Genomic DNA, 144,179 nt, shown 5'->3' with positions numbered 1-144,179 from the left:
GAATATTCTGCAGGCAACAAATAAAAAACCATTAAAACGAATTAGAAAGAATAGATCGGTACCAAGAGATTAAAAAATCGTTGCAAAAAGACGAGTTTGTATGATCCTTGTTGTTTTTTTTGTTTTGAAATTTACCTCTGCAAAGCTTGGGCCTAATAATAGTCTATGTCTTTTGTATGTAGTTTGCTTGCTTCCCTCCCATGCTTCTGCTAACTCATCGAGCACCTTCTTTTCCATCCCTTTACGTTTTTTCTTGTTTGCAGGCCCAAAAATTTCCTTTAGGTTTCATCCAGTGAGAGTTGCGCTATTCCCCTGTGGTTGTTCTCCCGAGAATACTACTTCTCTGCTTACAGGTAAAATAGTAGAAGAATTTTTTTTAGAATGTCACTTACAAGCAAGCTAATAAACAGGAATTCAAGGTTCTTTCTAGTTTCTGTCTTATTTATGTGATTGCCGCATAACTTTAACTAATTTCAGTTGGAAAAGGAACCAAGTCACCTTTTGAATTTGTCCTGCCATGTGTCACTCATGACTATGTCGTAGAGGTCGTTTGCCTTACGCACGTGTTTGAATGGATGCCGGTGTTGCGGGTATTTGTTGGTGCTCATTGATTGATCCTGGTTTTTCTCGTCTCGCTCTATTAAAACAGATAAAAAGTTATGGCTGTTGCTTCTAAAAGATATATTTGAAGCTCCTGTCATGTTGAATGATGGTAAGAATGAAAATAGTTATATTACCTTTCATAGGCGAAAAAAGGTTTGTAGTCTCTGGTTTGAGAACTTTGATTTTTTCAGGAAGTTGATGGTGCTTTATTTGGTTGGTTTTACCGAATATGAGTGTGTATACGTACTCTGGTTTCCATTCGGCATCCACCTTGTTGTGCTGTAGGCATGTCAAAATGCATGGTTTATAGTTACGTGTTGTCCACCATTGTGAATAAACTAATTGCGGTAATAAAGAAATCAAGTAATTTGACGTGTATGTACTGGTAACTTACATGAAAATCCTCTCTGTCCTTGACCAGTTCTTTCCCATTCCAGTGTTTCGCAAATTGGGCCATGAAGTGTCCGCATTGTTTTCCTTCTTGCTTTGGTGTGCAGATCCTATGAGGCCTTTCTGCTATCCTTGCCCAGTCTGGTTCGTTCTTGTCTTTTAGTTGGTGGTACTTGTTCATCAGGACCGACATCCTTCTCATATGTGATTGCATTTTTGTTTTGTTGTTTGGTTGCAGCATTGATAAAAGTAAGAGTATCATACTATCGCGAGGAAAAGAATAAATCAATGTACAAAAAGTACTGCACATGGTGTTTACTCTAAGACAAATCGGCGTAGTTTACATAGTTCAGTGAGTCAAGGATGTCGATGATATCTCTGTACTTGTTCATTACATATAGCATGTAGTGGTTGTCCGTGTGATGAGGTATCATGATCTACGTTGAGAGAGGAGATCGTTGTTGATGTAAAAATTCAATTTCATTTAATTGTTGAAGCTCAAGGAGAGTAAGTCGTGTGTTCAGTAATAATTCCAAACTTACCATCTTCAAGTGCAGGATGTTTTTACCTCGCACGAGTTGTTCAAATGCTTGTAGTGCATCGTCTTTGTTGAATTCTGATAGCTCTCCTCTTTTATAATTGAGACCTAGCACCATCTTCAAGAAAGAGAGTGTGTGTTATTAGTTAATTATTCTACCATAGTAATGACAGATGTGTTTTCGTGGGTGAGGTATGCATACATTTGCAAATTCTGCAGGGAGTACAGTTGCGATGTCTGGGTTGAACTGTTTCTGTTCTGTCCATTCGTCCAGTAACGCGTTTAGCATGGGGACCTCCATTTGTGCATTTCCTTTCCCTGCTTGTTCCATGAACGATTTTCCTGAAATGTAGCCTTCGCTCTTTGAGGTTTTATATAGCTGTTCTCTGCAAGGAAGGAGGGTTTAGAATTAGGTGAGTGAATGGTTAGTTGGATGTTAGAGAATGTGCAGCTCTGTGTAATCGTTTCCATGGAACAAGGAGAATCTGCTTACTATTCACATTCTTTCTGTCCTTGTCGGCTCATCAGATATCTATAGAGTTGTATGGCCTTTTCTATAAATGAAATCTCCTGGTACAAGTGCTGGAGCGTTGACTTTCTCAATTTCCTTGCTTGCTCGCTTGAATGGCCTCTTAGTTGAGATTATGTTTGCTGAGCTAATCTCATGTGATTGAATCGTCGAGGGTTTTGGGGAACTTGTCTGCACTCTTGCAAGTTGCCTTCCCCTTTTCTTGTCGTGACCGAACTGTGCCTGCTCGTTAAGCTGCCCACGTGTTTGTGTGTTGTTGTTTTTGATGCTCGGTTTTATTGAGACTTCAGCATCGTGTTTCCTCTTTTGAAGTATCTTTTCTAAGAAAATCTTTCCTTTCTCCTTCTTTTCTTCTTGTGCATGTTCTGGCTCTGGTGATGTTCCTGATATGCGATCTTCGCCAACAGGGTTCATGTTCTGTTTGGAAAGCTGTTGTTGGCGAGTTGGTACGCTCTTTGCCCTATTATCCGCTTCTAAAGGAGAGTGTTATGCCTTCGTTGTTTTTATCTGGGGGTGGTCTGTCTGGTTGTATCGGCGGATCTTTCCGTTCGTCTTCCTTTTGTAAATCAGTGTCAAGCTGCGCGTGTTGTTCCCTTTGTAAACCAGCATCTGCCTGGGCTTGATCTTCCGTGAGTGCTTCTTCAGACACCTTGGTGGTATCCTTGCTGTTCACATGATAATCTTTTTTCTCCTCATCGCTACTTGTGTCATTAATGTCAATAACTTTTATCTCTTGAGCGCTCATCCCAATGTGCTCGGGAGTTGGAGGAATCTCCTGTTGAATTATGTCACAATGTATTCATTCCATTTCATTGTCTTCCATATCGACCTCAGATTTTAGCATATCTGTTCAAATAAAAAAATAAAAACTTATTGGTGTTTCTCTGAAAATTAGATAAGTAGATTTTTACTTTGTTGTCTTCAGTAAGACAAACCTGCGGTGTAGTTGATTAATGATAGTGCGGCCGTATCTCTGTATTGGCTGAATATTTGATAGAGAATTTTCTTTCTCAACTCTGGGACTTGTTCCTCTGTTAGTAACACTGTTTCTCCATCGTTGGTGTAGTGCTTTGCGTTCATGAACGTATAGAATGCACAGTCGAGTCTGCAGGTAGAAGGATGATTGATTATTGTAGTTGTCCAAAGATGGTATGGCAGTTTAGGTGAAGTTTTCCTTATGTCCTATGCTTTTTATGGGTTGCATTAATAATTGTTACAGTGAGTAAGGAAAAGGAGAAAGGTTTGTAGTGCTTACGTTTTTCCCTGAATTGGCACCATCATTTTGACCTTTTTGAAATGGTCAATATTACTTGGAGACAGTTGGAGCAATGGGCTTATTTGCTCCCATATCCTCTTTACTTTGCTTGTTACTGTGTTGAAGTAGTCCGTTGTGCCTAAATATTCATCTTGTAAAGAGTCAAGGAGTTCAAAGCGCTCTTTTTTCATGTTAATTGTAACAAGAAGTAGTGGCCCATAGGTTTTTCTTTTTGTTGCACGTGCCCGCCTATGCAAACTGGTAGAAAGAACTGCAAGAATGCAAAATAAATAAATAAGGGATCCTTTTTGGATCTAGTCATGATTTGTTGATCGTTAGACGTAATTGTAGTGCCGAGATTGTATCTCTTATTTGTAACATGAGATGTGCTTACCATGTCGAAATCTTGTAGTTGCTCTCCTTCTTCCAGATCAAGGAATCTTTTAAGCCTTTTAGGATTTGTCTTGTCTCTGACGTGTGCTTCATCTTTATTTTTGAACTCCAATGGATCTTCATGGTTGGCCATGCGTATTGATGCCTGCTTGTTTTGTCACATGTGCGTAGAAGAAATTTGTAAATTCAATTATACAGACACTACGAGAAACAGGAGATTTGCCGTCAGTACTGTTCTTTGCCGTCAGCATTTCGTCGGGCCAGACGGCAAAGACAATTTTTGCCCACAGCAGCTGACGGCAAAGAACAACTGACGGCAAATACATACTTTGCCGTCTCTAAAAAAAACACAGACGACAAAGACTCTTTGCCGTCTGGGATTTTTTTTTACAGACAACAAAGAGCTCTCTTTGCCGTCTGTAAACGAAATTGCAGATGGCAAAGACTTTGCCGTCTGCAATTTCGTTTACAGACAGCAAACAGAGCTCTTTGCCGTCTGTAAAAAAAATCGCAGACGGCAAAGAGAAAACGCAGCACGCGGATTGATCCCACGGATCGGTGACATGGCGTGATCTGGGCCGCCCGCACCCGCCTGTGTCTCTCACCAGTCACCACGCGCGCCCCAACCACCCATCCCATCTCTCTCTTATCCTCAAGGCCCCACCACGACCGACCGCATCTCTCCCTTGATCCCTCCTTCTACCGCACAACACCCACCCCTCACGACCGACCGCATCTCTCCTTCTCTTATCCCCTGCTCGTCCAACTGCCGCCGGTCGATCCCGCACGTCGCCTGAGCCGTGGCCGGTGCGGGATCCTCCTCCACCTCCCCTGCTCGTCAACCCCCGCTGCTCGATCCTGCACGTCGCCTGAGCCGTGGCCGGCGCGGGATCCTCCTCCACCTCCCCTGCTCGTCAACCCCTGCTGCTCGACCCGGCCTCGCCGTCGCCTGAGCCAGAGGCTGCCGCGGGATCCTCTTCCTCCTCCCCGCCCGTGACCCGGCGCCTCCTCCTCCTCCCTTGCTCGCCAACTGTAGCTGGCCGACCTTGCCTCGCCGGTGCGAGATCCTCCTCCCCGCCTGTGACCCCGCGCCTCCTACCCTGCTCGTCAGCGACCGCCGTCCTTCAACACGGCGGCGCCGTTGCCAAGAGCTCGCCGGAGCTCCTCTGCAGCACAACCTCCCGCCTGGTCGACCTTCGCCTCGCCGCTGCCTGAGCTGGAGGACGCAGAGGGATCCTCCTCCTCCCCGTCCGTGACCCCACACCTCCTCCCGACCAGGGGATCCATGGCGCCATGGACAACTCCGCCCGAAGACCACCCTTCGCCTCCTCGAGCTCGACGCCCGCTCTCGGATCTCGACGCTGGCAAGGGCCAGTTCGTCTGATTTGTAGTAAAAAATTTTTGGTGTTGTTTCGTTCGTTCGTGCGTCCGTCACACCATGGCCAGTTCGTCCGTTTTGTAAATGGAGAACATTATATTGTGTAATTATACTGTGATGATGGATATATAGTATGTAAAGAGAGTACTTTTGTCTCGTAAAAATTTGTTCATTCATCATAGTTGTGAAAGATTTTCCCTACGCCTTTGGCCATCTACGACTTCTACATTGTTTCATTTTTTGAAAATAAAAATATTTGCTTTGCCGTGTGGGTATATGAGGATGACGGCAAAGACATAGCCTAGCTGACGGCAAAGTACTTGACACCGTCCGTTAGGGCGACTGCTCCGTGTGTTGGCATATTTTTGCCGTCTGGCTAGTCCGCTCACGGCGAAACCTATTGACTGACAGCAAACACTTTGCCGTCATCCCGATAAACATCAGACGGCAAAGTATTCTTTGCCAGCTATTCTTTGCCGTATGACTTTGCCGTCTGCTTCCAAACGGCAAAGTCTTTGCGCAAAGTCTTTGCCGTCTGGAATTTGGTCTTTGCCGTCTGTAATCCACAGACGGCAAATCTCCTGTTTCCCGTAGTGAGAGAGGTTGATTGATCGATAGAGTGATATTCATTGTTGAAACTTGAGCTCTACTTATGGTGTTGTATGTTGATAGAATCTTTCTCTTTGTGCCCATGAGTTGCTTTTTTAACATCTGTATCATGACTGCCATGGTTTCGGTGCCCACTGGCTTTCCAATGTCGAAGCTTTGTGCCATGTGGCTGACTTTTACTGTTGTCGTCTCTGTATTTATTAAAATCTCGTGCCTGCAACATATATATTTACAGGTATACATTTAAAATGTTTAAGGGAGGAAATCATTGGAAGAAAATAATTCTTTGGTGGTAAGATGAACTTACCCTTTGTCCTTATTCGATGTCATGATGTTGTTGTACAGGTGTTCGATCCCTTCATCTTTTGTCCCTTCTTTGATGGCCAAATTTTGTATGATCAGCGGCTCACGTTCTGGTTGAGTGCTGTCCTGGGTTACCGCCATGATTGTGGTGGCAACATCTTTTACAGCACAATGTTCCTTGTCTGATGGTGCAGCCTTTTTCTTGTTGCTGTCTGACTCTCTCTCTGGAATGTTTGCTGCATGGTTTTCCAATGCACTGTGCCCCTTTGCTTCTTTGCTTGTGTGCGCGTGTGTGTCCTGTTGAGGTTTGTGCGTTATCATGCAAAAGCGTGGTTAAAAAATAAATAAATACGCTCGTTATTTTCACTGTAGTTTATTGTCCGTTTCCTAAGAAAAATACTCAAATGTTTAGTGTATCTTTTGAACTTTTTTTATTGTAGCTTCACCTTTTCAGTCGTTTCCGTCCGTGCTGCCTCTTCGACCTTTCGTTCGGTGAGTGGAGCTTTTTGGACCTCCTCTGGATCTTTTTTGTTTTGTTCATCCGTGGTGTTGTCGTTTTTGTCTTGTGGCTGTTGAGACATAGAGGTAGGTATATGAGATTGCATTTGTGTCTTTGTTCACTCAAATTTCTAATTTCCTTAAAAGCAGGTTTCTCTATTCACCTTTTTGATCTCTTGCGTCGACGTTGCCATCTCTGCTATTTCTTGCCCGGGCGAAGGTTTTCCGGCTTGGTCTATGGCGGTTAGGTTGTCTGTTGTTGGAAGAACATCTTCTTCTTGTTCCATTCCGCTGTGTTGTTGTGTTTGTTTGCCTTGAATATTGGTGCTCTCTCCTGTTTCTTGCATCTGTCGGAACGCAAAAAGTAATTAAAGTGTGTCTGTGTTTGTTTGTGGTGGATGCATTTTTTTATATGCTATAGAAAGAGGTTTTGTAGCTTGACCTCTACGTTCAATCCTCCGGTGTCGTGCCTGTAACTTATTCTCTGTCTTGTGTAGTTTTTGTACATTGTCGAGTGGTAGCAGCACTTTCTATCGCTTCTTGAGCCACATCTTCTTCTTCATTTGTTTCTTTTTCCCGTTCAATCAAAAAATATAAATAAAGTTTGGACTTCATCTGTGCATGCATAACTTTTTTGTTTTAACGTTGTAGGAGTAGGTGTGTGTGGCTTTACCTCGTTTGTCTTTGATGATGGTGTACTGGGCACCGTTTTAGTCAGCATTTGCCCTTGTTTTTTGGTTTGTTCTGTCTGTACTCCTTGCTATTCTTTGGCATGACCGTCCTCGTTTGTTTCCTGCGTTTCATGAAATAGGAAAAGCATGATACATTGCTTGTAATTCTTGTAGTACTGTGACAGGTTGTACTGGGCAGTACATTTCTTATAGATTTTGGGAAAATGGTTCTTGTTGAAGTTTACCTTTGCGCTGGTGGTTGGGATATCCGTTTGTGTGTACACTTTTTCTTTGCTTTGTATGCCAGCCTTGGGTGTGTCACCAGGTGGAGTGTCTGAGGCTTCCTCCCCTGTATTGGTCATCTGAAATGCTCTTGTGCTGAAAAGCTCTTCTATATGAACTTTCTGTTTTGCATGGGCATCCTCTTCTATTTGATGTGCCTGTAATACTTGGTAGTTGAAACAATATGAGTTGACGGTATTTGGGCAAAGTGGGTTTGGAAGTTTTACCTCTTCTTTGTTGTTTTCTTCTTATTTTTCTGCCGTGCTATTAACGGTCGATGCTAGATCAGCCCGTGGCTCGTTTGTGGGAGCGTCGATATGATACTTGTCCGGATGATTGTATATTTTGTTGCAGATTTGTTACTTAAAACAAGAGTGTTTTTAGTTTAGAGAGAAGAGACTTTTTAGAGAGAAGAGACTGATTTTTTATACTCATGTCTTTGCTGCCTCTGATCCTGTTCGTCTCTTGTACTGATCCTATTGACGCTCTTGAGGGAGCATTATTTGTTGTTGGGTTGCTTGTTCTATTGCTTCCATCGTCTTGCCCGGTGTTCTTGACGACATGCTGCTGTTGGCCTTTATGTTTTGGTGGCGTTCTGTTGCCATGTACCTGACAGAATTGAAGGTAGATTTTGTAAGTTCAAGTTTGAAAGCATCGCTTTCGAGTCACTTTTTTCATTTACCTGTTTCTCAGCTTGATTCTCTGCTTCTGCAGCTACTTCTCTTCCTTGTTCTTGCTGTCCTTCGGCACTTGATGTGTTGGTTGATACGTCCTCCTTGTTTTGCTCCTTTTGCACCTTGTTATGTTCTTTTGTCTCCCTCTGGCTAATTCTTGAGTTCTGTGTTCTTGATTTTGTTATTCTTTTCTTCCTTTCATGTTTGTTTTGATGGTCCTGTTCTTCCATCTTTATTTTTCTCCTCCCTCCTAGTTCTGGTGCAGCTACGACTTCTTTCGTGTGGTTGCCATCTACAAGTGCAGGTGTGTCTCCTGCGTCTGTTCGATCTTGCAGCTTCAGCGTCGTCTCTTCTTGAAAGCTCACTCTGCGAACAATGTCCTGGAATTCTCTAAGTTGTTCGAGAGAATCAATCACGACCGTTGTTTGTTGCACCACTGTGTACCTCATTCTTTCATCTAATTCCTTCTCTTGTTCGTTGCATTGGTGTCTAGCCCTTGTCGTTATTCCGGGTATCTGTTTTGTTTCGTCGAGTACTTGTTTCAACATTTCTTCTATCCTTCCGAATATTTCATATGATCCTTTCTGGTGCCTGTGACTGGTTCCTTGCTTCCACTTGTGCTGACATGTGCTTCGTCCTGTCGCTTGGTTGGAGGTGGCAGTAGCTTGGTCGTTTGCTGTTGCTTCTGTTGTTGTGCTGGTATCATCTGTTTTGAATACGAAGGTGTTGCTGTGTTGGCATAGAATGTCCTCTCTGCTATTCCTTTCCATGTCTGCATTGTTTCGGCAGGATGGAGTTGTTTAGACTGGAAACCGTTTTTATAGGGGATAATGCATGTATATTCAATAGGGCTATACTTGAATCTTGCCAAATTGATAGTCATCTGGTCGTGCTTTTCCGTCCGTTTTCATGTCTGCTCTAGCTATTTTCCTTTGGTCACTCTCTTTTAGGTGGTTTGCTCGCGGTAACGATGTGTTGTCCATTGTCTTGGCAATCTTGTGCATTTGTGTTGTGTCGGTCGGCAGCAGCAGACAGTCGAGGTACATTATTACTGGTCCCTGTGCCAAACCATTGAGATGCTTTTTGTTATTTTCTTCCTGAGGCAACAACTTGTGCTTCTGCCATATCTTGGCTCCTTCCCTAATACTTTCGACGATTACCTGGCAGAAATCCATCTTTGCCATTTTTGTATAGTCCAAGTCCTTGACCATAATGGCTTGTTTGCTGAAGGTAGGGGAGGTTGTTCCACAGACAATGTTGTGGAAAAAATAAGGAATTTTTTAACTGATTTCCTATTTGATTGTTCGTCGTCTTGTTTCACCAATTTTTCTAGTTCTTTAAACAGATCATCGTGATGGAAATCCATTTTCTTGAGGCCAAGTTCTCTGACCAGTTCGCTCATTGTTTCGGTGGAAATCTTTGGCCTTGGTGTTGTCCTTTCCGTACCGTTTGGGTATCCAAACACCTTGTGGATGCCTTCCTTTGTTATTATGATTTCTTTCTGCTGATCAGCTTCACCAAACTTTATTTTCATGGTTCCTGTGTCTAGTTTGTCGTAGATGTGTGCTGCAAGCAGTTTGCAGATGGAGCACTTTATTTGGCATCCCTCTATGCTTCCAAACCCGGCTTTCCTAACATCTTGCCAGTGACGTTCCTCAAGTAATTTCCATGCTCTATTCACATTAACAAATGCTGCTCCTTCCTTGATCTTGCATTTGTCCTTATTTGTTGTTGCCTCCTGTTCATCATCTGTTGGTGCTGCCAATTCTTTTCCACTTGTCTTTCTTCTCTTTGTGCACTTCTGTCTTGTTTCTACCTCTTGAGAAAAATAGGGTTTTGTTATAGAGGATTGTTTGGTTTTCATGGGTGAAAAGTGGTAGCAAAAATCTGTGGAGAAAATGGTTTTTACATCATCGTTGCTGTCCCCTGCGGCGCCACCGTTGTCCCCTGCAGCGCCATCGCCCTCTGTACGAATGACATCATCATCGTGTATTGTGCCATCGTCGTCGTCGACAGCATCACGCTTTGACTGTTTGCTGGCATTATCCTTTTGTTCTTCCAACCGTTGTCTTTTGTTCTTCTTCTTGTCTTTATTTACATCATTGTCGGCGCGTGGAACTGCTGGCGGGAGTATCATTAGAGGACTTGGCTGCTGTTGCTTCAAGGTAGCACTGTTGCTGATGAGTTGAGTTTTGTCCTTTCTCTTTTGTCTTTTGCTATAGGAGGAATGACAGTCTTGGTTTCTGATTGCTTCTCTTTTCTGCTGCTAGTCACTTGCTTTTTGTTGCCCTCCCTGCTGGAAGCTAGTGCTGGCACTTTCTCGGGTGCTTCGCTGTCCATGTTCTGCTTCGTTCTTTTTTCTGACGGGTCAGGAGAGATCATTGGTTTTTCTGGATATGAACTAGTAAGTTCAGACAAAATCGTTTCAGTATCTCCTTCTCCGTCACCTGCACGATGATTATGTAACAAAAGGATTACGAAGTAACGTCGAAATAAATGGGATATAGTTTTAAAACTATGTCTTCCACGGCTGCACAAAAAGAATCTGAAGCTTAATCTACATAGATTCATAAGATAGCCCTTTTCTTTCACTTCCTGACCTAAAAAGGCGATCAATCCATTGTTTTCTTGTTATATCAAGTCTTGCCACTAACCCGTAGGTACCTTTTATAGTACCTTGCTGCACGGCAGGCTGTGCCGCAGGTACTCTGTTTTCCTTATTACTAGTCCTTGCTGCATAAAAATGCCTAGGCGTTAGCAGCAGTAGAAGCATAATTGAATTTCACAGCAAAAAGGGGAGATACATCTCGTGGACAAAAAATGGCATTGTTGGAGAGGCACAGGTTGGTTCACGCTATAAGCACACAACTAGATCTATTATTGGAGCACGGATGTTAATACGAGAGAGGCACGTAATTTGAAACAGATACAATCAACGGATATATAGAATCTCCTGTGAATACCAGGTTTTGAATTTAAGGATGCTCTCATGGTTTGAATCTAGAGCGGTGACCTAGATAGTTCTGGCATGCACAGTACGTTTTAGGCAAATTTGTTACGAGCAGATTTCTGTGACGGGTAAGGGTAGCATCCTATTGCACGCGTGCTTACCTTATTTCAATTTTGCTAGAAAAGTCTAGACAAACTTTTTGGAAACACGGTTTTGTGTGGAGGTTAGGGTTCATGTCCGTCAAAAGGGGGAAAATCGCTTTGATCAACATGTGGTAATGGAATGTAATGGATTAATATTTTTTTACCTTCCATTGCTTGTGAGCGATTCATCGCATCCATCGGCTTGTTTTTGTCCTTCCTCTATGTTGGTACTTCCTCCGCGAGCACGCGTCGTCGCCGTCAGTCGCCGCCGCCGCCGGGAGAGGTTTTTGATGTTTTCGCGAGCACCGACCGACTGCCTGTATCTCAAAGTGGATGGCGGCTGGTGGGTGAGGCGAACGTGATTTGGATTTCTGGTTGGTCTGCTGGATTGGACAATGGGGGCAGAAGGAGAGACGAGGGTGTTCAAGAGAGGGGAACTGTTGAAGTGTTCGAGATTTTCGGTGCGAAAGCAAAAGCAAAAAAGTAGTGGAGGGAGAGAGGGAAATGGTCGAACCGTCTCGAATCTTCGACCGTCCATCTCGACATCAAGATTGGTGTAACTTTCTGTGGGCTTTGATGTGCTTGTTTTTTTCCTTGCTTGCTGAACTGCCGGAGCATTTTTATTTTAGTGTGGTGACATCCACGGTGGCATGGTTTGGTGTTACGCAGAGTCACGTTCGTGTCTGTGAGTGTTACAGACGTTTTCTATGACGTTTCATGGTGAGGCGCGTGGAAATGAGGCCACCAGCGCTCACCCCCCTATGGAAAAAAGCGTATCCTCTCGAATCTCAGACCGCCCGTTTGGACATCAAGAGTGGTGCAACTTTCTTTGTACTTCGATGAGCTTGTTTTTTGCTTGCCTTCTTAAGTCTTAGTATGTGGGATGTTAGCATTTCTTAATTTTAGTTTTGTTGTGTGATGCACAGGGGCATGGTTTGGCGTTACTCAAAGTCACGTTTGATGGTTCTTTCTGTTCCAAGTGATTCCGGTCGCCAGTTCAATCGGAGAGGCATGGACATGAACTCAAGAAGGTGTTTAAAAGTTTACTTTGCGAGTTGCTAGTTCGACAGTCCAGGTGTTTAAAAGCGTAAGTTCCTTGTTTTTAAAAGCTACGGCTTCATGCTGAGTTGTGTGGTGCTTCTTTTATTAGAAGCACAGGTGTGAAGTGAATACAACCACGGTTCTATTCCAGGCAGTGACATGACTTTTACATTGGGGATGGCATGGATGTTCGTGGCAGTTTTAAGGGTCACAGGCACGGGCGTGAAGCGCTAAAAGGCATGGCTGGCGTATAATATAGAGTCACGCTCCTATGTGTTTGTGTTCCGGATAATTCAGTCGAGTCGATCAAACGGAGAGGCACGGGCGTTGAGTCCACAAAGGCACCGTCAGTGTTCATTCCTTGGTTGTTAGGCGCACAGACGCATGGATGTAGAAGGCACATTTTTCAAGCAAAGAACGCACATCAGGATGCCACGTTTTTCAAGCAAAACATGGACCTGAAGTTTGTATTGCCACGTTTTTGTAGTATGTATTGTCATGAACGAGTCACCTGGGGTAAGATTTTGATATAAATATCATTTCAAAACAAAAAATGTCAGTGGATAATGGTTTGAATTCGACAGTAAGTTCTCTGGAATACAGACAGACGTACACAGTAAGTAAACTGTGTTTGAGATGTTTTCTGCTGAATATGTAGGGACCATTAGAAAGAAGTTGAGTGGTTGTGGTGTGGAAGAACGCACGGGGAGACGAAATGATAGTACTGGTGTCTCCCGGGCGTGCAGAATTCGAGGTATTTAAAAGAGATTGGGAGAATTCGAGGCGCCGGTTACTCCGTTTGACCATCTGACTTGTGTGCGTATGTTATTAAAAGCTACCTACTCATCGAACACCCCACGTCCACAATTCTCCAGAGACAGGCACCTCTTTCTTGCTGGTAGCTCCTTGCTTTTGCCATGGCCGGTAAGAGGGGTTCTGGGTGTTCAAGCAACCAGGTAGCAAGGACAAAAACCATGGAAAGAAGGGAGAGGTGCCGCCGCTACGCCGTAGCGGCGGCAGGAATATCCTGCCCCGTTGCCCAGGTGTCGAACGATCTCTCGCGTGGATGCGATTCCTCCCACAAGCGCATTCGCCATGGAGACGATCTCGGCAAGATGGCAGTACATAATTCCTTAGCCAGCGACGACTTGCTCGTTGAGCTAATTAAGCAGCATGAGTTCATTGCTCGCTTGGAGAAGTTGCTGCAGCAGAGGAATGCCTCTGTGGAGAAGTCCACTAGTCTTATAGTTCGATCTGTGTGTGAGAACAAGAAGCTTCTCAACGAGCTTGACCAGAAGGAACGGGAGGCCACCCACTTGAAGAATCTGTATGAGGAGAGCCATGCGTTGGTGCAGAAGCTGTCGAGCAAAGTGGGGCAGCTTATGGATGAGAAGGCTGAGGTCCTCGTCAAGTATAAGAGCCTGGTGGAGGATTCCTTTGCTGCTGTGGAGGAAAGTTATGAGGCGACGAAGAAGGAGATTGAAGATGTGCTTGCCCACCAGCCGATCAAGAATGTTGCTGGAATGTAGGCAGAGAGCTTGTAGCGTGTTTTTCCTTTGCATTGGGGCTTGTGGCCTTTTGTACTGCCATGAATCTGTAAAGCATTTATGTGTTGCATTGTCGTCGTGTTGTTACATTTGTTGGTACATGTAGATGAGTAGGTTAAGGTCACGGATGTCGCGTGTTAGCAGTAAGAGCATGGTTGAGCTTCCACCAGAGGCACTTCATTCCCCCGCGGGGAGCACATTTTGCCGAACCGTGCGTAGTTTTGGTTCTAATGATTCCGCTTACTCGTTCACGTGGATAAGCACGGTCGTCGAGTCTATTGAGTCACGTTTTTCCATTAGGTTGAGTCATGTTAGGCACGCAGTCGCGTCGATGTAGAAGTCATGTTTTTCAAGCAAATAACGCTCGTCACGGTGCCAAAACATGAAGGTGAAAGCATGGTCGATTCTAGAGACACGAATATGAAAAACAAGGACCTGAAGTCCATGTAGGGTCATGATTTGTACTCTTAAACTCGTGGACTTTCGTGGCTCTCTGTGTTGCAATATTTCGGGTCACAAAGGCACGAGCGTGAAGTCGACAAAGGCATGGTGTGGAATTACAAAGAAACACGATTCTGTGAGGCACAGTGAGCTGAGAGGCATAGGCATGGTGTGGTATTATGTAGAGTCACACTCGTCTGTGTTTGGTTTCAGAATAATTCCGTTGACTCGATATGGAGAGGCACGGGCGTTCATCACAGAAAGGCAAAGTTTGGTTCGAAGTCATGGTGAACACCCACTATTTACTCTGTGAGGCACGGAATGGCCTATTCGAGAGACGCTGGTGTGGTATATTCTGCGCATGGTCATGGATCCCAGGAAGGCACGGCATGATATCCTGTATTTGTGTTCGAAATGATTCCGTTGAGACGTTCAGAAGAAGAGGCACGGACATGAATGCCATGAGGGCATGGTTGGGTCTGTCGGAGCATCACGTTTCGTACGTTTATAATGGAAACAAAGCGGAATGGGTTTAGATGTTAACGCTAAAAGTTTATTGTGCGAGTGTCCGGTTCGACAGTCGAGGTGTTTAAAAGTGTAAGCTCCTTGTTTTCAAAAGCCACGGCTTGGTGCTGAGTTGCGTGGCGCTTCTTTTATTAGAAGCACGGTCCTGAAGTGAATACAGCCACGGTTCTGTACCAGGCAGCGACATGACTTTTACACTTGCGATGGCGTCGATGTTCGTGGCAGTGTTAAGGGTCACATGCACGGGCGTGCAGCGCTGAAAGGCATGCTGCCGTATAATATAGAGTCACGCATCCGTGTGCTTGTGTTCTGAATAGTTCCATCGACTCGATCAGACGGAGAGGCACGGGCGTTCAGCCCACAAAGGCACCGTCAGGGTTCGTTCCTTGGTTGTTAGGCGCATAGACGCATGGATGTAGAAGGCACGTTTTTCAAGGAAAGAACGCACATCACGGTCTCACGTTTTTCAAGCAAAACACGGACCTGAAGTCCGTATAGCCACGGTTCTGTACTAGGTAGCGTCATGACTTGTACTCATAAACGCGTGGACTTTCGTGCCTCTTGGTAATATTTTGGGTCACGGGCACTGGCGTGCGTCCTGCCAAGGCATGGTGTTGTTTTATACAGAGGCACACTCGCCCGTGTTTTTGTTTGGAATGCTTCTATCGACTCGTTCAGACGGAGAGGCACGGCCGGTCAGCCGACAGAGGCATAGGGTTGCATTATGCACAGTCATAGTCACATTACCGTGGGTGTATGCTTTTGGTATTTCGAAATGATTGCACTCACTCATTCTGTTGGAAAGGAATGTACATGAATCCGGCGGAGGCAATTCTTCTTATTAGCCAGAGTCACGTTCGTTTCTTTAGTTGGGGTAACCCAATGGAATGGGTTGAGATGCGAACGCTGACTGTTGAAGATGTTTTTGAAAGCTTCTTTCCTTGTTTTCAAAAGCACATCCACGGTTCTTTGTTGTTGTTGCATGTAGTACTCGATAAAGGCACTAACTCGATCTGATGAAGAGTCATATGCATGGTGTGGTATTATATAGAGTCATGTTCGTCTGTGTTTGTGTTCAGAATAATTCCGTCGACTCGATCAGATGGAGAGGCACCGGCGTTATTTCATTTGTTGGTACATGTAGATGAGTAGGCTAGTGTCATGCAGCACACGTTTGTGCTTCCACGAGAGGCACTTCGTTCGCCCGCTGGGAGCACATTTTTGCGAACCGTGCGTAGTTTTGGTGAAAATGGTTGCGCTTACTCGTACACTTGGACACGCACGGTCGTGGAGTCTATGGAGGCACGTTTTTCCATTAGGCTGAGTCACGTTAGGCTGCCAGTCGCGTCGATGTAGACGTCACGGTTTTCAAGGAAAGAATGCATGTCACGATGCCAAAACATGAAGCTGAAAGCGTGGCCGATTCTAGAGACACGAATATGAAAAGCACGGACCTGAAGTCGATGTAGTCTCGGTTCTGTAGTAAGCAGGATCATGATTTGTACTCTTAAACTCGTGGACTTTTGTGGTTCTCTGTGTTGCAATATTTCGGGTCAGAGGCACGGGCGTGAATCCCAGAAAGGCATGGTGTGGAATTACAAAGAATCACGGTTCTGTGTTAAGTTGCGCCATTACTTGCGTACTCATAACGGGGTGTATGTTTCGGGCGACAGGCACGGTTGTGAAACTCACAAAGGCATGGTCCGGTTTTAAATAGAGTCACACTTGCCTGGTTTCTGTTCTGAATGCTTCTGTCGACTCAAACAGAAGAGAGGCACTGCCGGTGAGCCCGCAAAGGCATATCTTTGCATTACGTACAGTTTACGTTCATTTCTTTAATTGGGGTAACCCAGCGGGATGGGTTGAGATGCGAACACTCACTGTTGACTCTGTGATGCACCGAATGGCCTATGTGAGAAACGCTGTTTTGAAAATGTTATTTCCTATCCTAAAAAATGGTATTTCCTTGTTTTTAAAAGTACAACCACGCTTCTTTCTTGATGTTATGTATATTTCTTGATACAGGCATGGACTCAATCAGATGAGGAGGCACGGGTATGGTGTGGTATTATATAGAGTCACGCTCGTCTGTGTTTGTGTTCAGAATAATTCCGTCGACTCGATCAGATGGAGAGGCACGTGTGTCAACCCCACAAAGGCACAGTTTGGCATTACCCACAGTCACGTTCATTTCTTTAATTGCAAAAACCCAGCGGAAAGGGGTCAGGTATGAACACTCACAGTTTACTCGGTGAGGCACGGAATAGCTTGTTCGAGAGTCGCTGTCATGGTGCAGAGTCATATTTATTTGTTTATTGCGAAAACCCAACGGATCGACTGGCGTCTCCTCGTATTCGGGTGTGAACGCCATGTGGCGCCGCTCCGGAAACCCAATGGTCCGACGGGTGTCTCCTCTGGTGGCGCCGCCCTGGCTCGTCATCCGAGATGATCCTCTGGCTATTTAAGGCGGACAGACGGAATCTCGAAACCCTAGCCACAACCTACTCCCTTTGTCCGCCGCCAGGTCTTCCATTTCTCTTGCTCCTCTCTATCCTTTGACCGTCTCCGCCATGGTTGGGCAGAAGAAGACTTCTTCATACCGCCATGCCCTGTCACGGGAGGATATCCCGGCCGGTGAGGGTTCCTCGTCTGTAAGTTCACCCTGTTTCTAGTTTTCCTTCATTTGTTTTTTCTTTGTTTCTCCTACTTGATTTAGTTTGTGAAACATGAATTACGGTGGTTAGCTGATTCCTAATTTGATGCCGGTGTGTCTTGCCGATACTGATTTACAATCAGTTGGAGCTACTCTCATTAACCTGGTCAATGGGATGAATGCCTTGGTTTCAATTGCAAAGGTTGACAGAACGTACAAGGAGTTGCTGGAGGTCACCTACGAATGGCAGCAGTTCTACCAGGAAAGAAGAGTAGACTTGGAGAAGGCCAATGCCAAGATCGTAGAAACTACGGCTGTGAGGAGTAATCTCCTTGAAAAGCACACTCGGTCGTTGGAGGGATTGACGTTAGTTGTGAAGCGACTCGAAGAGAATACGAAGGCGCTGAAGGAGGAGATTGATGAACTGCACCGGGAGAAAACCAACAAGAAGGTCGGTGAGGACTAGATATACAGCAGCGTCCCTGTCTGTTTTGTGCGTCTGGTGTTGTTAAGCAGTGGAGTGGAGTTTCTTACCTTGTCTTGTGAAATATCGCTGTCAGCTACTTTGTTAAAAAAATGTATTTTGGTTTCGAGTATCATTATAATTAGGCGCCGTTACTTATTATGCAGGGGAGGTGAAGTCTCTGCAACCACTTTTGTGAACCTAGTATTGTAATGACCCGCGTACTGATGTAGGCGTGTATGTTCGTGGCTTCTACGTAGAGTCACGTTCGCCTGTATTCATGGTGTGGTTTTACATAGAGTCACGTTCGCCTGTATTTGTGTTCAAAATGATTCTGTTGACTAGTTCAGAAAAGTAGGCGCGCACGCAGGTGAATCGCATGGGGGCATGGTTTCATCTTTCGCATAGCCACATTCGTATGTTTACCATGGAAAGAAAGCAGAATGGGTTTAGATGTTAACGCTAGCTGTTTACTTTGTCAGTGGCCGATTCGAGAGTCGAGTTGTTTGAATGCGTAAGGTCCTTGTTTATAAAAGCCATGGTTCTATACTGAGTTGCGGCGTGCTTCTTTTATTAGAAGCACGGGGGTGAAATGAATACAACCGCGGTTCTGTACCAGGCAGCGACATGAGTTGTGTAGCGCGGGCGTGAAGCTCTAAGAGGCAAGGTGCCATATAATATAGAGTCATGCTCCCCTGTGTTTCTGCTTCGAGTGCTTCCGTCGACTCGATTAGGAGAGGCACGGCCGGTGAGTTAACAAAGGCATAGCTTTACATTACGCATAGTCACGTTTGTTTTTTCAACCCAGAGGAATGGGTTGTGACGCCCACACTTGCTGTTGAATCTGTGAGGCACCGAATGCCTATGTGAGAGACGCTGTTTTTAAAAGCTTGTTTCCTTGTTTCCACAAGCACAGTCACGCTTCTTTATTGATGTTTCTTATATTACTCGATAGAGGCATGGACTCGATTAGATGGGAGAAGCACGGGCATGGTGTGGTATTGTATAGAGTCACGCTCGTCTGTGTTTGTGTTCGGAGTAATTTCATTGACTCGATCATATGGAAACCCAGCTGAAAGGCACTGTTTGAGCTTACCCACAGTCACGTTCCTTTCTATAATTGCGGAAACCCAGCGGGAAAGGTTCAGATGTGAACACTCACTGTTTACTCAGTGAGGCACGGAATGGCTTGTTCGAGAGAAGCTGCTGTGGTGTATTCTTTGCACGGTGGTGGCTCCCAGGAAGTGACGGCGTGGTATTGTGAAGAGTCACGTTTTGTTTCTTTCGTGTTCCAAATGATTTCGTTGAACTGTTCAGGACGGCAGGCACATCCGTGCAGCACGGAGAGGCGTGGTTATGATTTACCAAGAGTCACATTCGTGCGTTTATCGCGGAAACCCAACAGTTCGACAGGCGTCTCTTCATATTCGGGAGTGAACGCCACGTGGCGTCATTCCAGAAACCTAATGGTTCGACGGGCGTCTCCTCTGGTGACGCTGCTCTGGCACGTCGCCCGAGGCCAGTCTCCGGCTATTTAAGGCGGACGGACGGAGTCTCGGTACCCTAGCCACATTTTACTCCTCCCTTCGTCCGCCGCCAGGCCTTCCTTTCCTCTTGCTCATCTCTTTTCACTGACCATCTTCGCCATGGCTGGGTAGAAGGATACTACTCCGGACCGCTGTGCCCTATCGCGGGAAGAGATCCCGGCTCGCGAGGGTTACTCGTCTGTAAGTTCACCCTGTTTTTGCTTCTCCTTCATTCATTTTTTCTTTCTTTCAGCTACTTTGATTTAGTTTGTGAAACATGATTTATTGTGGTCAGCTGACTCCTAATTTGATGCGGGTGTGTCTTGCGGATACTGATTTACAGTCAATTGGAGGTAGGGTTAGTATGCGTCATGCTCTTGAACAGAAGCCCCCTGCTGTAGAATTGGGGAGCAGTTGTGGCACGAGAGAGATCGGAATGGTGAGGGGGCAGCGACGACAAATGCTGTGAGGTCCTTGTTAGTTATCCTCAATAATCTGGTCGATGAGATGAATGCTTTGGTTTCAATTCCAAAGGCTGACAAAACGTACGAGCAGCTGCTGGAGATCACCTACGCGTGGAAGAAGCTTTGCCAGGAAACAATAGAAGATTTGGAGAAGGCGAATGCCAGGATCGTAGAAATTAGGGCTAAGACGAGAAATCTCCTTGAAGAGCACACCTGATCGTTCCAGGAATCGGCCGCAACTGTGAAGCGACATGACGAGAATATGAAGGCGCTGAAGGAGGAGATCGATGAACTGCGCCGGGAGAAAACCAACAAGAATGTCGTTGGGGACTAGATATACATCAACGTCCTTGTCTGTTGTGTGCGTCTGGTGTTGTTAAGCAGTGGAGTGGAGTTTCTTACCTTGTCTTGTGAAATTTCGCTGTCAGCTACCTAGTTAACAAAATGTATTTTGTTTTCGAGTATCATTGTAATTAGGCGTCGTTACTTTTGATGTACGGGACGTGAAGTCTCTGCATCCACTGTTGTGAACCTAGTATTGTAATGACTTGTGTACTGATGAAGGCGTGTACGTTCGTGGCTTTTCTGTGTTGCAGTATTTCGGGTCACAGACACGGGCTTGCATCCCACAGATTCATGGTGTGATTTTAATAGAGTCACGTTCGCCTGTATTTGTGTTTGAAATGATTCCGTTGACTTGTTGAGAAAAATAGGCACACACGTGAATCACATGGGGGCATGGTTTCGTCTTTCCCATAGTCACATTCGTACGTTTATCAGGGAAAGAAAGCAGAATGAGTTTAGATGTTAACCCTAGCTGTTTATCTTGTGAGTGGACGATTCGAGAGTCGAGTTGTTTGAAAGCGTAAGTTCCTTGTTTTTAAAAGCCACGGTACTGTACCGAGTTACGTCACGCTTCTTTTATTAGAAGCACGGGCGTGAAGTGAATATAGCCGCGGACTATGACTTGTGGACTGACGATGGCGTGGACGTTTGTGGCAGTGTTAAGGGTCACAGGCACGAGCATGAAGAGCTAAAAGGCATGCTGCCATATAATATAGGGTCACATTCCCGTGTGTTTGAGTTCCGAATGATTCCGTCGACTCGTTCAGACGGAGAGGCACGGGCGTTCAGTGCACAAAGGCAGTGTCAGGTTCTTTCTTTAATTAGGGAGACCCAACGGAATTGGTTCAGATGTGAACACCCACTGTTTACTCTGTGAGGCATGGAATGGCCTATTCAAGAGACGCTGGTGTGGTATATTCTTCACACGGTCATGGGTCCCAGGAAGGCACGGCGTGGTATTGTGTAGAGTGACGTTGGTTTGTCTTGGTATTCCAGATGGCGTGGTTTTATATAGAGTTATGTTCAGCTGTATTTGTGTTCGCAATGATTTCGTTTACTCGTTAAGAAGAAAAGGCACGGATATGAATGCCATGAGGGCATGGTTGTGTCTGTCAGAGAGTCACGTTTCGTAAGTTTATTGTTGAAACAAAGCGGAATGGGTTTAGATGTTAACGCTAAATGTTTACTTTGCGAGTGGCCAGTTCGAGAGTCGAGGTGTTTAAAAGCGTAATTTCCTTGATTTTAAAAGCCACGGCTCTGTGCTGAGTTGCGTGGCGCTTCTTTTCTTAGAAGCATGGGCGTGAAGTGACTACAGCCACGCTTCTACACCAGGCAGTGACGTGACTTGTGCACTGACCATGGCGTGGATGTTCGTGGCAGCATTAAGGGCCACAGGCACGGGCGTGAAACGTTAAAAGGCATGCTGCTGTATAATATAGAGTCACTTTCCCGTGTGTTTTACTTTTGAATGATTCCGTCGACTCGATCATACGGAGAGGCACGGGCGTTCAGCACACAAAGGAATCGTCAGGTTCTTTCTTTAATTTGGGAGTCCCAGTGGAATTGGTTCAGATGTGAACACTCACTATGTACTTTGTGAGGCACGAAATGGCCTATTCGAGAGACGCTGGTGTGGTATATTCTTCGCACGGTCATGGGTCCCAGGAAGGCACGGCGTGGCATTGTGTAGAGTTACCTTAGTTTGCCTTGGTGTTCCAAATGATTTTGTTGAATCGTTCACACTGAAAGGCACGACTATGAATCCAGGACATGCACAGTTATGCGTTACCCAGTGCCCCCACCATTCGACGGGCGTCGTGTGAACGCCGGGTGGACGCCGCTCCTGAAACCCAAGGGTCCGACGGGCATTTCCTCCGGTGACGCTGCTCTGGAGGAGGTGGAGGTATTTAATAGAGTGAATGCCACGTGTCGACATTGCGGAATCCAAAAGGACCGACGGCCGTCTCATCCGTCGGCGTAGTGAAAGCCGCGTGTCACCGTTCCGGCTCCTCGTCCGAGGTCAAGGAGCAGTTATTTAAGCCGAGCGGCGTCCGCCACCACTAGACATCATCCTGCTTCTCCTTCTTTCACCGACAATCCTAGGAAATCATCCATCTTCCTCTTTTCGTTTGTGACGTTCCTTGCCATGGTTCGGCACAAGATAACTACTTACGCGATGTTTACTCCCGAGCGCCGCTTTCAGATGCAGGAGGACATGCGTTCGAGGCGCGCCGCTCGGGCCGCAGCGGGCATGTCTCCGGACTCACCGGGGCCGGAGGAGATTTGGGAGGTGGAGGAAGTGGAGGGGGGTGCATCGGAGCTCATGCAGGAAATTGATCCAGTGGGCAGAGATGTCATGGAGGAAGGGGAGGGGGGTGATCCAGTGGGCGGAGATCTGATGCAGGAAGAGGAGGTGGGCGACGAGGATGACGAGGACGACGAGGAAGGCGTGGACGAGGAAGATGAGGACAACGAAGAAGGCGTGGACGAGGATGAAGAGGACGACGAGGAAGGCGTGGACGAGGATGACGAGGACGAGGAGGAAGGCATGGACGAGGATGACGAGGACGACGAGGAAGGCGTGGACGAGGAAGACGAGGCGGGGTTCTATCTCGATGAGTCGGCCTTGATGGCGGAGCAGACCGCTATCCTGGAGTCCATCCAAGATGAGGCGTATGTGGAGTCCAACCGGCGCTTCCTTCGGGAATAACAGGTGAAGACCGATGTTCTCTTCGACGAGCTGGATGCGGAGCAGGAGGCGGAGGCCAACAACGTCGATGTCAGAATGGAGATAGTGGAATCTGCGACGACGGGGAGTAGTGTAGTTTTCTTGGTAGATGTTTGCTTTTCCATGGTTTTTATGCTTTCCATGTCTCGTATGACTGTAAAGGTTTAACAATGGCAAGCAATCATCATTGTCAGAATGGAGACAGTTTCATTTCCATGTCAAGCAATCGTGTTTTGTTCTTAAGTAGTAGTACTACCCCGTACCAAAATAAATGTGTCAACTTTGCAGTAACTTTGTTGTACTGGTTAGTACAAGGTTGAGCCAATTAATTTGTGACGGAAGGTGTATGTTTTATTAGAAATTGCAGTTTCCAGTAGCATATTTGGGTCGGAAGGCGTATGTTTTATTACACTGTATTGTTTTATTATAGACTGCAGTTTCAAGTAGTACAAAATAAATGTCTCAACTTGGGCACATATTGTATTCTAGAGATTTCAGTGTGGTTAGATTTGAATATGGTTTCAACATGGTTATATTCTAGAGAGGCATTCAACAACATGCGCAAAAAAGCCACAGATGTGCTTCTGAGAAGCACCGTCTTGCATGGTTTTGCCGCAAGATGGGATCCGACATTTATGCAGGACATTCCGGGTTTTATAAGAATTGTTTCTAGATGAAATAGGTGCAAGGTGGTCCCTAATGTCTTCTTAATGTATAATCTATACACTCCATTGTTACAAGCACGATCGTCGTTCTTGTCGAGGCATGGAGGTGAAGGATGGAGCCTTTGCCTCGGTAATACTCACGTCCCATGTTAAGAAGGAAGCAAATCTTCAGACCCGAACGTCGGAAGTTGGCCGTAAGGCACGCTCCTGCCTCTGCGTTTTTGATGACGTCACGTTTGGTGCCTCTATGTCGGGTGGATGTAATGCTCGGTTTGATGATGTTTTTGTTATCAGCAACTTTCTTAACATGTTACGCACGATAGGGGTACGGTTTTACCTGACGTAGAGGCACGCACGTAACGAACAGGAGGCACAGACGTGATTTTAATGGAGGTACGAACGCAAAAGGATCGTGATGCAAGGATGTGAAGGTGTGCCTCTGCTTTAAAGAAGCTGTCATTCACACGTTTTCATTGCGCGGGGCATGGACTATGAGCTGCATGTGTTTTCAAAGGCATTAGACCTCGTCAATGAACTTATCAGAGAGAAGGTGAATCTTTTGGTTGACGTCTAGAATGTCGCGTAAAACGACTTGAAGCCAAGATACGCACGGCCCCCTTGGTACCACAGGCACATAGGCACATAAGTGCCTATGTGGTGCACTGGAAATAAACTTGTGCAAAAGACATGTAAACTGCAAGCAAACTACAAGGTTAACTACGACACAAGCAAACCTAAATTTATAATAAGAAAACGGCAGTCTTGAGAGAAAGCAAATCTAATGAGAAATAGAGAATGGCGTGAGCAATGTTCTAGATACTTTTGTTGGCCGGGACCACTTGCTTCAGTAGTCGTAGTCGCTACAGGACCTAGCATGCTTCCTGGTCTGCTTCTTGTCGAGTTTTGCCTGGCGAATCCCTTCCTGGATGATGGTGAGGCGGCTCCATATCTTGTACGCAGCGTAAGCGTACTTTGTGGCGTACCCGATGTGCCTCATGAGCAGGGGCATGCGCGCCCAGCGATGCTTCTATGCGTTGTTGAGCTCTACATCATGCAGCACAAGGATGCCTGACGCGTCCCCAAGGGAGTCCAGAGGCTTGGTAGTTGTAGGCACCCTCCATTTTTTTTGGATGTCGATGAAGTGGGCGATCTCCAGTCCGACGGCCAAGCATCTCTATGTCGCCATCGATGGAGAAGCCAACAAACATGTACCTGGGGTCGGCGAGGAAGTTGTCGAACGTGGTGCAGTTCTTATCGGCGTTGCTCAGTTGAAAGAGTAGCACCGGATGATCCTTGCCGACGGAGAGCATGACGAGGGTGGGTTTCTGATCTTCGCCAACGTCGTTGGTGTACTCCACATCAACTCCGATGATCTTGTGGCGCTCGAATTCGAGGTGTCGCTCGTACTGCTCGATGATGGTGGACGCCTTGTGGAACTCGTTGGTGTGGATCACTTGCAACTTGTTGTTGCCGTGGGCCTGCACCTTGAATTCCTTGGTGAATCCCATGGCCTGGAGCAGTTCGTCCTCCTGCAACCTGGTATTTCGTGGGGAACAGTGAGTGGGAGTGCAATGGCGATTTCTGTTGTTTGTGGGAGACAAGTCCGCAGCGGAAGTGTAAATTTAAGGGCGGGGAAGCGGCAAAGGAGTGCACGATCTCATTGTCGATGCGGTTGTGCACATCATGGGTTCTTGGTCGTGGTTTTTCTTTACAAAAAATAAAAACGAAATTAGCAGTTATGTTTTTAACAACCATCGTATCTCCAGCAAGTCGTGGAGATGATAGCTGTGTTGCGTGGTTTGCTGTCAAACGTTAACTTTTACAATTTATCTAGTGAGGCATGCAAGGGCAGTATGTAGAGGCACAAGTCTCTGACCAAGAGAAGCATGCTTGAAGTGGCTGGTTTAACTCTCAGACACACAGGCGTGGTACATTCATTGGGAGTGGCAAATGTTTTCTTCATACATTCGCTGGGAGGAGCAGTGCTGTGTTTCTTCAGAGGCACTATTGTTTGTCCGTGTTGCAACAGACGCTACCAGATGGACAGAAAGAACGAGAAGCAACGAGAGGCATGGACATGCAGCTGCAAGAAGCACTCATACAATGAGAGGCACAACAAGAGGCACATATACGATGCTACGTGATTGCACGGACGTCAATTCATGCTATGGTGCGACGTGAGGCACAGGCACGAACAAATAGCCATGCACTCAACTACATACGCAAAAAACCACATATGTGTTTTTGAGAAGCACCGGCCTCCGTTGTTTTACCGCAAGGTGGGATTCGACGTTTATCCAGGGCATTCTGGGTTTTACAAGTGTAGGAAGAATCGTTTTTCACTTATATGTTCTGTGGCAGAGGCACGGCTATTACTTGTGTGACGAAGGAATGTACGTCGAATGTACGTGACGTGAGGATTGACAATAGGCGTCCGTTACTGTTTTTCCGGAATGTTTTTCAGTTAAATTTGAGTGGCATGAATGTGTTGACGGAACAGGCACATATATGTCTGAAATAGTTGCAAGGTCGTCCATAAGGTGTCCTATACGCTTCACAGTTACAAGCATGGTCGTCCTACTTGTTGAGGCATGCAGGTGTAGGATGGAGCCTATGCCTCTGTGATAGTCACGTCCCATATTAAGAAGGAAGCAAATCTTCATAAACCCGATACGTCGGAAGCTGGCCATAAGGCACGAATGTGATTCTAAGGGAGGTACGGACGCGAAGGATCGTGATGCAAGCACGTGAAGGTGTGCCTCTGTTTTCAAGAAGCTTTCATTAGCACGTTTTCATTGCGGGGGCCATGGCCTATGAGTTCCATGTGTCTTCGAAGGCATTCGGCCTCATTAACGGACCTGAAGCCAATTTACGCACAGTCCCCATAGGAGTGGAGGCACAGAAGTGCCTCCGTGGGTGTTTTAAGTAGTTGGTGTTATTGACGGACAACCGTGCCTCTGTAGTGTTCTTCTTTGAGGGTCACGGGCGTAAGCAATGTTTTGCAAGGAGAATAAACACCTAACTACCTCTGTATTCAAAATGTTTTTCTAAAGTGTTGCATACGAACTATTTTTAATATTGTGTGTGCAATGGTTTGTTAGAACATTGTGCACTACTTTTAGTAGCATTTTGTAATTGTTGTCCCTGCATTTCGACGCCGCATCCACAAAGGTACTAGTGCATGTGCGTTACGTTAATCGTATAGCATCTCTACTGTGTTTATATTTTTTAGTTCACGCCAATATATTCTAATAATAGAAAACTCCAACATTGCATTGGAAATAAACTTGTTCAGAACATATGTAAACTGGAAGCAAACTACAAGGTTAACTGCGACACAAGCAAATCTAAATTTAGAACAAGCAAACTGTAGTTTTGAGAGAAAGCAAATCTAACGAGAAATCTAGAATGGCATGAGCAATATTCTAGATACTTTTCTTGGCCGGGACCACCTACTTCAGTAGTCGTAGTCGCCCCAGGACATTGGGCGCTTCCTGGACTGCTCCTTCTCGAGTTTTGCCCGACGGACCCCTTCCTGGATAGTGGTGAGGCGGCTCCATATCTCGTACGCAGTGTAAGCATCTTTTGCCGCGTACTCGATGTGCCTCACGGTCAAGGGCATGCGTGATGACCCACAAGTATACGGGATCTATCGTAGTCCTTTCGATAAGTAAGAGTGTCGAACCCAACGAGGAGCAGAAGGAAATGATAAGCGGTTTTCAGCAAAGTATTCTCTGCAAGTACTGAAATAAGTGGTAACAGATAGTTTTGTGATAAGATAAATTGTAACGAGCAACAAGTAACAAAAGTAAATAAGTTGCATCAAGGTAGCCCAATCCTTTTTGTAGCAAAGGACAAGCCGGAACAAACTCTTATAATAAGAAAAGTGCTCCCGAGGACACATGGGAATATCGTCAAGCTAGTTTTCATCACGCTCATATGATTCGCGTTCGGTACTTTGATAATTTGATATGTGGGTGGACCGGTGCTTGGGTACTGTTCTTACTTGAACAAGCATCCCACTTATGATTAACCTCTATTGCAAGCATCCGCAACTACAACAAAAGTATTAAGGTAAACCTAACCATAGCATGAAACATATGGATCCAAATCAGCCCCTTACGAAGCAACGCATAAACTAGGGTTTAAGCTTCTGTCACTCTAGCAACCCATCATCTACTTATTACTTCCCAATGCCTTCCTCTAGGCCCAAATAATGGTGAAGTGTTATGTAGTCGACGTTCACATAACACCACTAGAGGCTAGACAACATACATCTCATCAAAATATCAAATGAATACCAAATTCACATGACTACTAATAGCAAGACTTCTCCCGTGTCCTCATGAACAAACGTAACTCTCACAAAGCATATTCATGTTCATAATCAGAGGGGTAATAATATGCATAAAGGATCTGAACATATGATCTTCCACCAAGTAAACCAACTAGCATCTACTACAAGGAGTAATCAACACTACTAGCAACCTACTAGCACCAATCCCGGACTTGGAGACAAGAATTGGATACACGAGATGAACTAGGGTTTGGAGATGAGATGGTGTTGGTGAAGATGTTGATGGAGATTGCCCTCTCCCGATGAGAGGAGCGTTGGTGATGATGATGGCAATGATTTCCCCTCCCGGAGGGAAGTGTCCCCGTCAGCACAGCTCTGCCGGAGCCCTAGATTGGTTCTGCCAAGGTTCCGCCTCGTGGCGGCGGAGTCTCGTCCCGAAAGGTTGCTTAATATTTTTTTCTCATCAAAAGACTTCATATAGGAGAAGATGGACGTCGGAGAGCCACCAGGGGGCCCACGAGGTAGGGGGTCGCACCCAGGGGGGCGCCCCCCCTACCCTCGTGAGCAGGGTGTGGGCCCCCTGGCCTTCATCTTTGGCGACGATTTTTCTTTATTTATTTTAAGGTATTCCGTGGAGTTATAGGACTTTTGCAGTTGCGCAGAATAGCCCTTCAATATTTGCTCCTTTTCCAGCCCATAATTCCAGCTGCCGACATTCTCCCTCTTCATGTAAACCTTGTAAAATAAGAGAGAATAGCCATAAGTATTGTGACATAACATGAAATAACATCCCATAATGCGATAAATATCAATATAAAAGCATGATGCAAAATGGACGTATCAACTCCCCCAAGCTTAGACCTCGCTTGTCCTCGAGCGAAAAGCCGATAACAATAAATATGTCCTCATGTTTAGAGGTAGAGGCGTCGATAAAAAATAAAGTACGGGCATGAAGGCATCATGATTATTCTCATAACAGCAACATATATAAATTTTGTCATATGATTACTTATGTTAAAGTGATGATCTTTTCACGAAGCCGAAGTACGAATCAGAAACCTTATTGAGCACCAACAAATTATACCCTCGGTCATTGAAGCAATTGCAATTTATCATAACATCGGAAAGAGTCTATGTCAGAGCTTAAAAGCAAGTCCACATACTCAACTATCACTTAGTCCTTCATAATTGCTAACACTCACGCAATACTTGTGGTTACGGAGTTTTAACCGGACACAGAGAAAGATAGGGGCTTATAGTTTTGCCCCACAACCTTTTACCTCAAGGGTAATGTCAACAATAATAATTCATACTCCCCTACATCCAATTAGATATATATATCATGTTATTTCCAACATGCTGGGCTTGCCAAAGGATAAAATGAAAAAGTAAAGGTGGAGATCATCGTGACTCTTGCATAAGGTAGAGGATAATAATAAAAGATAGGCCCTTCGCAGAGGGAAGCAGAGGTTGCCATGCGCTTTTATGGTTGGATGCACAAAATCTTAATGCAAAAGAACGTCACTTTATATTGCCCCTTGTATGTGAACATTTATTATGCAGTCTGTCGCTTTTATTGCGTCCACAACAAGTTCGTACAAAGCTTATTTCTCTGCACTAATAAGTCATGCATATTTAGAGAGCAATTTTTATTGCTTGCACCGATGACAACTTACTTGAAGGATCTTACTCAATCCATAGCTAGATATGGTGGACTCTCATGGCTAAACTGGTTTAAGGATATTTGGAAGCACAAGTAGTATCTCTACTTGGTGCTGAGAATTTGGTTAGCATGAGGGGGAAAGGCAAGCTCAACATGTTAGAGGAACCATGACAACATACTTTATCTCAGATATAAGAAAACATAACTCATTATGTTGTCTTCCTTGTCCAACATCAACTCTTTAGCATGTCATATTTTAATGAGTGTTCCCAATCACAAAAGATGTCAATGATAATATATCTATATGTGAAACCTCTCTCTCCTTATTACTTCCTATTATGACCAAAGCTATATTTGCCAACTCCCAACAACTTTTAATCATCATACTCTTTCTATGTGAAGTCATTACTTTCAATAAGATCAATATGAGCTCTTTGTTTCTTTTTATTCTCTTCTTTTATTCACACAAGATCATGGCAAAGTAATCAAGCCCTTGACTCAACACTAGTCTTTATTATATATAGCTCACGGACTTGATTGCATAGAGGGATCATAAAGCAAAACTTCAAAACTAAATCATGCCATGACTTTATTCTACTATATCAAGATACTACTACTAGGATCGAACTAAGAAAGACGATAAAGATAGATGGTGATACGATACCGGGGCACCTCCCCCAAGCTTGGTAGTTGCCGAGGGGAGTGCCCATACCCATGTGATTATGTCTCCTTCTTTGTTGTTGGCGGTGGAGGTGTTGTTGATGATGCAAGCTTGTCGTCCACCTTCCATGGCATAGGCTCACCCTCATAGAAGGATGATCGAGTCTCCGGAATCCTCAAATCTGCAATGGAAACAGCTCGAAACGAAAACAGAGGATATTTGCATGATACGGTCGTCAAAACCTTCGTGAGAATATATAATGAATTTTTACAGACCAAAATATGTATCGTGCAAGAAAACAGAGTCCGGAGGGCACACGAGGTGCTCACGAGGTAGGGGGCGCGCCCAGGGGGAGAGGGCGTGCCCTCCACCCTCGTGGAGGCCTCGTGTCCTCCCCGGACTGCTACTTATTTTTCTATTTTTCTAAATATTCCAAAACGGAGAAATATTGCCTTAGAATTTGTTTTGGAGTCGGTTTACTTACTGTAACACATACCTATTCCTTTTTGGAGTCTGGAACATTCTGGAAAGTGTCCCTTACGTATTCCTCCGGGGTTACGGTTTCAATAATATTAGTTTCAACATTTATAGGATTACCTGAGATATAGTGTTTGATCCTTTGACCGTTTACCACCTTCGGATTTGTGCCTGCGAAGTTGTTGTTTTTTATGGCACCGGAACGATAGACCTCCTCGATAATGTAGGGACCTTCCCATTTAGAGAGAAGTTTTCCTGCAAAAAATCTTAAACGGGAGTTGTATAGCAATACATAATCACCTACATTAAACTCACGCTTTTGTATCCTTTTATCACGCCATCTTTTAACTTTTTCTTTAAACAACTTAGCATTTTTATAGGCTTGGGTTCTCCATTCATCAAGTGAGCTAATATCAAATAACCTCTTCTCACAGGCAAGTTTGGAATCATAGTTGAGCTCTTTAATAGCCCAATATGCCTTATGTTCTAGTTCGAGAGGTAAGTGACATGCTTTTCCATAAACCATCTTATACGGAGACATACCCATAGGATTCTTATATGCAGTTCTATAGGCCCATAATGCATCATCAAGTTTCTTGGACCAATTCTTTCTAGACCTATTAACAGTATTTTGCAAAATTAACTTGAGCTCTCTATTACTCAATTCTACTTGACCACTAGACTGCGGGTGATATGGAGATGCAATTATATGATTAACGTCATATTTAGCAAGCATTTTACGGAAAGCACCATGAATAAAGTGTGAACCACCACCAGTCATTAAATATCTAGGGAATCCAAACCTCGGAAAAATAACTTCCTTAAGCATTTTAATAGAAGTGTTATGATCAGCACTACTAGTTGGAATAGCTTCTACCCACTTAGTAGCGTAATCAACAGCAACTAAAATATGTGTGTATCCATTAGAGGCAGGAAAAGGTCCCATATAATCAAAGCCCCAAACGTCAAATGGTTCAATAACAAGTGAATAATTCATAGGCATTTCTTGACGTCTACTAATATTACCAATTCTTTGACATTCATCACAAGATAAAACAAACTTACGGGCATCCTTGAAGAGAGTAGGCCAATAAAAACCAGATTGCAATACCTTATGTGCAGTTCTATCTCCAGCGTGGTGTCCTCCATAAGCTTTGGAGTGACACTTGCATAGGATCTGTTCCTGTTCATGCTCAGGCACACAACGTCTAATAACACCATCTACTCCTTCTTTATAAAGATGTGGGTCATCCCAAAAGTAATGCCGCAAATCATAAAAGAACTTTTTCTTTTGTTGGTATGTGAAGCTAGGTGGTATAAATTTAGCAACAATATAATTAGCATAATCAGCATACCATGGAGTGCTATGAGAAGTGCTTACAACATTTAATTGTTCATCAGGAAAGCTATCATCAATAGGTAATGGGTCATCAAGAACATTCTCTAACCTAGATAAGTTGTCTGCAACGGGGTTCTCAGCTCCTTTTCTATCAACAATATGCAAATCCAATTCTTGCAGCAAGGGAACCCATCTAATGAGTCTAGGTTTAGCATCTTTCTTTTCCATAAGATATTTAATAGTAGCATGATCGGTGTGAATAGTTACTTTAGAATCAACAATATAGGGTCTGAATTTATCACAAGCAAATACAACTGCTAAAAGTTCCTTTTCGGTAGTAGCATAATTTCTTTGAGCATTGTCTAGAGTCTTACTAGAATAATGGATAACATTTAATTTCTTATCAACTCTTTGCCCTAGAACAGCACCTACAGCATAATCACTAGCATCACACATAATTTCAAAGGGTAAATTCCAATCAGGTGGCTGAACAATAGGTGCAGAGACTAATGCTTTCTTAAGTATTTCAAATGCTTCTACACAATCATCATCAAAGACAAATGGTACATCTTTTTGTAACAAATTAGTCAGAGGCCGAGAAATTTTTGAGAAGTCCTTAATGAACCTCCTATAAAACCCGGCGTGACCAAGGAAACTTCTTATACCTTTGATGTCCTTGGGACATGGCATCTTTTCAATAGCATCAACCTTGGCTTTATCAACTTCAATACCTCTTTCAGAAACTTTGTGTCCCAAAACAATACCTTCATTAACCATAAAGTGGCACTTTTCCCAATTCAAGACAAGATTAGTTTCTTCACATCTCTGCAAAACTCGATCAAGATTGCTCAAGCAATCATCGAGAGAGGAACCATAGACGGAAAAATCGTCCATGAAAACCTCACAAATCTTTTCACAAAAGTCAGAGAATATAGCCATCATGCATCTTTGAAAGGTAGCAGGTGCATTACATAAACCAAACGGCATACGTCTATAAGCAAAAGTACCAAAAGGGCATGTAAAAGTAGTCTTTGATTGATCTTTAGCCGACACAGGTATTTGAGAGAAACCAGAATAACCATCTAGAAAGCAATAATGTGTATGTTTGCATAATCTTTCTAGCATGTGGTCAATAAAAGGTAAGGGGTAATGATCTTTCTTAGTAGCTTTATTTAATTTTCGGAAATCAATTACCATCCTATAACCTGTGATAATTCTTTGCAGAATTAATTCATCTTTATCATTAGGGACAACAGTAATACCTCCCTTCTTAGGGACACAATGGACAGGACTTACCCACTGACTATTAGCAATGGGATAAATTATACCTGCCTCTAGAAGCTTGAGTATTTCCTTTCTTACCACTTCTTTCATTTTAGGATTCAAACGTCGTTGAGGATCACAAACTGGTTTGGCATCCGCTTCCAAATTTATTTTATGCTGACATAGAGTGGGACTAATGCCCTTAAGATCATCAAGGGTATATCCAATAGCGGCACGGTGCTTCTTCAGAGTTTTCAATAATCTTTCTTCTTCATGCTCTGAAAGGTTAGCACTAATAATAACAGGATATATTTTCTTTTCATCAAGATAAGCATACTTAAGATTATCAGGCAACGGTTTAAGCTCAAACACGGGATCACCCTTGGGTGGAGGAGGATCCCCTAGGATTTCAACAGGCAAATTGTGTTTCAGAATAGGTTCCTGTTTAAAGAATACTTCATCTATTTCCCTTCTTTCATTCATAAACATATCATTTTCATGGTCTAGCAAATAATGTTCCAAAGGATCACTGGGAGGTACGGCAATAGAAGCAAGACCAATAATTTCATACTTACTAGGCAATTCTTCCTCACGATGTTGTTTACTAAATTTAGAGAAATTAAACTCATGAACCATATCATCCAAGCCAACAGTAACAACATTCTTTTTGCAGTCTATCGTAGCATTAATAGTATTCAAGAAGGGTCTACCAAATATAATGGGACAAAAGCTATCTTGCGGAGAAGTAAGAACAATAAAATCAGCAGGATATTTAGTTTTCCCACACAAGACTTCAACATCTCTAACAATCCCAATTGGTGAAATAGTATCTCTATTGGCAAGTTTAATTGTGACATCAATACCTTCTAATTCAGCAGGTGCAATTTCATTCTTAATTTCTTCGTATAAAGTATGTGGTATAACACTAGCACTCGCGACCATATCACATAAGCCATGGTAACAATGATCTCCTATTTTAACAGAAATAACAGGCACGCCTACCACAAGTCTATGTTTATCTTTAGCACAGGGCTTAGCAATTCTAGCAGTTTCACCTTCGAATTGAATAACATGCACATCGATATTATCAGACAAGAGATCTTTAGCAATTGCAATATTGGGTTCTACTTTAACTTGCTCAGGAGGTACATAAGTTCTGATATTGCTTTTACGAACAACAGTTGAAGCTTTAGCATGATCCTTTACTCTAACAGGGAAAGGTGGTTTCTCAACATAAGAGGTGGGAACAATAGGATCATTATAAGTGATAGTCTTTTCTTCAACTTTAATAGGTGCAGCTACTTTTACTTCTATGGGAGGATGATATTTAAACCACTTCTCCTTAGGGAGATCAACATAAGTAGCAAAAGATTCACAGAAAGAAGCTACTATCTCAGAGTCAAGTCCATATTTAGTGCTAAACTTACGGAAAATATCGGTATCCATAAAAGATTAACACAATCAAACTTAGGTGTCATACCTGACTCCTTACCTTCGTCGAGGTCCCAATCTTCAGAGTTGCGTTTAATTCTATCTAATAAATTCCATATGAATTCAATAGTCTTCATCATAAAAGAGCCAGCACAAGAAGTATCGAGCATGGTGCGATTGTTACCAGAAAGCCGAGCATAAAAATTCTGAAGAATTGTTTCTCTTGAGAGGTCATGATTGGGGAATGAATATAACATTGATTTAAGCCTCCCTCAAGCTTGAGCGATGCTTTCTCCTTCACGAGGCCAAAAATTATATATATAATTGTGATCACGATGAACAAGATGCATAGGGTAATACTTTTGATGAAATTCCAGTTTCACTCTTTTATAGTTCCATGATCTCATATCACATAGCCTATACCATGTCAATGCGTCTTCCTTCAAAGATAAAGGAAAAGCCTTCTTCTTAACAACATCATCGGTTATACCTGCAAGCTTAAATAGTCCACAAATATCATCCACATAGCGAAGATGCTCGTCAGGATGCTTTGTTCCATGATACCCGAAGGAAATTCAAAAGGAGTTTCATTTTCAATAGGTTCAGTAGGTTGAGGGGCATCTCCTTGCTCTACTGGAAGGGGTGAAGATACCCCGAACAAGCCCCTCATAGAATTACTTTCCATAGTAACAAGTGACAGAAAATTTCAGCACACTATATAAAATTTTCCTTACCAAGTTCCACCTACCAAAGGCGCTACACTCACCGGCAACGATGCTAGAAAAGAGTCTTGATGACCCACAAGTATAGGGGATCTATTGTAGTCCTTTCGATAAGTAAGAGTGTCGAACCCAACGAGGAGCAGAAGGAAATGATAAGCGGTTTTCAGCAAGGTATTCTCTGCAAGTACTGAAATACGTGGTAACAAATAGTTTTGTGATAAGATAAATTGTAACGAGCAACAAGTAACAAAAGTAAATAAGGTGCAGCAAGGTAGCCCAATCCTTTTTGTAGCAAAGGACAAGCCGGAACAAACTCTTATAATAAGAAAAGCGCTCCCGAGGACACATGGGAATATCGTCAAGCTAGTTTTCATCACGCTCATATGATTCGCGTTCGGTACTTTGATAATTTGATATGTGGGTGGACCGGTGCTTGGGTGCTATTCTTACTTGAACAAACATCCCACTTATGATTAACCTCTATTGCAAGCATCCGCAACTACAAAAAAAGTATTAAGGTAAACCTAACCATAGCATGAAACATATGGATCCAAATCAGCCCCTTACGAAGCAACAGATAAACTAGGGTTCAAGCTTCTGTCACTCTAGCAACCCATCATCTACTTATTACTTCCCAATGCCTTCCTCTAGGCCCAAATAATGGTGAAGTGTTATGTAGTCGACGTTCACATAACACCACTAGAGGTTAGACAACAGACATCTCATCAAAATATCAAACGAATACCAAATTCACATGACTACTAATAGCAAGACTTCTCCCGTGTCCTCAGGAACAAACGTAACTACTCACAAAGCATATTCATGTTCATAATCAGAGGGGTAATAATATGCATAAAGGATCTGAACATATGATATTCCACCAAGTAAACCAACTAGCATCAACTACAAGGAGTAATCAACACTACTAGCAACCTACTAGCACCAATCCCGGACTTGGAGACAAGAATTGGATACAAGAGATGAACTAGGGTTTGGAGATGAGATGGTGCTGGTGAAGATGTTGATGGAGATTGCCCTCTCCCGATGAGAGGAGTGTTGGTGATGATGATGGCGATGATTTCCCCTCCCGGAGGGAAGTGTCCCCGGCAGCACAGCTCTGCCGGAGCCCTAGATTGGTTCCGCCAAGGTTCCGCCTTGTGGCAGCGGAGTCTCGTCCCGAAAGGTTGCTTGCTATTTTTTTCTCATCGAAAGACTTCAAATAGAAGAAGATGGACGTCGGAGAGCCACCAGGGGGCCCACGAGGTAGGGGGGCGCCCCCACCCTCATGAGAAGGGTGTGGGCCCCCTGGCCTTCATCTTTGGCGACGATTTTGCTTTATTTATTTTAAGGTATTCCGTGGAGTTTCAGGACTTTTGGAGTTGCGCAGAATAGCCCTTCAATATTTGCTCCTTTTCCAGCCCAGAATTCCAGCTGCCGACATTCTCCCTCTTCATGTAAACCTTGTAAAATAAGAGAGAATAGCCATAAGTATTGTGACATAACGTGAAATAACAGCCCATTATGCGATAAATATCAATATAAAAGCATGATGCAAAATGGATGTATCAATGTGTGCCCAGCGCTGGTGCTCTATGTTGGTGATCTTCTTCTTCATGTCCTTGTAGTAGTCGTGGACAAGGATGCCTAAGACATCGCCAAGGGAGTCCAGAGGCTTGGTAGCTGTAGGAACCCTCCATTCTTTCTGGATGTCGACGAAGTGGGCGATCTCCAGTCCGACGCGGCTGAGCATCTCTATGTCGCTGTCGATGGAGAAGCCAGGAAACATGTACCTGGGGTCGGCGAGGAAGTTGTCGAACCTGGTGCAGTTCTTGTCGGCGGCGCTCAGTTGAAAGAGCAGCACCAGATGATCCTTGCCGACGGAGAGCTGGACGAGGGCTGGTTTCTGATCTTGGCCAACGTCGTTGGTGTACTCCACATCAACTCCGACGATCTTGTGGCGCTCGAATTCGAGGTGTCGCTCGTACTGCTCGATGATGGTGGCCGCCTTGTGCAACTCGTTGGTGTGGATCACTTGCAACATGGTGTTGCCGTGGGCCTGCACCTCGAATTCCTTGGTGAATCCCATGGCCTAGAGCAGTTCGTCCTCCTGCAACCTGGTATTTCGTGGGGAACAGTGAGTGGGAGCACAATGGCGATTTCTGTTGTTTGTGGTAGACAAGTCCACAGCGGAAGTCTAAATTTAAAGGCGGGGAAGCGGCAAAGGAGTGCATGATCTCACTGTCAATGTGGTTGTGCACATCATGGGTTCTGGATCGTGGTTTCATCTCCCTGATGGTGCGGTTGTGCACATCCTGGGTTTTTTATCGTGTTTTTTCTTTATAAAAAATTAAAATAAAATCAGCAGTTATGTTTTGAACAACCATCGAATCTCCAGCAAGTCAGGGAGATGATCGTTGTCTTGCGTGCTTTGCTGTCAAATGTTAACTTTTATAGTTTATCTCGTGCACAAGTCTCTGACCAAGAGAAGCATTCTGGAAGTGGTTGGTTTAACTCTTAGACACACAGACGTGGTACATTCACTGGTCGTGGCAATTGTTTTCAGTGATACATTCAGTTTGCTGTCAAATGTTAGCTTTTTGCACTCTCGTTGTATAAGTGATGTGCTTTATCAGAGGCACTGTTGTGTGTCTGTGTTGCAACTGACGCTATGAGATGGGCAGAAAGAACGAGAAGCAATGAGGGGTGTTCACATGCAGCTGCAAGAAGCACTTATACAACAAGATGCGCATCTAGAGGCACAGGTACAGTGCTACGGGAGGCACAGAGATGAAGTTACGTGATTACACGGATGTCAAATTCGTTGCTATGGTGCTACGTGAGGCACGGGCACAAACAAATAGCCGTGCACTCAACTACATGCGCAAAAAGCCACAGATGTGTTTCTGGGAAGCACCGGCCTCCGTGGTTTTACCGCAAGGTGGGATTCGACATTTATCCAGGGCATTCCGGGTTTTACAAGTGTAGCAAGAATCGTTTTACACTTATATGCTATTCTGTGATGAAGGAATGAATGTCGAATGTACGTGACGTGAGGATTGACAATAGGCGTCTGTTACTGTTTTCCGGAATGTTTTTCAATTAACTGCAAGAGGCATGAATGTGCCGACGGAACAGGAACGCTCATGTCCGAAATAGTTGCAACTATGAGATGGGCACAAACAAAGAGAAGAAACAAGGAGCATGGGCAAGCAGCTGCGAAGAAACGCACTTATACAGCGAGAAGCACAGCTAGAGGCACAGGTACGATACTATGTGAGGCACGAACATGAAGCTATGTGATTGCATGGACGTCAACCTGTGCCCGTGTTCTGTCAAGTGTTTTAAGTGATAGTTTGTAAAGGCATGGATGTTTAAGGTGACTGAGCCATAGGGGAAGGCGCTAGGTTTTTAGGAGGTGTGTGCTTGAGCTCATCGCAACAAACTACTTTGCATGACGCTATTATGCGGAGCACCATAGTGAAAATTATGTATACTACTGACGTGGGGAGCAAGTAACATCACTAAACTATTCTGAAACATACTTCACCACAACCATTCATTCTCCATTATTAATCAGCGAATCCTTTTATCATTATCAGAGATAAATAAAGTAACCCATGTAAGAGTTTCACCTTCTTTGACAGGAAATTTTCACCACCGTCTTTTTGGACATAATTATATGCTCAGTTACATACCATGACATAACTAAATAACAAAACTGGTGTGCACAGCCTGTTCAAAAAATAGACATAAATTACTGAACTAGGAAGTATAGCCACGGGCAACACTCTATCAGGAAAGGTCGTTGATTATCATCCGCAGCAATTTCATGTTTCCCAGTGTTGGCCACCGCTTTTCAATTGTGACAAGGACAATTGAATCAACCCTTAGCTGAGCTTCCAGGGAAAAATCTGAAAAACCTGTCACCTCCATTCTATCGTCGGTTCGTATGGAGTACGTTGTGCTAATGTCTATTGCCTCATACATCTCTGTTAGGATAATTCCACCGTTTTGAGGTAGATATCCTAGGTTCATCTTTAGAAGCCTCACAACGGCAGACGGGATTTTCTGCAGATTGTACCGATATTACTAGATAAAATCAATGTACAAGGACATAAAACATCAAAAATAGCAAACGAAACCATGGTAGTGGATCAAAACAAATATTCAATGACTAACCAGGCGGCCGTTTATGACATTGGTGACGTTTAGACGCTGCACAAAGGGTACGGTGGGGAAGTCGTCGAACTCAAACACATAGTATATCATCTGTCCAAATTGTCAGTATGAGAGGTTTACGCCTCGACCAAACATTGTTTTCCCAATGTACTCCCTTTCCGAGTCATTTAGAAAATCAAGAGCTGCATGGAAAAAAATAACTCATTGTCAAACAAATTTGTTTAAACAGATGAACTCGGTATTTAAGTTTAAAAGGAATGGTTAAATTCAATGCATCTGATCAAGTTGGGATGATAATCAACAGAATTGCATAAAATGTTTTCTAAATAACTTTGACTGTAACCATGACACTCATTTAGTGGACTGGGGTAGGAGCACCAAAGTATGCTGATAAATGTAATTGATAAAACAGGATGGACATTGGTGCACTTACCTAGTGATGGTTTGGGAAGGGGCCTGTGACCTCCTCGAGAATCACTGATTCTCAGATCTATCTCAATGGACAGACTCCCAGTATCCATGTTTATGATGATTAGATCTTGGTAACAAAGATCATAGTCACTAATTAACTTTTCCCAACCAGGTCCATGAATCTTTGACCGGTTAGGTTCATTGGTGATGCAGATCTCATATGACAGATCGTCGTTGGTGATCAGTACGGGATTCCTTTGCTTTCCTTCTTCTTGAAATGCTTATTGTTTCCACTGATAGATTGAAGAAGTGACTTGCTGCCTGCAATAGCATGGCACATACTACGCAAGAAAAAAAATTCAAACTGGCAAGAAGGAATCCTTGAATACCGACATGTATAACCAAGACAGATAGCGCTTATCATATATGTACCAATTCTCTTCAACGGGTTGCTATTTTATAAAACAAGGTACGTCAAAAATTGAAGACGTATCATTAAATGCTTAAATGTAGGTATTCCATTACAACAATATGCTAGAAACTTTTATTTCCTTGATCAGAAAGATACACTAGTTGGTTGTAAGTGATGGGCAGCATGGGGTGGCAAACATTTCTACTTACCAGGCATGTCTTGAAGCATCGAGGAAGATGCACTGTTATCGCGCTGTGAAAAACGCCTGACTCCAATCCAGGGCAGCTGAAGTTGGTACATATATCACAGCACATAGTTTCCCCTGGAATACGTTGCAAAACAACGGTTATATGAAATCCTCAACACAAGGAAAATTTTATTATCTTGAAAAACTATTCGTCTAAACCGCCAATTTTACATAAATAGTCGTTCGCAAGCTAGATATGGGATATGTAATAACAGAAGAAGAACAGTAGATATGGGATATGTAATAACAGAGGAAACATGAATTTAATTAAATCAGTATTTTATTTTCCAAAAATGGTTGCTTAATCCATCACAATTCAGTATTGACTATTTTTAGAGCAGTTCACAATCTTTATTGTCAATGTCAATCAGTGAAAGGATTTCTGCTACTTTTTCTAAAAGCAGCTTTAGCAAATGTATATTTCAAGACAAGACGGGCAAAAAGGAGAAACAATAGTCTATCATCAGGCAGCTCAAAAAGGAGTGTTTGTAACTTTAAAATTATATATAAATTCTTCAGAGCTGCACCCAGTAACAACGTCATCCGCAACCATAGGCCCCCGTCGCCGACGCCCAACCACTGGAACATGTGTGGCTAGGTGGTATTTGAAACGGATCATCCATCAATGTTAACCTTGTCTCCAGCGTGCAGGACCCCAAACGTTATCAGCAAGCACAGAAGCCGACTCCCAGTCAACAGCACCCCAGACGCCGATCTCCAGCACACTATGACCAATTAAGCAATAGAGCTCAGCGTCTGTCCACTCCCTTGGATTTTCGGCCACCGCCGTTGTTTGCAAGACCTAACTGGCTTCAATTTAAACTACCAAACTCCCGCGGTGAAGTTCATCACTCACCTGGGACTTGGACGCCACAGGTCGCTACAGCTCGTAGCGTTCTCAAGCACAAACGCCGACTCCCAATCAACCCCACCCCTAAGCGGCACATGTCTTGTACAGGTTCAGCCTTGTACTACGCAGATTTGGTTTAGATCACAACGATTTTCCAGGCAATTCCTAGCATAACATTGTAGATGTGTCGCTTTCAAACAAGGAGAGGCGAAACCAACAGAAAGGAAAACGGATCGTAGCGAAAAATTCACATAGAAGTTACGAGAAAATGGACTAACCCTAGATCTAGAAGGGGAATCGAGAGAGAAGAGACGATGAACTCTACAGCGGGTGAGTGGGAGGGGGCGGTCTGGGTTGGCACAAAACAGAACAGACACTTATAATATGCACCTGCTCACTGACATGGGGCTACTGTACAGCGGCAAAGACAAGACTATTGGCTTATTAGGAGCATAGAGGCACGCACGGACGGCCCCAACACGCACGAACTTACATGCAAATAAGGCACGTCCATGACGCACGACCATGCTTCTGTTTTCCGAAGTGTTTTTCTCTAGCACGGTCTCTCGGAGGGGCAGGGACGTGAAGCAACGGTGCACATCGTTATGTAAGCACTACAAGAAATATGTCAACTTGTGACCACCACTATTGGTCACTGAAAGGTCATGGTTTTTCATTTGCGACCTTTTTGTGACCAAGAATAGAAGGTCAAAAGCTGGCGGTCGTAAACTGACTATAGCGACCTTCTTTGTGAGAAGGTCGTAGACGTTTACGACCAAAATAGAAGGTCATTCAACCCATGACCTTTTGTTTTGGTCACTGGCTGTCTGCCCAGGCCACGTCGGATCCGACGTGGCAATCTGACGTGGCAAAATTGCGACCAATTCAAAAGGTCACTGACAAGATTCAGCCCGGTCTGATTAGGTGTTTTACATGGGCCGAGCCCAATAATTTGGCCTTTTTATTATTTTTTTCTATCAATTTTTGATCGGCTTCATGGGCCAAGCCCAACAATTCGGCATTTTTATTTCTAGGCCTCATCCATTTCATAGTCCATTTATTTAAGCCTTTTATACCTTTTTTCTTAAATGCGCAATATTCCAGTCCACTATTGTTTGGGCCATAGCCTTTTTAGAACCCAAATATTATTCGATCCAATAGAACATTCAGCCTTTTCATTCACAGATTTCTTTTACACATTTCAACACCAAACAATCAATAATTCTCTCAATTAAATGATCAAATCCAGAAATCACTCAATGAAACTCACAACAGCACATACACGTCTGCATGATCCATCGTTTGCATACAATCAAAAAGAAATACACATGCACCAAAATACGGTGGCAACATCAACTAAAACTATTGTGCACATCTCCAGCCTTCTTATGATCATGGTCACAACAGCAGCCACCTCAGCCACATCCTGATCTGCATAAATTATAAGTGAGATACAATGGAAGTTAAATAATTGGCAATAAAAAATATCCATTCAAGAGAATAAAAATTACAAATAAATGCCCAAATACCTCGATTTAGTAAACACTAAGCATGGCATGGCAAAACTTCCAAAACTTGACTACAACACATCAACATGATGATGTTCTACACAACAATACTAGGGTACAGGTACCAGCACATCTACTAGCTACTAGTGCAGGTCATGCAATGAACATCTACTGGCTACTAGCACAATTGCACAAGCAATAGAAGCAGCAGCAGCTACACTGCTAGCAGTAACTACTAAGTACTAACTAGTAGCAGCCAACAGCTAGCAGCAACGAAACTAACACTGAAGTAGCAAACAACAATAGTACAGGCTACAGCTAGAGCATCAACAACAGCAGTACATCTACATCTAGACTCTAGGGAGCATCAACAGCAGCAGTACATCAAATGACACCTTGTTGTGATGTAACAGCATGGTAGAACTGACTTGCTTCCAGAACAAAGTGTGGATTATATAGAAGAGTAGAGATCTGTGTCCCTTGGAAGCACTTCAAATGTTAAAAATCTGGACTGGTTAAATAATAATTGTATTCTTCTCTACAAGCACATATGAGTAGTTAATAAGTACTGATCCTATCAACTATGGCAGGCTTGCAACATGGAGATGCATACATGACTGAGCAGTAACATATTATGGTATGACCAGGGCTATACTTGTCTAGGACAATGCGTGTTGCATCCAAGAACCAAGTTCTGGATCAGAGCTACATTGATGTTGCGTCCAGCAATTTGCAAGCGGCCTGTCGTGAACATGAACATATTATGTCAGGGAAAGCGGATACTTTGTCTAAATAAATGCATCTTATTGCAGGAACATTTTGTTGATTCAGTGGCGGAAACGTATAACACAGAAGATGATACACTAATACACTGTGCATACTTGAAAATGCCAGAAGAGTTAAAATTATTAAACTGAGAGCAGTCACAGCAACACAACATACTTGAAAATGCCAGATTTAGCATACCTCTATTCCTACGTACTACTACACATAGGTTAACAACTAGGAGAGCAACAGAGCATGCCAAGACTGCAATTGGCCGACTGATTGCTTCAGGTCATAGTGCCAAGAACACTGCTACATGTACAAGTACATCAAAAGAAGAATCTCAGGCCTCTATAATTCGCTAGTCATCATTGCAAATTTTGATGAAATGCATAGGTCCAGCCGATGATTACACAGTAGCAATTACTGCAGAAATATGCTCATCTTTTTATTCTTTGTAAAAGAAATTTTGAGTACAAGCAGTAGCACTAGTTACTGACTACACATGTAGGTGCATATGCAGGTGCATACTACAAACTACAGTACAACACCAACTTGACACCCGAGTAGTCCAACTTGATAGGTGGGACTAACATTTATAGTATCAAGTTTGGACTTGCATCCCACATGTCAATTCTTCTACTACCTAGAAGCTAGAGCATGCATATGCAGGTGGTATAACATAACATAAAGAGCAACAACTTGATAAGCCTGCCCCAATAAGTCGTGGAAAACCAAATATTTCAACTGATCGAGAAAGACCTTGCAAAATGGCCTCGTCCACGCCTTTTCTTGGCCCCAAACTGAGTCCTTCCATCATCCACTCGAATTCGCCATTGTTGCTCAATGTACGAAAGATGCCTGCCAGGAGGACGAAATCAAATGAATAAGAACCCCACATAAACAAAGAGGCTGAACAATTATTCTGCAAAGTATTACCTCCGGTCATAAATAAGTGAACTAAAACCACATCACTTATTTATGAACGGAGGGAGTGATATTCAGCTTCCGCAGTCGAAGGAGTATTCAGTTTACTAATGCTGCTGCTACAGTATGGTACTCCAAGAATAATATGAAATGTGGACTAATGGTAATTAAGCCCCAGGATTAACTAGCAGTACTAGACAGTTACATACAGGTGCACTAATAAATCAGCAAGCAACGTTAGTAAAACATAACTTTTTTATGGCAGAAAAAGTCCTGAGATTAGTATAAGTAAATTTTCTAGAATTATTATCATTGAGTTCTCACGTTTCACTAGAAATAAAAATGAAGACGTAATTTCGTGGAATTTGTACCATGGATTTTCCAAGAATTACAATACTGGAATTATCATTCTTTTTTTATTTGAAATTTTAACAATCATGAAATCCAGTATTTACTTTAATTATCCCATGACAAGATTCTCTGATTATAGAAGAGACATGAGTTAATGGATTTGATCTCACAATTCCTAAACCTTGGAAATTATTCGAATGCATTAAACATAAATTATTTTCAAAGTTGAACCGATATTGCATATTTAAAACTGGTACAAAAATAGAAACTTATGAAAGATATTTTTAGAGTTCAAATAATATTGCATTTAAAGAACTTGGGCAAACTGAATATTAGATGTGTTGCATGATTCAAAACTCCGAGATCAACAAAATCTACACCCATGTTATTCACAAGTTAATGAGTCGTTGTTGGTTGTTGGGGGTTGGCACAAGAGGCCGTCCATTAGTTGCCAACACACATACCTTCAGAACTAGATTCTTGGTCAAAGCACCTCCGAAATTTCCCACATGTTTGGCCTGTCATCATAACAAAAGTTCAGTTAGCAATCGCATTAATGCCAATCGGAAGCCATCCTAGAACGAAGTACGAAATCCACGGCTCATAGACCTGCTCCTCGACCATCAGCACAACTGGGTGGTCGTAGCGCTTGAAATCGGTCTTAAGCGCCTGTAGAAGAAAGCAAGACGCCAAGCTCAGCCCTAGCTTCACTGTAAGTTGGTACGGCTATAAACCAAGCATCATGCGCTCGCAAACACCAGGGACGCAGCATATCGTCGCAATCACATGTGATACATACACACAGGCGATTCGGCACTTTGATCTAAATCATGGCTTGGGGTTGGGGGACAGGGGGAAGGGGCTTGGGAGGGGGGCTGTTACCGAGCGAGGTGCACTGCGTGACGACGACGACATCCTCCCGCAAGACGCCGGCGGCCGCCGCCAGGTCCCCCACCGCGTGGAGCGTCAGGGCCAGCTCATCCATCACCGCGAGCGCCGCCACGGCCGTGGACGCCATGGACCGGACCGGATCGAATCGCCTGCAACCCTGCGAGTGATAAGGGGATGTGATGGCGTCAGGTGGATCGGATGGAAAAACGGATGGATGGATGGATCTGACGAGGGGAATAGGAGGAGGAGGTGGAGGAGGAGGAGGCGACGAGGTGGATGGCGGTGCCATGGTCCGTCCAGCTCAATGGAGCGCCGCGCATCGAAGCACGCATGCGCGTGCCGGCGAGCAAGCCAGCCACGACGTTGTTGTCGCTGGGCGGCGGCGCTGTTGTCTCTGTTGCATGAGGAGAGGAGGTTGCTTGGTTTGGGGGAGAAGGGGCGGCAGCGGGTGGATGGATCTGAAGGGAGGAGGAGATGAGGAGGTGGAGGCGGCGATGGATCTGAAGGAATGGAGGTGGCTTGGGGTGGCGATGCAGTGGGGAAGGGAGGGGGTCGGGGTGGCGATGCGGCGAGGATGGGCGCGGGGAGGCCATGGATGCGGGGAGGTCGCCGCCGGCAGGTGGGATCGGGGGAGGGGGGTCTGAGGGGGACGAGGGGGATCTGGATTGGGGAGAGGGGAGAGGATCTGAGGGGGGGGGGAGAGAAAGAAAGAAAGAATGGAGGCGGGGGGTTGGTGGAAAATGTCCATGAGGACAAACCTAGGGTTTCGGCTCGGGTGGGTTTGGGCCGTTGGATCCGGAAGCATCTGACGGTGATTGATGCGTGATCCGCGTGATATGCTGATGGTCCAATCAGAACGCAGCAAACCATTTGATGACCTTATGACCATATAAATTGGTCGTGATCGAAAGATAAAAAATTTCATTCCATTTTTCAGTGCTCAAAATGAGTTCTTTTTGTGGAAGTCCTATCAAATATTTGTTAAAATGATCTCATATCGTGCATAAGGGTGTATATTGGAATGGCAAACAATATTGACAAAGGGGGTTTTTATTTCCTTTGCACGAAAAATCAATTTTCCATTTTTTGAGTGCCCAAAATGAATTTTTTTGCGAAGGACCTATAATATATTTGTTGCAAAATTGTACCAAATCAATTTTCTAAAATACTAGGACTTATTTAATGCACAATTGACCAAATGGTTAGGTGTCAAAAGTTTTTATCCACCTCTGGTTAAAAAGACAAATTTCCGCTGATTCAGCTGGAAACGGGTCAAATTTGAACTACAGCTGCCTTATAGTTTGCTCTTTATTTTTTACAAAAATCATTTCTAGGTACATAAGTATCTATTTAATCAAAGAAACACCAAAAAAATCCAAGATTCAACCACTAGCTAGGAACGGCCATTCCCGCCGTTTTGACCACATTTTGAAATGGGTATAAAAAATTCAAAAAAAAACAAAAAACTGCAAAACCTTCGCATTGTGTCATTATATGTGGCCAAGTTTCCAGGAAAAATAATAAACTTGTAATACGATAATTCTTTAAAAAAAGTGTTCTTAGAAACGAGCTATCATGTGTGGAGATCAATGGCATTCAAGCCAAATGATCAAGCTTATGGCCACATTGATGACATAGTTTGTTAAAATGATCTCATATCGTGCACAAGGGTGCATATTGGAATGGCAAACAATATTGACAAAGGGAGTTTTTATTTCCTTTGCATGAAAAATCAATTTTCCATTTTTCAAGTGCCTAAAATGAGTTTTTTTTGCGAAGGACCTATAATATATTTGTTGCAAAATTATACCAAATCAATTTTCTAAAATACTAGGACTTATTTAATGCACAATTGACCAAATGTTAGGTGTCAAAAGTTTTTATCCACCTCTGGTGAAAAAGACAAATTTCCGCCGATTCAACTGGAAACGGGTCAAATTTGAACTGTAGCTGCCTTATAGTTTGCTCTTTATTTTTTACAAAAATTATTTCTAGGTACATAAGTATCTATTTAATCAGAGAAACACCAAAAAAATTCCAAGATTCAACCACTAGCTAGGAACGGTCATTCCCGTCGTTTTGACCGCATTATGAAACGGGCATAAAAAATTCAAAAAAACAAAAAATTGTAAAACCTTCGCATTGTGTCATTATATGTGGCCAAGTTTCCAGGAAAAACAATAAACTTGTAATACGATAATTCTTTTAAAAAGGTGTTCTCAGAAACGAGCTATCATGTGTGGATATCAATGGCATTCAAGCCAAATGATCAATCTTATGGCCACATTGATGACATAGTTTTGTTAAAATGATCTCATATCTTTCACAAGGGTGCATATTTGAATGGCAAACAATGTTGCCTAAGGACGTTTTCATTTTCTTTGAATGAAAAAATCATTTTTCATTTTTGGAGAGCCCAAAATGAGGTTTTTTTGTGAAGGACCTACCATATATTTGTTGCCAAATGGGACCAAATCATTTTTACAAAATATAGGACATATTAAATGCACAATTGACTGAATGGTTGGGTGCAAAAAGTTTCTATCCACCTCTGGTGAAAAAGCCAAATTCCCGCCGATTCGGTAGGAAGCGGGTCAAATTTGAACTACAGCTGCCTCATAGTTTGCTCTTTATTTTTTCCAAAAATCATTCCTAGGTACACAAGCATCTATTTAATAAGAGAAACACCAAAAAATCCAAGATTCAACCATTAGCTAGGAACGGTCATTCCCGCCATTTTGACCGCATTTTGAAACAGGCATAAAAAAATCAAAAAATTGGAATACCTCCGAATTGTGTCATTATATGTGACAAAGTTACCAGGAAAAATAATAAACTTGTAATACGATAATTATTTTAAAAAAGTGTTCTCAGAAATGAGTTATCATGTGTGAAGATTCATGGCTTTCAAGCCAAATGATCAATCTTATGGCCACATTCATGGCACAGTTTGTTCAAATGATCTCACATTGTGCACAAGGGTGCATCTTGGAATTCCAAACAATGTTGCCTACGGGACTTTTCATTTTCTTTTCACGGGAAATACATTTTCCATTTTCTGAGTGCCCGAAATGACTTTTTTTTGTGAAGGACCTATCATATATTTGTTGCAAAATTGGACCTAATCAATTTTATAAAATACTAGGCCATATTGAATGCATAATTGACAAAATGGTTGGGTGTCAAAAGTTTTGATCCACGTCTGGTGAAAAAGACAAATTCCCGTTGATTCAGCTGGAAGCGGGTCAAATTTGAACTGCAGGTGCCTCATAGTTTGCTCTTTATTTTTTCTAAAAATCATTTCTAGGTAAATCATTTGGATGGTGGCCGAGGGCCCCAACTCTAGAGCGCATATGTTCGCATGCCGCCGCGTGGTCACCGCGTGACCATGGCGTTGCCATGCGTTCTGGGTGGCCTAGGCATGTCTAGTGGGTTGGGCACTACCCAGGTAGGTGCTAGGAAGAAAATTATAACATAAGATTCTCATGAGGAGACCGAACTATGCTCAAACATGAATAAGCAGCCAAGTGTTTGATTAGCGGTACGGGAAATGCACATGGCTAATGTGCGTGAGCTTTGGCTGAGGATGATCAGTTACTAAGAAGACCGTCTTCACATATTTTTAGGGAAATCAAGAATATATAAATAACACTTCCTTCACAAAGTGCTGCTTTGAACAGGATAGGAAAATGAATATTGTTGAGTTATTTTTGAACTAGGTAAGGAAGGTTTTTAACATATTTGATGAAGATATGATCCAAACAATTTATAAGATTTTTCTGGGAATTTTTGGAATAACACAAATATAGGTTGCTTCACAACCTAGGGCAAAAATTGACACATGGACATGACACATAGGCAAAACTGATGAGATGGCGCATAGTCATCACAACCCACCACAATCTACAAGGCTATGACCATCTATATTGGTCGTTAACAACTAGAAATAAGGCAGCGGACCTGCACTGTTTGCTTTGTGACCATTTCATATAAGGAAATTACGACCTTTCTGACCAAAATGGTCGCAATGGTTTAGGGTTTGGAGCCCCCCGAACAGCTTTTGACCAATTGGTCTCAAATGGTCATAGATCTATGACCAATTCTTCCAGGGTCACTGACAGAAGGTCACTAGTTGACATATTTCTTGTAGTGAAGGTTGAGAATGAGACGCATGGAAAGGTCTCTGTATTCTAAATGTTCTTAGTGACGTGTTCATTGACAGATGCCCGGTCTTTAAACAGTTGGCGCACGGTTGTACATGTGCACGACACACAGACGTCTTTTGTGTTCTGCTGGTTGTTTTTGCATGACACAGCCACTTTGAAGGACAGGGGAGTGAAGGCACGGTGCGCATGGTTCTCCAAGGAGAAAATGCACTGAAGTGCCTCTATTCTCGTAGCATTTTAATCTGCTTGTTCACTGAGAGAGGCACGGGTGTATGCTCAAATGACGCAAGACCATGCTAGTGTTTTCCAAATTGTTCATTCCTGACACGGCCTCCAGGAGGGACACGGTGCCTGCAATTAAAACGGGCACATAATCTTTTGCTTTGACAAATTATTCGGATGCATGAGTTTTGTTAAATATGATAATGAGAATGGAAACCCAGTATCTAAAAAGTGATTGGAGGTTCGTTGTTGACCTTGAGTCATTATCACAGCATTCCAAATGTTTTCAATGACGCGTTCACACGGACGTATGATTTTCACAACCTCTCGATGCCCGTTCGTTTCCTGTGGGGTGCATGGACATCCTTCAGAGAAGCGCGGTTGCAGCAGTTGCAGGTTTGCAGTCAACGCATGTTGCTTTTAAAAGACAGAATTTCATGGCAAATTACTGAGGTAAACAAGAGGATACTAGTTTGATTTTTGAGCAATTATGCGAGCTGATTTCGTTTATCATTGGGTTCAGAAACATATGATCGATATTGAAAACAGAAAGCATAAACATTTACATTCCTAATTTTAAAAATATGAGTTTACTGCCTCAACAAAAAAAAGCTTACAGACAGTACTGTGCAGAAATGAGTGAGAATTGTTTGACCATGTTTACACAATGCACTCATTGAATATAGCAAGTACATCTCCCCAGACCTATTTTCAGCATCCACAGTTGAATGGATCTGGCAAATCCAGATATTCAATACCTGTGTTTTTTAAATCCATGTGCATATGCTTGCAAGTTGTTGTTAATTTAAGCTTGGCACAACTAGAAGCCCTTTTGTCCATCTGAAGTGCCTCTTCTTGCCGTTTGTAAAATTCACGAGTGAAATCTCTACGCAGGCCAAACTTAAGCCTGATTGTCAGTAGCATCCTAGCATTAAGAACAAAGAATGTCACAAATGCAGTGTTTGCATCTATGATTTCATAGTCTTCTAGCGTTAATGTCCTCAAACAAATGTTGTGATTATTGAGAAACACCAACTGCTTTTGGCGACATTCATTTGTTATACCTCTTTGATCCCATCCTCCCCCCTAAACACACATGAAGAGCAAACTGAGCAGTTAGTGCCAGTATATTATGTATATTGTGCGTGGGCTTTCAACGTGTGTGAAATCATCACCTCGATAAACAAGTTTTGCAAGCATTGAAAGCATCGCAGCAAGTGAACAATCTAATCCAGATTAAAGCATGTCTGTGAGATAAACAAGGTCTTGACAGAACCCAGCACCGCGTGTAGGCTACTTATGCAGAGACCCTTCATTGAGCACATAACGATATATTATTAGCTCATGGATGTGAATCTCAAGTGCTTTTGAATAACGCATGTCAAAGTAACATGCAGAGGCAGTACCTGAATAACTGTAGACCCAATGACGATATTTGTTTTGTTGGGAATTTCAAAAAAATTTCCCAGTGTGTCCAACACAGGCGCGGAAACAACTGTTATTTGTAGTTGTGCATCTACAGAATCATGTAGCAGTCTCCGGAGGCAAGGCGCATCCTCAATGATCAGTTTTCTTCCGTCCGAATGAATGCCAATGCTTACAAGCCTAGCTGAGTTTATTCATAGACAGGAGAATTTCTTGTTGCAAACAAGAAGCAGGCACTGCAGGGCAGGGTAACCGTGGTGGATGAACTTCCACAAGGAGACATCCGATATATAAACCTCCACCAGCAAAAGTCTCCTGAGCAGTGGGAGGCAAAGCATTTCTACTAGATTGTCTTCTAGTTTGCACATGGCGAAAGTGACGGTGTGGAGAGACGAGCGAAATCTAGAGATGGATGCAGGTGGCGACGGCATAAAAGAAGGGATTCTACGTGCTGATGGCCCTGTGAAGAAGAAATTTGGGAATATATGATAGAACTCTAAAACATAGAGTTGGTCCAGATTCTGAGACAGGAACAACTCATCAACGCCACAAGGTTGGCATTGGAGGTACCTTGTCGGGATGCAGAGGCGGCGAATCGGGCCCTCGTGATCGGAGAGGACAGGTACAGGAAGACTGAAGCCATCGGCAACAGATTCTCCGCCACAGTTGCAACTAAGATGTCGGCACTGAGTTCCGACATATGTTTCCTGGACGATTTGCTTGCCCGGTAGAACGTGGATGATTTGGCAACAGATTTTTTCCAGAGATCTCGTAGAAGGAGTATCAAGGATCACACGGAAGTTGATATCGAGTCGTGCGGTGCACCATATGCAACGCCACCGAGATGCGAGCACTTGTGTGCGCATGCCTTCCTTTATGGGCAGACGAGAGATGATCTCGCCAAGGATGGCGTCCGGGAGATCGCTGATGGGGTCTGGACCAGACTCAACATGGTTCTGGGATCCAATGGGTGGGCCATGGTCGCTCCTGTTAGCGAGCTTAGATAACATGGGTACAGCCGCAAACCTCGTCTTCTTGTTGCTAGAGGCATGCTTCTTCATCTCCATTGCCGATCTCGTGCCGCCTCCGTTGCAGCTCTCTGTGCGGTGGATCTGGGAAGAGGGTTAGGGTTTTACGATTTCGACAAACGTGGTGGAATAGTCACGGCTTCGACAGACGTGCGTCTGCACGAGGCACAGATATCAACCATCCGGATACAAGAGAAGTTTGGTGGCAGAGCCAAAGTTCGGCATACTCAGTTAAGGACACACGGTTGTGCTGTCTATAGAGACACGGTGGCAAGTGTCATGTGAGGCACGTGTGTGCAGGCGCTAGAGGCACCTAATTGCAGTCTGTGCAAGCACCGACCCCATTGAAGCCTCTACAGACATAGGTATCAACTCCCTGGATGCACAAAAATGTGGTGGCAGAGGCATGGCTGCGAACTCTCAGTTGAAAAGACACGGTTGTGGAGTCTCTGGATCCACGTCCCGGGTGTGTTCAGGGGAACGTAACAGCCACGGCTTGTGGCACGTGAGGTACAAGGGTGCAGGCTCCGGAGGCACCAAAGTCTAGCCTCTACAGACACGTACGATTGTCAACCATGTGGATGCACAAAGTTATGGTGGCAGAGGCATGGATCCGAATACTCGGCTATGGAGGCACGGGCGTGTATTTTGTGCAACCACAATGGTCACGGCAAGTGTCATGTGGGGAACGTGTATTGAAACATAGGAGGCACGGAAATGAAGCCTCTTAGGCACGAGTGTCAACTGAAATGGATATACAAAACTATGGTGAGAATGCTCTGCTCGAGAGACACCATTGTGAGCTCTCTGGACCCACGGGCGTCTGGTTCCACGGGCACCTAACAGTCACGGCTTATGTGACGTGAGGCACGTAGATGCAGGCGTCAGAGGCACTGTTGGGGAGCCACTACACGCACGGGCATGGCATTTCTCCAGGCCTAGCTCAGCATAAACCCTCTCTGGGTGTAGAAGAGTGTGCGCAGAAGGCGCCAAAGTAAGGCCTCTACATGTACGTGTACCAACCTCCATGGTACTCAGTTAGAAAATCACGATTGTGAAGTTTCTAGAGAAAGTCTGAACTCAAGACGAAGAACAGCCGTCATGTCACGAGACACATGGTTTTTTGGCCTACGAATCACGGACTTGCTTCGGTATTGGAAAGGTTCCTACTGACGAGTTCATTATCAGTGGGAACATGGTACTGTACTAACAAAGAGTCAGTGTTGTGCCGGTAAAATACTCAGAATCTTTCCGCTGAAACAATCAATGTGCTTGAAGACACGGACGTTTGCACAGTCACAACACTTTCATTTGCACAGTGACAACACTTTCTGGTCAAGGATTGTTATGGCAAGCTTATAGAAGGTACAAAATACTACAAGGATTTTCTATTCGTGTTTAGACAAAACGCACGTTCAAAAGGGCACAACAACATGTAAACCTGCAACCTTGAACAACTTACTCCAGCTTTGTGTTCAGCAGTCACAGCTAAATGGGCCCGTCAAATCCAGGTATTCAACACGCGTGAGTTTTAAATAAAATAACCGGTGCTTGCATGCTCCTGACAATATAAGGCGAGCACGTTCAGAAGCCTTTTTTGTGCCACAGAAGATCCTTTTGATGCTTTTCGTACAATTCTTCCGTGAAGTCTTGGTCGAAATGGTAGTTAAGCCTCATGCTCTCAAGCTTGCTTGCATTCAGAACAAAGAATCTCACAAATTCAATGTTTTCCAAGTAGGGTTCATAGTCATCTAGCGTTACTGTCTTCAAACGAAAGTCATCTTGTTTGACAAACGGTTGGTGCTTACGACGCCATGTATTTTTTTCTCCGCAACAGAGTCTTCCCTAGATGTACATGAAGAATGAAAATACTTAAGCTCTAAAAACAGAGATACAGTAGAAGTAGTACAGTATGCATGTTATGGGTTTTCAATGTGTGTGAGAATCATCACCTCTATAAACAAGTTCTCAAGGCTTCGAAAGCATTGCATCAGGGAAACATCCACGTCCACTTCAAAACACACCTGGACGAGCAAAGTCTTGACCGTTTGAAGCACTGTTGACAGGCTCACTGTCGGCAAACCCTAAAAATTGAACAAAAGGTTCTATTATATGAAATTTTTTTACTCGGACAAATGCAGCTGAAAACTAGGTACCTGGATAATTGTAGGGTTACGTGTGACCTTGGATTCAGAGAAAAAAACATGGAATTTGCCCACAGTCTCCAGTTTAGGTGCAGACATGACAGTTAGCTGCAAGTTGCTGCTGATAATATCGTGAAGCAACCGCTGAAGTGACGGCGCATCCTCTATAACAAGTTCGCCATGTCCACATCGAATTCCAATGCTTACAAGGTTACATGAGTTTATTCGTATGCAACGGCTTTCCATATTCCAAGTAAGCAGAAGGCACCGGAGTGTGGGGCAACTAGAGTGGATGATGCTTTCAAGAGAGATGTCTGATATAACAATGTCCACAAGTGAAAGTCTCTTGAGCAGTGGTAGTTTAAGAGCCTGAACGTAACTGTCTGGTATTTGGCAAAGAGCAAAGGTGGCGGTGTGTAGGGAGGATGCAAAGCGAGAGAAGAACGCCGGTACAAAAGGCGCGGATGATGGTTGTGTGAGTGGTTGTACGACACACTCTCTCACGAAATCTGGGAACGTGTAATAGAACTCGAGCACCTCCAGATTGTTCAGTTTGGATGATTTCAGCCAGGCATCGACGGCGGAGGGTCTGGACTGGAGGTAGCACGCCGGTATGTAGAGACGGTGAACTGCGCCCCCATGGGCGGAGAGGATGGCTTCCGGAAGGGTCGTATCGTCAGTGCCAGATTTGCGAGGGCACCGAGTTCCGAAGTGCCTTTCGCGGGCGAGCTCCCAGGTAGGAGGCGCCACAAAGATTTTCTCGATATGTACTGTTTCTAGAGGCTTAAAAAGATGAGCGGCAGGGATCTCACGGCAGTCGGGATTCGGAGGAGCGATGGGCCATAAAGGACGCCATCGACGAGCGAGGATGCGAGTATGGGTGCTATCTTTGATGGGGAGACGAGAGATGATCTCACCTAGGATGACGTCCGGGAGATCGCTGATGCGGTCGGGATGAGTTTTTTTCCCGTGCTCCTCGGATCCGGTGGGCGGACCCTCACCGGTCCCCGCCGGTACCGCCAAACACCCAGCGGAATGCGTCATCGATGGCACGAGCCTTGCCCTCTTGGTACGAGATGCATCGGACTCCATATAGGAGCAACGGGTCTGGTGGAACTGGAAAGACGGTTTGGAGGACGTAGGTGTTGCAAAACACCATTTATCAGGAAAAAAAAGTAGTATTTCTTTATGATGTCGCTGTGAGAACAGTGACATCGGACAGTGGCAACAAGTCGAACTCCATGCCTCCATCTGATTGACACACTTGTACTCATAAACGCGTGGACTTTCGCGCCTCTCTGTGATATTTCAGGTCACAGGCACTGTCGTGCAGCCCACAAAGGCATGGCACTATTTTATACAGAGTCACACTCGCCCGTGTTTTGGTTTCGATTGTTTTGTCGACTCGTTCAGACGGAGAGGCACGGCCGTTCAGCTTCAACAGTGAGCACCCACTGTTCACTTTTTTGACAGAAACACGGGCGAGTGAGTCGAGAGGCATAGGCTTGGTGTGGTATTATGTAGAGTCACGCTCGTCTGTGTTTGGTTTCAGAATAATTCCGTCGACTCGATCAGATGGAGAGGCACGGGCGTTCATCGCAGAAAGGCACAGTTTGGTTCGAAGTCATGGTGAACACCCACTGCTTACTCTGTGAGGAACGGAATGGCCTATTCGAGAGATGCTGGTGTGGTATATTCTGCGCACGGTCATGGGTCCCAGGAAGGCACGACATGATATCCTGTATTTTCGTTCGAAATGATTTCGTTGAGACATTCAGAAGAAGAGGCACGGACATGAATGCCATGAGGGAATGGTTGGGTCTGTCCGAGCGTCACGTTTCGTACGTTTATAATGGAAACAAAGCGGAATGGGTTTAGATGTTAACGCTAAAAGTTTACTTTGCGAGTGTCCGGTTCGACAGTCGAGGTGCTTAAAAGCGTAAGCTCTTTGTTTTTAAAAGCCACGGCTTGGTGCTGAGTTGTGTGGCGCTTCTTTTATTAGAAGCACAGGCGTGAAGTGAATACAACCACGGTTCTGTACCAGGCAGCGACATGACTATTACACTTGCGATGGCGTCGATGTTCGTGGCAGTGTTAAGGGTCACAGGCACGGGCGTGCAGTGCTAAAAGGCATGCTGACGTATAATATAGAGTCACGCGTCCGTGTGCTTGTGTTCTGAATAATTCCGTCGACTCGATCAGATGGAGAGGCACGGGCGTTCAGCCCACAAAGGCACCGTCAGGGTTCGTTCCTTGGTTGTTAGGCGCACAGACGCGTGGATGTAGAAGGCACATTTTTCAAGGAAAGAATGCACATCACGATCTCACGTTTTTCAAGCAAAACGCGGACCTAATGTCCGTATAGCCACGGTTCTGTACTAGGTAGCGTCATGACTTGTACTCATAAAATCGTGGACTTTCGTGCCTCTAGGTAATATTTCGGGTCACGGGCACTAGCGTGCATCCCGCAAAGGCATGGTGTTGTTTTATACAGAGGCACACTCGCCCATGTTTCTGTTTGGAATGCTTCTGTCGACTCGTTCAAACGGAGAGGCACGGCTGGTCAGCCGACAGAGGCATAGGGTTGCATTATGCACAGTCATAGTCACATTACCATGGGTGTATGCTTTTGGTATTTCAAAATGATTGCACTCACTCATTCTGTTGGAGAGGAATGTACGTGAATCCGACGGAGGCAATTCTTCTGATTAGCCAGAGTCATGTTCGTTTCTTTAGTTGGGGTAACCCAGTGGAATGGGTTGAGATGCGAACACTGACTGTTGAAGATGTTTTTGAAAGCTTCTTTCCTTGTTTTCAAAAGCACAGCCACGGTTCTTTGTTGTTGTTGCATGTAGTACTCGATAAAGGCACTGACTCGATCTGATGGAGAGTCATATGCATGGTGTGGTATTATATAGAGTCACGTTCGTCTGTGTTTGTGTTTAGAATAATTCCGTCAACTCGATCAGATGGAGAGGCACAGGCGTTATTTCGTTTGTTGGTACATGTGGATGACTAGGCTAGTGTCATGCAACACATGTTTGTGCTTCCACAAGAGGCACTTCGTTCGCCCGCTGGGAGCACGTTTTTGCGAACCGTACGTAGTTTTGGTGAAAATGATTCCGCTTACTCGTTCACTTGGACACGCACGGTCATGGAGTCTATGGAGGCACATTTTTCCATTAGGCTGAGTCATGTTAGGCTGCCAGTCGCGTCGATGTAGACATCATGGTTTTCAAGCAAAGAATGCATGTCACGATGCCAAAACATGAAGGTGAAAGCGTGGCCGATTCTAGAGACACGAATATGAAAAGCACGGACCTGAAGTCCATGTAGTCTCAGTTCTGTAGTAAGCAGGATCATGATTTGTACTCTTAAACTCGTGGACTTTCGTGGTTCTCTATGTTGCAATATTTTGGGTCAGAGGCACGGGCGTGAATCCCAGAAAGGCATGGTGTGGAATTACTAAGAATCACGGTTCTGTGTTAAGTTGCGCCATGACTTGCGTACTCATAACGGGGTGTATGTTTCGGGCGACAGGCAAGGTTGTGAAACTGTGTTTCTGGGAGAAACTTTGCTGCATTACAATCATTTGGGTTTCTGCTCCCGAATACGAAGAGACGCCCGTTTGTGTCTGTCAACAGTGAACACGGCATTTCGGTCTATCGCTAAATGTTCTTTTGCTCATGCCGTACATTTCATTAGCTGAAAAGACTTCAAGTCTCCTGCAGCCACGGCTATGTACATTTGTGTCTGTCTGTGTTTCAGTGATAAGGGTCACGGGCACGGGCGTCAAATCAGCAAAGGCTTCGTGTGGTAGTATATAGAGTCATGTTCGCTTGTGTCTGTTTCCCGAATGATTCCGTCGACTCATTTAGACGGAGAGGCACGGACGAGAAACCCATAGAGGCAAACTTTGGTATTAGGCAAAGTCATGTTCATGCTTTTATTGCGCAAGCCGCACATTTCCTTAGCTAAACGGACTTCAACTCTCTACAGACACGGCTATGTATGTTTGTGACTCTCTGTGTTTCGGTGATAAGGGTCACAGGCACGAGCGTCAAGTCCACAGAGGCATCGTGTGGTATTATATAGAGTCATGTTTACTTGTGGTTGTGTTTGTGTTCCGAATGATTCAGTGAACCACGGTCTGTCAGCAAACACATAGACGATCATGCCTGTAACACGGGCACGACCATGGCAAGCGCACGGTTTGCCACGTACCACACAACGGCGTGAAGGGATACGGCGTGCACTGTTCTACATGCCGCACAGGATTCTTACACAGCAAATGTTGTTAACCTACTGCCAGACACTATATCCATTTGTGAAACAGAAACGCAAACACGTTCGCCTGAGTTTCAGTGTTTCAGTCATTAGGATCACAGCCACGAGCGTCAAATCCACAAAGGCATCGTGTGGTATTATATAGAGTCATGTTCGCCTGTGTCTGTTTCCCGCATGATTCTGTCGACTCGTTTAGATGTAGAGGCATGGACGAGAAGCCCATGGGGGCATACTTCAGTATTAGGCAGAGTCACGTACGAGGGTTTACTGCAGAAACATAACAAAATTGGATTTAGATGTGAACCCTCACTGTTTACTTTGTGAGGCTATGAATGACCGATCCGAGAGACACTGTCCTTAAAAGCAAACCACGGTTCTGTACCAAAGATCCACTGTCAAACGAATGGAAGTCAAGCAACGAGGGCCACACTTTTAGTAGTAGAAAAAGCACTTTATCAGCTGGCGTTGCTTCTTTGCTACAGCACAGTAGGGTGGGTGTGGAAGGCACATTATTCAAGCACACAACAGACATCATGATGTCACGACAAGGTCAAAAGCATGGTTGTGAGTCTGTGGTGTCACGGCTAGAATCCCCGAGACGCATTTGGGTGTGGCCTGTTAAGTAGAAACACAGTTGTGCGGTCACCAGAGGCACTACGTAATGCCCCACAAAACAGGTTTGGTCTACCGCTGGGGCGGCTATCTATGCTTTGAGCTCTTTTCATCTCTCTTGTGTCGCAGCAGAGACGCATGGTTGTATTCTTACACCATGCAGCTTCATAACGAAATGGCTGCAAAAATTTACCCGCAAACCTATCGCCCTTATAATATTTTCTCAGCTGAGTAATAAACAAGCAAAATCTCTTATGCTTAAATTTGTTTTGTTTCTACAACTTCACCAAATAAACTTACAACTCGTTTTTTATAACCACAGAACAAGGAGCAGAAACAGTGCAGCGACTCAAGTGCAGCTCCATCAGTGCAAGGCTCAACTGCAGCTCCTCAGTGTGTTGGCAAGTACATACGAGAAGCACTGCTCTACATGCAACACAGGAACGGATGTGCATCCATGCTGTGCATGACAGTTACATACGAGAGGCACTGTCGTACATACAACACATGTACGGTTACACGTACAGCGAGCATTTCTCCACTGAAAAATTAAAACTACTTTATATATTTTAACCTTTGTGCTACAGAATTACATAGTCCTTTGGCCCATACAAAGCCGCAAAACCACAAACTTCCTTCATGGCTGCACGCAACACAAAAATAGACAAGACTACAAACGGTGCAAAGACTACAATGGTTCTCTGATAAAGTTTACATAGAACCCAAGCTCCTCTTTCAGACAAGCCTACACAGGATGCAAAGAGAATGCAACAACAAATAACTCTATACACCTGGACAAGTAACACAAGGCCTGATTTCAGCATCCACACCTGAACGGAACCGTCAAATCCAGGTATTCAATACTCCTCGTTCTTAAATGTGGACGCGCATGGCTGCAACTTGATGATAATCTAAGACATGCACGTTTAGAAGGCCTTCTATGCCACCCCAGAACCTTTTGTTGCTTTTCGTAAAATACTCCCGTGAACTCTGCGGGAGGGGAGGAAAACTTAATGGTCATGGTCTCCAGATCCTTTGCACTAAGAACAAAGAACATCGCGAAATCAGCGTAACTCCCGGAGCGAACATAATGTCCTAGTGATACTGTCTTCAGGCAAATGTCGTGATGTTTGAGAAACTATCAGTACTTACGACGCCATTTGTTTTTTTCACCATCAGAAATCGAAAATCCCTAAAATATAAATGATAGGTTGAAAATACTTAGCGTCTATAAAAAGAGTTACAGACCATGAAAAAACCAAATGAAACAATTAGTTCTACCACCTCCGTGACAAGAAGTTAGACATAGACTTGTCTATGTATGGATGTATCCAACAATAAATCATGTGTAGATACGGGTGCATCAATTTCAGTCAAAATTAAGAAGAGCATTTTGAAAAATAACGAGTACTACAGTATGCACATTTCTGAAGATCATCACCTCGACAAACAAGTTCTCCACTTTTGGAAAGCACTGCAGCAATTCAATGACAATGTCCACCTTATAATCCATGTAGATAAGCAAGGTCTTGACAGACTGACGCATTCTTGTTAGACTGACTGCCCTCAAACCCTTGATGAAAAGTAACAGAAGGTGGATCACAAAACAAAGTAGAATAAAGGTTGGATGAAATAAAACGTGTTTCCTCACAAACAAAGTGAAGCTGGAAGTATCGTGAAAACTCAATACCTCGATACACGTGGGATGACATGGATACGGTTCAGACGTAGAGACACCAGTTAACTCCAAGTCCTGACTCTGCATGAAGAATAGAACATAGACCATCAAATTAATAGAACGAACATTGGAACAAGTGCAGCTCTGTTCCAGTATGAAGGAAAGGCAGTACATCAAGACGCGTCGAGGGGGGCATGAACACGAATTCACCCAACGCCTCCAGTTTAGGTGCAGAGACAACAGTTATCGAACAGCCTTCGACCAGACAATCAACAATCAATCATTGAACCGAAGGGGCATCCTCAATAATGAGTTTTCCGAATGGACAATGAATGCCAATGCTTACAATGTTAGACGAGTTTATTGTGACGCGATGACCTCCTCTATTGCAAACAAACAGGAGAGACTCAAGTCCAGGGCAACTAGAGTGGATTATACTTTGCGGCGAGGCGTCTGATATATCAACTTCCACGAGCAAGAGTCTTTTCACCAGTGGTAGCTTAAGCGTCCCAACGTAATTGTCCGGTATTTTGCAAAGAGCAAAGGCAAGAGTGTGGAGAGAGGAAGAAAACTGAAACACGGACTCCGGTGCCAAGGGCGTAGACGAAGTGCATAGATCCAGTAATGTTACCTCTTGCGTCAGAAACCTTGGGCAAAGGTAGTAGAACTCAAGAACCTAGATATTGTTCAGCTTCGAGGATCGGAGCCAGGCATCAACGATGGAAGGTCTGCACTTCAGGTAGCACGCCGAGATACAGAGGCGGCTAACAGAGCCAGCATGGCCGGACAGAATGGATTCCAGAAGACTGACAGCATCAGAGATAGTATTTCAACCGGAATAGCATTTGCGAACGCACTCCTTGGTGAAGGCGGACAGATGAGATATGGTCTCGATTTGAACTTTTTCTCGATCGTTAAAAAGACGAGAGACAGAGATCTCGTGGCACTCGAGATTCTGAGGAGCGTTGGACCACAAAGGACGCCAGCGACATGCAAGGATTCGAGTACGGATGCCATCCTTGATGGGAAGACGAGAGATGGTCTCACCTAGGACGCCGTCGGCGAGATCGCTGATGCGGTCCGCATGACATCCCTCTTCTTCCTCCTCGGATCGAGAGGGAGCACGGTCGTCGCTTCCATCCCCTCCAACGACCAGAACACCACCAGAAGGCGGCGTCACCGGAGGCACCACTCTCGACCTCTTGATCCTATGAGCAGCGCTTTCCATCTCCACCTACATTCCATGGGTGGCGCCGCCCACGACCAGTGCTCACTGAGGTGGATCTGGAGAAATGGATTACAGCCTGTCAATCCATGAAACGACTTAAATACCCGCGACGGGGAGCAGAGGGGTCCAGATTAATTACCTCTTTTTTTCTTTTGACGGGAGGGTCAGGGTTAATTACTACTCGTAACGATTAAAAGGTAGGTGGCTGCTTTAAACATTAAATAGAGCCACGGCTTACAAGGTACAAGATGCACGGTTGAAGATGTAGACCAGCCACGGGTGTGCCCGTCCATGTTTTAATTATTTACAGCACACATTCAATAGAAGAATTTGTTTGACGCCACAAGCATGGTCCTACAGTCATCTTCCCTCTGCGAGTAGCAAAATTTTTCACGGGCACGTTGACAAATCAAGACACTACAAGATTCAAGGCCGTGCCTCTGCTTTGCAGGTGATTTTGCTGAAACGCTCACGGACAAAACCAATGAAGCATGGCAGAGGCACGGATTGTCACGTACCAGACACACGGTCCTCGCTTCGGCATTGTAACGCACTGTCCTACATGCCACACAGGCATGTAGAACAGTTCGGGTCTACGTTCGTGTCTCTTTGTGTTCCAAATGATTCCTTTGACTCTATCACCAGAGGAGACGCGGTATGTTGGACCAGAGAGGCATGATTGCGTTTTACGTGGGGTCACAATTGTCACAGGCACGGGCAAGAAGCGCTCAAAGGCATGGTCGGTGGTATTACATAGAGTCACGCTAACCTTTGTCTTATGCACAGCCACGGGCGTTTACTCTGTGAGGCACGGAATGGCCTATATGAGAGACGTTGTTTTTTAAAAGCTTATTTCCTTGTATTTAAAAGCACGGACGTACAATGCATAGTATGTTATTCGGGTGTGGACGTATAGTCCATAGTATGTTATTCCTTTGACTCTATCACCAGAGGAGGCACAGTATGTCGGACCAGAGAGGCATGATTAAGTTCTACGCGGGGTAACAATTGTCACAGGCACGGGCATGAAGCGCTCAAAGGCATGGTCGGTGGTATTACATAGAGTCACGCTAATCTTTGTCTAATGCACAGCCACGGGCGTTTACTCTGTGAGGCACGGAACGCCCTATATGAGAGACGTTGTTTTTTAAAAGCTTATTTCCTTGTATTTAAAACCACGGACGTACAGTCCGTAGTATGTTATTCGATGTGGACGTACAGTCCATAGTATGTTATTCCTTTGACTCTATCACCAGAGGAGGCACGGTATGTCGGACTAGAGAGGCATGATTGCATTTTACGCGGGGTCACAATTGTCACAGGCACGGGCATGAAGCGCTCAAAGGCATGGTCTGTGGTATTACATAGAGTCACGCTAACCTTTGTCTTACGCACAGCCACGGGCGTTTACTCTATGAGGCACGAAATGCCCTATATGAGAGACGTTGTTTTTAAAAGCAGACATCTTCTTGCGTACTCATAATATAGAGTCATGCTCCCCTGTGTTTTTGTTTCGAGTGCTTCCGTCGACTTGATTAGGAGAGGCACGACCGGTGAGTTCACAGAGGCATAGCTTTGCGTTACGCACAGTCACGTTCGTTTTTTCAACCTAGAGGAATGGGTTATGACACCCACACTTGTTGTTGAATCTGTGAGGCACCGAATGCCTATGTGAGAGACGCTGTTTTTAAAAGCTTGTTTCCTTGTTTCCACAAGCATAGTCACGCTTCTTTATTGATGTTTCTTATATTACTCGATAGAGGTGTGGACTCGATTAGATGGGAGAAGCACGGGCATGGTGTGGTATTGTATAGAGTCACGCTCGTCTGTGTTTGTGTTCGGAATAATTTCGTTGACTCAATCAGATGAAACCCAGCTGAAAGGCACCGTTTGGGCTTACCCACAGTCAGGTTCCTTTCTGTAATTGCGAAAACCCAGCAGAAAAGGTTCAGATGTGAACACTCACTATTTACTCGGTGAGGCACGGAATGGCTTGTTCGAGAGAAGCTGTTGTGGTGTATTCTTTGCACGGTGGCGAGTCCCAGGAAGTGACGGCGTGGTATTGTGAAGAGTCATGTTTTGTTGTTTTCGTGTTCCAAATGATTTCATTGAACTGTTCACAATGGCAGGCACATCCGTGCAGCGCGGAGAGTCGTGGTTATGATTTACCAAGAGTCACATTCATGCGTTTATCGCAGAAACCCAACGGTTCGACGGGCGTCTCTTCGTATTCGGGAGTGAACGCCACGTGGCGCCGCTCCAGAAACCTAATGGTCTGACGGGCGTCTCCTCGGGTGACGCTGCTCTGGCATGTCGCCCGAGGCCAGTCTCCGGCTATTTAAGGCAGACGGAGGGAGTCTCGGAACCCTAGCCACATTCTACTCCTCCCTTCGTCCGCCGCCAGGCCTTCCTTTCCTCTTGCTCATCTCTTTTCACTGACCATCTCCACCATGGCTGGGCAGAAGGATACTACTCCAGACCGCCATGCCCTGTTGCGGGAAGAGATCCCGGCTCGCGAGGGTTCCTCGTTTGTAAGTTCACCCTGTTTCTGCTTCTCCTTCATTCGTTTTTTTCTTTCTTCAGCTGCTTTGATTTAGTTTGTGAAACATGATTTATTGTGGTCAGCTGACTCCTAATTTGATGCGGGTGTGTCTTGCTCATACTGATTTACAGTCTATTGGAGGTAGGGTTAGTATGCGTCGTGCTCTTCAATAGAAGCCCCCTGCTGTAGAATTGGGGAGCAGTTGTGGCATGAGAGAGATCGGAATGGTGAGCGGGGCGGCGACGGCAAGTGCTGTGAGGTCCTTGTTAGTTATCCTCAATAATCTGGTCGATGAGATGAATGCTTTGGTTTCAATTCCAAAGGCTGACAAAACGTACGAGCAGCTGCTGGAGATCACCTACGCGTGGAAGAAGCTTTGCCAGGAAACAATAGAAGATTTGGAGAAGGCAAATGCCAGGATCGTAGAAATTATGGCTGAGACGGGAAATCTCCTTGAAGAGCACACCCGGTCGTTCCAGGAATCGGCCGCAGCTGTGAAGCGACATGACGAGAATATGAAGGCGCTGAAGGAGGAGATCGATGAACTGCGCCGGGAGAAAACCAACAAGAAGGTCGGTGGGGACTAGATATACAGCAGCGTCCTTGTCTGTTGTGTGCGTCTGGTGTTGTTAAGCAGTGGAGTAGAGTTTCTTGCCTTGTCTTGTGAAATTTCGCTGTCAGCTACCTAGTTAACAAAATGTATTTTGGAGGACGCAGGTGTTGCAAAACACCATTTATCAGAAAAAAGTAGTATTTTTTGTGATGTCGCTGCGAGAACAGTGACATCGGACAGTGGCAACAAGTCGGACTCCATGCCTCCATTTGATTGACGCACTTGTACTCATAAACGCGTGGACTTTCGCGCCTCTCTGCGATATTTCGGGTCACAGGCACTGTCGTGTGGCCCACAAAGGCATGGCACTGTTTTATACAGAGTCACACTCGCCCGTGTTTCGGTTTCGATTGTTCTGTCGACTCGTTCAGACGGAGAGGCACAGCCGTTCAGCTTCAACAGTGAGCACCCACTATTCACTATTTCGACAGAAACACGGGCGAGTGAGTCGAGAGGTATGGGCTTGGTGTGGTATTATGTAGAGTCACACTCGTCTGTGTTTGGTTTCAGAATAATTCCGTCGACTCGATCAGATGGAGAGGCACGGGCGTTCATCGCAGAAAGGCACAGTTTACTCTATGAGGCACGAAATGGCCTATTCGAGAGACGCTGGTGTGGTATATGCTGCGCACGGTCATGGGTCCCAGGAAGGCACGGCATGTTATCCTGTATTTGTGTTTGAAATGATTCCGTTGAGACATTCAGAAGAAGAGGCACGGACATGAATGCCATGAGGGCATGGTTGGGTCTGCCAGAGCGTCACGTTTCATACGTTTATAATGGAAACAAAGCGGAATGGGTTTAGATGTTCACGCAAAAAGTTTACTTTGCGAGTGTCCGGTTTGATAGTCGAGGTGTTTAAAAGCGTAAGCTCCTTGTTTTTAAAAGCCACGGCTTGGTGCTGAGTTGCGTGGCGCTTCTTTTATTAGAAGCACGGGCGTGAAGTGAATACAGCCACGATTCTGTACTAGGCAGCGACATGACTTGCGGCAGTCTTAAGGGTCACAGGCACGGGCGTGCGGCGCTAAAAGGCATGCTGCCGTATACTATAGAGTCATGCTCCCGTTTGTTTGTGTTCGGAATAATTCCGTCAACTCGATCAGACGGAGAGGCACGGCTATTCATCCCACAAAGGCACTGTCAGGGTTTGTTCCTTTGTTGTTAGGCGCACAGACACGTGGACGTAGAAGGCACGTTTTTCAAGCAAAGAACGCACATCATGATCCCATGTTTTTCAAGCAAAACACGGACCTGAAGTTCGTATTGCCACGTTTTTGTACCAGGTAGTGTCATGACTTGTACTCATAAACGCGTGGGCTTTCGCGCCTTTGTGATATTTCGGATCACAGGCACTATCGTGCGGCCCACAAAGGCATGGCACTGGTTTATACAGAGTCACACTCGCCCGTGTTTCTGTTTCGATTGCTTCTGTCGACTCATTCAGACGGAGAGGCACAGACGGTTAGCTTCAACAGTGAGCACCCATTGTTCGCTGTTTCGACAGAAACACGGACGAGTGTGACTCTGTATACTCTGTGAGGCACAGTGAGTCGAGAGGCATAGGCATGGTGTGGTATTATGTAGAGTCACGCTCGTCTGTGTTTGGTTTTAGAATAATTCCGTCGACTCGATCAGATGGAGAGGCACGAGCGTTCATCGTAGAAAGGCACAGTTTGGTTTCAAGTCATGGTGAACCCCACTGTTTACTCTGTGAGGCACGGAATGGCCTACTCGAGAGACGCTGGTGTGGTATATTCTGCGCACAGTCATGGATCCCAAGAAGGCACGGCATGGTATCCTGTATTTGTGTTCGAAATGATTCCGTTGAGACGTTCAGAAGAAGAGGCACGGACATGAATGCCATGAGGGCATGGTTGGGTCTGTCGGACCGTCACGTTTCGTATATTTATTATGGAAACAAAGCAGAATGGTTTTAGATGTTAACGCTAAAAGTTTACTTTGCGAGTTGCTGGTTCAACAGTGGAGGTGTTTAAAAGCGTAAGCTCCTTGTTTTTAAAAGCCACGGCTTGGTGCTGAGTTGCGTGGTGCTTCCTTTATTAGAAGCATGGGCGTGAAGTGAATATAGCCACGGTTCTGTTCCAAGCAGCGACATGACTTGTGGCAGTCTTAAGGGTCACAGGCACGGGCGTGTGGTGCTAAAAGGCATGCTACCGTATACTATAGAGTCATGCTCCCGTGTGTTTGTGTTCCGAATAATTTCGTCGACTCGATCAGACGGAGAGGCATGGCCGTTCAGCCCACAAAGGCACTGACGGTGTCCTGGACTAGGGGGTACTCAACGCGTCGTCTCCCGATCAGTTGGATTGGGCCGAGGACCCCCATGGCCGTATACTCATGGGCCAGTCTGGACAGCTACCGCATACAAGGAAGAATCCACAAGACTTGGCGATCAAGACAAGGACTGCTCCCCCACCGGCGTATTCGGCTAGGACTCTTGTTATCCTAGGCCTCTGGTGCATTATATAAACCGGGGCCAGGCTAGTCGATAGAGATATACAACAATCATACCATAGGCTAGCTTCTAGGATTTAGCCTCTCTGATCTCGTGGTAGATCAACTCCTGCACTACCCATATCATCAATATTAATCAAGTAGGAGTAGGGTTTTACCTCCATCGAGAGGGCCCGAACCTGGGTAAAAACATCGTGTCCCTTGCCTCCTGTTACCACTGATCCTAAGACGCACTGCTTGGGACCCCTTACCCGAGATCCGCCGGTATTGACACCGACATTGGTGCTTTCATTGAGAGTTCCGCTGTGTGACCGGCGAAAGGATCAATGACTCGACTGCAATTCAACTACGACGTTGGCTTCTTCGTCACCAGCTCGGCTGGTCACCTTGGCTTGACTGAGGACTGTGCCCTACCTCCGATCGTCATGTTCGGATGAGGGCTTTCATCAACACCAACTCCGATCTCTATCAAGATCATGGAGGAGTCGTCCATGGAGCTCGGGGGCTCAACGTCAACATTGCCCTCAGGCGACCGTGCTGTTTTTCTGGACAGCAAACTTGTATCCGCCGCCACCGCCTCCTCGAGTGTCGCCTAAATGATTACTTCAGTGGAATTATGTGGAATTAAGTCTACAACAACCCTGCAAAAATTTCGTCGAGTTCCGATGGAGGAATCTCCGGCAATCTCCGATATACCGGAGCCCTGTTGAATCTGGACGAGAATCCGGACGAGTTTAGGGCGTGGTATGCAGCATCTAGCTCGGATGTTCTTTGGAAGATCCAACCGTTGACTTGCTGCGGAATTCCCATATCTACCACCTGCCAAAAATTCAGCTCGATCCGACCGTCCAAACTCCGGGAAACTTCTGATTAGTGCATCACTTTTTGGATCTACTTTCTGCGCGAGAACGAATCCGGCCCGAATTCATCTTCTTTATGAACGGGATCTCGGACATTCTTTTTGAAGGAAGTTTTCGTATGAGGTGTTGTGTTTTATTCTCAAACACATCCCAGTAGTATTAAAAGTATTATTTCAATATGAACTTCATCGTCATGCCGGTGTCAAACCAGCCCGACAACATCACTCCACGGCGTCCGACCTGCATTAGACACGTCATCGCTTTGTTGAGCCGAGCTCAATTTCTTCGGATGATCATCATCTCAGCCAGCCGAACAATAGTTCGGCATCGCGAAGGATAAATCATCACCAACATCGCCGCCCCACGGATTACACGGAGCGGGCACACCTGCATCGCCGCACGGTCACTTCATCAAGCCGGCATCAACCACATCACGACCTGCATCGGCAGGGCCGCACTATTGCTTTTTCAAGCTGGTGTCCACCACGCCGACCTACTTCGACTCATCGGCTGACACCGAGGCTTCATCACGTTAGCTGGACCGGGGGCTTCATCATCTCTTCATCAACCTACTCCAGAGACGTCGGCCTCGCTGGCCGACCAGCTCCGTCATGTTAGCTGGACCGAGGGCTTTGCCTCGGCGAGCCAACCTTTGCCAGCATCGTCATGCCGTCGCTTTATTGCCCATCAGGCAATAGGTGTGCGGATCGAGTCCCAATTTTGGGAATCACCTTTCTTCGGATTGCTACAACAAATAAGCCAGGTGCTATTAATCCTAGTATTTTTTGCTTGTTAGGATTCATTTTTCCCAATAAATTATTACTCTGGTTTGTCCATCATATGTACGCAGGTCTATCAAATGGTGGCCGCATTAACGACGGTCGCATGGTGGTTCGGTCAGTTTCCGTACATAGTCCGGCGAACGCCGCATCCGGAACTCGAACCGACCTGTGAATTCAGGCCTTGCCATGCCTTTACCGCATCACGCCGCCGCCCTGCATCGACATTGACTTCGGCGCCAGGCCATATTTCTTTTATTACTCACTTTGCATAAATTATTTGTTATGCAATGAATTATTATTATTATTATTATTACTATTATCTCCGATTTGCACTATTTTTTGTGCACAGGAAAATGATCCAGCCGGACTATATCCTTTGGCGTCACCTCGGCTGGACGGGGGGCTTCGTCAACACTTCATTACCCCATGCCAGGGACTTCGGCAACACCCTGTCGTCCTCCATTGACCATGCTATGTCACCACTTCGGCGTGCCGAGCTCTTTGCTCCGCCACCTCGGGACCGGCTTGGGGGATGGAACCTTGTCCCGCATCAAGCTCGGACCGCGTCATCAATACCAAACACATTAAACCAGCTAAGTTGCCTTCATGCTCAAAGTTTTAAATTTTTAACTTGTGTTCGGCTCGACCAAGCATTATACTTTTTTGGAAAAAAGTTGCTTGTAAAAATTTCCTTGTCCAAACTTTGTTTTTGACGCCAAATTCAAATACCCCATTTACTTGGGGGCTTCCTTCATGAAGCTTTTTCCTCTTGCATATGATTATACTTGTACGGCTTCGTTCCTTGTTCGTGTATTATGCCACAATATGCACCATATTGACTTAAGCGATTTGCAAGCTGGGTTGCCTGGCTCCTGTGCTTATCCCTACGTTCCCGATTGTTCGGCTAGGGAGTAAAGGGAGCACTTCTGCGATTATCACGATCGGGTCACCCGAGCCGGACCTCAGACTGGGTGAAGCCAAAAGCTAGCGCTCTTATTGTTTTCAATGATGGTCGGCACACAACGGAACTCATGAGTACAAAAAATCTATTGCACAAGTCTCATAATAACAATGAGCACCAAAGAAAGGTATCGGTGGGGGTACTATTTTCTTCAAAGATGCTTCTTACACTTCGTAGTAATATAGCATAAGTTCCCTGAGCACGCTTTGTCTGTTACAGCCTTATGGCCTGATTGCCTGGTTATTGGAAACACCGTCGATACTCTCGACAGATGGAGTACATAACACTTTTCGGTCCTTGACCGAAGAGGGAGAAGCCGACGGTCGGTTAAGACGCGTTTAAAGTTCGGTTGAACATAGATATGATATAAGTACTTTGGTACATGCAATCATTCTTTTACCCAAGTCACTTGGGGCTCTTAAATTTATATGAGCCGTTTTATGATAAGTGTTCTTCTTCTTAGTGGTTGCAAAGTTTTATTATTACTATTATTATCTATCACTCCTTTTTCGACACGAGCGTGTGGTCACTAGCCGGGGAGCCTAATTTCTCTCTCAAAGCCGCTAGAGTTTAGTTTGCTAAACTGGCCTAATGAGAAGTACTCCGCCCTCGGGATAGGAGGTTGAAGCCGTAGGCTGACCCGCTTGAAGTCTTGAGATAAGATGTATCATGTTAAAGCACGACAGAAGCACTTCTTTTGCTAAGGCCAATTTTCGGATTGGCACCGAACACTTGATCTTGTTCGGACGTCAAGTTTTTACTGACGTTTTTCTTGGTTTTCCAAGCTTAAGGCACTTTTAAACTATTGTGTGTTTTCAGCACAAGTCTCGCAGTGCAACGCCGGACACCTTTAGAGATTCGGCAAAAACATTCTCGGATATTGCTATAAATGCATCGGTTTCGAATTGCGTCTTCGGTCAATAGTTGGGTTGCCCGGCTCCTGCGTTTGCCTCCTATGTTCCGCTTTGTTCGGCTAGGTGTGCAAAGGGAGAACCACTACGATTGTGCTTCCAGCTCACATGGTTAAGCACCTCAGTGGAGAAAGCCGAAAACTGACTGTCACAATAAGCGTAAACTGGTCAGCGATCCGATGATGGTGTTAAACAACGTGCCATTCATAACATTGGACGAAGTGTTTACGGCTTGACCTCAATTGTCGCCAAACACTACCGGGGGCTAGTAACTGGCCTCCCAAACTAAATCCTCAATAATTTGCTCTTACATTAGAGCTAAGGTTTCATGATCATGCTTAGCATGCCAACCCAAAGAAAGGAACTTATAGCGGACTATTTCCTTTGGAAGACATTTCCTATGTTAAACAACAATATAACATATCTCTCTGCGTACCTTTGTTTATAAAACTGTATGGCCAGATTGTCTTGTTTGTCGTAAATCTTTGCCCTCATAAAGGCTTTATAAAGTAGGACAAACACTCCTCGGCTACTGGCCGAGGAGGTTGAAGCCGATGGTCGGTCAACAAAGTTTTGTACAATGCGGATCCGAGCATTAACGACATAAAGTACTTGGATACATAGATTCATTACACATAATTTGTGATTTTACTATGGATATCGATCGTTAATTTGGCCACCCATGCCCGCATTAAGGCTCGGGGGCTACTGGGCTTCGAGCTCATTATTTACAAATATTAAAGGGGCACATCGATCCCCTCATCTGGCCCACCCTACCAGTGTCTCAGGGGCTACTGCATTGCCTGTTCTATGCAGAAAATTTTAAGTGCAATACAGTTTCCGAGGAGATTTTGATCCTCAGGTTGGTCGGACGCACCCAACCTGAGTCTCGAGGACTGAGCATGCCGCTTTTTGTGTCCCGAAGTATTCTGCCGAGGTAGGACTTGATCATCAGGCCGATTTTGCAAATCAACCTGAGTCTCGGCGGTTACTGGGATCAGCGGTCTTATGTCATCCTTCAGGTGCATCTCGGGTTTTAGACCGATACACACCTTGAGGGCTACTGGCTATATATCTCGTCAGAGAATAAATTGCGTCAATAAAAAACATTGACCAAAAATCAGCCCATGACCGAGGTGCTTAACCACCTCGGAAGCAGTTCGGCATTCAGCTCGGAAGCAAGTGGCTGGCTATTTAGAGGGCATTTCCGGCATTAAGCTCAGCTAAACTCCTTCAACTTTTTTGGACCAAGATGATCTATGACATCTTGGATATAGTCCGGCGTTGGAGCTTGGACATAGTCCGGCATTGGAGCTTGGACACAGTCCGGCGTTGGAGTTTGGATACATTTCGGCGTTGGAGCTCGAAAGCAGTCCGGTATTGGTGCTTGGCTGCAAGAGATACCTTGAATGCAGTCCGGCGTTAGAGCTCGGACGCAAGAGGACACTGCCTCCCGGGAACAACTTCGAACCCGAGGTGTGGCATAAAAATAACAAGGCATTGATAAAGGCTGGAAACTTAAAGGGGCTCCTCGGATACCAGACGTGTAAACTCGTCGAATGCATTTCGGCGATCCTCAAGATAGAAGATGAGAAGATTTGTTGAACCAGTTTTCAAGACCGGCAACAGAAGATGAAGAACCGTTTGGAAGAATCGAGGAGCGTCCCTAACTTGAATATCGGTTCAGGGGGCTACTGGCGGTGTCCTGGACTAGGGGGTACTCAATGCGTCGTCTCCCGATCAGTTGGATTGGGCCGAGGACCCCCATGGCCGTATACTCATGGGCCAGTCCGGACAGCTGCCGCATACAAGGAAGAATCCACAAGACTTGGCGATCAAGACAAGGACTCCTCCCCCACCGGCGTATTCAGCTAGGACTCTTGTTATCCTAGGCCTCTGGTGCATTATATAAACCGGGGCCAGGCTAGTCGATAGAGATATACAACAATCATACCATAGGCTAGCTTCTAGGGTTTAGCCTCTCCGATGTCGTGGTAGATCAACTCTTGTACTACCCATATCATCAATATTAATCAAGCAGGAGTAGGGTTTTACCTCCATCGAGAGGGCCAGAACCTGGGTAAAAACACCGTGTCCCTTGCCTCCTGTTACCATTGATCCTAAGACGCACTGCTTGGGACCCCCTACCCGAGATCCGCCGGTTTTGACACCGACAGGCACCGTCAGGGTTCGTTCCTTTGTTGTTAGGCGCACTGGCGCATGGATGTAGCAGGCACGTTTTTCAAGCAAAGAACGCACATCATGATCCCACGTTTTTCAAGCAAAACACGGACCTGAAGTTCGTATTGCCACGTTTTTGTACCAAGTAGTGTCATGACTTGTACTCATAAACACATGGGTTTCGTGCCTCTCTGTGATATTTCGGGTCACAGGCACTGTCGTGCGGCCCACAAAGGCATGGCACTGTTTTATATAGAGTCACACTCGCCCGTGTTTCGGTTTCGATTGCTTCTGTCGACTCGTTCAGACGGAGAGGCACGGCCGGTCAGCTTCAACAGTGAGCACCCACTGTTCACTGTTTTGACAGAAACACGGGCGAGTGTGACTCTGTATACTCTGTGAGGCACAGTGAGTCGAGAGGCATAGGCTTGGTGTGGTATTATGTAGAGTCACGCTCGTCTGTGTTTGGTTTCAGAATAATTCCACCGACTCGATCAGATGGAGAGGCATGGGCGTTAATCGGAGAAAGGCACAATTTGGTTTGAAGTCATGGCGAACACCCACTGTTTACTCTGTGAGGCACGGAATGGCCTATTCGAGAGACGCTGGTGTGGTATATTCTGCGCACGGTCATGGGTCCCAGGAAGGTACGACATGGTATCCTGTATTTGTGTTCGAAATGATTCCGTTGAGACGTTCAGAAGAAGAGGCACGGACATGAATGCCATGAGGGCATGGTTGGGTCTGTCGGAGCATCACATTTCGTACGTTTATATCAAACACGGACGCACGATCGCAGCTCTTCTTTTTGACATGGGACGCACGACCGCACCGTTTGCTCGACCAATGTGCCGATCTGAGGACACGACTCAGCTGAAATAATGACAACTGGGAGGGGCGACCGTACTCTCTTATACTACATGACCGTGCCTTCACTAACTTCACGGTTGTGCCTCTCTTACTGCACAAAGTTAGCTAAGTTAATCAAAGCACAAAGGCATGACCATGAGTCTTCTTAACACAGCACTGAACCTGCACTAGGTTCAAGTGCCTCTCTGAGAAAACATGTCGAACCAAGAGACACATCCACAACAACAACAACAATAACAACAACAACAACAACCAGAACAACAACAACAGCGACAACAACCACGTTTAGGATCGCATCTGCTTTCAGCACCATAGTCTGAATAAGAATTTCAACTCATAAGTTCTATTAGGTATGTACTACGAGGATTCCAACTGCACTCATAGTTTGAAATAACACACGTACAATACTTAACTTAACACCATAGTAGTTCAAATTTATGTGGTCTAAAGACCGGTGATCACAAGTGAGAGCGAGTCCTCCCCGCGCACAGTGTGCCACTTGATACTGATGAGTACAACGCAATTGACTGTCAGCCTGGCTGTATTTGCAAAAGCAGAAATCCCGGTGATCGCCATCCTTCCATCTTTGTGTATACAGTAGGTTCCAGGCAAATCAATGCTGCTGAAAATTTGAACAAGCCTGATGCTGCCCTTGAGAGGTAAAAATCCAAGCTTCATCCTAAGATCATTGGTAACAATAGCTGGGATTTTCTGTACAATAACAAATTATTCTAGCATTAGATTACGAAGACACGCATGTTGATTGTGGTTTAGAGAAAGAAACAACGACGTATCAAACGGTCTGTGTGAACATTGGTGAAACATAGACGATGCACAAAGGTAATGGCAGGGATGCGTTTAGCATTTAGGACTAGTTTAATCATGCAACCCATGTCGATATAGGAAAGTTTTATGCCCCGGGTGTAGACTGTCTCGTCTATGTAGCTCCTTTCCGATAAACTGAGGCCTTCGAGGGCTAAATAAATACAACCATGTATTAGCCACCATGTGTGAAGCAATGAATACAGCATTTAAAACTAAAATAAATGAATATTGGCTTTTAAAAGGGAAATTACAGTTTTAAACTACATTGTGAGTACAAAGAAAGATTTAATACATTATATCGCAAAGATTAAGCACATAGATATCAACGGCACGCCACAGAAAAATTATAATAGATAAATGTTAAACCAGAACAAATATTGATAAGCGATCAGAACGTACCAACGGAAGGTTTGGGAAACGCTTTGTGACCTCCTCAAGATTCACTCAACATCAAGTCAATCGGAAAGAAGAAATCTTCTGCTTGCAAATCCAATTTTATAATATCACCATAAAACAAATCATAGTCACGTATCAACTTTTCCCATCCAGGTCCATGAAACTTAGACCTGTGATTGCAATCTGTAAACTTAATGTTGTAAGACAATTCCTAAGCAGTGCCGAAAACAAGGTCAAAATCTTCGTCTTCAGAACCATCCTCGAAAGCTTCATCTTTCCATAAAGAGATCAAAGAAAGGACCTGGTTCCGGTAGTAGCATGGGACATACTGCATAAAAGTAAAACTGAGACATAGGTAAACAAATATTTTACCGATTTTCAAAAAAAAATCATGAAAGTGTTTTTTTTCTTGAAATTTCCTGGCTTTCAGGTACGGGCACGGGAACCATCTATGACATTTAATTAAACCTATACAAAACAATTCAACTTCTAATTACATTACATCAAGGCCCATAAAATAAAAACAAGCATGCACAGTATAGTTTGCTCCGAAAGGAATACGTGTGGTTGCTGACTGCCGAATAAAGATAACTTACCAGGCATGACTCATAAGAATGAGGCAAGGACACAATCAAGAAAGATTGTGCAACATCAGATTCAACACCGAGACAGTTGAGGTTCCTGCAAACATCACACGCCATCTTTGGCTGCGAGGTGTAACAATATATAAGACTCGGGTTCATTAATTATTAAAAAAAATTGTTTCAACACTCCGCTAATGGCAGAAAGAATTCAAAGATTGTATATCACTGATACACGCTTGTTTCAACGAGTAAGATAGAGCGGAACGAATGATGCTACGGTGATATCCCTAGATGTTAGTGTCTTTGTAAAAAATGAAAAAACACGCACAGACCTTCTCAAATCTACAAGCTTGCAACGAACTAACTGAAAAAAAATCAACTGTTGCCCTCCAAGATTATTCACCTATAGAACCTCTTAAAAGAGGTAAGATATTAACACAAAAACTAAAATTAAAAGGGTAACATAAAACAAGTATCCATTTAAAAAAAGACAGTGCACAACGCATAAGTATTAAGCAGAGGGGAAAAAACTTACTGTATTTCAGAGCAAGTGGGCGAATCGTAGATCCATCTACGTGGACTGTAGAGTGGGGAAGACGAAGCACGAAAGACGGAAGGAACCAGAGAAGATGGGTAGCGGAAGAGCAAGTGACTCGGGAGAGAAGACGGACAAAACGATTTATTTATGGAGTAATTATGGAGAGGGAAGTAATTTTCTGTACTCGCTCGCCAAAGCTGAAACTAGTACTGACAATAGTAAATGGCTCCTTAACATCCCAGCGCAAAAAAATGTAAAAAAGGGGGGGACGGGGGAGGTGGGTGGTGGTTGGTGGGTCTGGCGAGTAGGTGGAGTATTTGGTCGAGCCGGACCATGTCGAAGTCCTCTAGCTCTCTCACTGTATCTCTTCGCCCCACACCCCCCTTCCCCTCTCTCTCCCTCTCTCTCCTCTCTCAAATTCGACGCCGCCTACGGCATCGCATTGGCTCACATCCTCCGGGCCATGTCGACACAAAAGTTCGGACAAGAGGGGAGGAAGGAAGGCCTGAACTTCCTTGAGCTGGATTTTTATTTCTATGTTGGTGATTTCCTGCTACATGCGGAGCGTTGAACTGGGGTTTGTTTTCCAAACAAAAGATCTGAGCTATAAACATTCATGTGTCCTTGTAGGAGAACCCTGATACCATCCAGGACCATGATTTCTGTGGCAAAGAGCTCGACCGTCCTCTCTACTGCGTTCTCCACGATACCAAGCCTCTCAGGTGTGTGGCTTTTGAAGGAAGTGACATGGGGAGGAGGTTCTACGGCTGTGCTGTGAAAGTTAGTCACTTTAGAAAATCTGATCTACTTTCTTATTGAATAAAACTGTTTGTATATAGGACTTGTAGTCTTCCAAAGAAGACTTAATTCTTCTTGTGTTTTCCGGTTGATTGTAGAAAACATTGTGTAGTCCTTTTACTTTGCATAAAAGGGTAGAGGTCACTACTTATTTTACATCACTGAAAACAAAAGAAGTGATCTAGACACTCTCATGTTTGTTTACAAATAGGACTTCTGTTTAATGGTCAGTATATTCTTCAAAAAGAAATCTCTAAATAACTTGACTGCAGAGGTAGCTCCAGATTAATTCAAGCTGGCTTAAAAGAAACTAAGTACAGTTATGAAATAACTCCGCGGACAGGGTGGGCGAAGTACCATAATTAGTGTTGTGGGTACCTAACCATTGACGCGCCACGTTACACAAACACGGTTCATAGTTAGTTGAATGAGGTTATAAAGCAAGTATATGTGGACTTTATTATATTCCAGAGCTCGTGCAGCACTGTATTAATAGTCTCTGTTTATTTTATTCCTTTTTTGTTCGTAGAGAGGCGTGAACTGTGGAGTCATCGAATGGGTTGACCGCCCATGGCCTGTCATTATGCAGAGGTGCCTACTCAAGCTCTGGGGAATGTTGCAAGCAAAGGATGAAGAGATAAGCAGGCTTAAAATGGATATTGAACAAGTGAACCTTAAGCTCGAGAATCTTGTTGCAGCTGTGGAAAGAAGTAATGTAACTACCATGAAGATTGAGAGGCAGAAGAAGGAGATGGGTATCTTTGATAAAGACGTCAAGCGCATTCAGAGGTCTCTCACAAGTGCCATTCATAATCTTAAGGACGACAAGGGTGATATTAAGCTGGACAGGGATTTTCTGAGGGAGGAGGTGCATAAGCTGAAGGAGAATAGAAGCAAGATGCAAAGCGTCATGTGTGATCTTTTGGGGCAAGGGTTTGCGAACAGTGATGACCTCCTGATGATCAAGGCAATCCTCGAAGAATGATCATTAACAGTTGCCTTCTTCTGAAACGTTGCAAGGGATACTCGTCTAGTATAAGTTTATGCTTGGACATGGTTACTTGACTAAAGGCATGTATCTCATTTTTTGCAATCTCTCGGAGGGTGTGTGATGGTCTACGCACATCAAATATTGATCTCCTGAATATTTTATATTTCAAAGAAACGTGCTGCTAGCGAGGCGCATCCAACAATATTTCGTCTTGCATCGTTCAATGAGGCATGGGTTACTGTAATTTAGCAAGGCACATATGTCGCTTTGGCATGGGGAACCATGCCTCTGATAACCTGGCACTGACTTGTCAAAGGCACAGTCCTATGTGCCTCTGATAACCTGGCACTGACTTGTCAAAGGCATAGTCCTATGTGAGACAGAAGCACCGCACTAGCGCTAACACACATAAAATCTACAATCTGCAGAGTCCTGCTTACTCCTGATGCAGATGCCCATCTGTGCCTCCGTGACTCGATAGTTTGTACTCAGACATAAACTCATTCACGGACATGCGTTTACACGAAAGGCACGTACAGTCTGAGGTCACTGGGAGCACGTTCTGAGATTAAGCAGAGTCACAGCCATGTGCACGTACACTCTGCCACGAAAGAAGGCAGTGTCGTCCGGTCACTGCAGACGCACTGGCTCTCATGCACTAGACGCACGCTCCCTGCAGAACAGGCAAGATAGTGCCTCTTCTCTTCCAAATGTTTTTGTTCCCTTGACGACTACCGCACACGAATGTTTTTGTAGCATCACTATAGAATGAAACAAAACTATCAAATTATTAGAACAGTAGGTGCATAACACAAAAGCATTGTTATAACAAGCTTACAAAACGGTGCAAAAGGTGAATGGATTGTTTGGCCATGTTTAGACATAACACAGCTTCAGATTGGCGCAACAACATCTAACATGTTTGGCCATGTTTAGACATAACACAGCCCTGTGCCCAGCAGGCACAAGTGAACGGATCTGACAAATCGAGGCATTCAACACGCCTGTGTTTCAAATCCAAGCACAGATGATTGCAGCGTGCTGATAACTTGAGACGGGCGTGTTTGGAAGCTTTATTCTCCCACATGAACAACTTCTGTTGCTGTTCGTAAAGTTCTTGCGTGAAGTCTGAGGGAAAGCGAAACTTAATCCTCATAGTGTCTAGCTCCGTTGCATTCAGAATAAATAACCTCACAAACTCAGTGTTCTTCCCATTTTTTTCATAATCTTCCAGCGATACTGTCTTTAAATGAATGATGTGTTCTTTGAGAAACGCACGGTGCTTGCGACGCCAAAAATTTCTTGCACCACCAGGAGCGTTTCCTCCCTGAAAACGCATAAAGGTTGGAAGATACTCAAGATCTATTGAACGACAAAATGAACGATAAATTCCATGACCCCCGCCCTAATCAGTTTGTCGAACATTTCCCTAGATACGGATGTATGTATAATAATAATAATAAAACATGCCTAGGCATAGGGTGTATCCATTGCAGACAAAATGTAAGACAAGATTTTTGAGAATCATCACCTCAACAAACAAGTTCTCCAGATTTGGAAGGCACTTAAGCAAGTGAACGACCATGTCCACTTCATAAGGCATGGCCAAAACAAGGTTTTGACAGATTGCTGCATTGTAGATAGGCTGACCTCGCCAAACCCTTCACATAACATACAAAATAAAACATAAAATTATTACAACAAAAGGTTGGGTGACATGAAACTACTTTCTTAAGGAAATGCAGCTAGAATTATGTGAAATGTCAGTACCATAAGACCTGTGGAGCCATGCGAGATCCTGAATTTGCCCAATGTCTTCAGTTTAGGTGCAGAGACGATGAATACCCGCATGTTATTGCTCTGGCGATCGTGGATCAACCTTTGAAGCAAGGGGGCATCCTCGATGATGAATTCTTCTATCTCACCACGGATGCCGATGCTTACAAGGTTAGGGGAATTTATAGTGATACGATGCCTTTCTCTATTGCAAACAAGCAGCAGGCACTCGAGTGTAGGGCAACTAGAGTTGATTATGCTTTGCAACGAGAAGTCTGATATATCAACCTCAATAAGCAAAAGTCTCTTGACCAGTGGTAGTTCAAGTACCTCTACAGAATGGTCTGGTATTTGGCAACACGCGAAGCTGACAGTGCGCAGAGAACAGGAAAAGCGAAAGACGGACTCCAGTAGTGAAGGCGTAGATGAAGAGCATGTGTGTGATAGTTTGACAGTTTTTTTCACGAATCGTGGAAACCGGTAGTAAAACTCAAGCACCTGGAGATTGTTCAATCTAGGGGACTCAAGCCAGGCGTGGACAGTAGACGGTCTGCATTGGAGGTAGCATGCTGGTATACAAAGGCGGAGAATTGTGCCCACATGGCTGGAGAAGATGGACTCTAGAAGGGAGGAACCATCATCAGGAACTGTTTTTCCCTGATGCCAAGTTCCGATGTATCGTATGCGAGCACGTTCCTCACTGTAGGCAGAGGCCCTACTGATGATTTTGACATGAACTGTTTCTAAGTGCTTAAGAAGACGAGCGACAGGGATCTCACGACAGTCCAGATTCAGAGGAACGGTGGGCCAAACAGGGCGCCACCGACGTGCAATGATTTGAGTATGAACGCCTTCCATAGTGGACAGACAGGAGATGATCCCACCGAGGACACCGTCCGTGAGGTCGTTGATCCGGTCCGAACCAGACTGCTCTTCTTGATCCTCGGATCCGGTAGGTGCACCCTCGGCGCTTCCAGTCGCTACCGCCAAACAACCAGATGAAGGCATTGCCGGTGGCGCGAGCCTCGCCCTCTTGGTACTGAGGGCACCGGTGTAGACCTCCATCTCTGTCTCCATTGCTGGGATCACGCCGCCTCCGAGCGCCGCTATATGTGGCGTGGATCTGGAGAAATGGACTACAGCCTGTCAATCCACGAAACGACTTAAATAGCCACGACGGGGAGCGGAGGGGTCCAGATTAATTAATTTTTTTGTTTTTCTTTTAAAGGTACGAAATGCACTGTTGCACACGTAGACCACGCACGGGCGTGCCCCTTAGTGCTTTAATTATTTGCGGCACACATTCGATACAAGAATCTGTTCGACGACGAAAGAACAGTGTACTCGGTAGGAAAGACAGGCACGCACGTGGCGCCCACGAAGGCATGGGCTAGCACTCTCTGCAGCCACGGTTATGTACGTTTCTAACTCTCCGTGTTTCAGTCATTAGGGTCACAGGCACAGGCGTCAAATCCACAAAGGCATCGTGTGGTATTATATAGAGTCATGTTCGCTTGTGTTTGTGTTCCGAATGATTCAGTCGACTCGTTTAGACGGAGAGGCACGAGCGAGAAGCCCATGGAAGCATACTTTAGTATTAGGCAGGGTCACAATAATGTGTTTATTATGCATGTTCAATGGTATTACATAGAGTCATGCTCGCCTGTGAGACTCGACCCGATGGAGATGCACGGGCGTCTAGCCCACGGAACTGAACCTTTGTCTTAGGCACAGCAATGGGCGTTTACTCTGTGAGGCACGGAATTGCCTATATGTGAGACGCTGTTTTTTAAAAGCTTATTTCATTGTATTTAAAAGCACAGGCGTGAAGTCCACACAAACACGGTTCAGTACCGAGTTGCGTCATGCTTCTTTCTTGATAAAGGCGTCGACGCACGTGGCTATCTGTGTTTCAGTGTCCAGGGTCAGAAGCACGGGCATACAACCGGCAAAGGCATGGCGTGCTATTTTATAGAGTCACGCATAAAGGTTCTCTGATTGTATTCCGAATGAGTCGGTGCGCTCGGTCAAAAGGAGAGGCATGGACGTCAAGCCCACAGAGGCATAGTCTGTTCTTACTCGGAGTCGTGTTTGTGCGTTTATTACGGAAACCTAATAGAATCGGGCGACTATCCTTGTTACAATTGTTTTCGTTGTAAGATTTTACCTCAAATGCACGAAGGCGACGTTATATGTTTAGCAGTGTCACTGTCCTTTATGCATGAAGACGACTTTATGTGTGTCAGAGTTTCAGGTCACAGGCATAGTTGTCAAGCCCACAAACGCATGACCTGTAATTATCCAGAGTCACCTTCGTGTCTCTTTGTGTTCCAAATGCATCCGTTGACTATATTACCAGGACAGGCATGGTCGGGACGCCGAGGGAGGCATACTTGTTTTTAACGTGGAGCCACGTTCGTGCATTGATTGCGGAAAACCAACATTTTGACGGGCGTCTCCACCTACTTGGGTGTGAACGGCACGTGGCGCCGCCAGGGAAACCCAAGGGTCCGACAGACGTCCCCTCCGGTGATGCTGATCTGGCTCGTTGCCCGAGGCCAGGCTCCGGCTATTTAAGGCGGACGAACGGAGTCTCAAATCCCTAGCCACACACTCTTCCCCCCTCTGTCCGCCGCTAGGCCATCCATTCCTCTTGCTGATCTCTATCCTGACACTCTCCGCCATGGCTGGTCAGGAGGAGACTACGGCGGAACCCAGTGTCCAGACACTGTAGGAGATCTCGGCCGGTGAGGGTTCCTCATCTGTAAGTTCACTCTGCTTCGGCTTCATTCGTTTTTCCATTCCTTCGGCTACTTGATTTGGTTGTGAAACGTGAATAAGCCAGAGGGAGTCTCGAAACCCTAGTCATCTTGATGTTCTCTATCCTGACACTATCAGCCACTGCTGTGCAGAAGGAGACTTCTCCAGAGCGCCGTGTCCATTCGCAGCACGAGATCTCGGCCGACAAGGGTTCCTCATCTATAAGTTCGATCTGCTTCGGCTTCAATGGCTTTTCCTTTCCTTCGACTACTTGATTTAGTAGTGAAACGTGAATAAGCTAGACGGAGTCTTGAAACCCTAGTCATCTTGCTGTTCTCTATACTGATACTCTCAGCCACTGCATTGCAGAAGGAGACTACTCCAGAGCACCATGTCCAGTCGTAGCAGGAGATCTCGGCTAGCGAGGGTTCCTCATCTGTAAGTTCGATCTGCTTCGGCTTCATTCGTTTGTTCTTTCTGTCGGCTACTTGATTTAGTTGTGAAACATGGATCATTGTGGTGAGCTTCGTCCTAATGTTGATGAGGGTACATCAACCTTACACCTTCTCCTTTGACCAGCTGAATAACTTGTTCAATACTGTGGAAGACTTCATCAAGACATCCGCGAAGTTGGACAACGAGAACAGAGCCACCATTGCACGTCTTATGAATGAGAAGGCACAGCTCAAATGTCAGCGCGATAAGCTGAAGCTGGAATCATACGTTATGAAGAAACAGATCGAGGAACTTCGCGCCGAGCAACCAAAAAAGAAGTCTCGTCGCACTAAGTAGATAGCAATGACCTTGATCCTTGTATATGAAGCTATTAAGCAGTGCACTAAAAGTTTCTTATTTTGTCTTGCGTTACCTTATGTGGTCAGTAACTTTGGTAACAAATGTGTTTTGCTTTCCTGGGTCACGTTCATTCCAAGTTTATGGGTTCAGATGAACATTAACGTAATGGCCAGTTCTAGAGATGCTATTTTTAAAAGCACGGACGTGAAATCTCTGCAGTGATAAGGCATCGTGTGGTATTATATAGAGTCATGTTCGCTTGTGTCTGTTCTCTGAGTGATTCCGTCGACTCGTTTAGACGAAGAGGCACGGACGAGAAGCCCATGGAGGCATACTTCAGTATTAGGCACAGTCACGTTCGAGCGTTTACTGCACAAACTGGACACGAGATTGACACTTAGCTTAGGCCTTCACTGGGCACGTACAAAAAACACAAGATCTTAACAGAGGAGGGGAAGAAGATCTCACAAAAAAACGAGGATGAGGCATAGTGCAAGGAAATAATTCCAGATGTCACCATTGGCGCACGTTTTTCAAAAGCACGGGCTAGCACTCCCTACAGCCACGGTTATGTACGTTTGTGACTCTCTATGTATCAGTCATTAGGTTCACAGGCACAAGCGTCAAATCAACAAAGGCATTGTGTGGTATTATATAGAGTCATGTTCAGTTGTGTTTGTGTTCCGAATGATACAGTCGACTCATACAGACGAGAAGCCCATGGAGGCATACTTTAGTATTAGACAGGGTCATAATCATGCGTTTATTACGCATGGTCGATTGTATTACATAGAGTCATGCTGGCCTATGAGACTTGACAAGGCGGAGGTGCATGGGCGTTTACTCTGCAAGGCACGGAATTGCCTATACAAAATACACTGTCTTTTAAAGCGTGTTTCCGTGTATTTAAAAGCACACACGTGAAGTCCATACAGACACGGTTCAGTATCGAGTTGCGTCATGCTTCTTTCTTGATAAAAGGCGTCGATGTTCGAGGTTATCTCTGTTTCAGTGTCAATGGTCACCAGCACGGGCATATAGCCCTCAAAGGCATGGCGTGGTATTATATAGAGTCACGCTCAAAGGTTTTCTGGTTGTATTCCGAATGAGTCGATGGACTAGGTCAAAAGCAGAGGCACGGGCGTCCAGTCCACTGAGCCATGGTTGTTTTTACACAGAGTCACGTTAGTGCCGCCCCTATTCGGGTGTGGACGCCACGTGCCACCGCTACGGAAACCCAAGGGTCCGACGGATGTCTCCTCCGCTGACGCCGGTCTGGCTCGTAGCCCGAGGCCAGGCTCTGGCTATTTAAGGCGGACCGAGGGGGTCTTGAAACCCTAGCCACACCCTCTTTTCTGGACTGTCTAGACCCATGCCACATAAGGCGGCGCTGGCAGGCCGCGCGATTCCAACAATGGAGACGGAGATGGAGGTTCACTCCGGTGCCCCGAGCACCAAGAGGGCGAGGCTCGCGCCACCGGTGACGCCTTCTTATGATGGTTTGGCAGTAGCGGCTAGAAGTGGCGAGGGTGCGCCTACTGGATCTGAGAATCAAGAAGAGTAGTCTGGTCCGGACCCGCATCAGCGACCTCCCGGACGGTGTCCTCGGTGAGATCATCTCCCGTCTGTCCACTAAGGAAGGTGTTCGCACTCAAATCCTCGCACGTCGCTGGCGCCCTGTTTGGCATGCCGCTCCTCTGAATCTCGACTGCCGTGACCCTCTAGATCAGGTACATTTCGAGTTGGTTACCGCGTACGCCGCCACACCGGAGGAACTCGTCCGCGTAACATTCACTGGAACTTTTTTTAGAGGAGAACATGTCGGTGAAGATAATTCGTATGATGATTCGTACCTTCCAGAGACCATCCTCTCCAGCCGTCAGAGCGCAGTTCACCGCCTCTGCATTCCGGCGTCCTACCTCCACTGCAGGCACTCCACAGTCGACAACTGGCTTCGATCCCAAATACTGAACAATCTCCAGGTGCTCGAGTTTTACTACCTATTCCCACCATGCTTGAGACAACAGGACATAGAGCCATTCTCATGCCCTTCGCTCATGCCATCACCACCAGCATTAAACCCTCAGATTTCCGCCTCTCTCCAAACTATCGCCTTTGCTCTTTTCAAGTTACCAGACAATTATGTACGGGCGCTTAAACTACCACTGCTGAGGAGACTCTCGCTAGTAGATGTTGACGTATCAGACGTCTCATTACAAAGCATCATCACCTCTACTTCTCCTACACTTGAGTCTCTGTTGCTTGTTTGGACAGTCAGGCACCATTGCATCAGAATAAACTCACCTAACCTTATGAGCATCGGCATTTCTGGTATCTATGGGAAAATTGTTATAGAAGATGCATCATCACTTCAACGGTTGCTTTGTGATGGTGATTGCAAGAAGTTGCGGATAGTCATCACCTCTGCACCTAAACTGAAGGTCATGGGTAAATTTTCTAATATTTTCTCTGAATCTGGCATCACAAATGACCGTATAATTATTCAGGTACTGACTTTCAACAATACTTTCATCTCCATTCATTGGTACAAACAAGTTCCATGCAATTCAACCCTTACTCTACTAATATTATATTTTATTCCACTTGAAGTGTTTGCCAACGGTCAGCACATCCACAGCGGTTCATTCTGTCCAGACGTTGTCTATCAGCATGGATTATGACATGCACGCGGTCTTTTCCTTGGTGCAACACTTCCGAAGCTTGGAGAACTTGTATATCGAGGTGATGCTTCTCACACAAATTGTAAACACATACCATGCATGGTGTAGAACTCCATTCAACAACAACAACAACAAAAAACGTCACTTACATTTGTATGTAATGCACAAAGCTCTATATAGTCATGGACAAGTATTAGGACAAAAATAAAAAAATATCTTTTATCACAACAAAGGTTATATAATTATTCCTTCACTTGCTCTCCCAGCAGAATCACTCTTTATGGAGCTTAACCATTTCAAATCTTCATGTTTATTCAGGAAATAGACTCTAATGAAGAAAGTCTTGTGAATGACTGTCCTTGCAAGCACCATCATGACGTTCGTTTGAAGTCACTGACGCTGGAAAGCTATGTTCAATGCGAGAAAAGCATTTGATTTGCGACATTCTTTATTCTCAATGCAGCACGGCTGCAGACTATGAGGATAAAGTTTCTTCGTCAGGGAGACTTCACGGAAGAATTCTACAAACAACAACAAAACGAGCTTCAGTGGGACAAAAAGGCTTCTAAACATGCTTGCCTTAGGTTGTCGCCAAGTTGCAACCACGGGAACTTGGATCTAAGGCATGCATGCGTTGAGAACCTGAATTTAAAGGATCCATTCACTTGTAAGTGCTGAAAACAGCCTGTGATATGTTGCCGCCACTTTCCGGTTTGGAATTTACATAGGTGTGGTGAAACAATGCCTGTACCTTTTCGCTCGATCTGTAACCTTGCCAACAGTGAACACGATATTTTGGTCTATGGCTAAACGGTCTTTTTCTTATGTCGTACATTTCATTAGCTGGATGGGGCTTCAAGTCTCTTGCAGCCACGGCTATGTACGTTTGTGACTGTCTGTGTTTCAGTGATAATGGTCACTGGCACGGGGGTCAAATCAGCAAAGGCATCGTGTGGTAGTATATAGAGTCATGTTTGCTCGTGTCTGTTTCCCGAATGATTCCGTTGACTAGTTTAGACGGAGAGGCACGGACGAGAAGCCCATAGAGGCATTCTTTAGTATTAGGCAGAGTCACGTCCATGTGTTTATTGCGCAAGCCGCACATTTCATTAGCTAAACGAACTTCAACTCTCTGCAGACACGGCTATGTACGTTTGTGACTTTCTCTGTTTCAGTGATAAGGGTCACAGGGCGTCAAATCCACAAAGGCATCCTATGGTATTATATAGAGTCATGTTCGCTTGTGCTTGTGTTTGTGTTCCGAATGATTCAGTGAACCACGGTTTGTCAGCAAACACACAGACGATCATGCCTATCACATGGGCACGACCATGGCAAGCGCACGGTTTGCCACGTACCACACAATGGCCATGTACTAATGGGACGCGCACTGGTCTACATGCCACACAGGGTTCTTACACAGCAAACGCCATGAACCTAAAAGCAAACACGTTCGCCTGTGTTTCAGTGTTTCGGTCATTAGGATCATAGCCACAAGCGTGAAATCCACAAAGGCATCGTGTGGTATTATATATAGTCATGTTCGCCTGTGTCTGTTTCCCGGATGATTCGGTCGACTCATTTAGACGGGGAGGCACGGACAAGAAGCCCATAGAGGCATACTTCAGTATTAGGCAGAGTCACATTCGAGGGTTTACTGCAGAAACATAACAAAATTGGATTCAGATGTGAATCCTCACTGTTTACTTTCTGAGACAATGAATGACCGATCCGAGAGACAATGTCCTTAAAAGAAAACCACGGTTCTGTACCAAAGAGCCAGTGTCAAACGAATGGAAGTCAAGCAACGAGGGCCACACTTTTAGCAGTATAAAATCACGCACAGTAGAGTGGGTGTGGAAGGCACGTTAGTCAAGCACACAACGAACATCACGATGTCACGACAATGTCAAAAGCATGGTTGTGAGTCTGCGGTGTCACGACTAGAATCCTCAGCACGCATTTGGGTGTGGCCTGTTAAGTAGAAACTCGGTTGTGCGGTCACCAGAGGCACTACGTAACGCCTCGCGAAACAGGTTTGGTTGACCACTGGGGTGGCTATCTATGCTTTGAGCTCTTTTCATCTCTCCTGTGTCACAGCAGAGACGCATGGTTGTATTCTTACACCATCCAGCTTCATAAAGAAACTTCTGGAAAAATTTACCGGCAAACCTATCGCCCTTATGATATTTTCTCAGCTGAGTAATAAAAATACCTAACAAGCAAAATCTATTCTGCTTAAATTTGCTTTGTTTCTAAAACTTCACCAAATAAACTTACAAGCCGTTTTTTATAACCACGGAACAAGGAGCAGAAACGGCTGCAAAAATTTACCCGCAAACCTATCGCCCTTATAATATTTTCTCAACTGAGTAATAAAAATACCTAAACAAGCAAAATCTCTTCTGCTTAAATTTGCTTTGTTTCTACAACTTCACCAAATAAACTTACAAGCCGTTTTTTATAACCACGGAACAAGGAGCAGAAACGGCTGCAAAGAATTACCCGCAAACATCGCCCTTATAATATTTCTCAGCTGAGTAATAAAAATACCTAAACAAGCAAAATCTCTTCTGTTTCTTAAAATTTGCTTTGTTTCTACAACTTCACCAAATAAACTAACAAGCCATTTTTTATAACCACAGAACAAGGAGCAGAAACAGTGCAGCGGCTCAAATGCATCTCCATCATTGCAAGGCTCAACTGCAGCTCCTCAGTGTGTATGGCAAGTACATACAAAAAGCACTGCTCTACCTGCAACACAGGCACGGTTGTGCATCCATTCTGTGCACGACAGGTACATACGAGAGGCACTGTCGTACATACAACACTGGTACGGTTACACGTATAGCGAGCATTTCTCCACTGAAAAATTAAAACTACTTTATATATTTTAACCTTGGTGCCACAGCATTTTGTAGTTCTTCGGCCCGTACAAAGCCGCAAAACCACACACTTCCTTCATGGATGCACGCAACACAAAAACAGACAAGCCTACACACGGTGCAAAGACTACAACGGTTCTCTGATAAAGTTTACATAAAACCCAAGCTCCTCTTTCAGACAAGCCTACACATGACGCAAAGAGACTGCAACAACAAATAACTCCATACACCTGGACAAGTAACACAAGGCCTGATTTCAGCATCCACACTTGAACAGAACCGTCAAATCCAGGTATTCAATACTCCTCGTTCTTAAATGCGGACGCGCATGGCTGCAACTTGATGATAATCTAAGACGTGCACGTTTAGAATCCCTTCTATGCCACTCCAGAACCTTTTGTTGCTTTTCGTAAAATACTCCCGTGAACTCTGCGGGAGGGGAGGAAAACTTAATGGTCATGGTCTCCAGATCCTTTGCACTAAGAACAAAGAACATCGCAGAATCAGCGTAACTCTCTAAGCGAGCATAATCTTCCAGTGATACTGTCTTCAGACAAATCTCGTGATATTTGAGAAACTGCCGATACTTACGACGCCATTTGTTTTTTTCACCACGAGAAATCGGCAATCCCTAAAATATAAATGATAGGTTGAAAATACTTAGCGTCTATAAAAAGAGATACAAACCATGAAAAAACCAGATGAAACAATTAGTTCTACCACCTACTTGACAATAAGTTAGACGTAGACTTGTCTATGTATGGATGTATCCAACAATAAATAATGTGTAGATACATGTGCATCAATTTTAGTCAAAATTAAGAAAAACATTTTGAAAAAGAATGAGTACTACAGTATGCACATTTCTGAAGATCATCACCTCAACAAACAAGTTCTCCAGTTTTGGAAAGCACCACAGCAATTCAACGACAATGTCCACTTTATAATCGATGTAGATAAGTAAGGTCTTGACAGATTGACGCATTCTTGTTAGACTGGCCGCCTTCAAACCCTTGATGAAAAGTAACAGAAAGAATATCACAAAACTAATAGAATAAAGGTTCGATGAAATAAAACTTGTTTCCTCACAAACAAAGTGAAACTGGAAGTATCGCGAAAACTCAATACCTCGATACACGTGAGACGACATGGATACGGATCAGGCATAGAGACACCGGTTAACTCCAATTCCTGACTCTGCATGAAGAGTAGAACATAGATAATCAAATTAATAGAACAAACATCAGAACAAGTGCATCTCTGCTCCAGTGTGAAGGAAAGGCAGTACCTCAAGACGCGTCGAGGGAGGCACGAACACGAATTCACCCAACACCTCCAGTTTATGTGCAGAGACAACAGTTATCGAACAGTCATCGACGAGACAATCAACAATCAACCATCGAATGGAAGGGGCATCCTCAATAATGATTTCTCCGTATGGACAACGAATGCCAATTCTTACAAGGTTAGACGAGTTTATTGTGATGCGACGACCTTCTCTATTGCAAACAAACAGGAGAGACTCAAGTCCAGGGCAACTAGTGTGGATTATACTTTGCAGCAAGGCGTCTGATATATCAACTTCCACAAGCGAGAGTCTTTTCACCAGTTGTAGCTTAAGCGTCCCAACGTAATTATCCGGTAATTGGCAAAGAGCAAAGGCAAGGGTGTGGAGAGAGGAAGAAAATCGAAACACGGACTCCGGTGCCGAGGGCATAGATGAAGTGCATAGATCCAGTAATGTTACCTCTTGCGTCAGAAACCTTGGGCAGAGGTAGTAGAACTCAAGAACTTGGATATTGTCCAGCTTCCAGGATCGGAGCCAGGCATCAACGGTGGAGGGTTTGCACTGTAGGTAGCACGCCGGGATAGAGAGGCAGCTAACAGAGCCAGCATGGCTAGACAGAATGGATTCCAGAAGCCTGACAACACCAGAGACAGGATTTCGACCGGAATAGCATTTGCGAATGCACTCCTTGGTGAAGGCGGACAGATGAGATATGGTCTCGATATGAACTTTTTCTCCATCATTAAAAAGACGAGAGACAGAGATCTCGTGGCAGTCGAGATTCAGAGGAGCGATGGACCACAAAGGACGCCAGCGATGTGCGAGGATTCGAGTAGGGATGCCATCCTTGATGGGAATACGAGAGATGGTCACACCTAGCATGCCGTCGGCGAGATCGCTGATGCGGTCCACACGACATCCCTCTTCTTCCTCCTCGGATCGAGAGGGAGCACGGTCGCCGCTTCCATCCCCTCTGACGAGCAGAACACCACCAGAAGGCGGCGTCGCCGGAGGCACCACTCTCGACCTCTTGATGCTACGAGCAGCGCTTTCCATCTCCACCTCCGTTGCTGGGGTGGCGCCGCCCACGACCAGTGCTCACTGAGGTGGATCTGGAGAAATGGATTACAGCCTGTCAATGCATGAAATGACTTAAATACCCACGACGAAGAGCGGAGGGGTCCAGATTAATTACCTATTTTTTTCTTTTGATGGGAGGGTCCGGGTTAATTATTACTCGTAATTAGTAAAAGGTAGATGGCTGCTTGAAACATTAAATAGAGCCACGGCTTTCAAGGTACGAGATGCACGGTTGAAGATGCAGACCAGGCACGGGCGTGCCCATCCGTCTTTTAATTATTTTCGACACACATTCAATAGAAGAATTTGATTGACGCCGGAAGCACTGTCCTACAGTCATCTTCCCTCTGCGGGCAGCAAAATTTTCCACGGGCACGTTGACAAATCAAGACACTACAAGATTCAAGGCCGTGCCTCCGCTTTGCAGATGATTCTGCTAAAACGCTCACGGACAAAATGAATGAAGCGTGGTAGAGGCACGGGTTGTCACGTACCAGACACACGGTCCTCCCTTCGGCATTGTAACGCACTGTCCTACATGCCACACAGGCATGTAGAACAGTTCGGGTCTACGTTCGTGTCTCTTTGTTGTGTTCCAAATGATTCCGTTGACGCTATCACCAGAGGAGGCACGGTGTGTTGGACCAGAGAGAGGCATGATTGCATTTTATGCAGGGTCACAATTGTCACAGGCACGGGCATGAAGCGCTCAAAGGCATGGTCGGTCGTATTACATAGAGTCACGCTAACCTTTGTCTTACGCACAGCCACGGGCGTTTACTGTATGAGGCACGGAATGGCCTATATGAGAGATGTTGTTTTTAAAAGCGTATTTGCTTGTATTTAAAAGCACGGATGTACAGTCCATAGTATGTTATTTGGGTGTGAACGCCACGTGACACCGCTCCGGAAACCCAAGGGTCCGACGGGTGTCTCCTCCGGTGACGCCGCTCTCGCTCATAGCCCGAGGCCAGGCTCCGGCTTTTTAATTAGGACGGGGTCTCAAAACCCTAGCCACACCCTCTTCCCACATCTGCTGCCGTCAGGCCATGCATTCCTCTTGCTGACCTCCACCCTCACCCTCTCCGCCATGGCTCCGCAGGAGGACACTACTACAGAACATCGTGTCCAGACACCGGAGGGGATCAAGCCTGGCGAGGGTTCCTCATCTGTAAGTTCACTCTGCTTCCGCTCCTTTCCTTTTTCTTTCCTTCGGCTGCTTGATTTAGTTGTGAAACATGAATAAGCCAGACGGAATCTCAAAACCCTAGCCACATCCCCTTCATCCTTTTATCCGCAACCAAGACATCCACTCCTCTTGTTGTTCTCTTCCCTGACACTCTCTGCCATGACTGTACAGGATGACACTACTCCAGTGAGCCGTGACCAGACGTAGGAGGAGATCTTGGCTGGCGAGACTTCCTCATCTGTAAGTTCACTCTGCTTCCGTTTCATTCGTTTTTTTCTTTCTTTCGGCTACACGGATTAGTTGTGAAACGTGAATCATTGCGGTGAACTTCATCCTAAGTTGATGATAGTGCGTCCTGCCATCAATCTGACACCTTATATTTTGTGCAGGTGAAGAACCGGTGGGAGGCTACAGAAGCTGGCCTCTTGAAGATCGTGAAGCTATGCACGAGGTTGTACCATCTTGGGGATGAGAAGACGAAGGTGGAGCTCAAACCTGACTACGACAAGTTGAAGCTGGACATATACGTTATGATAAAAGAGATCAAGGAACTTCGCGACCAGCGACCCTGATAGATGTATCTGAAACAATTAAGCAGTGGACTAAAAGTTTCTTATTTTGTCTTGCGTTACCTCGTAGTCAGTTAACAAACGTGATTTGGTTTCCTGTGTTTCTTATTAGAGTATATGGGCTTCTCGTAGTCAGTTAAAAGCATGGACGTCAAGTCTATGCAGCCAAGGTTCATTGTACCAACTAGAGTCATGTCTTGTGCACACATGAAGGCGTTTATTTGTTTCAGTGTTTCGGGTCAGAGGCACGGGCATGAAGCACTCAAAGGCATGGTCGGTGGTATTACATATAGTCACGCTGGCATGTGCATCTATCAGACGGAGATGCACAGGCGTTTAGCCCATGGAGGTGAACCTTTGTCTTACGCATAGCCACGGTCGTTTACTCTGGGAGGCACGGAGTAATTTTGTGAGGGACGCTGTTTTTAAGATCTTATTTCCTTGTATTTTAAAAGCACGAACGTGAACTCCCTATGCACAAGTTTCCGTATTGAGTTGCGTCACACTACTTTTTTGATGTGTTACGTATATTATGCGATATAAAAGACGTAGACGTTCGTGGCTATCTGTATTTCATTGTTTCACAATGAAGCACGGACACACTTTTAAACAAAGCACAAGCACGTCTCGATTTGCAGAAACAGCACTGTTGGGGTTCTACAGGACGTTATGTTCTAGGCTGTGCAGCATGTTTCCACCCAAACGTTCACCACACGGTCACGAACATACATAGAGGAAGTGTCGTGCAGTGATAACAGATGCACCCTTACATGTACAAGAGGCACAAGGAGGCATATTGATTAACATCATCAGAAATGAATAACATTATACAAGCGCATGCATATAGAGAGATGCACAAAAAGTGGACTACAAGAGATAAACTAAGCTGGTAATAGTGAACACACATAGTAAATAGAAGTCCTGATCATGACAGATCGACTGGGTCACTAAAAACTCAAAAGTAGTAACAAGTCAATGCTAGGTGGCTGCATGAAACATCAAATAGAGCCACGGCTTTGATGGTACGAGCCACTGTTGTACTTGCAGACCAGGCACGGGTGTGCCCCTCCGAGATTTAATTATTTACTGCACACATTCACAAAGCATGCCTGTCTTTGTGGATACGTTCGACGCCGCAAGCACGGTCCTACAGTCATCTTCCCTCAGCGAGCAGCAAAATTTTCCACGGGCACGTTGACAAATCAAGACACTACAAGATTCAAGGCCGTGCCTCTGCTTTGCACATGATTTTGCTGAAACGCTCACAGACAAAACCAATGAAGCGTGGCCGAGGCACGGCTTGTCACGTACCAGACACACGGTCCTCCCTTCCGCATTGTAATGCATTGTCGTACATGCCACACAGGCATGTAGAACAGTTCGGGTCTACGTTCGTGTCTCTTTGTGTTCCAAATGATTCCTTTGACTCTATCACCAGAGGAGGCACGGTCTGTCGGACAATAGAGGCATGACTGCATTTTACGCGGGGTCACAATTGTCACAGGCACAGGCATGAAGCGCTCAAAGGCATGGTCGGTTGTATTACATAGAGTCACGCTGACCTTTATCTTACGCACAGCCACGGGCATTTACTCTGTGAGGCACGGAATGGCCTATAGGAGAGACGTTGTTTTTTAAAAGCTTATTTCCTTGTATTTAGAAGCGCGGACGTACAGACCATAGTATGTTATTCCGGTGTGGACGTACAGTCCATAGTATGTTATTCCTTTGACTCTATCACCAGAGGAGGCACGGTGTGTCGGACCAGAGAGGCATGATTGCATTTTACGCGGGGTCACGATCGTCACAGGCACGGGCATGAAGCGCTCAAAGGCATGGTCGGTTGTATTACATAGAGTCACGCTAACATTTGTCTTACGCACAGCCACGGGCGTTTACTCTGTGAGGCACGGAATGGCCTATAAGAGAGACGTTGTTTTTTAAAAGCTTATTTCCTTGTATTTAAAAGCACGGACATACAGTCCATAGTATGTTATTCGGGTGTGGACGTACAGTCCATAGTATGTTATTCCTTTGACTATATCACCAGAGGAGGCACGGTATGTCGGACCAGAGGCGCACGATTGCGTTTTACGCGGGGTCACAATTGTCATAGGCATGGGCATGAAGCGCTCAAAGGCATGGTCGGTGGTATTACATAGAGCCACGCTAACCTTTGTCTTACGCACAGCCACGGGCGTTTACTCTGTGAGGCACGGAACGGCCTATATGAGAGATGTTGATTTTTAAAAGCTTATTTCCTTGTATTTACAAGCCTGTCTTTGTAGATCTGTTCGACGCCGGAAGCACGGTTCTACAGTCATCTTGCCTCTGCAAACGGCAAAATTTTCCAGGGGGCACGTTGACAATTAAATCACTAGAAGATTCAAGGCCGTGCCTCTGCTTTGCAGATGATTCTGCTTAAACACGGACAAAACCAAGTAAGTGAAGTCATGGCAGAAGCACTGTTCTACATGCCACACAGGCACGGCCGTGATTCCACAGTCATACCTGTCTGGTCCATCACAAAGTAAGTGTCGTGCAGTGATAACAGACGCACAGTCTTACAGGCACAAGAGGCACGAACGCCCCTGTTTTATAAAATATTTCAGCTAACAAGTTATTTGGATAAGCACGACCATCATATCACAGATGACTGCGTGTTCCGGGTGATTTTATTCGCTCGTTCTATTCACAAAAGGAAATCCAAACTTATAGACGGTGCACAAAAACATTAAAACTTGTTAGTTTTTTGAGCTTCTAAGTTGCTTCCCGACTGAAGAGCACAAAAAGAAGTTCCTGGCAACCTAACAGACAGTGCATAAAGTACAAGCTGGAAATCCAAATTGAAAAGCACACAACAACACCTATCTGTGACAGCCGGATAACCGTTTTCAACATTCACAAGTCAATGGATCCGGCAAATCCATGATTGGGCACTGGTTTGTCCAGATGTGTACTTTTAAATCCAAGTTCATATGCCTACAATACCCTGACAATATAAGACGAGCATGTCTAGAAGCCTTGTTGCCCCATTGAAGCACCTCTTCTTGACGTTTATAAAATCCTTCAGTGATGTTGTCTGGGGGGAGAGAAACTTAAGCCTCATAGTCTCCAACTCCTTTGCATTCAGAATAAAGAACGTTGCAAATTCAATGTTTTTGTTGCAGTGTACATATTTTTCCAGCGTTACTGTCTTCAGACGAATGTCATGCTGTTTGAGAAACACCCGGTGCTTGTGGCGCCACTTGTTTGTTACACCTTCCTCACGGCAGACTCCTCCCTGGAAATGCATAAAGAGTGAGAATACTTGAGGACTACAAGTGGAAAGAGAGGCCTCCAATATAGTACACTATGCATTATTTGTGCTTTCAATGCGTCTGGAAACTATTTTACCTCGATAAACAAGTTCTCTAGGCTAGGAAAGCATCTCATCAAGGCAACAACCTTGTTCAGATTTAATGACATGTGGATAAGCAGGGTCTTCACAGATTGAACCGCCATTGATAGGCTGACTACAGACAAAGCCTGCACCAAGCACATATCATAAAACTAGATGGATAAAAGTTTACATGGCATGAAACTCGGGCACTGGAACGAATGCAACTAAAGAGTATATAGTGCAAAAGGTGAGTACCTCGATAACTGTAGAGCCAAAAACAATCTTGGATTGAGGAAATCCTTCGTAAAAATTGCCAAGACACTCGAGTTTAGGTGCAGAGAAGACAGTTATCTGCAACTGTCGGCTCTGAATATCATGAATCAGTCGTTTAAGTGAGGGCGCATCCTCAACAACGAGTTCACCATTCTCACAAAGGATACAGATGAGTTCAACTTTGGCTGAGTTTATTCTGATGTAGTGGTCTAGGTTATTGCAAACAAGCAGGAGCCACTCGAGGGCAGGGCAACCATGGTTGATTATGCTTTGCAGTGAGACGTCTGATATATCAACCTCCAAAAATGAAAGCCTCTTAAGCAGTGGAAGTTTGAACGATTGTGCATACTCATCAGGTATCTGGCAAAGAGCAAATGTGACGGTGTGCAGCGAGGAAAACAGGAAAGTGGAAGTCGGTGGCGAGGCCGCGGACGAACAGAATTCGTGCGGTAGTGTGATGGTTTTTCCCACGAACCGTGGGAACATGTAGTAGAACCCGACAACCTGCAGATTCTTCAATCTTGGGGATCGAAGCCAGGCGTCAACTGTAGAGGGTCTGCAGTGGAGGTAGCACGCGGGAATGCAGAGGCGATGGACTGTGCCCCCATGGCTGGAGAGGATGGCTTCCGGAAGGCACGAACCACCAACGTCAGGTTGAAAATTGCACCGAGTTCCAAAATATCTAATGCGAATGACATCCTTGCTGGGGAGCATCGAGGCTACGTCGATATGAACTGTTTCTAGAGGCTTAAAAAGACGACCGACAGGGATCTCACTGGAGTCAAGATTTAGAGGAGCGGCGCGCCATAGAGGGTGCCACCGACGTGCGAGGATTTGAGTGCGGGTGCCCTCCTTAGTGGACAGACGGGAAATGATCTCACCGAGGACACCGTCCGGGAGGTCGCCGATGCGGTTCGGGCAAGACTCCTGCTTCTCCGAACCACTGGGCGGGCCCGCGCCGCTTCTGGCCGCTACCGCCATGCCGCCAGAGGACGAAGTCGCCAGTGGCCCAAACCTCCCCTTCTTGTTGCTCGGGGCACCTGGCCGGATCTCCATCCCCGTCTCCGTTGCTGGATTCGTGCCGCCTGCGAGCACCGCTATATGTGGCGTGGATCTAGAAAAACTACTAGGTCTTCACTGCGGGCAGATCCCGCGTGTGAGGAAAGGAGGGGAAGGGACGTCGACCAATTGGAGGACAACTATAAATTATATATTTCCTTCACTGTTGCTGTGCAAAACAAAGAACGATCATTTTCCTTCACTATTGCGGAAGAAAACATACACATGCATGGGTAGACAGCCCAACAAAGCATGGTGTGGTATTATATAGAGTCATGTTCGCTTGGGTTTGTGTTCCGAATGATTCCATCGACTCATTCAGACGGAGAGGCATGGATGTTTTGGCTCATGGGCACGAGCATGCAACGCTCAAGGGCACGGCATGGTCCGTGGTATTACATAGAATCATGCTCGCCTGTGACTCGATCAGACGGAGATGCACGGGCGTTTAGCCCATAAAACTGAACCTTTGTGTTACGCACACCCACAGGCGCTTACTCTGTCAGGCACGGAATGCCCTACGTGGCTATGTCAGAGATGCTGACTCCTTGTATTTAAAAGCACGGACGTGAATTACATAAGGACACGGCTCCGTACTGAGTCGCATAACGCTTCTTTCTTGATTATAAGTATATTATTCGATAAAGGCGTGGATGTTCGTGCATGTCTATGTTTCAGGGTCGCAAGCACGGGCATAAAGCGCTTAAAGGCATGGAGAGCTATTATATACAGTCACGCACAAAGATTTTCTGTTTGTATTCCGAATGGCTCGGTGGACTTAGTCAGAAGAAGAGGCATGCACGTGACGACCACGGAGGCATGGGTGCATATGTGCATTTACTACGGAAACCTAACAAAATCGGGTTTATATGTCAACACTTTCTGCTTACTTTGTGAGACACTGACATCCAATTAGAGAGACAGAAAGGGGCACACGTTTATAGCCGCATTTCCACATGACTGGCAACTATGACATAAAGTAGCAAAACATAAAAAGACAGAAAGGTAGATTGGTTTTCATCAGTTGCAAGCTCCTTCGTGGCTGCTCACAGCACAAAGACAAACAAAGCCTACAAATAGTGCAAACAAAACAACAGTTGTTCGACAAGGTTTACACAAAACACGAACTCCAAAACTTCAAGACAATAAGTTACTCCCAAGAACATGAGCAACCATCTCAAGACCTATTCTTCAGCATGAACATCTGAATGGATCTGTCAAATTGAGATAGTCAACACTCCTATTTTGTAAATACTGACGCATGTGGGTGCAACTTGGTAATAATCGAAGACGACCGTGTTTAAAAGCCTTATTGTACCACTTCAGAACCCTTTGTTGTTCCTTGTGCCTATTCAACCTATTTGCCTGTGATATTAACATTCATAAATAAAAACAAAGCGAAAGATTGTGGTCATCACTATTTTTTGCTTACGTTCTGTTTAGGTTGCATTACTACCTTTTAATTTTTCTATTCGTACTGCTCTCCCGTACCAAAAAGTCTCCACTCAGACCTTTCCTTTTTGAAAATGGACTGCGCAGATTCCGTGCCTTGTCTCGGGCTTCCCTGCATGCATTGTGTGCCTGGCTTGTGTGATGTTCGATTCTGGCGTAGATGCAAGACTTTGGTAAATGCTCCCTGCTATCAGTGGGGTCGTTGGAGTTGCTGGCGTCTGATGTCTTCCTCCTGGGCTTGGAGTGCATTGTACTGAGCCGTTTGATGTCCTCAATGGTGTTGTCGGTGTTGTCGGCCATTTCATTGACCTTGCCCTCTTCTCCTGCTGTGATTTCCTCTTCTCCTCTTCAATCCTCATCCTCTCCTGTACTTCTGGGTTATCCGGGCAGTTTGTTTTCCTGTGACCCTTTGCTCGACAATGGCCGCACTTGGATGCGGCTTTGTTGCCTTTTCCTTTCTTCTCAGAACCAACTTTGATTCGGTCTCCTTTTTTCGTGCCCTTTGAGCCACTCATGGGAGGGTTCTTGAGAGTTTCGGCAAGAATTCCTGTGTCTGGTTCCTCAGCAAGTGCCGCCATGACTTTTATTTTCATATCTACCGTACACTCACGCAGAACACTATATGCCTTCTCTTTTCTGCAAGCATTTGAACAGATATCCGACAACTTAGCGTAAGCGAGGCCGAATCTCATGGTTTCATCATCTTGTGCGGTCATGCTATCACCTTGACTTGTAGACAGAACTTTCAGACTCTCTGATAGATTCCTGGTCCATCTGGGGATGAAAAAGGATTTTGGAAGTTGATCGATCATGCCTGTTTGGTCCATCAACTTAAGCACATGGCAGCACTAAATGCCATCCCTACTCATTTTCTTGTAGCTGCAACTGTATATTTCTTTTTGCTCATCCACATCTACCCTGAACTCGGACCTGCCAAATTCCTCGCCCGGATATGGTTTCCACACCTTTTCTCCAGGCTTAGTAATCTTTTTTTTTAAATACTGCCTCCCCTTTGCCAGGTTAGAGCACTTGAAGTAAGTCCGGTTCCGTAGCTCCAGCTGGAATTTCCTGAAAATTTCATTGGTGTATACTTGACTTGCTTGTCTTTCAATCGGAAAACCCGTCTCTAGTGATGGCACCTTCTCTTCTGTTTGGTGTCTTTTCTTGTCAAGCGTGGCGAGGCAATTTTGCTGAATCATGTGATACGCATTAACAAAACTTTTTATAGTGTCCCTGTGGTCGACGTAATTCTTCCACGTCGAATTTGTGCTCTCACTTCGAGTGGTTGTTGACGAGAAAGGATAGAAGCAGTCCTTGAAGTAAGCCGGCACCCAAAAATTTCGCAGTTCCCATAGCGTGTTCAGGTGTTTGTTGCCTTCCGCCTTGTGCACAGAAATTGCTGCTTTCCAAGCACGCTCAAACTCGTCTTGATCCAGTGAGTTTTTGACGATTCGAAATAAATCATCACACATCCTTGGGTGCTGCGCAAACACTACTGCGTTATTTTCCTTCAGGTTCTTCCTAATATGCCACCAGCAGAACCTATGTCTCGTTCTCGGAAGAGCTTCCTTTATTGCAGTCTTCATCGCCTGGTCCTGGTCTGTTATTATGTATTTCGGCTCTTTACCTCCCATTGCCTCGACAAACATGCTTAGGAGCCACTTGAATGACCCTATCTTCTCATCCTTCAAAAGGCCTAGTCCAAACAGGACGGTCGACCCATGGTTGTCGACACCTACAATTGGTGCAAATGGTAAGCCATATATATTCATAGAGAATGTCGTGTCAAAAGACATGAAATCTCCATATAGCTCATAATTCATCTTGCACAAGGAGTCTGTCCAGAACAGGCTCCGCACTACATTGTTCTCCATCTCTTCCACATGGTGGAATCCCGGCTTCCGCCTCTGCATATCGGCAAACAGTTTCATGGTGTCCTTGATATCGGTGACGCGCTCTCCAGCCCTGTCCCGGCATGCAATGTTGCTTATGCCAATCGTGTCAAACATAATTTCTTGCCTTGGTGTCCCCATGGCAGTAAAAATCTGCATAACCTTCCTCGGTTCTAACCTCGCCTTCTGCAGCACTTGTATAAAGAATTTCTCCTGAGGTCTCATCTTCTTATAGCATCTCATGAACTTCAACATCCAATCTGATGGGTGAAGTTGGTGGTTGTGCTCTAGGCGCACATTCTTCAGATACCATTTCCTCCTATCTGCATCCCTCTTGGCTGTTATTTGGACTGGGCAGCTTGTCCGGATCAAGCAATTGCTCCTTCTCTCCTTAACATGTCTCTCAGTTGTTTTATTCTGCCCTTCCTTGGTGCACTGAAACACCTGCTTGTCAAACTGCTGATCATATGTCGATCTTTTGCTCGTTGATCGCTTGGCAGCAAAGCCAACCTTTCTCGCATATCTGCAGAAGAAGAAAAAGCACTCATCCAATGATCCAAATACCATACCACCCTCTGGTTCGAGTGCTTCGGTGACCTCCTGAATCGTTGGGTATATGCCTTCTTTGAACATGTCGTCCATTTCTTTCTCTACAATGGTCGGCGGCGCCATGGTGATTCTGTCTACCGTGTCTTCATTCATCTGATCGCATTCACTTCTCATGGCATCAGTTTCATCGCCAGCCACAGATCCACTTACAGCGGAGCTGCTGCTGCTCTGTTGTTTGTCACACGCACCAGCATCGTTTCTGCATGACACGGTCAAATCCATAAATGACTCTGCCTCTCCAATGTGGCATTATGCAATGCTGCTCCCTGTTTCTCTGGCACTCGTCCAACCAAGAGACTGCGCTGCTTCTACCATGCAATCCGTGCTGGTGTTGTATGCTACTTGCTGCTCTGAACGCTGCCTTCCTTTCGAAATGGATGGAGAACTATGATATTTCTTTGCCTCATCTGTTATCCCCTCCGTCAAATCCTGAACACATAGAACGAAATAGAATTAGATATCGAGAGCAGCATATGCATTTTTTTTCTAATAAGCAGTGCACCAGAGGCACTGTTCACATTACACCCAGCAGCACGAACGTGACCATGCTACACACACATCTGGACAAAGAGGCACAGATGTGCTTCTGCTTACACCATACAACCGGAGAGGCACAACAACATCCTATACAATAGAACAACTGCATATACAGCCGCACTGGACGGACAGCCGTCCTCCTGTTTTGCACTTTACCCTGTTCTTCCATAAAACTGTTTGTGCGTTGGTTTGAAAAAGCATAGTTCTGACGTCACCTTTGTTTTCCCATGCCTCTCTTGTGTAGCAAATCTTGGCGACAACCTCCGTGCATTGGTAATTTCGCTGATTATTCTGAATGCCATCAGGGATCCTTTCGAAGGACCCCTCATGTTAAACGCCACAGGTGATCCTTTCAAAGGACCTTGCCTTATGTTTTCATCGATTCGTGGACTACCACGATACTTGCTTCCTTGCTCGTACACTTGCGTGTGCAAGATACTACAATTTAAATATACCAGACGAAAACAAAGAAAAAATTTGCTCACAAAAAAATATACATTTGCTTTAAATGTTGTTGCACGTTCGTATTTGCTGGCACTTGTATTGCTTTCTGGTGCTGCTGAACAGTAAAGTTTATTCCTCCTATGTATGATTTTGTCGTTGGACTCTTCTTGCTTGTGTAGTCCGTACCGAATCCTTGAACACTGATGCTTTTGTTGCCAATGATCCTTCTGCTTGCATCAAGGCAAATTCTGTTACCCTGTACCTCTTCATTATGACCGCCTTCAAACGCTGGGGCATCACAACACCCGCTCTGCACCTTTGTGGACAACTGTGTCTTGAAAGCAAAAAATAATTAGAGGAGAGGCACATGTGAGTATTACGAATAATTAGCACGTAAAACTTCCACGTACGTTCAAAACCAGCGTTTGAAGTTTTCGTCGTTACCTGCGCAATGTGCTTAGTGGAGTCTCTGCTGCTTAGAATGCTCCTTTTCGCAAGTGTTTGCTGCACACCATGCTCCTGGTTGGGACGTTTGCCAAGAACTTGTATCTCACTCTTGACTCCAATAACTCCAGCCCGCATGGCATGTGCGTGTTTGACAGCATCTGCATCCTTGATCTTCTTCTCATTTTGTAGTGATTTTTTTTCTTCCACCTCTCGATACTCAACTGCAGAGTAGATTCACAGGATAAACAGATATTACAGCATTCATCCAGGATATATTAATCATTTTTTGTTGTTCTTAACGATCTACTAATTGATGTTCTTAGTGGTGGCACCTTAACAGCAAACGTCCCAGAAATAAAAGACCAAACCCTAATGTTCATCTATCTTGCTATTACCTGCCTCCCATAATCCTTGCCGATGTCGTTCAAAGACCGACCGTCCCTGTTGTCCTGACCAGATGACGCACTCCTGAACATCTGCCCGAAAGTTATAAACCTGCAGCATCAGTGTTGAAAATTCTCAAAGTCGATCTCAATCTTTCTTACTAACGTACTACACTTACCACGCAATAGAGATATATTTATACTTCTATATAATTGACATATATAAAAATATACATACATTAATTTTTAATTAAACTACAACCTCAGGCAAAGTAAGATCCTCTGATGCTAGTTTGCTTGTGCAACACTTAACACAAAGATAACCATTCAAACGTAACAAAAGTAACAAGCTCGTATTACAAGGACGGGAGTACACAAAACAAAAAAACAAACTCAAATCAGAGCTACAATGTAAAACTAAACAGTTTTATTCTATGAATCCCAACCACAAGAAATTCATCCATGAATTGAATCTCGTGTATCAGGAATCACCAATCAAAGGTGCGTTGATAAATTTTCTACTAACCTTTGATTGCCGAATCGTATGCGCTGATTGTTCGGAACTCACGCCTTTCTAAACTGTGGGGTGATCTGCTCCCCTGCAGTTTGTCAGCGATCTCCTTCAATGGTTTTGAATCTAGGAGAGAGAGAAAAGAGAAAGAGAGATGGAGAGAGAGAGAAGGAAAGAGAGAGGCTACTTCGATTTTTTGAGTGCAGGAGAAGAATAACCTGGTAGGTGTGGTGAGTTTTGGGATGCATGAGAGATGCACATGTTTTTTAGGCGTGACGAGATGTGGTAGGTCGACTTCACTCGACCGTCGACGAGACTGACAAGTGGGCTCTCAGTTACTAATTCCTCTAAGTCTCTCACTAACTTGTGGGGTCGGCCTTATATGAGTCCTACGACGAGTACCACCATCAGGGGTGAGAAAATGTGGTAGGTGGAATTCGAAGTCATACTAACATGTGGGATCTCAAATAGTTCCTCCAAGTATTTGACTAAGTTGTGGGGTCATCCGCAAGATGAGTTCCAGATCTCTCTCTATCTAGCATCGGTGGCGACAGGCGAGGCATATTCTAGCTCTCCAAACGAAAGCCAATCCTGATCCCTCCGCAAAGTTTGCTCGTCACTGAAAATTTATCGGTCTCCTTCATCTCACTCGTTGTGGATCTCCTATTCAGGTAATCCATTGCATCATAACCATGATTATGCCACCGATACAACATTTGAACAAAAAAATTACCGGTACTAGCAATTCCGCTGGCTGCGTACACACTGCATCTGCGCAACACAGCATGTCGGGCGCGATTTGAATATCGGTTCCGGATCCAATTATCTTCAGCTAGTCCGTGCTCAAACTGTTGCGCCGTCTTAACAGCAGAAGGGTTATGGATTTAAAATTAGGACTCAGCTGACCTCACTTTAATCATACCAACTGCATGCTTGCGTCGTGGTTTTGCTAAGTTGAGTTGTATCTCCAACCATGCAAAACTTAAGCACTCTCATGACCACATATTATATTAGTTGCAGAGCTCAATGAAACTGCAGTCAAAATTCACTATCCTGATCCCTAACATGAGGTCACAGGTCAAATGACTGTATAGATCCGCAATCTATAGCAGAGATCCAAAGGACTTACATCCCATTTTGCAAAGCAGTTACTAACTCAGAGTTAGAAACCGTCTTACATGGACCAAGCTGTTGATGATGGTCTCACATGGACTGCTAACAACTGTCTTACATAGTTGACCTGGTAACGATGATGTCTCGTGACCTCTTATGTAGAGTTCGATGAGATGGACTCCACCCCACAGCTGTCGGAGACTCAGTCCCAGTCTGTCGATGGCACAGAGATTGTCACCCAAGATTTCATGGTTCATGACCAGCTAGAAATAGAGAGACTAAGGATCGAGTTAAAACGTGCAGCGCACAAAAAGCTTGTTGAGGAGTACAGGGCAAAGAAGCAGCTTGTTGCCTCGAAGTAGGTGTTTTTTATCATGCATCTTGCGTGTGTCGTTGAAATTTCTTTGGAAATCAATGCCTCTCATTCTAGCTGCATTTTTAATCACGCCTTAAATATTTGTCTCTGTTTTGCTGACTCAGCGTTTGTATGTAAGCTTCTGCAGAAAAGCATGTGGTTCAACAATACATTTGCTAAAGGTCATTTCTTATCTTTGTCCACAGAGCAGTTACAATGGGTGAATATGAAGAAGAGTTCAGCACAAAACTTAGCTTCCAGAAATTCATTACTGTCTGTGAAAAGCTAACAGAACCACAAAAGCAGCTTGTCAGAGATATTGGATTTGGATACCTTCTAGATCTGTGCTGTCGCGAGCTTCCAAGGTGTTTCGTTCGCTGGCTTGTCCGCTATTTTGATTGCCCTTCCAGGTCTTTCATACTGCCTAGTGGATACAGATTCCTCATCAACTCGTACACAGTGCACCGGATCTTAGGAATTCCACTTGGCGGGCAGGTTATCCCAAGAAAATGCTCAGAAGCTTTCAGATGTCAGGTTAAGTCTGAAACTCGGTGTGCTGGGCACGCTCCAAACATCAGAGAGTTAACTGATCTCATAACCCCAGAGCTGACAGGAGAAGTGTTTCAACGGGTTTTCGTGATGTTTGCAACAGCGGTATTTCTATGCCCAACGACATATGACTGCGTTAGCCCCGACTATTTAGCCGCTCTAGAAGGACCAGCAAGTAACATACCATCATATGATTGGTCCAATGCTGTCACAGAGAAACTGGTGGCATCACTCCAGACCTTCAAGGACAAAGGATTCGCAGGCGCCCTGTGTGGCTGCCTCCTGATTCCAGTGGTTCGTTCACTAACTTGTACATTTCTTTATACCCACAAGCAGCTACAAGAACATGATTCATTTTTACCTCTTCCCCACTTGCAGATAACGTATTTTGAGTACCTGGATACGAAGATTATGGACCTGGAACCTGACACTCCTGCAAGACTTGTCATGTGGGACACAGAGGCCATAAAGAATTATGCTAACACAGACAGCCTGTCAACAGAGGACGGAATTTTTGGGAAACACACGGTGAGTCAACTTTTCATCATTTCCTTTGGCGAAGTTTTCAACTCAACATAAGGACTTAGCTGGAATGTATTAACTTGACTTGACTGTAATTGTTTCCTTTTCCGCATGGTAGCTGAAAGACATTAGGCGCACGCCTTTCCAACCACCGTCTGGCTTTCAGGCGCCATTTTTCCAAATGAGTCCCAGACTAGAATCCTACATAGAAGAATTTGTGCCTCAAGAAAAACTTTGTTCCGTAAGTGATATCCAGCTACTGCACCTGATTTTATGTTTGAAATGATGCTCCCTAAGTTTTTACGAAAGATACATGTCCTATTTGTTCATCCAGACAGTTTCTATAGTACGTTAGTTGTGCTTTTGTGTTAAAACTAGAAGTGCTTCATATAGGACGAGTTCTCATCCAGACAGTTTCCTATAGTACGTTAGTTGTGCTTTTCTGTTAAAACCAGAAGTGCTTCCTACAAGACGTTAGCCGTGCTTTTGTATTTATATAGAAGTGCTTCCTAACTACCTTAGCGTGCTTTTGTGTTAAATATAAAAGTGCTTCCTATACTGCTTTTTGTTAAATACAAAAGTGCTTCCTATAGTACCTTAGCTGTGCTTTTGTGCTAAAACTAGAAGTGCTTCCTATAGTACGTTAGTTGTGCTTTTGTGTTAAATATGAAAAGTGCTTCCTATATAGTACGTTAGCTGTGCTTTTGTGTTAAACATAGGAGTGCTTCCTACAGGACGTTAGCCGTGCCTTTGTGTTAAATATAAAAGTGCTTCTATACTACCTTAGCTGTGCTTTTGTGTTAAATACAAAAGTGCTTACCTATAGTACCTTAGTTGTGCTTTTGTGCTAAAACTAGAAGTGCTTCCTATAGTACGTTAGTTGTGCTTTTGTGTTAAATATAAAAAGTGCTTCCTATATAGTACGTTAGCTGTGCTTTTGTGTTAAACATAGAGTGCTTCCTACAGGACGTTAGCCCTGCCTTTGTGTTAATATAGAAGTGCTTCCTATACTACCTTAGCTGTGCTTTTGTGTTAAATACAAAAGTGCTTCCTATAGTACCTTAGCTGTGCTTTTGTGCTAAAACTAGAAGTGCTTCCTATAGTACGTTAGCTGTGCTTTTATGTTAACGTACTTTTGGAAGCACTTCTATATTTAACAAAGGCACAGCTAACGTACTATATAGGAAGTATTTTATGTTAAACATAGGAGTGCTTCCTACAGGACGTTAGTCGTGCCTTTGTGTTTAATATAGAAGTGCTTCCTGTACTACCTTAACTGTGCTTTTCTGCTAAATACAAAAGTGCTTCCTATAGTACCTTAGTTGTGCTTTTGTGCTAAAACTAGAAGTGCTTCCTATAGTACGTTAGCTGTGCTTTTGTGTTAAATATAAAAATGCTTCCTATATAGTATGTTAGCTCTACTTTTGTATTAAACATAGGAGTGCTTCCTACAGGACGTTAGCCGTGCCTTTGTGTTTAATATAGGAATGCTTCCTATACTACCTTAGCTGTGATTTTGTGTTCAATATAGCACTACTTCCCTGCAGCGGTAGATCAACCATGCTTCATACAATACGTCGGGTGTGCTCTTTCAAGGAATTCATGGACCTTGTTACCCGTGCTTCCCCGCAGCATATCATGTGTGATTCTGCAATTCTTGACAGAACATACAGTAGCTCACAAGATATTTTTTATTTTCAGTACTAATAACTAATTTTCATTTCCGGTATTAAAAATTTCTGATGTTTTATTTTCAATTACAGGCCAAGGTGAAAATTGCAAAAGTTATCAATGAAATGTACACAGAACTTTTCTCTCGGTTTCAACCAGTTCTCGAGCAGAAATTGGAGAAACTCCTTTCACTTGGTAGGGATCTTAGTGCAAAAGAAACCAAGACCGGAGACCGCGGCGTTTATTGTAACTTGCAACAGGATAACTCAAATGAAAAAGAAACTTTTTCATCAGCCCCTTCAACATACTCTACGCTTCCAAGTTCTAGCACGACAAGCAGTCAAAGTTCTTCCAGCAGTGGCTCAACCAGTGTCCTTCACGCCACATCATACTCCCTGGAAAATTTAAAGGGTTGCTGCGATACCCCTGACCCAGACTCCCAGAATCCATACGACAAAGAGCTGTCCCAAATTCGTCTATCTTCACAGCTAAAATCATCAACTCAGATTAAGTTGCTACTGGAGGTGAACAGGATAGACCACAACAGAGAGGACATTGACGAACAAGCCAAGATTCATCTGGACAAAGTGCATAACCATCTGCAGAACTGCCTTGATGGCTTGCCGGTTCATGAGCCCTTCGTGCCAACGTCTGAGATGATCGAGAGTGAGGCAATCATAATGACAGGTGAAAATTCGTCTGAGTGTTCTGTACGGATTGAAACCCAAATTCTGCTGGAGGATCTGCAGACCACAACTCTCTGACAAGCACACTGGAAAAACTCTTGGAGGAAACAGCAAAACATACTGCAACAGAAACATCAACCTCGCACTCTGCGGTTGACAAACAGTTACTGACTGGTCCAATCTCAACGGATACACTTGGAGCACCTGTTCATCACATTGGGAAAACGTCACCAACTACTGAACGGTCCAGCGGTTCTGATAGCGCTCACAAAAATTCTTCAACCAACACAAAGAGCCTCACTGTATCCCAACCTGCACAAAAGTTAAACATTGTCACTGAACAACGTTCTTCTTCACTGCAAGAAGCTAAGGTCCATCTTGTTTCAATTTTGAGAGATGAGAAGACGATTGCTGAAACTGAACGCACCAGAGCCACTTCCTCCCTTGCTCCTAGAGTAGCCGTCACCACTGATTCTGACAGCGGTTCTGCCACAGTACTGGATACGAGAAAAGCACTTCCATCCACTAGTGATGCTCCAATCATTACTACCACATCTATCGATGCGGAAGACAATAACATTCCAGAAGAACATGAACAATGTACCAAACAACCACGTATTGATCCCACAGACAGCGTCCCTCTTACCACAACCGCACATCCGCCAGAACTGGAAACACAAATGGCAGCTCACAAGAGGTCCTTACAGCAGTCAGAAGATCCAGGAAACAATAATACGGCACCTCCTAAGAAAAAAGTTAGAATACTGGAGCCTCCACATAATTCAACAGAAACTGCAACCAATCAGTCTCTACAGGCCTGACAACCACAGAAGCCTCCTTGATGCTGGATTCATTGATGATGATGAAATATGGTCTGACCCATCTATCTATGAACAAATTGACAGAGTCGTTGAAGAAAAGAAGAAGCAACCCTTTCATAACCAAGTAGCATCCCAACAATGCCAACCTGATACTATCTCACACTTGACCAAGAATTCAACCTCATCATCCAGATCTTGCCTTTCTAACTATGAAGAGCCACATATGACCAGCAGATCAGGCTCAATGCCAGGCGGTAGCCACCTCTCACAGACTTTTGATACGTCATACTCCACAGGTTTAACTCAAACTGTCTTGTCCGACAGTTTGCCAGCAACTGCTTTGTCCCAACACTACCAACAAGTTCCTACTCTCAAAAACAACTACTACCGACGTCCTGGTGCTCAGAATAACGGTAGCTCAAACAGCAGCCAGCACTCACCTTATGCAATGAACAACCAAAGTCAGAGACAATACAACCAACAAACCCCTATCCACAATGCCCACTACCCCCAACACAATGATGCTCAGAATAACAGCACTGCACGGTGCCAGCAACGCCAACCTCAAGAGCAGAACCATCAGCAACCACGGACAAGCGAGTCTCGTGGCCAAAGTTACAGTGCCTTGCAACAACAGTTCAACAGCATGCAGTATTCCGGCCATCCTCTGCAACATTTTCCAACAGATATTCCTTCGAGCTCAACCGGTGATCCAACTGTCAGAACATTACAACTGCACATGCAGCACCAACCACAAGGCCTAATAGTCCAAAGAAACAACAATTGTAATGAGGGTCATCTGCAACTTAGTAATGATCAAATGAACTCCGGTGGTCATGTCTTCCAACCTCATCAACATCATCCTCAGCTAGAACAGACTCGATTCACTCACCAAGGGAATGACCATCAAGATCACTGCCAACCTTTGGAAATAAGAGATTCTACAATGCAGGAGAAAGAAGTGTATGAAACAATCGTCGACAGTACACCAGGCATCAGTCAACATGATAGGTAATGAATTAGTTCTTCCTCTTACAGTAATGTTTTGATCCTTTCTTTTACTACTGCAATGCATTCTGCCCTGAAGCTTTCAAATTAAAGAGTTTCAGCTCGATTATTCTGCTATTGCAATTGAATACTCATCAACTCTAACGTTAAATAATAAAATCATACGATTTAAAATGCATTTATCTTTTTTGGCAGCAAGAGGATATTCTACGTCGACCGACGTTGGGCCGATCATCGAACTTTAGGTTTGTCAATGAAGGTATACGGATATATCAACTCATTCGTGGTCGATGCTTACTCAGAGTTGCTGATGAAAGAACAATTCTACGCAACGCCAACGCCAACATCTGTGCACAAGCATATAATGTACATTGACGCCTCTGTAAGTTCTTGCTTCTCATAAATAATAATAACAAACCACATTTACTACTACTAGCACGCTGAGTGACGCAGCTTCAATTTAATGCAGGATAAATTTCAAGTTCTAGAAGCAAGCACTGAACTACTGAAGGAACAAATTGCAGAAAAAACTATTGGGTTCAGGCTGCCAAACAAATGCAACATCGTGAGTTCACCCTACTCACTCTATCTGTCCAGTGTTCGTCTTCAATTCTACCAGATTTTCTTGTTACAATGATATAACTTCCCGTTAATTGTTTTAGGTCTTAATACCTGTGAGAAAGAAACCACATTTTATCTACCTCATAATCGTGAATCTTGCAATGCGTCGCTTCGAAATTCTGTGTCCTTATATCAATTGCGACGGTATAAAGGAACACTCGGACATTGTCATCGAAAACTTCAAGAGAGCTTATCATTCTGCTTACAACAACTATCCTCACACAATGGCCTCCTTTCATGTCAAACCTGTGCAGAGTGTATGTAACTCAGACAGAGAGTGAGTTTCTTCTAACTGTAGCTCTACCTCATTTACACCATGCATTTTTATGTTCCACAACATATCCCATATCTACTGTCCACCTACTAACCAATAACATAATGCTCTCAGATTTCAGGGATGACAGTGCTATTTACACCATGCATTTGATGCCCCTCATTAATTTCAATAATAATTCATTTTTTATCAATAATGTAAGTTCACTCTCATTGACAACACATAAACATATGTTCATCCAAGCCAGCTAAACATTAAGTTTTACAATAAATTTTATTAGTTTGTGCGCTTATTTGTTTTGCAGATCCATGTGAAACCGATGAGAGAACAACTTACAAAATGATGACATCGAACTACAACACATGCCATGTATTTGAGGCACTGAGCATCGTACTCAACAAACACAACATCCGGCGCGAAAGAAGAAGATTTGGGAGAAGATGACTACTGCTTAGATGTGCTTTAATTTAGATGGAGACATCTGAACATTGTTTCAGCCATATCGACTCGTGTAATCACAACAATGTTTCAGCTATTTTTGTGTCGGTCCAAGATATCTGCTATGGATCCCATTAACCACAGTTGTGCATTCAAATGGTCAAGTCTTAAATTCTTGACATCGAATTTTTTCAAAAATAAGAATCATATTTTTTAGAAAAGTTGTAAAGATCATATTCAAGACATCAATTCCTTGTACTAGAACACCACTCACTCCGACTAGACATAAAAAAAAGAAACAATTGGAACACAGAGGAAAAACACTATCGATTTGTAAACATTTGACAAAGGAGCTAAATGACTCACCTACAGTAATGCTGGTCATAGAGGCACTGTCGTGCCTCTTATCCACGTAGAACACGCCACTCTTAACACGGACAACTAACCTGTCACACACAAGTGCGCCATTAGTTAACACAGGACCGTCCCCTAGATAGCTTAACACCAGTCCCTCTACCAAGCCAACGAGTCATGGAAGCACGACCGTGACTTCAACAAAAAAAGGTCCGTGACCTCACAAGTTTCACCAACGAATCTCTCTCAGCAAGTAAGTGAAAGCAAACGTTTCGAAAGAAAGGCACGACCGTGCCTTTGAATAACAGTGTATACGTGCCTCTCCGAACAAACGTGTTGAGAAAGCATTTCCGAACGACACACACAACTCTGCCTCAACATAACATAGGACATGCCTCCACTAACTAGACAGACGTGAATTCACTAGCCAGACTAAATAGAAATATTACAGAACATACAACCATGACAGTGACTCATACTAACATAACGCACTGCCTAGCACACAACCACAACCGTATATTCCTTATAAAAACAACCGTGCCAAACACACTACAAACACAAAGTGAAAGTGACGCCCCTACCTGTCAGTGTGACCATATCGAGAGCAAAACTGAAGCAACTAGCAAACTAATAACACCAGAGCATGCCTTGCCTAAAACAAAAACAATGCATTCCTGAGCAGACGACTGTGCGCTGCCTAGATTCACGAAAGTGCACATCTGAGTGGTCCTCTTAATACATCTCATCTTATACCAACGAATAGCAAGAAATCATAGAGGAAAATATTCTTGAAGGCACCAAGTCAAGAAAAACATGATGGAACGAAAATAAACTTAAATTCCCAAACCAGTCAACTCCATCTGGTTCAAAATAAAACCACCATAATTACAAATTCATCAGTCGATGTAATATTACCCAATACAATAACTATCAAAGAACCAATTCATCACACAATCCTCAGAAATGTCCTCGCCATTTGACATCAGGAAGACAGCGACGATGAAGGATGTCCCTCATCGACATAAACCGGCGGTACAGCTCATAGCTCACATACCCTTCCTAAAGGAAAACCAAATGAAAACATCAATGTACAAAAAAATAAAAAAACGTATTGTTCTTGCAACAAAGGCAGAAACTAACGAAAATGAAATCTTCACTTACAGTAGCTCCATATTTCAGGTGATCAAAGGTAAGTGGCTTCCAATCCCAGTAGTGACGAAGAAGTTCTGGAAAAGAGGACTCCAGCTTGGAGTAAGATTCGTCAATGATGGCTCCTGCTAAGTCTTCCATGGAATCCCTTTCTTGACCGCCTTTTATCATGAACTTCTCTTGGATGTCGACATGGTACCCTTTTGGAATTCTGATGAAATCTTGAAAAAGAGCATCTCTAATATTCCTGACGCCCACACTAGAGAAAGTTATACCTCTATTCTCAACGAAATCATTCAGGACAGGGCACTCCGTCCTGGCCTTGCAGAAGTGATAGACCAAAACATGATTCCGCATAGCCAGTTGCATGACGGCGACTTTTCTACGCCCATACCAATCCTTTCGTGTGAACTCCATGCCGAGACCAACAAACTTGTACTTCTCATCGCGCAACCAGTCCTCATACAAGGCAATGATCTCTACCACCTTGCCAGGCTCATTGGTGTACCACACGTCGAGCTTCGTGTTACCATCTGCAACTATCGGATGGTACTCTGTGGTGTTCAAAAAGTCATCCATGGCAGCGAGTAGCAAGATGCCAATGGAGACTCCTAAGACCCTGCGACAAGGTTAGGGAGTGGTAAGGAGGGTGGGAACCGCTTGATGTTCTGCGGCTACAATACGACGTGGAGACCTCACAAACACGGCCAGTATTTAACCTTGGCGAGGGACGTTTGGGTTACCATACGGATTAACGTGTGAACTAGGAGGAGTGTATAGACGGTTGTGCTTCCGAACCTCATGGAACCATGCACTTCCTAAAGTCACGTCTGTGCACAAATAATTGTTACCGTGGAGAAACCGAGGAGCCTCTAACTTTATTTTACGGTAATTGACACACTGAATAGTCACATCGACCAGCCACCACATCGGTCATCGATTCCTCCTTTGAACAAAGACCACCGACAGAAGAATCCAATGAAGCAAACGAACAGCATGCCGTACACCTTAGATCCGAAGGCCAGAACTCATTCGTCCCTCATCTAGCTAGATTCACACCATCTGTCCCTCGAGAGTCAAGGCTAGTTTCACGTGAGGCACAGGTATGCAGGCACAAGACGCACATACATGTCTATTCCATAGGCACGAGCGTACAACTTTTGCACGATCGGTATCACAACAGGCATGTACACATGCAGGTAGAAACTTGCCATAAACACGTCAATGCAGGAAACAAAGGCACGGAAACATAGCCTATACAGGCACGTGCATCGGCTTTGCGAGCCACGTGATCTTTTCCATCTTGTTTTCCAATCTCGACCTAAATCCTCTGGATACAAATCATCTAGATGCAAAAAAGAGACCTCCAAGAGGCACCGGTGACAACACTCTATTTGAGAGTCATGGCATGTATCACGTGAGATACATCAATACTTGAAGCAAATCAACGACACAAGTTGGAGAGCCACAGTTTTAAAGACTCTAGACGCACAGGCGTGTAGAAGCACAGGCACGACGAGTAACAGCCACCGCATCCCCTCACGGACGGACGTCTGACACCACAGGCACGAAGAGTCACAGCTAGTGTGTCCCCTGAGTAACACGAATGCACGCACAGGAGGCACAGAACTGCAGCATATACACGCACGGAATTGCAGCTTCTCGGCACACATGCACGGCTTTAGAAATGGCGTTCTCGAGGCACAGGTACAAACCAGCTGGATGCACAATAGAGTGGTGGCAGAGGCACTGTTGTGTAGTCTCAAGAGAAACTGTCGTGTGACACCAGCACATACAGACATCGCGTGTGTCGCGTGAGGTACAGAATAGCGAAAAAGAAGCCACGGGAGTGAAGCCTCCAGAGACACGGATGCCGGCCTTCTAAAGGCACGGTCCCGAAGAACACAAAGACAGGGTACTGAAATGTTGCCTCATACGTTAGCAGACATGCCGCTCTCGTGCGAATGTGTAAAACACAACAATACAAACACAACCAAACGGTGCTGAATATAAGCCAAACACAAAGCGCGCTTCTCCCAAACAATACATATGCGTCACGTCATGGACGGATGTCTGCACCAGAGGCACATAGAGTCACAGCCAACATGACGCCTGAGACAAGCAAATGCACGTACAAGAGACACGGAACTGAAGCATATACAGTCACGCAATTGCGGCTTCTCGGAGTTCTCGAGGCACGGGTACAAACCAGCTGGACGCACAAAAGAGTGATGGAAGAGGCACGGATGTGCAGTCTCAAGAGAAACTGCCGTGTGACACCAGCACAAACACACATCACGTGTGTCACGTGAGGTACAGAAATAGCGAAAAAGAAGCCAGGGGAGTGAAGCCTCCGCAGAAACGGATGTTGGGCTTCTAAAGGCACGGTCCCGAAGAACACAAAGACAAGGTACTGAAATGTTGCCTCGTACGTTAGCAGAGGTGGCTCTCTTGTGCGAACATGTAAAAGACAACAATTCAAACACAAACAAACGACACTGAATATAAGCCAAACACAAAGCGCGCTTCTCCCAACCAATACATATGCGCCACTTCAACAGGTTACCTAAATGTACATGAACTCGCGCAAATGTTAACAATGAACTTGTAACATGAAAAAACATAAAAAAATTATTTACAAATAACATGAGACAAGCCAAACATGATACTGAATAACAAAACGGTACTCCATAGGATTAAACTAAAAGTACTCATTAATTATACAAAAAAGAAATGAAAATCTTCCAGGAGACCATTCCTCATAGAAACGTCCACACAAACGTCCACCATGACCATGCTACTCAGTTGGAGTTTTGCTCCGGAACATCAACGGCATATGCGGTCGGGAAGACAACGGGGATGCATCATGTCCTTCATCGACAAAACTCGCCGATAGAGCTCGTAGCTCACATACCCATTGTCGGTGTCAAAATCGGCGGATCTCAGGTAGGGGGTCCCGAACTGTGCGTCTAGGCGGATGGTAACAGGAGAAAAGGGACATGATGTTTTTACCCAGGTTCGGGCCCTCTCGATGGAGGTAAAACCCTACTCCTGCTTGATTAATATTGATGATATGGGTAGTACAAGAGTAGATCTACCACGAGACCAGAGAGGCTAAACCCTAGAAGCTAGCCTATGGTATGATTGTTCTTTGTCCTACGGACTAAAACCCTCTGGTTTATATAGACACCGGAGAGGGCTAGGGTTACACAGAGTCGGTTACAATGGGAGGAGATCTACATATCCGTATCGCCAAGCTTGCCTTCCACGCCAAGGAAAGTCCCATCCGGACACGGGACGAAGTATTCAATCTTGTATCTTCATAGTCCAGGAGTCTGGCCAAAGGTTATAGTCCGGCTATCCGGACACCCCCTAATCCGGGACTCCCTCAGTAGCCCCTGAACCAGGCTTCAATGACGACGAGTCTGGCGCGCAGATTGTCTTCGGCATTGCAAGGCGGCTTCCTCCTCCGAACACTTCATAGAAGATTTTGAACACAAGGATAGTGTCCGGCTCTGCAAAATAAGTTCCACATACCACCGTAGAGAGAATAATATTTGTACAAATCTGACGTATTCCGCAGCATGACATCACGCCACGGCCAAGCCTTTATTCGAATCATTTTACTGTCCCACCTCAGCGCGTTTAGCGAGGTGGTTTCCTTGGCACGTCTTGTCGAAGCAAAGATAGTGTCCCCTTATTCCGGGATTCTCATCAATACGGGCATGGGTAACCCAACCGTGCATGTTGGTATATTTCTTCAATCGAAGGCGAGTCCCAAATGGTCACGGGGAGGGCTCTTGGTATTCAACCTCTTTATAAAGAGACCAAGGCTCGACTCCTTTCTTTCAATCTCAATCAAATCTGCCTCTCACCTTGAGTTCCAACACCCAAAGCTCCAGATTCAGGCGCTTCGGACCTCCGATGATGTCCGGCTCCGACCTTCAAGGCCGGTGGATGCTTTCCTCCGTTACGGAAGAAGATGTGCTAAAGCTAAGAGATGCCAGGTATCTAACCGGCGAAATCTTGCATAGGCTGCCTGCTCAAGGACAGGTTATTCCCACTCCCAAGCCTGGTGAGAGCGTGGTGTTCGTGTCTCACTTCCTTCGGGGGCTAGGCTTCCCGATTGACCCCTTCGTGAGGGGGCTCGTGTTTTATTACGGGTTGGAATTTCACAACTTAGCTCCGGAGTCCATCCTCCATATCTCATCGTTCATTGTCCTGTGTGAGGCCTTCCTCCATATTACTCCTCACTTCGGTTTGTGGCTTAGGACCTTCCAAGTAGAGCCAAAGATGATCGATGGGCAGCACGCAGAGTGCGGAGGTGCTGTTATAAGCAAGATTGCTGACGCTCCATGGCCCGAGGGCTCTTTTCAAGAGGAATTCGGCTTATGGCAACGAGAGTGGTTTTATATCACAGCCCCCAGGGGCACCACATGGGTGGCGCCACCTGCCTTTCGCTCGGGTCCCCCACCACAACTAGCGTCATGGGTCAATAAAGGGCTTAACTGGGGGCCGTCCAAGGACGTGCCCTTGTTGCAGGGCCGCATTCGAGATCTTCTAGCAAGAGATATCAATCTGGCCGTAGAGACGCAGGTTATGTTGATTCACCGCATCCTGCCCTGCAAACATCGCCCCCTCCGCCTGTGGGAGTTTAATCCGGAAGGACCACGAGCCCTCCAACATTTTGTGGGTGCGACGCCCATGGAGATGTATAAATTGTTCTTCGGATCACAAGCAATGTGTCCGGACTCGTCCGAGGACGCGGGTCTGAGCTGCAATCACCCAGACACTCAAGTAAGTAGCCCTGTACCCGGACACGCTATTCGTATATTTATCATAAAATTGCCCTTGAAAGAGTTGTCCCTTAAACAGGAGTGGATAGCGAAAGCAAAGCTAATCAGGTGTCCGGCCCCCCTCCCTGAGACTACGCCGAATCCCGTGTTAACCAGGATGCTAGATGTTCTGCCTTTGAAAAAAGGCGAAGAGGGGAGCAAGGAAGCTACCGCCTCCCTGAAGGAGGCTGTCGGGAAAGGAGGAATCGAGAATTCCTCTAACCAGGGGAAGAAGAGGACCGCCTCTGACGACCCAGAGGCCATGGTCTCAAAGCGGGGGAAGAAATCTTTGTCAAAGGGTCCGGCGCTGGGGGGTGCCCCGGTTGCATTGCACCCTCAAGGGGATCAGCTCTCCACCGAGCCGTAAGTAAATAGGGGGGTTTTAAATGAGAGACATCCCTATTCTATTTCTGAGGAAGATAACCGTAGTTTTACCTTGTAGTTCGGATCTCAGCCCTTCTCGGCAGAGCTCATCCTCAGGGGATCTTCGTCCGGAGATGATGGAGAGCGGAACACCTCCCCCTGCCGTACTGCCTTGCGAGGCGGGCGACCCTGAGGTGTCGTCACGGAGGGTTTCTCCGAATCCGGCAGGGCCAGAAGGCAGTCGTATGGCCCCCCAAGGCCCTCCATGTCCGGCCTTTGAAAAAGGCCATCGGACAAGTCCGGCACCGTCTGGTGCACGGTCGGAGGGGCTGAAGGATCTGCTCGGGCGAGCGTCTATCTCAGAAGAACATCGTGCGTTGATGGATACGGTGATTGGAAGGATTTCATCCGCGGAGAGCGGGTTGTACGAGGCCGTCAGGAGTTTACTGACAGGCTTTGAGGTACGCGAAATGATGTACCTTTTGACAGATCCGCATATATAAAATGCGCCTTGTATAGATAGTAGCCCCTGAGACTCTGTGCATTGTCAAAAATGACGGCGCGCCGAGGATCATAATCCCAGGTATAATATGTCGCCTTTCCTATGTAGGTGGCGAATTGTTCGGTGGCTAGCCGGACTGATGAATTTGCCGAGCTAAAGTGGCAACTTGTCGTGGCAGATGCCGACATCGCGCTTGTCAACAAGCGGCTGGACGAGGCACAACGTATGTAATTTCTCCGAAGACACCTGGTAAGAGGAGCTTGATGCCCGTACCTTACAACATGTGTGCTTGATGCAGATGGTGCCGCTGCCATGGAGAACCTTCGGGCGGAACTTCCCCGAGCCAAGGAGCAGTCCAGGAAAAGCGATGCGGCTGCCTTAAAGGTGGCTGAAGAGCTGAAAGCCGAATAGGCTGCTCACTGCCAAAGCAAGAAGGAAATGGCCGAGATGGCTGTAAAGTTGAAGAATGCTGCCGACCGCTGCAAGCTTCTTGAAAAAGAAGATCGGGTGGCACAGAAGGACCTAGAGAAGGTCACTACCGAGGCCAAGGATACTCGCTCTGCGATGAGAGCTATGAAGGAGGAGCTACGTCAGGCCAGAGATATCACGGCTGGAAGCCCTTTATGCTGCGGATGAAGTTTGGGGATCCTAAGTATGCTCCGTTGGACCGGAAGTGGAGTGCGGCGAACAATTATCTGGACTTGGTGGCGAGTGTCGTGGACGCGGCTGAACACTTCAGCGATCAAAATGACCATGAAGTGGAAAGGCTTTTTTGGTCGCACTTCCATAATCCAGAGCGCCCACTTCCATTAACCGATCGTTTGGCCGCATGGGCGGAGCTGAATAGATTATCCGGACTCGCCATGAAGTATGTCGTGAGTCATCTGTGGCCGAAAAGGCCCGAGCCGAAGAGTTATTTTAGCTTGGTGCAGCAGTTCCTCGGTGCAGTGTCGCAAATTAATGCAATGAAGATGTCAGCGTGCATAGAGGGTGCGCAGATGGCTCTTGCCTGTGTCAAGACATACTGGGCGGAGATGAAGGCCACTATTGTTGCATCCCAGGATTCAGACGAGAGCCGAGTACCCGCCGAGCACTATTTTCAGGAAGTTCTGCAGGGCGCTCGTTTAATAGAGACACAGTGCTCGAAGGATGTTATGTTCAAATAACATGTATTATTGGAAAAAAAAATTTGATGGAATATAAAAGCTTTTTATACTTGTGCCTTCAAGAATTAGAATACCTCTTGTGCGGCAGTTAATGTATATGTGTATATAACCTGAAAGATGGCAGTCTTCGGCTTCAGCCCCCATGCATATAAGTGTTCGCAGAAGGCGCATTTTCACACTTGATCCAACGTCTTGGTCCTATTAAGGAGGTGGTAGCACAGCGAATGAGGCAACCGGACTATAATGCTTTATCACTTTCACTTAGCCATAGGAGTTTGACAGTGGGGCTACTATATAGCCCCTAGGGGCACCGTGCTCACCCGAATTCGGGGCGCGTGTGTGCCTGGTCGGGAAACGGCCCTTCGTTAATGCGGAGGAATCCTAAAGATTCCGGCGGGTCATCGATTGGTTGACCAGTTTCACGTTATATCATGACAGTCAGTTTTCGGCTTTCTCTACTGAGGTGCTCGCCTGGCCGAACCAGGGCACAATCGCAGTAGTTCTCCTGGTGCCGCCTTAGCCGATAGAGTGGAACGTAAGGCAGCAAAACACAGGAGCCGGGAAAACCCAACATTTGACCAAAGACATGATTCGAAGCCGATGCATATAAGGCCAAACTCGCGACGTCGAACACTCCCTAAGGTATTCGGTCTTTATGGAAACGGGCTGAACAACGCCCTTGGTAAGAAGCCCCTGGTGTCCAGGTACACGCAAAATTCTAACGTGGCCACATGCCAAGACGCCAGCCTCCTCCTCGGTTATAACAAGAAACCGGGGGATGTGTATCAACAAGAGACAGTAAAAAAGGTTTACGCAGGGTCTTAATCTGAAAAGAATCCTTGGAACGGGTCCCTACTGCACGTCTGCGCCTGTGTCTCCGTTGTGCCGTATCCTGGACGGGCGTAGCATGGTGTTCATCTGTAAAAGAGAGGAACTTAGTTGAAAAAGATCGTGCGAAAATTTATGTTGAATTAAGTAAACAAAGTATAATTCAGAAAATGGGTAGAATTGAGCTTTATTGTCTCTTGTTGTAAACGCGCAGAGCCCCTTGTATGGGTGTATGCAGTTAGTAAGCCCTTGTGTGCTTACGCCGGACTCGTCTAGCCATGTCCGGGGTCTGAACGACCTTTTTAGGTGCTTTGATTGGTGAAGCTGGTTTAGTGTGTGGCTGTCAAGGCAGCCGCACAGTCTTCCGCGCTTGAGGAACACTCGATATTTCCCTTTAATGAGATGATGCCTCGCGGACCGGGCATTTTAAGCGTAAGGGATGCATAATGCGGTATTGCGTTAAAGTGGGCGAAAGCTTCGCGTCCCAGTAGTGCTTGATAGCTACTTGTAAATGGGGCGATGTGGAAGGTTAGCTTTTCGCGATGGAAGTTGTCGGGGGAGCCGAACATAACTTCTAGCCGGAGAGAACCCGTACAATGGGTGTCTGGGCCTGGCGTTACCCCTTGAAAGGAAGTGTTGCCATGACGAATTTTTGTTGGGTTTATCCCCATTTTGCGGATGGTGTCCTGGTATAGCAGCTTTAGACCACTGCCGCCGTCCATTAGGACTTGTGTAAAGTGGAGTCTGTCAATTATCGGATCTAATATCAAGGCAGTCCAGCCTGTGTTCCGAATACTTCTAGAGTAATCCTGATGGTCGAAGGTGATTGGTTTTAGCAACCAGTGGCGGGACTCCTCTAGGACAGGCCGTATGGCGCGTATCTCTTTAGGCGCCACTCTATTTTTCCCTTTTGTCATGTGAAGTGAGTTTACTGTTTTGACTTCTTGTGGGAACTTCTTTTGTTCTTCGGTGCTCTGCTTGTGGGGTTCGTCATCGTTCTCGCTTGTTGTGCCGAGCCCCTTGTGTTTGGCGTTGAGTTTGCCGGATTGCTTGAAGACCCAACAATCTCTGTGGGTATGGTTTGCAGGCTTCCCGGTAGTACTGTGGATTTGGCATGTTTTGTCCAAGATTTTGTTTAGGTTAGATAGCTCGTCCCTGTTATCCTTGAGGGGCCGCTTTTTCTGATTCTGCCGAGAGCTTTTGAATCCGGCATTGACTGTCGTGCTCTTCGGGCTATTTCCCTTGGTCCGGCGCTGGTCCTTGTTGCGTCGCGGTTTCCCGTTTACATCCCTAACTTCGGATGTACTTGGGTCGCTGGTACTGCTTCTTGCCAACCAGCTATCCTCTCCTGCGCAAAAGCGGGTCATGAGGCTTGTTAATGCGGCCATTGTTCTTGGCTTTTCTTGGCCGAGGTGTCTGGCGAGCCATTCGTCTCGAACGCTGTGTTTGAAAGCTACTAAGGCTTCGGTGTCCAGACAGTCAACTATCTGGTTCTTTTTAGTAAGAAATCTGTTCCAGAGTTTCCGAGCTGACTCTCCGGGTTGTTGAGTTATATGACTTAGATCGTCTGCATCCGGAGGTCAAACATAGGTCTCTTGAAAATTTGCCCGAAAAGCATCCTCGAGCTCTTCCCAACTTCCGATGGTGTTTTCGGGAAGGCTTTTAAGCCAATGCCGGGCTGGCCCTTTGAGTTTGAGGGGTAAGTATTTTATGGCATGGAGGTCATCTCCTCTAGCCATGTGTATGTGGAGGATATAATCCTCAATCCAGACTCCAGGGTCTGTTGTTCCGTCATATGCCTCGATGTTTACGGGCTTGAATCCCGCTGGAAATTCATGGGCCAGCACCTCATCGGTGAAACATAGGGGGTGTGTGGCACCCCTATATTTGGGTGTGTCGTGATGTTCGGATACTTGTTGCGTTGCATTGCTTACTAGAGCTTGCTTTCTTGGCCCGTAGATAGACCTGGTTGGGCCGTCTTTTTGATGCGAATCCTTGTGTGGATCGTGTGCCGGCTTGTGTGCGGCGCCATTTGCCACTCTATGTTGGCCATGAGGTTGTTTATCCGACCTGGTGGTTTCCTTATTTTTTGATTGCGGGGGCTCTAAGGCCTCTTCATCAAATTCCGTCAGTAATTTTCGCTTTGGATAGCTCTTTGTGTGGTGACTGTCGCCGTATTTGTCTGCGGTGCTGAGTACTTTGCCCCTTCTAATTCTGAGTGCATCTTCCGCTGTTTTGAGCTTCTGCTTCTGCTTTTTCAGGCTACGCGCAGTGGCTACGAGCCTTTTGTGGAGGTTCTTCTGCTCTAGCAACTTGTCCGGCGTGAGGTCGTCCGGACTGTTATCTTCGCCAGAGACGGGCTGTTTGGTTTGTTTACCCAAGTTGCCCTGTTCGGACGGTTGCTCGGTGGCATGTTCGTCGTCCGCCAGTTCACCCTGCTCTATGGCTGGGTCTTTGTCGAGGTGGGGTTTGGAGCGGCGCTTACGTCGCTGCCTTGACTGCTTTTCGAGGGAACGATCCCTCGTTGCGTCCTTTTGTTCCTCGTCGTAGTTTCTTTTAGGTGTGTCCACCATGTATACATCGTGAGATGAGATGTTTGTCCAGTGCCCTATAGGCGATGGTTCCTGTGCGTCTCCTACATCGTTGTTCATACCGTCGATGTCTTCGGAGTCGAAGTCGAGCAAGTCGGTTAAATCATTGACAGTGGCTACGAAGTGGGTCGTGGGTGGGCTTTGAATTTCTTTGTCATCCGCATCCCATCCTCGCTGACCATACTCCGGCCAGTGCTCTCCTGATAAAGAGAGAGACTTTAGTGAATTCAGAATGTCGCCGAAGGGCGAGTGCTGAAAGATGTCCGTGGCGGCGAACTCCATGATCGGCCCCCAATCGGGTTCGATCGGCAGGGGCGCGGAAGGTTCGGAGTCCGGAAAAGAGTCAGGCACCTTGGAGTCATGAGCTTCGCAAAGGACAAGGATGGTATTTGGCTCGATCGCCGTAGAGATTGCAGCCCCCAAGGTGGTGTCCAACCACCCGTCCTCGATTGGCGCAGTCGGCTCCGAACTAAGGGTCGGAGCGGACACTGGTGCGGCCTCCTGGGCACTGTTCGACGGCAGAGCTAGATCATGCCCATCGTGATAGTGCGGCGCGCTCATCTGTGGCTCGAGCCCGTCAAAGATCAAGTCTCCGCGGACGTCAGCCGTGTAGTTCAAACTTCCAAATCTGACCTGATGGCCAGGGGCGTAGCTTTCGATCTGCTCCAGATGGCCAAGCGAATTGGCCCGCAGTGCAAAGCCGCCGAATACGAAGATCTGTCTGGGGAGAAAAGTCTCACCCTGGACCGCATCGTTGTTGATGATCAGAGGAGCCATCGGGCCTAAAGATGACGACACAGAGGAACTCTCAATGAAAGCACCAATGTCGGTGTCAAAACCGGCGGATCTCGGGTAGGGGGTCCCGAACTGTGCGTCTAGGCGGATGGTAACAGGAGACAAGGGACACTATGTTTTTAGCCAGGTTCAGGCCCTCTCGATGGAGGTAAAACCCTACTCCTGCTTGATTAATATTGATGATATGGGTAGTACAAGAGTTGATCTACCACGAGATCAGAGAGGCTAAACCCTAGAAGCTAGCCTATGGTATGATTGTTGTTTGTCCTACGGACTAAAACCCTCCGGTTTATATAGACATTGGAGAGGGCTAGGGTTACACAGAGTCGCTTACAATTGGAGGAGATCTACATATCCGTATCGCCAAGCTTGCCTTCCACGTCAAGGAAAGTCCCATCCGGACACAGGACGAAGTATTCAATCTTGTGTCTTCATAGTCCAGGAGTCCGGCCAAAGGTTATAGTCCGGCTATCCAGACACCCCCTAATCCGGGACTCCCTCACCCATCCTAAAACAAAAAATGGATGAGAATGAAGATATACGTAAAGAGGAAAAAGTACTATTGTTGTAGTAAAACAAAAATATAAAGACAGAAAATCATAAAAAATGAAGTTTTCACTTACAATTGCCGCATATTTCAGGTGTTCAAGGGAAAGCGGCTTCTATTCCCAGTAGTCATGCAGACCCTTGGGAAAAGACGACTTCATACTCAAGTAAGATTTATTTATGACGGCTCCTGCCAAATCTTCCATGGAATCCCTAAGATTGCCTCCTTTGATCATGAGGTCCTCTTGAAGATCGATGTGACACTCTATTGGGATTTTGAGGAAACTGTTTGCGAGAACATCCCTATCGTTCCTGACGTCGACACTAGCGGAAACGATACCTTTGTTCCGAAGGAAATCTTTTAGAGGAGCGCACTCCGTCCTGGCCTTGCATAAGTGATAGACAAGAACATGCTTGCGCATCGCCAGTTGCATGACGGCAACTTTTCTACTACGATCAAAATAATCCTCTCGTGTGTACTCCAGATCAAGACCAACAAACTTGTACCTGTCCTCACGCAGCCATTCCTCATAAAGAGAAAGAATCTCCTCCACCTTGTAGGGCTTGTTGGTGTACAACACCTCGAGCCTGGTATTACCATCGGCATCTATAAAGAGACGTGCAGTATTGTTCCTGAAGTCATCCATGGAAAAGACGGTGACACGACAATGGAGTCTGACTATGCTTCTCGTACGAGGCGAGGTTGATGGGAGCTACCTACACTTCTCTGGAGAGAATAAGACGCGATAACCTCCCAGAATAGACCACTACTTAACCTTTGGGAGAGACGACTCAGTTACCATGCGCCCATTAAATTGCATCGGCGACGGTGTGAATGGACGGTTGTGCTTCTGCAGCTTATGAAACCATGCACTTCAAAAGTCATGGCTGCCACACTATAATCAAGGAGCCTCTAGGTTAACTCTAGCATGGTATCTGCCACAATGAATACTAACAATAAATAGCCATCCCATCGGTCACCAGCACATCTTTTGACCGAGAGAACAATGAGAGGAGGCAAACTAGATGACCCTGTCATACAAATACTACACGGGGAGTGAACCAAATTAAAAGCACGGTTCTGCCAGCACAAAAGCCACATGCGTGCCTCCACTTTGCTTAAAGAGAAACCTCAGTGATATCAATGGACCTGCATCTATATGCCTGCACGTACCACCGAAAACATTGCTAAAACAAAAGCACGTCCATGCTTCTGACATACATATAACTGTGCGCTATCATACATATTCCCGCCTGAACCCAACGTACATAAAAACAGTGGCTCCCTGGGTCAACGACTATTGAATTTTTTTTGCAATAACAGAGTCACGAACCGTGGCTCCATTCCAGATGCAAAAGTGCCTCTAAATAGGAACCATCATGCCTCCCGTCAATTTGCTACAACGACCGCGCATCTAATAACATCATCACCGTTCCTCTCCTAAAAACACACCCAACTAAACCTGATTAAACATGTGATTAAAAAAATTAAAACACAAAAGCACGAGTATGCTTTTCAGCATGTATAACCATGCCTCGCAAAAAATATGTAAGGCAGGATAGGCACGTAAAAGACTCCGCTGGGAGGCAGCACAGCTGGACAACTATAATGGGAGACAGCCGGATGAGTCAAACATCTCGTGTCCCCATAACACCTCGGAATGCACGCACACCATCTACAACCAGCATTCATTCCATTTCGCAGAATAAAAACTAAAAAAAGAAGCACTCATTACTACTCTTGCTCTCTCCCATCTCCTTTATATTTCAATAAGCTCTGACTCCCTCAACCACATCACAACTCATTTGCCTTCTCCGTCGCCTGCTTCTAGGGTTCATCCTTCTTCTCCATCGCCTGCTTCTAAGGTTCGTGCTTCTTCCCACCAATCAATCGATTAATTTCCAAGCCATGCTTCTCTCCTACATTGCTTGTCGTGGGTGCTTGCCCTAAGCTTCCCATCACAACCCATCCGCCTTATCCGACCACCTACTTCTAGGGTTCGTGCTTCTTTCCCGCACACAGTCTCATTTCAAACAAGTTATTGTAGAGTTCTTATTGGGTCCCTCGATTAACTTCTAAGCCGTACTTCTCTCGTAGATTTGCTAGCCATGTTTGCTTGCCATAAGCTTCCCCTACCCTGTACTTCTCTCGAAGATTTGCTAGCCGTGTGTGCTTGCCCTAAGCTTCCCCTACCCCAATCTTCGTTCGTCAACCCTCATTCTTCTTCTCTCCCAGGTAAAAATCATATGCGTAAGCAGCATGCTCCGATCCATATTTACGTTTTATGATTTGGTTTTTCATTTGATAGTTATTGAAGCATCAGATCCGGTACAACGACTTCATTCTCTAAAGGAATATAAAAACCATTAGAAAATCCAAACAAGTGTTCTAAACTCTGTCATACTGATTTTCTAGAAGGAGTAGATGAGAAGATTTCTGGTAAATTTGTAGCTGTTGTCTGCATTCATACGGATATTTTAATATGGCTAATATAGTTCAAGCTAGTCGTTGTCTACCTTCAATGCTGAAGCTTGTTTTTAAATTGTTATCATATTCTTGTTTTCTTAACATAATTGTTCTGAATTATTTAGGTATGATTTGCCCTATCTGCCGCCAACCAGGCGGCCCTTGTGAACCACACCCTGAAGTTCTCCAGGAGTTTGAGGTTATTCTTGATGAAAATTGCTGGAGACGCATGGTTAGTAAGCATCACTAACATATTATTTGCCTACAACACACTAGAAATCGTCACTATTACTCATACCGCCTTGCACCTACACTAGGTTCCCCTGCTGTCACTTCTTCGCACCTGCCTTGTGTTTTCATTTTCCATTAGTTTGCCTGCCTATGCCCTAATTAATATAGTCCATTAGTTTTGCCTGCCTATGTCTTGATTACTATAGTGCATCTTCAGTTCTAATTAAAACTAGTCAACATATGCCAAAAATCTGTATCCATTAATATATAATACCATTATGTTGTTATCTATAATTCTTATCAAAAATTCATATACAAATTAAGAAAACTTTTAACATTAAAAACACGCGGGTTCAAAGTTATACTTACAGGTTGTTATTTTTACTATTTTTTACAGTATGTACCTTGTAACGTCAGAGGTTTTCTCACTGAGTACATCAACGAGAGGAAGGAAGAAGCAAGAAAATTGCGTAAAGAGCAGGTAGAGCCAACCCTTCTTACGCATAAAGGAAGGTCTTACAATGCTTTGTTTAAGCATAGGGCGAACTAGACAAAGTTCTGCGGTGGTGAGTGGAACACCTTTGCGGATGATTATCAGCTTCGTGCTGGAGACCGCATAGAATTTGAACTACCACACGAGGGTCTCAATCTTGAAATACAAACATATCGCAATGACAAAAGGATGCTTCCATTACCCCATGTTGGTACGTATTTAATATTACAAACTTATCTTCTTTGGCTGTATTTTGATATGCATGCATCGAACTGAATAATATTAACCCGTATTACATAAAACTTTATCTAACTTTCAAATCTTGTTCTTTTTCTAGCTCTCGATGACCTTTCTTCTGACGATTTCGACCATGTTCGCTGCTGTGTCTACTCTAAGGATATTGAGCTTACCTACAACCAGACACGATTCTTTCTACAACGCCTTTTCGGAGATACTTTCATCCGTTGCCGTCCATTTGTACACGTCTTGACTCCCACTAACACCAAAGAATGCGTCATGGTTGGTTACATCTGTCCTTGTTAAAATACCAAAGTATTTTGCTCATATATAATATAAACAATATTGACGAAATCTTGCTTATATGTAAAATTATAAAGAACCTATTTATTCAAACCTAAAACAACAAAACTTTTGTTGTTCTTTTAATATGTTGTTTCATCTGTTTACACACAAACCTGAACATGCCAGGAATTATATTACTTTCAATTTAGAATTTCTTAATGTTTGCGCACTCACCGTATTCAGCCATTCTTTTATGTATTGTCCAAGTGGCAATTCAACGGTTTTAATTTCCATTTAATTTCGATTTCTTCTAGAAAATTCCGAGGAGCGTTGTCTCGACACTGAAGAGATGGGTGGACATGCCAACCAATGGCACGGTGACCCTTGAAGCTCCTGATGAACCTACCCATGTCATCACTCCTTCGTCGTACTACATCTGCAAAAACGACGGCAGGATGGTAATAGAAAAGTCTTCTTTCAAAGACTTCATATCAGCTACATCCTTTGTTGAAAAGAACGTTGTTCTAATCACTTTCAAAGAGCGCCATGACCGTTCTGTGTCCATCATCATTCAACGCATTTTGTAGATTCCGTCAGAACCTGCACCTAAAATGGAAGCATAGTGTATCTCCTAGGTTGTTCAACGCTCATTTCAAGATGATGCCTCCCAGGAGCAAAACACTGGTTTATTTAAAATAAGTTTGCTAGTTAGGATGGTACAATAATGTAACTATTATGGACCATGTGCTTGCTTGAACTATCCGAATGATCTTTTGAAACTTATGTAGCTCTTACGGACCCTCTACTCACAGTTTCAAACATCAGAATGATGCTTTGCAACAAATGTTGTTTGAACTATCAGAATGATTCATTCGAAAAAATATAGTTATAATCCTTTGAAAAGTTTCAAAAATCAAACAAAACAACATTCAGTTTTTGATCCAAAACATACAGCAATGCCATGTTATCAAACTTATTCAAACAATCTACTGAAACATATCTCAATTTAAAACCAAACATGACTCCATTTTCAAGTGCAAATTATGTTTACTTCACCAACTGTTCATGAACACACAGTTGTGCACCGAATAACATAACAACAGTGCCTCCCTGACCAAGGAAGATTGTTAATTGAAAAAAACGTTTTCACAACAAAGGCATGACCATGCATCTGCTGAGTGTTCTACCGTTCACACGACTACTTTCACAGCCAAAAATGGAATACGCACATATGGATCACGCACGCGGCACGCAACGAATAAAAAAATTGAAAGAACGAGATAAGTGAAAATCTTTTAAAAAACAGATAAAACAAACGATTGTTTTCGAAAATCTACGCCTGGAACCGCCGGGTGACTAGAAACTGCTCTTTGGCGGTTTCCCTTTTTGCATGACAAAAGATCCCTTTCACTTTTCCGACTCCATTTGCATCCTCTTCCTCGAAAGTTTCTTGCCGGACACAGTTCACCACCGCACACCTCCAGCCATGGACGACGGGAAACTAACAACATTCACCGAGCACATCACTACCCACGGTACAACCGTGCTGGAGGTGGTGTACACCAACGACCCAAGGACCGTGGAGCGGATCATCAAAAAGTACGAGGAATGGCTAAAGGAGGAGAAGAACAAGTTCGTCGGCCTCGACCTCGAGTACACACGTAAGAGCAGTTACGTACGACAAGGGATCGCCGTCGTCCAACTTTCCATGCGCGAGCATGTGCTTGTATACCACTACTGCAGGTCCGAGCGCTCCCAGGCGTTAGTTGACTTCCTTCAACGGAAAGTGGTAACTTTCACCAGCGTTGACACCAGGAACGATAAGACCATGCTTGCCTGTGCATGCATCAGAATTCCAGACGAGCACCACGTCAACATCCAGAGGCTATTCTACATCAAGGGTGGTGGAGAAAGGGACTCCATGGCTGACCTTGCAGCAGCCATCATCGACCCCTCATACAAGAACATGAAGAAATCATTCCCAAAGGAGAAGCACCAGTTCTGGGAGTGGAAGCCGCTTTCCCCGATACACCTTGAGTACGCAGCAAAGGACGGGTATGTTAGCTACGAGTTGTACAGTAGAATCCTAATCATTAAGAACGGGCTACGCCACCTCCACCAACAACCAGTGAAAGAAAGACTCCGCCCGCGTAAGAACAAAGACGAGGGATCTTCCAGCGGCTGGAAGCGCCGGAAGGGAAGTAGTGGTTGGTAAATTGCGAGAAAATGGATCATGCGGTGATTGATTGATCTGCCGTGATCAAGTGATCAGGTGCGTGGCACCAACTATTATGATAATTGAGGTTGAATGAACCCATGTTGTAAATATGTTTGTTGTTGCTCAAAGATGATGTCTGTATTGTATTACTATTTTACGTCTGAACTTTGAACACAGTGGTGTGCGTGTCTAAATGTAATTAGTAAGTTATGTCCCAATATTGAGCAAGCATATATTGTATCCATGACTATAGAACGAGAGATATGTCGCACGACATAGTATTATAATTTTCATACCCAACCTTTACAAGATGCATCATGCATTTACAAGAATATGTGATGGTATCGTTGCAAACTTTCAGTAGAATGCTTAATCAACATTGGCATAAACAATTCATAAATATTGCAGAAGAACATTCGGTACACAGACGCAAGGGACAAGAACTTTGTTACTTTGACCACACCGTCCATTCACAGGTTCCTCTCCGTACACCAGTCCTCCACGATGCCACAAAACTACGCTACCGTGTCCAACTGAACCATGTACAACCGTGGCTCTCTAAGTGTCAACTCAACCGATGCCTTTGGTGCCATGCACCCATGACCTTAGAGACTTCACACCTGTGCATCCACAACCGAGCCTCTCTAACCAAATATTCGAACCGATGCCTTTGCTGCCATACATTCGTGCCTCTAGACACATGACAGCAGCAAGAGGGTTCAAAACCGTGCATCAACACAACCGTGCCTGAACTGACTGCACTTCAGTGCCTCCGTTTGCTCGATCGACGTGCCTCACATCAAACCCACTGTAACTCTACATGCTCGACGCGAGTGATCGCACGTGCCTCCGCACAACCGTGCCTGTACTGACTTCAACTACGTGCCTCCATTTCCTCAATCCACGTGCCTCACATGAAACCCACTGTAACTCTACGTGCTCCGCGTGAGTGATCGCACATGCCTCCGCACAACCGTGCCTGTACTGACTTCAACTACGTGCCTCCATTTTCTCAATCCACATGCCTCACATGAAACCCATTGTAACTCTACGTGCCCCGCGCGAGTGATCGCACATGCCTCCGCACAACCGTGCATGTACTGACTTCAATTACGTGCCTCCATTTCCTCAATCCACGTGCCTCACATGAAACCCACTGTAACTCTACATGCTACACACACACGTGTCTCTCGCATGAAACCCACAGTATCTCTGCGTGTTCGGCACGCTTCATCGCCCGTGTAACTTTGGTATTGCACATACGTTCCTCTTAGTATACCCGTGTTCCAAACAACCGTGCATGTACTGACTGCAATTCGATGCCTCTGTTTGCTCAAACCACGTGCCTCACATGAAACCCATAGTAACTCCACGTGCCTCCACACAACCGTGCCTGTTCTGTCTTCAATTCCGTGCCTCCGTTTGCTAAATCCAGGTGCCTCTCACTAAAAAGAGATGCACGGCCATGCCTCAGAGTAAACAACACACGTGCCTCTACTGTATTTATAACTATGACCACAATTAAATAACATACGTCCAAAAAAACATCTTTAAAAGAGATGCACAGCCAAGCCTCTTATATAGCATAGATTTTTAAACAAAATCCATTCTGTTCAAAGGCTATAACTAACATCACTACGGCAGAAGATTGAAGATAACAACAAGCCTCCCAACACGCTGTTTGAAAGTTATTAGCACCAAGCTGTTTACTTCAATAGACGATGTCTGGAGAAAATCACTGAAACCTTCCTGTTTGAACACCATTCTATTACCCAAACCAATGAAGTAGGAGCAAGAAGTGCTCACATATATATCATCATCACCAGATTACAGAGTAACTTCAAGAGTTAAAACGCCAGTTCTAGAAAAAGTCACAAACTCCTTCAAACTCCTCACAACAATACCAGAAATAACCTGACAAAAAACATCAAGCTATCAGAAATAGAATAAAAATTCAAAACTATAAATAGAAGACATAATAAAAATAAATAAATAAACAGAAACAAAGAAAAAATGGAAAAAAAATTGACCATATGATGACCATTAACATTCATTGAATCAATCCTGTGAACAAAAGGACAGCAGGCTATGTACTCGTCATCAAATAGTTGACACCTCATGAAATACATCTGCTGATAATTAAGAAAAACACCACGGGTGTAATAACAACTCCCAACAAGTTCCTTCTCAGAGTCGCTCAAACCATGTAGAGCTACAAAATATAATTACACAGGCTCAAGGGAACAGAAAAATCAAAATGTACAATAAAATAAGATAAAAACTTCCTTAAAAATAAACCTTACCAACAGACGGTAAAGGAGACAACGCATCTCCATGACCAACACGATAAAAATCAATACCAATCCAAGTTCCATAATGTTCAAGCCTAATGGTCATTATATCACGAGGACGAACACCATAATCACTGACCAATCGTTCCCAGGAAGGACCATGGAATTTGCTCCTCACACAACCATGACTAAACAGAACACCATACAAATAACCCTCATTGCACTGAAGAGCAAGATCAGTATCTTCGTCACCCCTCCTTATGGCTAAAGCCCTACACTCCTCGATGTAACGAGCAAGATGAGCTCTAACACTGCACGGAACATACTGCACAACAAATCAAAACAAGGATCATAATCAAAATCTAAACAGCATGGGCAGCACCAAAAGAAATAAGCGTGTGTGCCAAAAATTGAGTAACTGTAAAATGATTTTCTTACAACACGCCTCCAACAACGCCGATCCAGGATCACACCGAACCCATCTACAGAAGAATCAACAGAAGAACACGGGCCACCAGGCATACGGCAAAAAGGACAGTCCATAACTGCAAGGAACACAATGGTTATCAAGAACTAATCCCACAAAACCCAGTTGAAACTTGACATCTGATAGTGTTGGTAGTCCCCACCCGTAACTACCCCATAAATCTCCATATCCCGGAAATATAATGAGAACAAAAAGAGAAACGAACAAGGGAAAGAGGGAACCCACGAAGGCAACCAGTAGGGAACGACGATATCGCCAAGGGGGAAGCACGCTCGACGCTAGAGAAGGACCGCCGTAAGAGCAGGCAACAAGCGCGGCGGCCGGAACAGCTGCCGCCGTAACCACGACACAAGAGCAGCGGCGGCGGCGGACGGAGACGACGGCAAAGAATGAACAGTGCGCGACGAGGGAACGCCCACAACAGAGAGAAACAGATCTCAAAACAGATCAAGAGGTATTACAAAACATTAGAAGTATAAGGACTAAAGTGAAAAAAAGAAAAACCACAAAGGGAAACCGGAAACTGGAATTCACGGGAGAAGCCGTGCGCGCGCCAAGTGTCACGCGTGGAGCGCATCGGAAAAGTCTCAGGAGCGCTCCGCGCGTGACACTTGGCGGGCGAGGAGCGCTCCCCGACTAATCGTTGCGGGGGCGCTCCCCGACTAATCGTTGCGGGGAGCGCTCCTCAATTAGTGATTTCGAGGAAGGAAGCCCAGCGTGTGAGCTTTGCTTAGGCTTAGTGGGCCTTGAAGCCTTTTAGTCACACCATAAATCTCAATAGTGTTATCACTAGGCTCTCCTCTTTGACCATCCCCCAATTGCTGCTCTTCTCCTTCTCTTGGTCCTCGTCACGTCGATTGCTCATCATGGCGTCATCTGCAAGTCATTCATCTCTGCTCCATACATGTAGATAATTGTTATAATTTTCGGATTAATTCTGGAGTTGTATTTTATTATCAACTGTCAGCACATTAATTGCCTCCATGCAGTGAAATTTATTATCTACTCTAAATGAATATGCATAAATGTTGAAGAAATAAATTGCAGAAATAAGAATAGCATTTGTACTTATGTCTGCATGCATCATTGATTGATGCAGAGGCCTGGGGTTTTCCTCCTTTTCAAAAAAAAAAGAAAAAAGATAGCATTTGTACTTGGATTTCATCACATGCCACTTTCAGTGAAACTGTGGACATTTATGAAAAAGACACAAGAGCTTTTCGCTCAAAGTCCTCTAATCACTGCTACAGTTTAAGATAAGGGATTTCTCAACATTTTTAGTTAAACCCAGTCCCAATGTTCTGTAAGCGTAATAGCTTGTGTCATACAGTTGCCGCTATGATAATGGAAAGTACTGATAAAATAGTTGTGGCTCAGAAGCGTCTGAAGCAAATCGCACGTAGAAGTCGGCCATATTATTAGATTCTTGCAGCCAAATATGGATGTGTTGGGGAAGAGGAACAGTAAAAAAGAAAATCTTTGTTGCAAGATCTTTATTTTTGAGCTCTGATTCGAATTAACTTGGATCCTGAAATATTTTTAAACACATATATACTTACTACTCTCTCTGTCCCATAATATAAGGCTCTTGTATTATGGGACGGAGGGAGTACTATATAGCTTCACACTTGACTTGGGTTCACGCAAGAAGTCTGAAAGATTCAGAGCTAACGTTCAGCTCTGATTCAAATTCAGAGTTCGGAGTACAAAATTTACGTGCCACTTGCTGTTTACATGCAGGCCACAGGTCATGCCGGGGCGGGAAGCTAATATGAGGCGGCCCACATAGTATGCAAAATAAGCCACCGAGCGAGAGTAGAAGAAAATGTCTTTGGCTTAATTTTGTCCCTGGCAAATTGTCAATACGATTTCCCCTCAGCAAATAAAAACAAAAACTGTCAATACGATTGTGTTCGTTTTCACATGAAAGCAAAATGAACTCGGATGGGCCACGCGTCAGCGGCCGGCGCGGCCCACCTGTCGTGCCATCAAAGCACTGAAACCTCGTCTACCAACCAGCTCGTGAACCAGGTCCACGCAGCAGACAGAAACAACAAAGCAAAACCCGATCCATCTCGCCGGTCTCCGGCTTGGCTTGGCCTTGACGACGCCCGCTGCCGCTGACGCTTTCTCCATCCACCCCCCTTTATTCTCCCCCCCCCAAAACCCCCCACCCTCCGCGCATGGAGGCGCGCGCTCCGGAGACGCGGGCCGGCTAGGGCTCCCCTCCCCCCACCCCCCACCCCACGCCCCACGCGCTCCCTCCCCGGCCATGGCCATGCCCACGCCGGCCGCGGCGCTGCTCCACCCCTCCTCCGCCGTCGCCGCCCCGTCCCCCTCCACCTCCTCTTCGGCGCGGCGCGGTGCCCCTTCCTCCTCCTCCTCCTCCTCCTCGGCGCGGCGGGGCGGCAATGCCTCCGCAGGCAACGCGGCGGGCGCGCGGCGAGGGGCGGCGGTGCGCGCGAGGGTCGCGGGGGCCGCCGCGCCGGTGACCGCGGCGTCTGCGGCCGAGGGGCGCGGCAGGCAGGAGGCCCCCGCCGCGCCCGCCGTCGAGATCCCCGTCACGTGCTACCAGGTGAGCCCGTCTGGCCCGAGTTCGAATTCCCCGGAAATGCCGGCCCCGCCGCCGCCGCGCCGCGCCGGTCGCTCGATCCGCTCATGCCGTTACGGGCGAACTAGCTGTTGATTTTACGGTCAAAATTCAACGCCCCCGCATCCGTTGGAAACTGAATTCGCGCATGCAGTTTCTTCCGCACGCCTCCCTCGCTTTGGCTTGGACTCTACTGCCGCCGCGGATGGGTTCCGAGAGTTCCTAATTCTCCAGCCCAAAAGCGGCTGGATCATCTGTCCTGACGCATCTGTCCAAATGACCGTGCAGATCCTGGGCGTCACGGAGAAGGCCGAGAAGGACGAGATCGTCAAGTCGGCCATCGAGCTGAGGAAGTCGGAGATCGAAGACGGGTACACGGAGGAGGTGTCCGCCTGCAGACAGGTTGCTCATTCGGTTCAGCAATTGCGTGGGTGCAGTTTTGCTCGCACCTCGGTGTTTAACGCTGTGCGGCTTGTTTGGTTTTCTGTCAGGCTCTGCTGCTGGACGTGAGAGACAAGCTTCTCTTCGAACAGGAGTACGCAGGAAGCACCAGGGCCAAGGTTCCGCCCAGGTCCTCTCTCCATATACCCTGGAGCTGGTTGCCTGCTGCCTTGTGTGTCTTGCAGGAGGTAATGTGCTGCATGAACCCCCTCTTCTGGTCAAAAGATTCATGTGTACAAATGAAGGGCAGTTATCAAGTTTGGTCCATTCAAACTTGGTTTAGGCCTTTCACATCTGTATCGCATGGGATAGTCAATGTCATGGGTGTGTCCTGTTCTCTGAAGTTCACCAGAACATCACAATATTTAGTTGAACATTGACAGTGTTTCTTGTTTTTTCTATCAAGGCGGTTTAAAAAGTTACAGGGTGTTTTAAGATTTATCTGTGCTTTCTTGAAAGACTAATAAAATAAAACACTATTATGCAAACTCCATGGTCAATATCTATACTTTTATTGTAAGGAGCATGTAGAAATTGAATTATGCCCATCTTTGGACTAGGTTACTGAAATGTTGGTCAATATCTGTAGTATTATTATAAAGAGCATGTAGATACTGAATAATCTCCATCCCTTGGACTAGGTAGGTGTAAAATACTGAAATGTATGTCAATATCTGTAGTATTTATTGTAAGGAGCATGTAGATACTGAATATAATGCCCATCTTTTGGACTAGATAGGTGTGAAATACTGAAATGTGATCGATGATCACTTTGATGTTTTAAGGGCTCAAGCATGGAGAATCCTAGTAGCCTCTGTTCGACACAGTTGAATGTGCTTGTCTTATAACCATGTACTGAAATGTTTCACATCTGTATCACATGGGATAGTCAATATCATGGGCATGCCCTGTTCTCTGAAGATTAGCAGAACAGGAAATATTTAGTTGAACATCGACTGTGTTTCTTATTTTTCTTATGGAGGCAGTTTGAAAAGTTGCAGGCTGTTTCAGATTTATCTATGCCTTCTTGAACAAAATTATGAAATCTCCATGGTGAATATCTGTAGTATTATTGTAAGGAGCATATATAATTCAATTATACCCATCTTTCGGACTAGGTAGGTGTAAAATTCTTAAATGTGATTGATGATCAGTTTGCTGTTTGTGAGATTTAAAGTCTCAAGCATGGAGAGTCCTAGTGGTCTATGTTCTTTACTGTTGAATGTGCTTGTCTTATCATCATGTACTGGCTTGTTTGTTTATTGCCAGTGTATGATACCACATGCCAGTATTGTTTGCAGGTTGGGGAAGAGAAGCTGGTTTTGGACATTGGTCAGGCAGCTCTACGACGTCCTGATTCTAAGCCATATGCTCACGATGTACTTCTTGCAATGGCACTAGCTGAAGTAAGTACTATGCATGATTAAAGTGATAAAAGCTGCTTGGTACAGTGTTTATTATGTACATCTTTGGCAATTTGGAATAATTCCATGCATTTTCCTGTAGTGCTCCATTGCAAAAGCTAGCTTTGAAAAAAGTAAAGTATCTCTTGGCTTTGAGGCTCTAGCATGTGCTCAATATCTTTTGAGGAAAAAACCATCTTTAGAGAAGATGCCCCTTCTTGAGCAGGTAACATGTTATTGCTTTCACCTTACAGATTCGTCCATGTATGAAATCATGGCATAACTTCTCTTGCTGGATGAACTAGATTGAAGAATCACTTGAAGAGCTTGCACCAGCTTGCACTCTAGAGGTTTTAAGCCTGCCCCGTACACCTGAAAATTCTGAGCGCAGGCGAGGTGCTATTGCAGCTCTCTGTGAATTGCTTGGACAGGGCCTTGATGTTGAGTCATCTTGTAGAGTTCATGATTGGCCTTATTTCTTGGGCCAGGCAATGGACAAGTTATTAGCCACTGAAATTGTGGAACTACTTTCTTGGGACTCTTTGGCTACAACTCGTAAAAACAAAAAATCGCTGGAGTCCCAGAGCCAGCGGGTGGTAGTTGACTTCAACTGCTTCTACAGGGCAATGCTTGCACACCTTGCAACTGGATTTTCAACTCGGCAGACTGAGTTGGTACCTTTTTTCTTCTTCTACTTGTAGCCTATAGGAACCAAACTATCCTGTTTGCTGCTTTTCCATTCTTTAATTTACATTACCTCTGTGCAGATAAGTAAAGCTAAAACCATCTGCGAATGCCTAGTTGCATCTGAGAACACCGACCTGAAATTTGAGGAATCTTTTTGCTCGTTTCTTCTTGGAGAGGTGATAAGCTAATTTCAATTTCTATAAATTTAGTAATGCACAATTGCACATTACTAGGACTAAAGGCTTGCTCTCAGGAATCTGGCGCCACAGTTTTCGAAAAGCTTCAGCAGCTTCAAAGTAATGGAAGTTCCAATTCAAGAAATTATGGGTTAGCTAAAAAGAAAGACAGCAGTGACAAGGTTACTGTCAACCAGTCACTGGTATGTTGCATCTTGCGATGAGAGCAAATAAGTTGTACTATGCTACTCCCTCTGTTCCTAAATATAAGACGTTTTTGCAGTTCAATTAGAACAAACAAGTTGTAGTATGCTACTCCATCTGTTCCTGAATATAAGACATTTTTGCAGTTCAAAATGAAGGATATATTTGTCTGAAGTTATTACTGTGCCTATGTTCTGTGGACACTATCTCATGCTTGACAGCTTGTCTTTACCAGGAACTGTGGCTGAAGGAGGTGGCACTTTCTCGTTTTGCAGATACAAGAGATTGTCCGCCATCCTTGGTATGCGCCATGCTATTTTCAGTAATTGAATCCCAAATAACATTCTCTGTGGGTTAATTTAACTATCAATGTCATCTTATGACAGGTCAACTTCTTTGCTGCTCCTAAGCGCCTCATTAGCACTTCCAAGCAGAAACTAGGAGCCACGAGAAGGGTCCTTTTGAGCTCTCAGACGTCTCCTAGTGCCTCCGCATGCAACAGAACTTCAGGACAGCAGAATCCAAGATTAAATTCTACCAGCCATCTCGGGGAAGCTGTAAAGCAGCTTGCACCAACCACCCTGGGGGGCCAGGGCCATTCATCAACGGATAGGCCAGTGAATGGTTTAAGTACAACATCTGTTCCTCTGAAGCGCAATCCCGGATCCCATCCTGTAAGAACCTTGGAATCGTGGGGCCTGACTGGGGATGTTATAGGAAAAATCGCTTACACTGCAGTCCTGGGGTTTGCCCTATTTGGTACATTGAAACTGGTCAGGTTTCAGTTTGGGAACACAAAACCTGCCTCCTCAACTAGAGAATCTGCAGTCACATCTTCTCTGAATGAAGCATCTTTGTCAGAAGGTTCTTTTATCAGTAGCAGAGTTAGGGAACAGTTTGAGAAGCTGTCGAAAATGCTTTGGTTGAGCAATAGGCTCCATTCGAGAGGCGAAAGAAGTGATCTGTCTCCTGGTTCTGGTGATGTGGCTGCTATAGCTCGCAAGGAAAGGATGTCTCTTCAAGAAGCAGAAGCGCTTGTGAAGCAGTGGCAAGATATCAAGTCCGAAGCTCTTGGCCCTGACTATGAAATCGATATGCTCTCCGAGGTCCTCGACGGTTCGATGCTGTCAAAGGTAAGTTCCTTTTATCAAGCACGTAATGGCACATGTAGTTCATGCATGATTGTGTATATGCCGTGCATAATCAAATCAAATACCCTCTTGTCGAGCAGTGGCAGGACCTGGCTTTATCAGCAAAGGATCAGTCCTGCTACTGGAGATTTGTCCTGTTGAATCTCTCTGTTGTCCGAGCCGAGATCCTGCTGGATGAGGCTGGTGACGGTGAAGTGGCCGAAATCGATGCTGTGCTCGAGGAAGCTGCCGAGCTCGTTGATGACTCTCAGCCCAAGAAGCCGAGTTACTACAGGTACTTTAGAACATGCCATTTCTGTCGATCGCTCTTTCTAATTCTGCTCTGGAATGACTGACAATTTGTTACTGTTATATACTTGCAGTACGTATGAAGTTCAGTACACACTGAGGAGGCAGGACGACCGATCGTGGAAAATCTGCGAGGCTGCTGTCCGGGACCTGTCGTGATTTCTGCCAGAAGGACACGGGGCCATGTTCAAACAAAGTTCCAGCACATTAGATATCTGTAGGTCAATAGTATTAGGTCAGCATTGAACCAATTCGAATGCACGAAACCGTTCGATGATCTGCGTTGGGATGCTCGTGGTGACTTTGCATCAGGACTTGACACAATACCCGCTGATTTGCTACGTTGGTACAGAATGCTAGCTAACCTCTGCTGATTTCACATACCCTTCATTTTTTTTTGCGCTTATACGTTGTTAGTTTGCGACATGTTGTCGGCCCTTGGGGTGCCCTGAGCGCTGTAGCTGAATTGTGTCAGCCATTGTTCATTGATGAAAGATCAATGCAGTTTGCTTCATTTCGCTCCCTTTGTTTTGAGTTTTCACCATAGGCTTCATGAATGATGATTCCCCTTTGTTTTTGAAGTTTCCCTTTGTTCAGGCTCCACGGGCTTGTACTTCAACTTTGATCCCTGTTGGATACGGTAGGAACATTATCATCGACCTTTGAGTTTTGAAATCAGATTTTTAGACATGGCAAATCGAACGTTTTTTATGGCAATTTATATTGGCGTGAGTATGGCAAATTTAGTTTGCAAGCACGGCAACTTCTTGGTAAAAAAATGAATTGGGATGGATTTGCCATGCTTGCTGGCCAACTAAACTTGCCATCCTCAACGAAACACAACTTGCCATAAAAAAACATGCAAAAAAACATCCAATCAATTCATTTTCAATCATGGCAGTACAACGAACACAAGAAATAATAAAAATTACATCCAGATCCGTAGACCACCTAAGCGACGACTACAAGCACTGAAGCGAGCCGAAGGCGTGTAGCCGTCATTGTCCCCCCCCCCCCCCCCTCCCTCACCGGAGTCGGGCAAAACCTGTTGTAGTAGATAATTAGGAAGTCGTTGTGCTAAGGCCCTATAGAACTAGTGCACCAGAACAGCAACCGTCGCCGATAAAGAGTATCGTAGATCGGAAAGATCCAACCTGAAAACACACGAACGTAGACGAACGACGATCATATCCGAGCATATCCAGTAAGGACAGATCCGCCGAAGACACACATCCACACGCACATCGACGATGCTAAAATGCACCACCAGAACAGGGGCTAGGCGGGAAGAACCTTATTCCATCTTCAGGGAGCAGCCGCCATCTCACCTTTCTGAGTTGGACACAAACCCTAATAAATCTCGAAGACACATCTAAAAACGGAGCCCTCCCACTGGTAAGGGCCAGGATCGGCCGCGCTCCCATGACACTGAGACCACCGGAGACGAGGTGGAACGGCGATGGCGCTGGTGGGAGGCAGGGAAACCCTAGATTTAAAAAAAAGCATTAGTTTTGCCATATGCCTAAAAATCTGACGTTCGCTTGATATTATTATTTTGAGATAAAGATGACTCGACGTTTTTGAGCCTATTTGAGGGATTTTTCTTCTTAAATCTATAACACATTCCTTTCTCCACAGCAAACACATTGACCTCATGTTACTGCCTGATTAAATATTCTGAACACTGGTGCCAAAATTAATCTGAGAATGTACAAAAAAAAATCGTTTTAATCGGGAACAAAACTAGTACTAGTAGTATTACTGAACTAGCTGAACCTGTGCAGTGGCATTGACACAGCCGCTTGGATCTCACCGTGCGGCCCGCGGCTTCATCAGATCGCCATCGCCGCCGCTCCACAGCCACAAAGCCGCCGCCTTTCGAGCCCGCCTGCCCTTCCGCGCTCAGGCACCGCCCTGCCGCCGCCGACTCTCCTCCATGGCCGCCGGCGCGTGGCCGGCGGCCGCCGCGGCGGTGGCGCGCGCGGCGGCGCGCACGCTCGGGCGCCTCGTCCCCCGCACCCACACCCACTCCACCGCCGCCACCACCACCTCCTCCCCCTCCTCCTCCCCGGCGCACACCCTGGACGACTACAACCGCCTGCTGGCGGCCCTGGCGCGGGACGGGGACGGCGAGTCGGCGCTGCGCGTGCTCCGCCGCATGCGCCACGGCTCGCCCGCGGCCTGCGCGCCCACAGCCGCCTCCTACGTC

General features: G+C 45.1%; 2 protein-coding genes across 6 annotated transcripts in view; both read left to right on the top strand.

The window, feature by feature from the left end:
• The first annotated feature begins 137,287 nt into the window (after positions 1-137,287).
• LOC123047390 (plastid division protein CDP1, chloroplastic) lies at positions 137,288-142,484 on the top strand. Its single transcript, XM_044470930.1, has 12 exons — positions 137,288-137,605; positions 137,909-138,022; positions 138,112-138,249; positions 139,363-139,467; positions 139,568-139,690; positions 139,770-140,138; positions 140,232-140,327; positions 140,405-140,530; positions 140,767-140,832; positions 140,918-141,664; positions 141,763-141,956; positions 142,045-142,484. The coding sequence occupies exons 1-12, from the start codon at positions 137,303-137,305 to the stop codon at positions 142,127-142,129; spliced, it is 2,466 nt and encodes an 821-aa protein (XP_044326865.1). The 5' UTR covers positions 137,288-137,302; the 3' UTR covers positions 142,130-142,484.
• Positions 142,485-143,754: 1,270 nt separating this feature from the next.
• LOC123047389 (pentatricopeptide repeat-containing protein At1g12775, mitochondrial) overlaps positions 143,755-144,179 on the top strand; it is a 6,320-nt gene continuing 5,895 nt past the window's right edge. For 3 of the 5 annotated variants that reach the window (XR_006422982.1, XR_006422981.1, XR_006422980.1), the window contains exon 1: positions 143,762-144,179. This exon is cut by the window's right edge and continues 1,448 nt beyond it. Coding sequence is in view for 1 of the 5 variants with exons in the window: in XM_044470929.1 (XP_044326864.1) it covers positions 143,907-144,179 (273 nt within the window). In the remaining 4 variants the exon portion in view is untranslated. The other 2 variants (XR_006422983.1, XM_044470929.1) reach the window with 1 other exon arrangement.

This window comes from Triticum aestivum, chromosome 2B, assembly GCF_018294505.1.
Source record: "Triticum aestivum cultivar Chinese Spring chromosome 2B, IWGSC CS RefSeq v2.1, whole genome shotgun sequence".
Lineage (NCBI taxonomy): Eukaryota > Viridiplantae > Streptophyta > Magnoliopsida > Poales > Poaceae > Triticum > Triticum aestivum.
This window is presented reverse-complemented; position numbering and strand designations above follow the sequence as displayed.

Bases quoted from the DNA above. Each gene is read 5' to 3' on its own strand.
- LOC123047390 (XM_044470930.1), top strand. From the start codon at position 137,303: ATGGCCATGCCCACGCCGGCCGCGGCGCTGCTCCACCCCTCCTCCGCC. The intron at 139,468-139,567 runs GTAAGTACTATG...ATTTTCCTGTAG, and splicing joins TTGCAATGGCACTAGCTGAA to TGCTCCATTGCAAAAGCTAG. The intron at 141,957-142,044 runs GTACTTTAGAAC...ATATACTTGCAG, and splicing joins AAGAAGCCGAGTTACTACAG to TACGTATGAAGTTCAGTACA.